The sequence below is a fragment of the Sardina pilchardus genome, chromosome 5 (assembly GCF_963854185.1).
Source record: "Sardina pilchardus chromosome 5, fSarPil1.1, whole genome shotgun sequence".
In the NCBI taxonomy this organism is placed as follows: domain Eukaryota; kingdom Metazoa; phylum Chordata; class Actinopteri; order Clupeiformes; family Clupeidae; genus Sardina; species Sardina pilchardus.
In genome coordinates this window covers 35,730,779-35,852,674 of record NC_084998.1, presented here as the reverse complement: position 1 = coordinate 35,852,674, position 121,896 = coordinate 35,730,779, and the positions used below count along the sequence as shown (strand labels likewise).

The 121,896-nt window shown below is 39.1% G+C and overlaps 1 protein-coding gene across 2 annotated transcripts; it reads right to left on the bottom strand.

The window, feature by feature from the left end:
* Positions 1-1,094: 1,094 nt before the first annotated feature.
* ttc8 (tetratricopeptide repeat domain 8) lies at positions 1,095-98,148 on the bottom strand. Of its 2 annotated transcripts, XM_062537388.1 has the most exons (15): positions 97,919-98,148; positions 74,640-74,669; positions 74,359-74,479; positions 74,163-74,226; positions 72,644-72,803; positions 22,572-22,661; positions 22,404-22,448; positions 22,213-22,298; positions 22,040-22,127; positions 21,785-21,895; positions 20,678-20,817; positions 12,695-12,869; positions 12,453-12,575; positions 1,969-2,052; positions 1,095-1,617 (listed from the first exon to the last, which is right to left on the bottom strand). In XM_062537388.1, the coding sequence occupies exons 1-15, from the start codon at positions 98,030-98,032 to the stop codon at positions 1,501-1,503; spliced, it is 1,548 nt and encodes a 515-aa protein (XP_062393372.1). In that variant the 5' UTR covers positions 98,033-98,148; the 3' UTR covers positions 1,095-1,500. The 2 variants fall into 2 exon arrangements, with proteins under 2 accessions (XP_062393372.1, XP_062393373.1); XM_062537389.1 differs by lacking the exon at positions 74,640-74,669.
* Between the last annotated feature and the right edge of the window lie 23,748 nt (positions 98,149-121,896).

Here is a 121,896-nt window from a genome sequence, read left to right as displayed (position 1 = left end):
TTAGTCAGTCAGTCCATAAGCTTTCTTGAAATATGTTTTCAGTCTACTTTTAAAGTAAGTAATTGAATAAATATGGTTTTATTCGCGATTTAACAAGAGAGTACTACACTTCCCAACATCCTAACATGTAAATCTGGTGAAAGCAGAGCCTTTGATTGGTAGAGATCGCCGTTGCCATGGCAATCCCAAACAAAACCTGTCAACTTTTCCCGCGCCTGTCGTCCGCTGTCCTCTCGAAAAAATCAAGATGTCTGACAGGACTATCAGAACCGATGTGTGGCCGTCCGAAAAAGAACGTTTTTCTCATCTTGAAGGTTGAATGGTAGGAAGTCATCATCTACTTTTCTCAGATTAATATGTTACCATGTTAAACTATCGTTAGGCTGCAATGTTCAAAATGTGTGCACGTTTGCAAAGGATCATGGGATATGACTTTAACTCAGAATTTAAAATATGTACACAATCTTGTACCTTTGCCTTTATTTCGCTTTTCTGACTTTTCTTTTTTTTGCTCGAAATGATGTCAATGGGAGAAATGAATGAGAAACTTACATCCAGAATCTAAGCTCTCTTGGAGGAGGGGCAGGACTGTCGAGCTCTATAGCCCACAGGTCTCTCTTTGAAGAAGGCGTCAAAGCCTGTCCCCACCCCTTGCATTCTTAGAGATGACTTCAATGACCATTACTCTCAAGTTTTTTTTTAAATCAGTGTGTCCAGCCTCTTTGAAATGTATTGTCACTGGATAGTTAGGATTCACAGTCCTGATGGCGTATTTGTGCTCTGCAAAATGCTCTTTGATTCTTTGCGTCGTGCATCCCACATAGAAACACCCACATTCACATTCAAGTCTGTACTGTACACAACATGCGTGGTATTACAATTAGCAAAGCCCTTACAAGAAAAGGTTCTCTGAGTAAACACATTATCTTCTTGTTTCTTGTAGAATGTTTGACTGATTTGAACCATGCTTTGTGTTGTGTGTAGTGCTAGTGTCCCAGAGGTGGCTGTTGCTGCCAACTGTTTGGCTTTTCTGTACATGCTGATTTGCAGTCTCATTTGCGTTCATGGTAGAATCAAAGTATATTTGCCAGACATTGTTATAGACTGCCAATATTTATTTAATGATTATACACATATCTCACTCCTCCTATTCACTTAGATCTTGCACACACAACCCTAACCTGTTCAGTCAGTAAGGGTATGTCATAGTTCACAAAGACAGCCCTGTTTTGGAGTACAGGCCATTCTTAGCATCAACCACTGGTATGTCAATCTCTACACCTTATTTTGAAATAATCAATGCCATTTACTATGCCATCTGATCAAAATGTTCAAGTATGTCATTCATGTCAACAGGCTAAATATGCTTTAAGAAGGATTTCACAATTTGTTTTCAAATTGAGTAGTGATTCAGAGAGATAACCACGGCCATATAACTATAATGTATTTTATGTATGACTATATGCTGTAAAGCAGCATAATTACAACATGTTCATACGGTCACAATTCTGCAAAATGTTGCCTGAGGCTCTTAAGGATCTGCTGGGTATCCACATGCTCAGGGAAAGCGTCTTCGGCTTTTTGTGCTGCTGCGTAGCTGCTCTGGAGATCACCAATCTTGGAAAACAAACAAACCAACCACAGATAATTAAATGTCAGTGAGGATAGTTAAGTAGGGACAAGATAAGATAGTATACAGCAGGTATTGTTTCCACTGCACACTGATTTACTGGCTCTCCAGCATAACTGAATTGGAATACTCAAATAAAATATATTCAGAGGCAACTATAACCAATTGTAAAAACAAGAATAATAATCATAACAATCGTAATGAAACTATACATAAAACTAAATGTTGCAAAATCACACCTTTTCAAAATAAAACAAACAAAAACAGTCATAATATACAGTATAAAAGCCACAGTAAATACTAGATCTACACAAAACAAATGTTAAGAGAATAATTACCTTTTCAGCTAAAGTCGCCAAATTGTAGTGTGGCTCATAGATATGTGGTGCCAGTGATGCTGCGGTTTGAAGGAAAGCTTTGGACTGTTAAGGAGAAAAAGTTATCAACAAATGTAGACAATTGCAAAAACAGATTCAAATAAAATCTGGATAAAATGATTTTATTGTTTTATCATTCAGGGGTCAAATATTGGGTGTTTCAGTGTCAGATCAGGACACTTTCGGACCTCATCGTCACAGATTTTAAAGAAACTTGGCATGCAGATTTAGTCATATGAGAAACCCACAGAAATGAATTTGCACGTTTCTTGCATCAATATTAAGGGAGATTCAGCCTAAGATAGTTTGAATTATACCTTGACTTATTATGCCAGTTATTTCATGTATCCAGGACACTATGCACCCTGATTAAGTCCCCATGGCCTTTGGAATTAAAATAAAACAAAATTTATTTCAGTTAACCTATTAGCTGGTTTGAATTGCATTGAGCTCAATGGGGGGAATTCTCCCATGCGCGTAAGGGTGCGTAAGTCCAAAAAAATGCGCAACTGTGCGCATTTCCCTCTAAGTGAATTCTGCCATCCACTTAAATCGGCCATTTACGAGTTACGCGTTTTGGTGGAGCAACCCCAGAATTTGGGCGATTCTTATCTATACAACTCTTGCGCGCATTCTGCCATGGCTTAAGCACTTTTCCAGCTACGCACCCTGGAGGGCTGGAACAAGGTTGAGCGCCACTACAAGGTGAAACAGCATATTGCTCATGTCAGTAGTAGGTAGTAGGTCAGTAGGAGTTTACCGATTGTGCATCTTCAGTTTTAACTTGACGTGATGTCATAGCATACTTCGTTTGAATCTGTCCATTTCTTCCCAACTTCACCGAAGTCATCCATACATTTGCACAGACGTTTGCACTATAGTGGAGCAGCATAGTTTATTCTCTCGTCTTTTAATTCGTTTGTAATGGAGATTGAACTCGTTATGCCAGTCTCTCTACTGTGTTCGAAGCTGCAGATGTCAGTCTACATATTTCTTAGCATAGATAAATTGATATTATGTGAGGCAGCTGTCAGCGAAACCTTTTTGTCAACTGTGAGTTTTTGAATTATAAATCTACACACCTCAAGCACGTCTTGACTCTTTATAAACAAACGTCAAAGCAAAAGTGAAGTAATTTCTTTGTTAAGCTATGTGATGACACAATTTTACTGTAGGCAGTTCTTTATTCAGTTCACCTTGCATATGTTTTCAAAATCAAAGACTGGTTGGTGTTCTTTCTAGATTTAAATGGCATTCAGAAGGTCAATGAGAAAGTCCACGTTCCACGTTTTCATATCAACCTCAATTAAGGAGGTGGTGGATCAGTCTGGTTGTTTTTTAAAATAAATCACGCCTCTTTCATAAGCCCGCCTTGATCTCGAATTTGCGCGGTGTGGGTGTGGCAGAAGCTGAGATGGGAGAATCCGCTTAACAGATAGGTGCGCAACAGAAACGCGTAAAAAAAACCTTACCCGCGAATGGGAGAATTCCCCCCAATGAGAATGAAACCAGCTAATAGGCTAAGTGAAATAAAACCATGCCAATCTCTTGGTATCGTGAAGGGTATAGTGTTGATGTGGGGTTATTTTAATTTACATAGGCATAGTGTCCTGGATACATGAAATAACTGCCATTTAAAACAAATAAAACAAATAAAAAATCTGCTAGCCTCTATGGGAATTTTAACACAAAGGTTATCATAGGCGTTCCAATACTTATGACACCTGTATTTTAAGGAAAACATTTATTTATTTACAATACATTATTCATTCACAAAGAGAATAGATGTCCTTAAATGTTGAATATTTCCTATTCATTTAACCCTTTGGAGTCTAAATCCCCCCCTGGGGATTTGAAAAATTGTTCCAAACACACATCTCAATCTCAGCTATCCTAGGATTTTCTTTTATTGTTTTTACAAAGTGCCATTGATACATTCTCTTTTGAAACATATTTGGAAACTAGTTGATTAAAGGTTTCTAATGGTGTCTATGCTGCCCTCGGGTTTTTTCCCAGGGAAAAAACCCAAAACAGGCAGCGAGCAAACCACAACAATAGAAAGACGGGCACAGACAAGAAGCAGCACTCGGCACCTGTTCATCCCACAACCCTCATTCTAGGCGACTCTACAGTGAGACTTTTAAATGGGGAAAGGATGATTGTATGTTGTTTCCCAAATGTTTCAGTGTCTGACACAAAAAACAAACTGGCAGAACTGGTGTCAAAATATACAACTATCAAGCGCATCATTGTGCATGTTGGAGCAAATGACATTTACAAAGAACAACTGTATGTTCAACAAGATTTCAAGGAACTTTTCTCTGCTCTATTTGAACTAAGGCTTTGACTTTTGGCCAAAAATCGTATTCGAAGTTCGTTTGGTTATTAATATCAAACTTCGAATGTATTCGAATATTTGTTAATAATATTTTGACCATTATTTTTATGCTATTGGAAAAACACGGAGCATTCATTAAGCTGAATTTCCTTTTCCTGCTCTCCCTCCGTCTCTCTGTCACTCATGCGTCTGTGTCTCTCTCTCTCTCACTAACATACACACACACACACGTACACAGCCCCTTCACTCCGTGCAGACCGCGTCTGTCTGCATGAAAACAAGATCCCTGGAAGCTTGATTGCACCGACATAACGCTGTTCAGGTGGAGGCATGCATACAACTTTACCAAACAGTATAGCCTAAGTAGCCTAAACTCATTCTCCATGGCCCGTTTTCTCTCGTCCTCCCTCGTGCGCGCTCAATGGACACCCGTCCCTCGACATGCATCCTAAACATTCACAATCGTGAAAGCAATGACGCATAGAAGACAACAAGCTAAATTATCCGGTTAGCATGATTAGCATGCTGCACAGATTAAAACTCTTGCATGCATTCAAGTTGATTGACCATCTCAATACCAATGTCTTCCAACTCCAAGACTTAAAAGGGCCTGTCCCAATGAGGAAGTTACTATTAGCTTACCTTGAAACTTACACACACGTGGGGAAACTGAATAGGCTAGTCAAACCACTCGCTAACATCACCTACAGGAGCGCCTAATAGCCTTGCTAATGAGCTCATGATTCACGACTTTACCAGATGTGAGAAAGCCGCTGAATCTGAAAACCACGTTTGCATGCAAACACATGTACAAAAAAATAATGCTCATAACAGGTTCGAATATTAAGAGCTGCCTAAAATTCGTTCGAATATCATATATTTTTCAAAAATTCGAATTATATTCGAATAACGAAGTTCGGAGTCAAAGCCCTAATTTGAACTTGGATTACAAACTTTCATCAGTGGCCCACTCCCAGCAGAGGGAAGCTTTGTTTTTACGAGACTGTTTAGTTTAAACACCTGGCTCGCAAAAACATGCTTTTCAGTTGGGATGAATTTTATTGACAATTTCAACCTTTTCTGGAATCGCAGGGAATATTTCAGACCAAAAAGCACAGAGCTGAGTTGGACTGGAGCCAAGATCTTAACACAGAACTATCACCTCTCTCTCTTGCACCCAACATTTTCTCTGCCAACCTTGAGCCAAGCCTCTGATAAGCGCTCAGTAGCCACACAAACGGAACAAACTGAGGACATCAACATGCAGACCCTGGAGAAACATAAACAACCAGAACAACAATGCCCAGCCACGTCCACTGGACATGATAAGATGGGTGCTGCTAAAATGATTCATAGTAAATCACTGGCGTCAAACTCTGCGAAATCTCAGCAAACAAGTGGATGTCATGAACAGGAGAAGATAGCACCTATCAAAGCAGTTGGAAGGCTATCAGAAAGGAAGGGTCATGTACCAGTGCCCCTCCCCACCTCCGTTGACTCCTTGCCACCACAAAGCCATAACAACATGGAACACACTACTGGAATACTTGCTAAAAGCGAAGCAACAAACCCCCCAGGACCCCATCTGGCAGATGGAGACTCTGGACTTTTATTCCTTGATTTCCCATCACTACACACACCCAATAACCACCCCACCCAATCCAACTACCCAGGCCACCCAAACCCACCTAATATCCCATCCCAATCCCTTCCTCATCATTCCACCACCCAAACAAACTCCACAGGATCCCCCACATACCCGTCACCATCCCCACTCAAGCACATGATGTTCCCTGCAACAATGGAGAGACTGCTACCAGCAGCCAGGCAGATTTTTAACAGTCCAAGACCTTCAGCACTGAAGCGCAGTGCACCTCCACGCCCTCCCCCTCCGCATGCAAAAGGATCACCTAAGCAGCAACAACTTCATGAGAGTATTGTATGATATTCTGTGGGTCCCTGCAATAGAAATGGTAGTGACAGTAGTTTTGAGAACATGCCGGGACCCAGTAAGCCTATGTCATTTTCTATTCCTGTTCTGACAAGTAATAGAAGACTAGCACATCGAGCCTACAGGGTAAACCAGTCAAATCTCCTACCTGTACCACTACAGCCTCAGATTTCCCCAGTGGATCATAGCTCCCCAACTCTTACAGCAAAACTAGCTCTCCTAAACATCAGATCTCTTTCAAACAGATCATTCTTAATTAATGATCTTATTTGCACATACAACCTTGATTTTTTACTCTTAACTGAGACATGATTAGACCAAGCAAACAGTGCTGCTACCCTCATCGAATCTGCTCCACCAAATTTCAGTTTTTTGAGTGCTACCAGAGCAAATAAAAGAGGAGGGGGGATAGCTACAATTTTCAAGGCATCCTTTCAGTGCAATCAGTCATCATTTGGTGAATTTACTTCATTTGAATATCTGTGTGCAAGCATTAAGTCTTCTCCTCAGATTTTATTACTGACTATTCATGACTATTTTATTACTGACTAACATTCAGCTAAAGTCTTTCTTGAAGAGTTTGGTGAACTGCTATCAGTCATTTGCATAGAGTTTGACTGTCTTATTATATTAGGGGATCTAAACCTACATGTGGATAATCCTGAAAACAATTATGCCAAGGAATTCATTGCACTAATCGACACTTTCTCCCTAACACAGCATATACAGGAGCCAACACACTCTCAAGGCCATACACTCGACCTCGTTATCACAAAGGGTCTCAATGTCTCCACAGCTGTTAAAGACCTGGCGTTATCTGATCATTTCTGCGTGTTCTTTGATGTGTCTATGTCCCCACACAGTCAGAACAGATCTATGTTGGTAAAAAGGAGAATCATAAATTATAAGACAAGTGTTCTTTTTGAGCAAGCACTCTCACAGACATCAAGTAATTTGTCAGACTCAGTAGAAGACTTATTGGATCACTTTAATGCAAAAATGGCAAACATTATGGATGGCATTGCTCCCTTAAAATCCAAGAAAGTTAAGGACAAACAGAAAGCACCATGGAAGCAAAATCCAGCGGTTAAACTCCTAAAAAGAGAGTGTAGGAAGACTGAAAGAAAATGGCGTAAATACAAACTTCAGATCCACTATGACATCCATAAAGACATGCTCCGCACATATAACTTTGAAATGTGCAAAGCAAGACAGTCTTTCTTTTCTAACATCATCAGTAGGAGTTCAAATAACACTCGTGTTTTATTTTCCACTGTCGAAAAGTTAACAAATCCTCCCTCACAATTAGTGCCCGAACTTCTCTCAACTAATAAATGCAATGAGTTTTCATGTTTTTTTAAAGGTAAAATTGACAAAATCAGACTCAATATATCTGCTAAATTACTCATTCAACACCCGGAACTTCCAGCTACAAATAGAGGGAAACTTAACTTGATGTCAGAGTTCAATTTGATAGACTACGAAACACTTGAAAAAACAGTACAGATTCTCAGCTCCTCCACGTGTGTCTTAGACACCCTGCCTAAAAATTTCTTCAAAACTGTTTTTCACCTTATAGCCTCAGATGTCCTTCACATTGTAAATACATCACTGCTGTCTGGCACTTTTCCTAAGTCACTGTAAAGCCACTGCTCAAGAAGAATAACCTGGATGCCTCCATTTTAAACAATTACAGGCCCATATCCAATCTACCTTTTATTGGCAAAATTATTGAAAAAGTAGTCTTTAATCAACTAACCACCTTCCTAACATCAAATGGGTATTTTGATTACTTTCAGTCTGGTTTTCGGGCAAATCACAGCACTGAAACAGCTCTCATTAAGGTTTTCAATGACATACGTCTCAACACAGATTCTGGTAAAACATCAGTCCTAGTGCTACTGGACCTTAGCGCAGCATTTGACACTGTTGATCACAATATTTTACTACACAGACTAGAACACTGGGTTGGATTTACAGGCATAGTTCTAAACTGGCTCAAATCATATCTACAAGAAAGGAGCTTCTTTGTTGCCATCGGCAACTGTGCCTCAACACCAACATCCCTGACCTGTGGTGTTCCCCAGGGGTCGATCTTGGGGCCACTATTATTCAACCTCTATATGCTCCCACTTGGACAAATCATCCAAAATAATTTGATTTCATGTCATAGCTATGCAGATGACACACAAATTTACTTAGCTCTGTCACCAAAAGACTATGGTCCCCTTGAATCTCTATGTCAGTGTATAGAACAAATCAACACTTGGATGGCTCAAAAATTTTTCTTCAGCTGAACAAAGAAAAAACTGAAGCAATTATATTTGGTAAAAAGGAGGAAAGGATTAAGGTTGCCACTCTCCTTGAAACAAAAGGATTGAAAGCAAAGGATACTGTTAAAAATCTCGGTGTATTAATCGACAGTGATCTAAATTTCAACAGTCACATGAAAATGATAACTAAATCAGCTTTTTATCACCTCAAAAATATTGCCAAACTGAGAGGGCTAATGTCAAAACATGACTTAGAAAAACTCATTCATGCATTTATCTCTAGCAGGGTTGATTACTGCAATGGGCTTTTCACAGGCCTTCCTAAAAAGACTATCAAACAGCTTCAGATGATTCAAAATGCAGCAGCTAGGGTTCTCACAAAAACAAAAAGAACTGAGCACATTACTCCAATTCTTAAATCTCTGCACTGGCTTCCAGTATGTCACAGAGTTGACTTTAAAGCACTACTAATTGTTTATAAATCAGTAAATGGAGCAGGACCTAAATAACTATCAGACATGTTTCAGCAGTACACACCTTCTCGTCCTCTGAGGTCTCAGGAGAAAAACCTCTTAGTAAAACCTGCTGTTAGAACTAAACATGGCGAAGCAGCTTTTAGCTGCTATGCGGCTCAGCTTTGGAACCAACTTTCTGATGACATTAAAAAGGCCCCAACTGCAGCCTGTTTTAAATCTAGACTTAAGACCAAATTGTTCTCAGATGCTTTCTGCTAACTGTCTCTTAATTATTCCATCTGGAGTCTTTTATGTTAATTATTCCTTATTGATTTGATCTTGATTTATGCTTTGTTTTTATTTTCTATTATGATCTTTTTATTATTATTATTATTATTATTATTATTTTTATTACTATTACTCTTTGCCCATCTATGCTTTTATCTGCTATAATTACTGTTTGGTTTTTGTTTATGTAAAGCACATTGAATGACCTCTGTGTATGAAATGTGCTATATAAATAAACTTGACTTGACTTGACTTGACTCGTACTGCGTCTCCACTAGCAGGCAGGACTAGACAGCTAGTTAACAGTTCTTTGAAGCTCCGAATAAATCCAAGGCTTGACTTTGATTTAGATATTCTTTAGTTTTGTTTGTAAAACTGTAAAATAATACAGAAGAAAATGCACATGAATTTCACGTTACATATGAAATAGCATTAGGCTATGCTGCTAACACACCATTAGCTAGCAAACAGCAATTATCACTCGTGACCGACGAGAACTAGCAAACTTAAAGGAATAGTTCGGAATTTTGGACATAGGACCTCATTTCCAACTGAGTCGGGGTGATATAGGTCGGTGGAGACCATTTTCAGTGAATTTCTGCCCTTCCTTGAGTTGCAGCGTTCATCTCGTGCTAATCTGGTGCTGAGATAACGCAAGTCAACGGTAACATCCAGCCTGCCACTGAAAACACTCCACAGAACACCCGAAACAAATAAATTATAATGTCAGACTATCGATGCACATGCCTGTGTTGATAGAAAAATGTTAGAAATAAAACTAATCTTGCATCGCATTGCAATAGCCTACTTTGTTACCTGTATGGCAGTGGCGGATTGATATTGAGAAACTAGTCCCTCAAAATGTAATAAATCATTGAGTTGCAAGGTTAGTTTTATTTCTAAAAGTATTCTATCAACACGGACATGTATATCGACAGTCTGACGTTTTAATTTACTTGTCTCGGGTGTGCTGTGGAGTGATTAAGACTGTTTTGGATGTTACCGTTGAAATGCATTAGCTCAGAACCAGCGTTAGCAAAGGGGAACGCTGCAACTGAAGGAAGGGGTTAAACGCAATAAAAAAAACTGTTTCCACCGACCTATATCACCTTGGCAAAGTTGGAAATGAGGTCCTATGTCCAAAATTCCGAACTATTCCTTTAAGCTTAAGTAAGCGGACAAAACACATCCCAAGTTACAAAGGCAAAAGACACCCGACAAGTAATATATCTAATATGTACTTACAGACAAATAATGTCCAGGACTCAAATGTAAATACTTTCATATAAAAGGAAATTGCCAGGAACGTGCTCATCTGTTGTAAACTCTTTTAAAGGGATATTCCGCCATTTTTGGAAATACGCTCATTTTCCACCTCCCCTCGAGCTAAACAATCAATATTTACCTTGTTCCCGTTCATCCAGCCATTCTGTGAGTCTGGCGATACAACTTTTAGCTTCAGCCTAGCATAGATCATTGAATCGGATTAGACCATTAGCTTCTCGCCTGCTAGCTTCATGTTTAAAAGTTACTAAGATTTCTGGTAATTTTCCCATTTAAAAAGTGTCTCCTCTCAAGTTAGAAAGTGCAATAAGACCAACTGAAAATGAAACCTGGCGTTTTTCTAGGCTGATTTGACATGGAACTACACTCTCATCTGGCGTAATAATCAAGGCAACTTGCAAACGTACCATAGGCGCAGTGATATCGTACGCAGCATCTGAAAATAGTCCCCATAGACAACAAGCAGTAGTAGTGCCAGTAGCTGCAAGTTGCCTTGATTATTACGCCAGATGAGAGTGTAGTTCCATGTCAAATCAGCCTCGGAAAACGCCAGGTTTCATTTTCAGTTGGTCTTATTGCACTTTCTAACTTGAGAGGAGACACGTTTTAAATGGGAAAATTACCAGAAATCTTAGTCACTTTTAAACATGAAGCTAGCAGGCGAGAAGCTAATGGTCTAATCCGATTCAATGATCTATGCTAGGCTGAAGCTAAAAGTTGTATCGCCAGACTCACAGAATGGCTGGATGAACGGGAACAAGGTAAATATCGATTGTTTTGCTCGATGGAAGGTGGAAAAGGAGCGTATTTCCAAAAATGGCGGAATATCCCTTTAAGACTAACACGTAAAACAGGAAGTAGCCTACTTGACTATTAGACAGTTGCCCACTAACGCCACAAGGTGGCAGCATATACAAAGGAATATATATATATATACAGTCATGGTTGAAATTGTTGGCACCCCATGCTAAAGTTGACTAAAAAGAGGAATATAAAATCATCTTTTGGAAATTGATTTTAATGGCTTAAGTAATAAAATTAGGAAAAATCCAAGCTTTAAGGACACACCAATTTTCTTTGTGAATGAATAATGTATCATAAATAAATAAATGTTCTTCCCAAAATACTGGAGTCAAAAAAATTGGCACCCCTATGTAACCCTATGGTAATTTAACACATCGATAGATCAATAAAGTATCTTTCTATATGCTTTACTTTTGAAATCCATTTTTGTTAAAGCAATCTTCCATGTATAGCCACTACAATCATTGGTCAGTAATTAGAAATTATTTGTTTGTCGCTGGCATTCGTTCTTCTTTTAGATGACAATGTTGGTGGGGACAAACACCATTCCTTTGAAAGTTGTGGGAGATGCATCCCTTCTGCCCATCCCCTAATAATGTGCCTGTGCAGTGAATCCTTGCTATACACCCCAGACGGCAGCAAGATATTTTGTTGCAGACAGATACCTCAGCGGTAGGTCTAGGGGCAGTCTTTTCCCAACCACAGGATGGTATAGATACCCTGTAACCTTCATTAGTCGTAAGCTACTTCCCATGAAAAGAATGATGCAACCATAGAGAAGTAATGCTTGGCAGAAACTACGATATTACTTACTGGGTACAGAGATCACTTTAGTCACTGACCATGTCCCATTTAAGTGGATGGCCAACAACAAAGACAAGAATTTCAGAATAACTCTGAAACTTAAACTCTGCAGGACAAACCTCAGCAGACTGGGCTTAACCACCTCTCTCCTCTGTACTTGCATTTCAAGTCCAGTACCATCTCCATCATGAAATATCTGTCCCTTTTAGATGAAAAATAATGAATGAAGGTGATTGAAAAGTACTCACCTGCTCAATGCGACCTTTTCGTAGCTCTAGCACCGCCAGATTATTGTAGGCCTCAGCATGATCATTATTGAAAGCTAAAGCTAGCTTGAAACACTGATATGCTAGTGTCAAATCACCTATTCCCTGAGAACAATAAAAAGGCATTACATTTGTTTGTTTGTTCTGAGAGAATGTATAGTGACAATTACACAACAGAAGATGTACTGCTAAAGATAGTCCAGAAGACAAAAAACATCACCTACCACTGCCACATGGCCCAAGTTGTACCAGACGTCAGCTTGCTCTTCATCACTAGACACTAGTGCAAGGGCTCGTTCAAAAGACGACAATGTCATGTCGTACTGTTGTGCATAGAAACAACAGAGGCCCAGGTTGTTATACAACTGGCAGTTGTACACACCCATCTGTAACAGCCGTCTATAAGAAAGGAAGAGTGAGAAAGAAACACATAGCTTTAATAGATCGATCGATCGATCGATCGATAGATAGATAGATACTTTATTGATCCCCAAGGGGAAATTCAAGGTCCCAGCAGCTTAAGACACCACACACACCATACACTACAATGTAAACATGATGATAAAAAGCAAATCAACTAACAGTCTCAACAGTACACAGTATTGTACAGAAATGTCATGGAAATGAGGATGGAGGTGCAGATAGACTGCAGAGAAGTTCAACTCTCCTTTTGCCTTTAATGAAGCATTGTAGAATTGTATGGCCCTGGGTACAAATTACTTCGTCAGTCTGTCAGTTGTGCATGGCAGTGATCTTAGGGCCTGTTTACACGACAACGTTTTTTTCAAAAACTGTGTTTTTTTTCATCAGTTAGGCCTTTTGTTTACACGACGCCGCCGCTTTGGAGGCTGAAAACGATGTTTTTTGAAAACTGCTTCTAGGGTGGAGGTTTTTGAAAACCCCGTTTTCGTTTTGCCGTGTAAAGGCACATCTGGGGTTTTTATGACGACATAGCCCCACCTCGAACCTCTAGTCCAGCCCCCGCGCTTTACCTCAACTGACTAGACCCTTGGCAGAACAACAACAATGCTGGATCACAGAGCCGTGTGTGTGCTGATGCACTGCTGCACTGCATTTGTTGACAATGCTGGAACAAAACGTTGCAGTTCTGCATGATTTCGACGACTAGCGACAACGCATTAACAATAACCTGCGCCAAAATAGTCTCTAGGCTACTTTTAAATCCACCACCTCCCCCTGCTAGAAGAGTTAATGAACACGTAACTGTAATCAACTTAATGCAGAGCCTACGCGCACACATTTTGTTTGCGCAGGAGTTATAGTCTAATACGCATACAGCAACTATAGCCTAGTCTACTTGTGGCCGCGATGCAAATAACTCAATTTAATTTAGCACAGACAGAGCATGTTCAACGAATTCTCTCACAAACAGGTGGAAATCCCGACATCAACGACATGAAACTTAATAATCCAAACGAAACATCTCATAAATGCCTCGAAATACACTGCCCCACAGACAGCCCTGTGCTTTGCATAGCCCAAGTAAATAAAAAAGCCTACCCTCAATCATTTGTGGTGTCTGATACCACAATAGCTACTGGCACGCTGGCCTCCTTTACATTTCAGTAAATAATGTAGGCGAATGTCCATCGCATATTAACTGTGCATGCGAAATACAGGGTTGCTTCAGGTGTTTGGCGGCGGGCAGTTCTGATAGACATTCGATATTATTCTAGGGGGCCATATACAATAACATTACAAGACAGAAACTGAAAAGCAATACTGTGCATTAGCTCTCAATGGTTGTGCAAACATCCACTATGTAGAATGTGCTTGACATATCTTACATCAGGGCTGCCAGGCGAAACATTTCTTGACTGTCACTCTCAAAGCGTGACACTTGGCAGCTCCGATAAGAGTCGCTTTTTCAAGTGTTAGGCTAACTTTGATTTGATTTGATTTATTTGACCAACTCATATTTAAAATAAAAGAACATGATACAGATCATAGACCGCACCATCTCTTTCAACAAGGAAGTCAGGATTACACAAAAAAGCCCTGAGGCTTATTTCCATTGTGGTCCCACCAAGAAAGCAAGAGAGACAGATGGCAACAGATCTTAATCAGTCAAGAAAGGTGGTGTGACATTAGACCCCCCCCCCCCAACAAAATAAATAATAACAATAAATAGATTAAATAAACTCCATGAATAAAAATTACAGACACTTGCGAATAGCAGACACATACTGTCAATACAAATACAAAGTCTCTGGACCTGCCCCTAGTGGAGTAGTGATGCACATCTCTCACTCTGTTAAAATAGTTCATTAAATATCTAGGGACATCTCCAAAGACAATCCTATGGACCACACTCAGCTCAATCTGAGATACTCTATCATCTACCCTTAACCATCCAACATTTCTAAAGTGTGGGGAGTCCAGATGTGTTCTTGGACGTAGATTCAATATAATTCTTATCATTTTATTCTGAGATGTGTGCAGCCTATGCTTGAAGTACTTAGTAAGCCCATTATACCAAGAACAGCAGGCATAGTCAAAGTGGGGCTGAATTATGGCTCCTGCAAGAGTCACCAAGGCTCTTGAATCAAGAAACTTAGCAATTCTTGCCAAAAAACTTGTTCTTTGATTTACTTCAGAAATTACTTTTTGAGCTTGCTCACCTCCAGATAAACAACTATCCAAAACACAACCAAGATAACTGACTGATTCCTTAGCAGTGATTACAGTGTCCCTGTGACGTCCCTGCTTGTATTGGTCCGTCTGTGCGCGTCTGCTGCTGTTTGTCTGTGTGTTTGCAGGTACTGGCGGCGTGGGCGTGGCTAGCGCACCTGTGGGTGCTGACTGGCCGGAGCATAAAGGGCATGGCTGTACCCCTGCTGCGAGGGTTGCGGAGCTGCTGTTTTTTGGCCTTGTCGTGATTTTGGATGGCTTAGTTTCCTTTGTCTATGTTTTCCGCATTCACGCATTTCATTCTCAGTCCATAGCACATTCACACACTTCGCAGACACACTGATTTCTTCATATACTGACATGGATAGTTACGTTTGTTCTTTTTATTAGTTATGTAAAATAAATATAATTTGATCCTTTGAACTTGTCCTCCTTTGTTCTGGTTATGGCCTTGAGCCAAGCCGTAACATGGGGGCTCGTCTTAAAAGCATAATTTAAATTGGATAGGCTTCTTTGCAACGTCGGGTTGCGTTGTTATTTCGCCAGTATTTCGGTGATCGAATTTTTTTGTGGAGGACAAAGGAGGGTCAATGTTTTGTAGCCTCGCTTAAAATATTTTTTTCTCTGCGCTGGGTAGCCTGATATGTGCGTTTGGTGTATTGGGATTTTTTTCAGCATTTGGGTAAGTCCTTTACGTTACAGGTTGCTGAAGTTTATGCTCCCCGGTTAGGTTGGAGTTTCGCCGAGGGTGGATTTATTGTATTTGTGCTCATCTCTGGGCTGAGGCACCGCCGCTGTTTGAGGGTGAACAATTTGTATATTCTTCAGCTGCCGGTATACTAGTGTATTAAAGAGCTCAGTCCTTGGGGATGGCATGAAGTCGTCAGGGGGTAAGTTTAGTTAGTATGTGTTTTTGGAATAGTTTAGCAGGGAGTTGGTAGGCTACCTGTGTCGTTCGTAGAGGGGTTGTCTAAGCTGATTTGAGAAGCGCAGTATTGTATGAGCCTGATAGAAGGCCTGAGTGCGTGTTGGAATAGGCCCGTAGTCTTTGTTTCCTTTGGTACGTTGTTTGGTAAATTGTTTGGCTTGTCTATTGCCTAGGTTGTATAATGTCTTCTGTTGATGACTTTGTAGCAGCTCCATCTGAGGAGCTGTTAAGACAGTATTCGAAGAAGCAATTGTGGGAGATTGTCGCAGCTTATGATATTAATTATTGGCAGCGTTGAAGAAAGTGTTGGTAGAAAGGCAAATTCTACCGCAGGTTGTGTTGCGACCGAGTGAGCCTTCTAAATTAGCTACTCCTACAGAAGGGTTTTCGTTTGAAGAGCGCAAAGAAATGATTGAGATGCAGCAGGCCCATGACCGGGAGATGGCGAAGCAGGCCAGTGATCATGAGGTCGAGTTAGAAAAACTTAGGGCGGCCGATATGGTAAAGCAACGAGAGATGGAAATGGAGAGATTAAAACACGCTCAACATTTGGAGGTAGAGAAGTTGGCACAGCACTATAAATTAGAAGTAGAGCGTCTGAAATTAACTGGAGAAGGTAAGCTACCTCCCGACAATCCTGTGAGGAATCTGACTCGTCCATTTGATGTTAGCGGTAATTTAAAGATTCTGCCTAAATTTAACGAGCGAGATCCGGATATTTTTTTTCTCATTGTTTGAGAGTGTAGCAGATGAGTGTCAGTGGCCTGTCTCTCAGCGAGTGGTGATGTTGCACAGGTAGGGCGCAGGAGGCATACACTGCGTTGGCAGTTGAGGATCGCAGGGATTACAATAAGGTGAAAACTGCGGTGCTGAAAGCATTTGAATTGGTTCCTGAATTTTAGCGACAGCGATTCAGATCTTGGCGTAAGAGGATCAAGCAATGCTATGTGGAGTTGGCTAGGGAACTCTCGTCCCATTTTGATCGATGGTGTGTTTCGTTGAATGTTACGACGTTTGATGAATTGAGGGAGGTAATTCTTCTGGAACAGTTTAAAAACGTAGTGCCTGACCGTATTGCTGCCTACCTAAATGAGAACAAGTCCAAGACTATGTCTGAGGCTGCAGTGTGGGCAGATGAGTTTCGTCTGACTCATAAGAACCATCTCAGTGAATTTCGTTTGCATTCAGATTCTGTCCGCAGAGAGAATTTTGGTGCGCAACGTCAAAGAAGATTTGATGGGCCGTCTCATTCGAAGGGGTTTAATAGCGTCCATACTAGAGGGGCTACTGATAAAAATTCCGCGCAACGGCTCAGCCTTTTAACCATCTTATAATAGACTGTGTTGGCCCCTTACCACCATCGAAATCAGGTCATGAATACTTGTTGATGGTGATGTGCCAGGTTACAAGGTATCCGGCTGCGTTCCCATTACGTAGAATCACCACAAAAGCAGTTGTTAAGGCACTCACACAGTCTATTTCTATTTTTGGGGTTCCAAAAGTTGTGCAGAGCGACCGTGGAACAAACTTTTCATCTAAGATGTTTATGGAAATTTTAAAATGTCTTGGAATTAGGCAGAGTCAGTCCAGCGCGTATCACCCACAGAGCCAAGGAGCTCTTGAGCGCTTCCATCAGTCATTAAAATCTCTTTTGCGCTCATACTATGTTGAGTTGAAACGTGACTGGGAAGAGGGTCTGCCTTGGCTTATGTTAGCCGCTAGAGAAGTCACACAGGAGAGTTTGGGCTTTAGTCCTAATCAGTTGGTTTTTGGTCATCATGTGCGTGGTCCACTTGCAGTGCTCAAAGATGGTCTCGGGCAGGATGAGCCGCCTAAGTCTCTTGCAATGTATGTCAATGGTTTTCGGAGACGTTTGTGTTTGGCGGGCGAGAGTGCTTGGAAAAGTCTGGAAGTGGCACAGGTGAAAATGAAGCGCTTGTTTGATCGCAGTGCTGAGCTTCGTGAGTTTACGCCAGAGGATCAGGTTTTGGCTTTGTTGCCGTTGTCAGGTTCTTCATTTGCTGTAAAGTTTGCAGGGCCGTACACCGTCACACAGAGGTTGTCTGATCACAATTATGTGATCACCACTCCTGATCGCAGGAAGTCCACACAGGTTTGCCACACAAATTTGTTGAAGTCTTACTTCTTAAAACACACTGAAGGTCCGTCTAAGTTGGTGGGTGGTGTTGCTACGGCTATCTCTGTGGGGTCTTCTCCTTCGGTGGCAGTGGAGAAAGAGGAAAGTCCAGATATAGTTGGTATGCAACCGCGTTTAGGGAACTCAGAGTCACTTCGTAATTTGGATTTGTTGTTGGGACAACTAGCTGATTCAGAGAAAAAAGAATTGTCTAACATAATTGCTGATTTTCCTATGTTGTTCGGAGATACGCCCTCTCGGACACATTTGATCGAGCATGATGTGGATGTGGGTGATGCGCTCCCCATCTGTCAGCGCTTCTATCGCGTGTCGTTAGATAAGAGGAAAAAGCTTGAGGAGGAGGTACAGTACCTCCTCGATAATGATTTGGCATCTCCATCCTTTTCAAGTTGGGCCTCTCCGTGCATCTTGGTGGGCAAGCCGGATGGCACATATCGTTTCTGCACTGATTATCGTGAGCTTAATAAGATCACTAAGCCTGATGCGTTCCCACTTCCTCGAATGGAGGATTGCATCGATCAAGTCGGTGCAGCTAGATATGTTAGCAAATTCAATCTCCTTCGTGGCTACTGGCAAGTCCCTTTATCTGCTCGCGCACGGGTGGTAACTTTGTTCATAACACCAACAGGTTTATATTCATACGCAGTTATGAGTTTTGGACTTCGTAATGCGCCGGGCACTTTTCAACGTCTAATGAATAAGGTGGTATTTGGACTTGAAGGGTGCGCGGTGTACCTTGACGACGTCATTTCTTACAGTGACACTTGGGGGCAGCATGTGGTGAGAGTGCGTGCATTGTTTCAGCGTCTGGCGGACGCACGGCTCACTGTAAACCTGGAAAAGTGTGAGTTTGCCAGGGCTACAGTGACCTATTTAAGGAAGGAGGTTGATCAAGGGAAAGTTGGTGTTCTTCGTGCCAAGGTGTTGGCTATTGAGAGTTTCCCACGTCCCACAACGAAAAAAGAGCTTATGAGGTTTCTTGGAATGGTGGGCTACAATAGAAGCTTTTGCCCTAACTTCTCCTAACTGTCGTAGCTCCACTCACGGATCTTCTGAAAGCTTCAGTGAAATTTGGCTGGTCAGAGAATTGTCAACAGGCTTTCGAAAATGTTAAAATGCTTTTAACAACTGCGCCCGTGCTGGCAGCGCCTCGATTCGATGAGCCATTTGAAATCCAGGTAGACACGAGTCACGTCGGAGCAGGAGCCGTGCTTTTACAGAACAATAGCGATGGCATAATGCACCCAATTTGTTTCTTCTCCCGAAAATGTAATGTTCATCAACTTAACTATTCGGTTATTGAGAAGGAAACTCTTGCTCTGATTTGGTCTTTACAACACTTCGACGTTTACGTTGGTAGTGGAGCTCCAGTCGTCGTATACATGGACCACAATCCACTGACTTTATGGCATTCGCTCCACAGTCCAAGTCAGCGTTTGATGAGGTGGATTCTGTTTTTGCAACCTTCCAATTTACTTTTTTTCATTTTTTTTTTTCATTTAATCCCACCACCACCCCCCCTCTATATACTATGGCTCATTTGAAAGGTAAGACTCTGAGCTCTCAGTGGGAGAAAACCGTTTATCTCTACGTGTCTCCATTCCTGAGAAATCTCAAGCTAAACAGTGGCTGGTTTTCATCAAAATCCCCGTTGTTCCTCTAGAAACGGAGATATAAGCCACTTAAGACATACGTACATTTCCGGATTGTAGGATTTCATGAGTTTTTAATCGTCATCTACTTCAGTTCTCTTCATGATAGACTTCCAAAAATCACACATAAGGTGAGTTAGAGTGTCTAGTTTCGTCATTTTAAAAAAAAAGCGAAAAACGCAATATTGTGTTATTGGCACTCTACGCATGGGAGCTAAAAACGCAATATTACGTTGTTGGCACTCAATGAGTTAAATTAAGTCAAATGATTTTATGAGAAAGTGCTAGATAAGTCTCTTTATACTAAAAAACAAAACCAACTAGATTTTTTTTTATCTTGATGTCAAATTAAAAAGGCTTGGTTAGATTTTACTAAATAAGCAGTTTTGCAGTGTAGTCTGTCTGGTCGTCATCTTAGACTTTGTGAAATAAATGTCTAAATAAGTGTGAATTATATATGTTTCCTCTTCATGACACATTTTTTGACTGATGCAACTTGTATTCCAGAGCGACTTATAGTCTGGAAAATACGCTAATACTGTCCTGTAGTAAGGGTGAACATCAGCTATTAGGTAGTCAAGGTCATGGGGTCAAGGGTCATGGTCCAATTACAATTACAATTATTTGATGTTTGCAGGTGTTGCAACTACCGTTAACCACAACCACTTTCAATGTTGAGAGTAATGTCATTCCTTCTCGTCAGTGACTGGACCACCACCCTGTTGGGTTGTAATCGGCACCATTTTTTTTATATAATCTTTTTGCTGTTTGTTTACAAGGGGCGCCAGTAATAGACCTTTTCAACTCAAGGTGATACCTGTAAAAGCGCAGGGCGATCTCAGACTGGTCTGTGTAAAAGTGGTTGCTGCCTATACAGGCAATGGCCTCCACATGTGTGTTGTCCTGTTTTAAGACATCTTTATAGTACTCAGTTGCAGATGTGATGTTATTCATCTCCTGAAAACATTGAACACATGAGCATGTTAAAAGTGTGACTGCATAAAACAGCATGGCAAAAATAATCCACAGTTAGGGTACGCTCAGACTAAGTGTCTTTTCCTGACAAAAGAAATTGTGCACACCTTTTGTAAAAAAGTAGACGGAAGCGTCTTTTTTGTTTTTGGCTGGAATAATTTTTTACAATAGACAAAGTAGCTAATGTTAGGCTATGTGTAGATACAAAATGTTGGTAGAGTTGCGAAGTCATGTCAAATAATTAATTATGTTCAGACACTAAAACGATGAGTCTCTCAACCAGCAGAAAAAGATGGCTGTGATCGAGTTTTTAAAAAAGCCTTTTTTGAAAACAAGAGCCCTTTTTCCATTAAAAAGTGAATTCGCTTAAAAATGATGCGCAAAAAGTTAGTGCGACACATGTGATGGAAAATTTACTTATATTGCTGTAACGGCGGTTTTATCGTGATAAATTAATTCGCTCGCCAGAGGTGGATTAACGAGAGTTAAATCGATATAAGAGTGATGGAAAAGGTTTGTAGCGATATAAGTTACTGTGACGCCTGCTCAGAATGTTCACAAAGTCAGCGCTAAAATGTGACTTTTTCGCGCTCATACAAAGACGTTCACATCACAATGGTGTACCATTCACTACCTTTGATAAATTCGGTAGGAGTGTTCCATTCGCTACAATTGTTGATGGAAAACCATCTAGCGCAGTAGAAAAATGTGCATTAACAGGGCTCTGATGACATCATTTTGATTTGCTAAAATCGTTCTGCTGATTGGAAAACCGTGTTGGTGCTTCTTATATCGCTCAAAATTACATCGACTTATGAGTCAATTCGCTTGACAATCTTATGGAAAAAGGGCTAAGGTCTACTCCGTAATGTTATAATGTAAAACTACGCTTAGACGCTTAGTCTGAACGTACCCTTAAAAAGTACAGTAACTTTCTTCAATAACACACTTCATGAATGCGTGCAATTCCCGTTAGCAGAGTAGCCTCTCCAGGGAAGTGATCAAGACCTTGTTTAAAGAGGTTTAGGGCTGTTATGGGCTGGTCTAGGCGCTGGTACACCTGTGTAAATAAAAAATAATGTAGAGATAAAAAAAATAAATAAGCACACCACTGGAACAAAATATGGCATAGCCTTTTACTAAGTATAGGTCAGGTAAATTAAGTAATTAAGGCCCCTTTGTGGTTGCCAAGTTTGGCTGTTACCTTTGCTAAGTATAGGTATGTGTCAACCATCTCCTGGTGATTGAGGGCGGATCGAAACTGTTTTTCAGCTTCCCGATGTAAACCCAGCCTGGAAACATATGACCGCGAACATATTAGTTTCATTCAAAGATAGCCTCATTCTTTTATCAAGACCTGCAACATTAGAATCTCACCTGTAGTAGCATTTACCAAGTTGGACCTTCCACCACCAATCCTTAAACTGAGCATGCTCAGTGGCAAGGGCAGCAAAATCCAGGGCCTTTAATGCAAAATGTTATATTCACTCATAATGATAGAATTTCACAACTGGTCAATGTAGTATTTGTGAAAGTATATGTCATACAAAATGTTAAAATGGACTTACATTTTTTACATCATTCTCATGATGGAAAATAAAATCAAACAGGGTCTAACATGACAACAGAAAGGTTAAGCAATTGGCAATTCAATTTGTACAGTTGTCTCTTTATCAGATTTGGAAACTGATGTAAGATAAAATAAATAAAAATAAGAACTGCAAAATTTGACCTACCTTGGACATATTTGGTTTTTGAGCATATTTCGTAAGGTTGAGCCTGGACAGGTTAATAAATGGCCCATCTAGATTGGTTAGCATGGATGCCTAAGACAAAATAAAAAGTTAAGACTACAATTTCATTCGTGGACATATTCAAATATTTATGGGTCATTCTATAATTCAGGGTACAAATCAATTGTAGCAATACAGCTCAACTCCGTCTACTCTGTTATAATTAGGAGCTGAGCACAGAAACAAGTCCCTTTTTTTTAGAAGGATTATTAGGGTCAGAGTACCAAAAAGCGCATGGTCTTATTGTTTTTCCAAGGATTAACATTAGTATTATTATTACATTGGCAAAAAATCTGGAAGTTTGGCACACACATCAGGTGCTGTACAAAGCAGTTAGGTACAAGAGCTTGGCCACTGGTTTTGGAAAGTGATTAAGTCACTCAAGGGTATTGCCCCACCTACATTCCCTCAACAGCTTATGGTGGACCCAAAAATTATACAAGAGAAAAATTAGATATGTAATGCTTTTAATAATCACTTCATTAAATGTGGCATACTGTTTGATCAGGTTAGTGGTGTGGCTGTATCACAAGACCAGTGTGACCTAGACCAGGAGGAGAGTTCTACATCTATATAACAACTCTGCCTTCGCATTTAGAATATTAAGCAAATCTGAAGTTTTCTCTGCATTGTGCAGCTTCAAGTGTATGAAGAGCTCAGTGGGTACGGATCAGTTAGATCCTCATCTCTTAAAACTAGCTGCCCCTTTCATTGTTGAACCTTTAATTCATATTTTTAATATATCACTTCTCCCTGGCTCTATTCCTAAAGTTTGGAAATCAGCATTAGTGACACCTCTGCACAAAGGAGGAGATGTATAAATGATCTAAACAAATATAGACCCATTTTCAAGCTACCTTGTTTAGCCAAGATGTTGGAATCCTTTGTAAATTAACAGATCGGTTCCTTTCTCTCCTCAAATTATATTTTAAGTCCTTTTCAGTCTGGGTTCAGAGCTGGCCACAGCACCATTGCAGCTGCTACTGTGGTTGTGAGCGATAATCGCTACAGCCATAGATTCTAAGAAACACTGCGCAGCTTTGTTTATTGACCTATCAAAAGCATTTGACACGGTCAATCATGTTCTCCTTCTTGAAAAACTCTAATTTTCGGGTTTGGATGAAGCCTCCTCTGGCAGGTTCTGTGATGATCTTTCTGACAGAACACAGTGTGTAAATGTAACTGGTCTGACCTCTGAGGCATTAAGGCTCAGAAATGGTGTTCCTCAAGGCTAAATTTTAGGCCCATTACTGTTTACTCTCTACATTAAGGCGGGGATCACACCAGCCAGCGGCAAGCGGCAGGTTTCCTATTGTACTCTGTGGTTCAGCAGCGGAACGGTGACAACGCTGGCGTAACACTAGCAAAGATCGTATAGTTAGGAAGATGAATCATAAAGGGGGTTTTCAATGGAATGAAATGGTGCCCACTTCCGCCTCCTATCTGGGCATGATCAGTGACGAGTAATCGGTTTAGACCATAGACCTAAAGGTTTAGACCAGTGTAGAAGCAGCAGAAGCAGTGTGCCATTGATAACAGTTGGCCTGCGCAAATAGCGGAGACAGGTCAGGTCAGGAGGGACAGGTTGTGAACAAAGTTACTTTTCTATGTATTTATCACGCTGGAAAATACGATTTCAATGTGGGAATGTTAGAAAGACGTGTGCCTTGTAGAATATGGGTTCGTTACTTGCATTGCTGAATGTAGGGCTCGCATACTTGAATTTCCCCTTGGGGATCAATAAAGTATCTATCTAACTATCTATCTATCTAGGTCTAAAGGAATGGTCATAATCCGAGATAAGGTTTATTTCTCCCGTTTGCCTCCTAAATGGGAGTGGCACTACGTCACAGGGTAACCGGATTTGACCCTCATATGAGTCGTCTCGCTTTATAAACCGTGTCTGATGCTAGCGTTGAGCAAACTGGGAGTTGAACTTGGTTCAACTTTGAAGCGCAACGCTCGGCTCGTCAATGTCAATTTTAGAATGTTCAGGTATTTTGACCAATCGGATTCGTCTAAGAACGTAACAACAAAGATAACCGTCTCTAGTAACCTAACAACGTTGACAGTAGCTTAGAAATGGTGTTCCTCAAGGCTCAATTTCAGGCCCATTACTGTTTACTATCTACATTAATGATTATATGTGGCTCATTTGAACATTGTAAAGTGCATTTTATGCTGATGACACAATCCTCTATGCATGTGCCGAATCCATTGAGAGAGCTGTAATATTACCTTCAGTCTGCCTTTGACTATGTTCAGAACTGTTTTAAAAATCTTAGATTGGTTTTAAATGAATCAAAAACTAAATGTATGCTCTTCACAAGATCAAAATTGTGTGATCTTAATGCATTTACTGTATGCTCCCTAAATGGTACACAAATTGAGCAAGCTGCCCAAAACAAATATCTTGGAATATGGCTTGATAATAAGCTATCTTTTAAAACACATGTGCTTGAGCTTACAAAGAAGATTAATGCTAAACTGCCCTATTTAGGATCAGGTCTTGCCTTTCCCTAGAGAGCAGAAAGGCCATTGTTCAATCAACCATTCTGTCAGTCCTAGATTATGGGGATATTCTTTACATGCACACAGCGCCTTCCACCTTGAAAGCCATTGACAAGGTTTACCACAGTGTTATTCGCTTTGTCATAGGTGATGGATTTAAAACTCATCATTGCAAACTGTATGAGAACATAGGATGGTCTTCCTTGTATGAGAGGAGGGAAAGACATTGCCTCCTATTTGTCTACAAGGCATTACAAGGTAAATTACCTTCTTACCTTGTTTGACTTTTAAAGATTAGACATGGCAGGCTTAATATAAGGTCACAAAGTTATATTACTCTAGAAACACCTCGAGTGAGATCTGAGATTGACAAATTGGCTTTTCAGTCTTTTGCACCTGTCAAATGGAACCACTTGCAGGTGTTGAAACTTGACAGACTTGTATCTGCAGACAAGTTTAAGGCAAGGCCGTAGCCATGATGTCAACATTGGGGGGGGGACCAAATTTGTGGCGGGGTCTGACAAAATGTCAACACTTTTCATTCTTACCCATAGTTTCCCGGTGTCATTTGTAGTGATGTTGTAGACTGATATAACTCACATTCAATACAATAATAGTTAACCTAATTACAGAATCATAAATGTTCTGTAGGCTATCTATCAATCAATCTATCTATCTATCTATCTTATGCATCAGTCAGGAGCCATAGCCAATTCAAAATACATGATAAGAATATTGGTGTCAAAATTTGTTTGAAATTGATAATAGGTCAAGAAGTTTGATATTTTTGATAAGTTTGATTTGGGAATGAAATTGACTTAGCCTACATTTATCTTTAATGTCAAGTCAAATTGAGTGCCTGTCACTTTAAGAACGTGAGAATAATTTGACTTCAGTCATATTTTCGGCTAGTCTAGAATTATGTCTAGGAATATGAAAGCAATGCTTATGTTCTAATTCTATGTAGTTTATCTAAATGTAAAAAAATTGGAAGAACACAATATTCAAGCAGTAGTTAAATTATTTTGATTGTGCCACAGCCTGAAGATGGAGAACAAGTAGAAATGTATTGCAATTTAAAAACTGGATTACTCGGGAATGGCTTGGGAGTTATTCCACCGCGATGGGCAAGGTGTGGAGATAGAATGTACTGTAATATGATTCCATTTTGTGTATTCATGTTGATTTTCTCGCGAACAGTTTATTACAGCAACTAGTGTAGCTTAATACCATCAGAAAGCTTGTGATTAGCCTAAACTTCGTGAGCAATCCACCAGATAATAATTGGTGCGCAATTTGATTCTTTCGCGAGTTGCAGATAGAAGAATATAATTATATTTCGTGTAGGCTAAATTTACATTGATACCACCAGAAAGCTCGTGTTCTGTCAAGTGTCATGCATATCAGTGTGACTAGAACTTCGTGAGCAATCCTATAGAGAAGAATGGGTGAGCATTTTGCATTTTGAGTCTCAGATAATTTCTCTGCGCTGAAAACATTGTACAGTAGAGACAGATAGATACTATACCTGTAGCTGATCTAAAGAGCCCATGCACCTATGCCTTAAAGTTTTCTCCTGTCTAAACAATATGCTGTGGTCTAGTCTAGTCACCAACTGTCAACTGAAAGTGAACAGATTGATAAAAAAAGAAGAATGGATTTGGCGTGACATCTCTTGCGTGTGTGTGAGAGCGTGAGATTGATGTTGAAAGCGTGCGTCACGCCAGGTACTAGGCTACTAATGAAGGTGCTACTAAGCTATTTTGTGCATTTGATTGCATTTGCCAGTGACAATTCAGATCGCGGTCGTTACCGTTGGTTTCCTGTAGCGTTTTTTATTTATTTATTTTTCTATGTCCGAATATTGGGGGGGACATTTTGGTCGTATCTGAATATTGGGGGGGACACGTCCCCCTCAATGTCTATGGTGACTACGGCCTTGGTTTAAGGCTCTGATAAATGATTTGTGTCCTTTACAGCAGTGTTCCTGTTTTAACTGACTTGTTTTAACACTTGGAGGTCCTGGGCCTTTTCAGGCACTTAGAGGCAGTCTGCTGTACCTTGAGATTTTTAAGTTTTTCATCTAACTAAAAACATCTATGCAAAAGTGGCACATATGGATATATTCTAGAGGTCCTCTACAATAAACACAACTATTTAAAAAAAGATTTTCAAAGGACAAAGGTCAAAAACACACTATATTAACACAATATATTGGGCTAAGACTTTTGAAGTTTGTACCTTGAGTACAACGGTGTTGGCTCCATATAAGTAAAAAGAACATTACAAAATGTTTTGTAGTTTTACTACAAATTGGAAAAAAGTCAGACTAAGGCCAAGTCCACACGTAGCAATTTCCAACCATTTCACATCACAAACTGTTCTTGAGTGTTGGTAGCCTAACTTGTGTCCTCAGAACACAATCTGACAGCAGCTTTGGAGTTTTGGAAGTAGGCTGCAGGCAGCAGTTGGCTCTAGGTAAGGTAAAAACAAAGACCGAAATGGAGTAACGTTATCCCGTTATTTTGAAAACTCAATGTTGACTGGTATGGGCTAGGGGTCGAGGAGTGTGGCGATGACATCATCGAAACGCAGGTATACGTCTTCCCCCGTCCAAACGAACGCTAGAGGGCTTGCTTTTTTGAACTTATGCACTCTGGGAACCGGTTTCAGATCGATTAGTTTTAGGGCTATGCGTTTGCAGTATTCGTTTGGACGAACGGCCAAAACGATGCAAAACAGCTGTGTTTAACCCTCCGTGTGGACATGGCCTAAATGTGCCACTTAGTGGGTGTCTCTTTCAAATGCAAATTAGGTTGAATGGGCTATCTGAATGGGCCTGCTACAGGTGAGAGGACTGAAATCCTAGGATTTTCTTTTATTGTTTTTACAAAGTGCCATTGATACATTCTCTTTTAAAACATATATATTTGGAAACTAGTTGATTAAAGGTTTCTAATGGTGTCACTTATATGTGTCTAGGACAAAAACCAGCAAAGATTGAAATGTGTGTTTGGAACAGTTTTTCAAATCCCCAGGGGGGATTTAGACTCCAGAGGGTTAATGTCTATTTCATAATATGTTTTATTGCTTATTTATCTTATTCTGTTTGTTTTGTAATTGAGGCTGTTCCCCTGAGGTTCATTTTTACTTGCTCATTGTTCTTATTTTATGTTTTCATTTGATTGCTTTTGTACCCAGGTTATTGCTGCAAACAAGTTTTTATGCTCAATCAATTTTTCCATGAATAAACAAATGAAAAAAAAAGAATGTCTGGAGGAGATAGAGGCTTGGATGAAGCTCAACTTCCTTCAATTGAACAGTTCCAAAACAGAAGCAATCCTAGTTGGCAGCATCAGTTCCGCTCTTCCACCATCACCAATATCACCTTCTCTGGACAAAACGTCTCCCTAACTACATCTGTCACCAACTTGGGTGTTAAAATGGACCCCCAACTCACCTTTGACACCCACATCAAACATCTCTGCAAAACATCATTCTACCACCTCAAGAACAATGGCAAACTCCGTCGAACTCTCACCCTGGGCGATGTAGAGAAGCTCATTCACGCCTTTGTCTCCTCCAGGCTAGACTATTGTAATGCACATGCTCCCCTCTACCTACAGGAACTCCTCACCCCCCCCCCCCCCCCCCCCAGACCCCGTCACACACCCCCCAGTCTACAAACATTAACACCCTCCAAATCCCCAGAACCAAACTCCACAGGATGGGTGATAGGGCTTTCTCCGCTGCTGCTCCAAGGCTGTGGAACGCCCTACCTGACCACCTGAGGGCCCAACAGACTACTGATGCTTAAACAAAACAACAACAACAACAACAACAACAAAAAAGTATTTTATTGATGTGTGTGTATATACAGTATATATATATATATAATCTGTTTTAAAACATATGTTTTTCCGTGAAATGAGCTCACGATATGAAACTGTAGACTGTGTCTAGGGCTGCCAAAATTGCTCAAAAATGACGTTCGTCATTTAAGTATAAACATGTTTGACAACGTATTGCCTAGCCTACTCAAAAACAAATCAAAGGTGAAGACCGCAAACCTCACTCTCGCTCGCTCTTTCTCACACACACACACGTTCTCTCTCTCACCCGCACCCTCGCGCTCTCTGCGCACAACGGAAAATGAAGAACAACAATAAACAAATGTTGAGTGCTGATAAAGATTTTTGTACAAGCAATTTAAGGTCGTGACTCTTGTCCCAAATTGGCTATAGCAGGCTTCATTCAGTGATTGAAACAAATATTATTAAATTAGGCTAATTGAAGTTTTACAGTGGGCTAGCCTATAAAAAAAAAACCCTGACTTTAGTTTCATGTGCTGTTACATCGCGTCGTTAATCAGCTTCTCAGCTTTCAATCCCAAAAGTTGCTGTTTCGATTCTATTGGTGACTGTTACACTAGGGATACGGTACCTCATTGCTTGACAGAACTCCCTGAAGCCTGCCCCATCCACAACACTGATCGGTCTCCTTACAAATGAACAAAATTCATTTCTGCATGATGGCCTGCTGAAATGGACGCTTAAGAGCGTGGCATTGTACGCCAAAAGCACAAAATGCGTCAAATAACACAAGTATGGCTCGTAACACGCCAAATGACTTAAAGGGACACTTCACCGATTAGCATTAAGCTTTGGAAAACCAGTCATGTTTTTGAATGGTCATGCATCATTCCCTCAGTTTGTCTTGAGATGGGAGAAATGCGGATTTCAATGTTGGACTTCCTGCTTTCAATGATGTAAAAATCATCATTTTACATCATTGAAAGCAGGAAGTCCTATTCATGGGGTTCATTGAAATCTGTATTTCTCCCATCTCAAGGCAAACTGAGGGAATGATGCACGACCATTAAAAAAAAATACTGGTTTTCTAAAGATACAAAGCTTAATGCTAGTCAGTGAAGTGTCCCTTTAAGAAACCGGCGTGTCATTCTACACCTTTTGGTGAGATTAGGCTGCCTCTTAATTGTTGCAGACAGAGCTTGTGGTGGCGGGTGTGCAAAACGTGGCTGTTTAGCTGTAGTTCCACACATTAGGCCTATGCTACGCTCATTTGGGTGCATATTTTCGAGATGTGACCATTACATGGTCGAATGGTATGCTAACTGTATCTTGCATGCATACTACTTGATTTCGCGGTAGGGCTTTGACTCCGAACTTTGTTATTCGAATATAATTCGAATTTTTGAAAAATATATGATATTCGAACGGATTTTAGGCAGCTCTTAATATTCGAACCTGTTATGAACATTATTTTTTTTGTACATGTGTTTGCATGCAAACGTTGTTTTCAGATTCAGCGGCTTTCTCACATCTGGTAAAGTCGTGAATCATGAGCTCATTAGCAAGGCTATTAGGCTTACTCATCTCGGCTCCTGTAGGTGATGTTAGCAAGTGGTTTGACTAGCCTATTCAGTTTCCCCACGTGTGTGTACGTTTCAAGGTAAGCTAATAGTAACTTCCTCATTGAGTCTTGGAGTTGGAAGACATTGGTATTGAGATGGTCAATCAACTTGAATGCAAGAGTTTTAATCTGTGCAGCATGCTAATCATGCTAACCGGATGCAATCAGGTATGCAATCGTTCTTAATTGTTAAGCTTCTGTTGCTTTGGTTTTGTAGCCGTCTCCTTCGCTTTCGGCAGTCTTGGCCACTAATTTTGTGGAGGCATGCGATGTTGAGAGATGTTTGAGTGAGTTTGAATTAGGCTACTCGACACTGATGTTTACAAGGCACTATTGACAAGGGCATAATGTGCATTTGACGATTACATTCGTTCTTTTCATTTCATGGAAGAAAAAAATAATGACTGTACTTCCATTTAGCGAATGCTGTTTTTGGAGTAGCCTATTTGCGTTCGTCATACCGATTTCACTTTGACCAACGCGCTTGTGATGCGTCGCGCTGTGTGTCGAACTACTAGGCTATGCAAGTTTAGGAACACCCGCCCAACTCTATCTCTGATTGGCTTACCATGAAATTTTACTCAACCTCAGCCAATCGTCAGTATGTATGCGCTTGTCTCGTGCTCACTATCTAAGGAAGAACAGTAAATTTAATCTGCCTCGCCCTCGGCTCTGAGATCTATTTGGTCTGATGGAGAGAAAAAAAAATATATAGTCTAGAGTAACGCACCGCATTTTTTGGCAGTAACGGTAACGGCGTCAAGATGGGAAAAGTAATCAATTAGATTACTCGTTACTGAAAAAACTAACGCCGCTAGTAACGCCGTTATTAATAACGCCGTTATTCCCATCACTGCTAATGGTTTCATGAGGTAGGCCTAACCGCTAAAAGCATAAGCCTATGTCCTAAGCACAACTGTGTTCTCGTTTTTGGGTCAATTCATAGATTTTATTTCAAATGTGTGGATAGCCCAATGGTACGATTGTTTTTATGCTGGCAACAAAACAAAATGGTTCACGAATGTTATTCTTGATTCTAAATTCGGGAAACAATGAAAAAATAAAATGTCCCATTTTCCGACGCACAACAAACCTCTTGCTTATAGCCTAGGCTATGTTTATTTGAAATGTAAGCTGGCTGTTGTCAAATTTGTAAAATAAGATAGGCATACTGGAGAAACTATGGTTTATGCTCTCTTATGCTGTTTCTTTCCAAACCGAATGCGAAGGAGGGAGAATGAATTACGAACTGAACGGTTTTGATCAGACGGGAAACAATTAAATATAAAAGGTCCCATTTTCCGAAGCACTACAAACATCTTGCCTATTTAAATATTCTATTATTTGGGACTTTTTCGTTAGAAAACAATTTCATTTGAATTATGGACTGCCTTTGAATGAAATTTGATCGGACTTTCAGTTCACAGAAGAAAGTTTCAAGACGCTAAGAAACACGTTTGCCCCGTGGCATTAACGGTGGCTTAATTTATTTCAAAATGATATGACATGAATCCGGTTGTTTGCCGTTCTACTTGTCTTTTTTGACCTATAATGATTATAGGGGATGCATCTCATATATCACTGCATTGCAGTGTAGGCCTATTGAATATTGACAGGTTTGAAAATCGTAACATTAGGCCTATTTTCAATCAATACAAGTTGAAAGCCACACATGTTTTGTCTTTGTTTTGTCTTCTCCTATTTTGTTGGGCAAATTTGACCACTGTCAGCTTAAATGTCAAATCATATTTCCTTCCCTTTGTCGCCCTAGTAGGCTAGGCTATTGAGAGAAACGCAGAGAACCGAGAGAAATTGAAAATAAACACAGAGAGTTCGTAAATAGGCTAGGCTAAATGTTTGCATGGGTAATGTACAATTTCAAGAATTCTGGTGAGATGCCGTGTAGCCTACAATAGCTTGGATGCTCATGAGCGATGACGAGTGGATGAGCGATTTTTAAAATCAGTCAGAGGGTCGGATTCGGATATCTGTGTGTGCGGATTTTTCTGTCCGAACCCAATACAGTTAAAATGTCATTCTCTTGATGGTTTCTCATACTTAGTGTAAATGTTAAGTTTTCTATTCTATTTATCTATGTGAAGAATTCTACAATAGAATCTTAAGTTTATAGAATTTCTAATTTCCATTTCCTTATCAACAAGGAATAAATATGTTTATTTGTATTCGAAGCTGCTATGGTTTCAGAATTGTTTATTTGTTATTAAAACTCTGTGCGCGAGGCGCGTCTGTATGTTGGCTACCGAAAGAACGCATAGTTCATTATTGCCATTGTCACGGTGGAGGCAGACCATAACGCTAAGCTTTGCCTTTATTTTGCATTAAGCCTTAAGTTATAGTGCTTAATCTAGCTGTGCGCAAGAACTACCAGCAACAAGGCCTGGTATACTTGTACTCAGAAGAGAAGAATTAAGTTAAGCTCAACCTCTTTCTATAACCAGCGGCCAACGAGGTATTTGTTACTTTGTTTTATATTGTTTTTCCTTGTTTCTTTGTATCGTTTTGTTGTTTATACACTGTACACTGATGTATCCTTTTGGTGATTACTTGATAGTTCTCACGGCGTGAATGGAGTGTGGAGACTTCGGTGTATCCAGATAAATAAACGCCCGTATCTAAGAACCTGCCCCCGTTGTGTTGTTGTGGAAAGAGCTACAGTGAGAACTCGTCTGCTCATCGCGGGTAGAAGAGACAAGACAACTTCACTGCGCAACGGACATCAGCTGCAACTTGCCTGCTCATTCCGAAGTGGGAGAGGACGCGTCCGCGGCAGCTAACGACATCCAGTTTATCAGATAAGCCCTTAAAATCTCTGTCGGTTTAGCGACAGCAAGCAAAGACTTTTTAAAGCAAAAGTTTCAAGTGAAGGCCATAAGTAGGCTACTCTGCTACAAAGTTTTAAGTTAAGTAAAGTTAAGGTAGTTTGAGGAGCGGTGCAACTTGAAAGCTGCAATATAAGGACTGCTTGCTTATTGCAAAAACCATAGTCAGTATTAAGGATTCTGTGCACTGCGCTGTTTTGATTAAGCAAAGTTTAAAGAAGGTTACAGTTTAAAGAGAAAGCTTCTATTCTGTAAATCCTGTTTATGTTTATTTTTGATTTTTAAAAATAGAACACTGACAAATACTGACAATAGACTATCTTTATGCAATATTTAATTGCATATTTAGAATAAGTCCATTACAGCAATTAGTTTATTTGATTCATTTAGTTTCATTTTTTGATTGTTTTGTTTGTTTTGTGAATTTAAGACAGCTAAGTCACGTAGGTCACTTCAAGCCTTTACACACAGGCCTACTTTTTCACTTTAAGTTATACATTCATATACAGTACATAAGTTATTCAGATACAGTAATTCTAGTAGTCATTCACACAAAATGTTCAGTAAAAGTACCTGCCAAACTGCTGAAGAAAGCTCTGCAGGAGAAATGCCGTTAAGAAGGAGTGAAAGACTTAGAACATTGACAGAAAAAGAAAAAGAAAGTCTGAAGGCTGTGCAACGTAAGTACAAAATTGCGTATGGCTTCTGGAAGACTAATGCAAAAGTAGGCAAAGAAATGCTATCTGATGAGGCCTCACAAGATGAGTTAGAGGAACTGATTCATAATGTACAAAGCACTTGTTCAGAGGTAAGAGCCCTTTATGAAAATCTTCGTCAGATACAGGCTCCTGAAACAAACCTGCGGCGCAAAGTGGATTCTTGCATAGCTCTTTCAAAGTTCATTGTTCAAAGAGCACAGAAGAAAATTGAAGGAAAGGAAGAGGAAGATGAACTTTGGCCTGATGTTGGATCCGTCTTAGACTCAGCAAGCTCTATATCTTCTGTTAGATCAAGATGCAGTTCTTTACATTCTAGCATCCACTCAGTCAAAAGATTTGAGGCTGCTGCTGAAGCTGCTGCATCCCAAGAAAAAATTGCCGTATTGATTGAACAGGAGAAGGAAGCAACAGAGCTTCAAAAACTTGAGTTTGAAGATGCTTTTCGTCAGGCACAGCATGAAGCTGAAAAACTAGCCAGACAACAAGAGATGCGAGGTAGACGCACAAACATTGAGGTCTTAGAAGAATTAAAAAACTTAAATGCTGCAAAAGCCCGAGTAAGAGTTTATGATCAAGCTGAAGAACAGTTTGAAGCAAATGACTTTGCCTACACACTTAACTCAGCACCTTCTTCCACTATTCCTCAATGCCAAGCCTCCAGTGCTTTAATTAACTCAGATGTTCCTCAATCTCAAGTCATTCCTGCCACAAGTCTGACACTTATTCCTCAGTCTCATGCCATTCATGCTACACGTTCGTCATCCATTCCTCAATCTCGAGTCATTACTGCTGCAAGTCTGCCGTTCTTACCTCAGCCTCATGCCGTTTGTGCTACAAGTCCATCACTCATTCCTCAGTCTCAAGCCATTCCTGCTGCATGTTTTCCATTCGTACCTCAGTCTCATACCATTCATGGTACAAGTCCATTACTTATTCCTCAGTCTCAAACCATCTCTGCTGCAAGTCCACCATTTGTTTCTCAGTCTCAAGCTGTTCCTGCCTCAAGTCTGTCATTCAGTCCTCAGTCACTGCCAGTTAATACCCAAGCAACTCCTGCTACAAGCCCCATGGTGTTTCAAGTTCCATATGCTTCAATGCCTACCCCTCAGACACAAAACAGTTGTGACCTGGTCAATGTTTTAGCAGAAGCCATAAGTGCCAATCGCCTTCCTACGCCAGAACCAGCATTGTTCACCGGCGATCCTTTGAAATTCAAAGACTGGCAACTCTCTTTCGAAACACTGATAGACAGAAAGAATATTCCAAAGAATGAAAAACTGTATTACTTAAGAAAATATGTAGGTGGAGCAGCAAAGAAAGCTGTTGAAGGTTACTTTGTTCTAGGCACTGATTCAGCATATGACGAGGCTTGGAAAGTACTAGAAAAACGTTTTGGTGACCCATTCACAATTGGGAAATCCTTTAGAGACAAGTTGCATGGATGGCCAAAGATAAGCTCTAAAGAGGCCTTCGAATTAAGAGAGTTTACAGACTTCCTCAAGAGTTGTGAGGCTGCAATGCCACATCTGAAAACATTAGAAGTCTTAAACGACTGCAATGAGAACCAAAAAATTCTGCTGAAGTTACCATCTTGGTTAGTGTCTAAATGGAACCGCAAAGTGATGGAATTCAGAGCGGAAACCGGGGAATACCCACCATTCAAAGTGTTTGTACCCTTTCTGTCTAAAGAAGCAGATCTTGCCTGTGACCCTGTGTCTTCAATACAAGCCCTCAGAAACATGGAAAGTGAAAAACCAAAGCCTCCAAGAAACCAAACCATCCAAGTGAAGACGCTCTCCACAAATACAACACAAAGCAATATACCATCATGCGTCTTTTGTAAGAAAATAGGACATCACCTAGCCAAGTGTAGAAAGTTTGTTGAAAGACCACTTCAAGATCGGGTAAAGTTCATACAGACAGAGAAGCTTTGCTTTGGATGTTTGAGGATTGGTCATCAATCAAAACAGTGTGCTAAAAGGAGCACATGTGAAAAGTGTCAGAAGAAACATCCAACATGTCTGCATGAGGAAAACTTCAAAGTAAAGAGTGTAAATTACAACCTAAAAGGCAAGACAAATGCTGAAGAGATGGCTACAGCTGTGTCATTTGCCAACGCAACCACTCATAAGAGCTTGAACACACAAACGTCATCAACAATACCAGTCTGGGTCTCATCTTCAAAACATCCTGATCAAGAAATTCTTGTATATGCACTTCTAGACACGCAGAGTGACACAACCTTCATCTTGGATGAGATAGCCCAAGACCTCAACACAACCAAGGAGAATGTCTGCTTACAGTTGTCCACAATGTCTGCGCTGTCAAAGACCATACCTTGTCAGAAATTGTCAAATCTCCAAGTGAGAGGATATAATTCAGAGAAAAGAATTCCCCTGCCACCAGCTTTCACACGAGAGTTCATTCCTGCCAACAGACTGCACATCCCCACTTCAGAAACAGCTCGAAAATGGCCTCATCTGGAACAGTTAGTAGACAAGATACCACCACCATTAAATTGTGAGGTAGGCCTTCTGATTGGGTATAACTGCCAACAAGCCCTCCTTCCAAGAGAGATCATTGCCGGAGAAGAAAATCACCCATACGCTCAGCGAACAGATCTTGGCTGGAGCATCGTTGGATGTGCGAATTCAGAATGTGACTACAGTGATGCAATAGGCACCAGCCACAAAATCCTACAGTGTCAAGTGACACCTGCAGCACAGCCATCAGTTGAACTGAAGAGGGAGGTACACTTCGTGTGCAGAACTGAAGTTAAGGAGATTGGACCGACAGACATAATTAAAGCACTTGAATCAGACTTCACGGATCACTCAGCAGACGATAACCCAGTTTCTCAAGAAGATTTTCTCTTTTTGTCCAAAGTGAAGGAAGGTATAAGATTGAACAAAGATGGTCATTATGAACTTCCACTTCCATTCAAGACGGACACACCTAACCTTCCAAATAATAAACAATGTGCAGTTCGGAGACTCACTTCACTAGAACGACGACTGAAAAGGGATAAACAGTATTGCCAGGACTACGTTCACTTCATGGATGACATAATAGCCCGAGGAGATGCTGAAAAGGTTCCACAGTCTGAACTGGATGAGCAAGCCTGGTATATTCCACACCATGGAGTCTACCATCCTCAGAAGCCAGGAAAGATCCGCGTAGTGTTTGACTGTTCAGCACGCTTCCAAAACAGCTCTTTAAATGATCAGCTCTTGACTGGGCCTGACCTGACAAATACTTTGGTTGGAGTATTGTGCCGGTTTAGAAAAGGTCCAATAGCCATAATGTGCGATGTAGAGAAAATGTTTCACCAGTTTCATGTCACAAAGGAACATCAAGACTACCTCAGATTCTTATGGTGGGAGAAGGGTGATCTAAATGCAAAAGCCTCTGTGTACAGAATGAAAGTACATCTGTTTGGAGCTGCTTCATCACCTGGCTGCTGTAATTATGCATTCAAGCACCTGGCATCACAAGGCCATGGAAAGTTCAGTGAAGAGTCTATCAAGTTCATCCATGGAAGTTTTTATGTTGATGATGGTTTGACAAGCACAAAGTCCCCTGTTGAAGCCATACATTTGGTTGAAGAAGCAAGAGCCCTGTGTAGAACTGGTAACCTTCGGCTTCACAAGTTTGTATCCAACAACAAGGAGGTGATGAGAATGATACCACCTGAGGAACGTGCCCATACCAAAGATCTGGATTTGGATTTAAGAGAATATAACATTGAACGAGCTCTTGGAGTTCAGTGGTGTGTAGAAGCAGACGAGTTTCAATTCAGAGTTGTTGTCAAGAACAATCCGCTGACAAGAAGAGGAGTTCTATCGACTGTCGCCTCTATCTATGACCCTCTAGGGTTTGTAGCCCCTTTCATCTTGGTCGGCAAGCAAATACTTCAGTCACTGTGTAGAGACAAGATAAGCTGGGATGAGGATCTCCCTGAGAACATTCTACCACAATGGGAAGCATGGCTAATAGACTTGCCACGTTTAGCAGCTTTGAAAATTCCAAGAAGTTACTCTCCGTCTGACTTTGGGGAGGTTGCACGTTATGAACTTCACAACTTCTCAGATGCAAGTTGCAGTGGATATGGTGCCTGTTCTTATCTCAGAGCAATAAGTGAAACAGGGAAAATCAGTTGCTCACTGGTTATGGGGAAGGCAAGAGTGGCCCCTACTAAACTAACAACTATTCCAAGACTTGAATTGTCATCAGCAGTAACTTCAGTCCGCAATGGTTCTGTCGTCAGAAGAGAGCTTGAGATTGAAAAGCTGCAAGAGTATTACTGGACAGATTCAAAAGTTGTCCTTGGCTACTTGAATAATGATGCCAAAAGGTTCCACACCTTCGTGGCCAACCGCATTCAACGCATAAAATCCAGCACATCTCCTGAACAATGGCAACATGTAAGCTCAGAGAACAACCCAGCTGACCATGCCTCAAGAGGACTTACTGCTGTTCAGTTGAAAGAGTCTAACTGGCTGAAAGGACCGGACTTTCTTTGGAAAATAAATCTTCCACAGGAAGAAAAGACGGTGGGAGAAGTGGAACTAACTGATCCAGAGCTTCGCAAGGTCCACGTCCATACAGTAAAGACAAAAGAAGTACCTGCAATATTGAACCGCTTCACCAAATTCTCTGAATGGAACAAGGTTGTAAGAGCTGTCGCCAGACTCAAAAGATTTGTAAGAGAACTAAAAGGTCTTCAGCCAAGAACAAATGAACTAACAAGCCTTGAAGAACGAAGAGAAGCTGAAATGTTCATCATCAAGCTGACACAGGAGGAAGCCTTTGCTGAGGACATTAAGAAACTCAAGTTACAGAAAGAAGACAACTTAAGCAAACATAACAAGTTACACCAACTAAATGCCTTTCTGGATAAGAACAGTATTCTCAGAGTGGGAGGACGGCTGTCCAAATCCTCTTTACATTATGATGTTAAACACCCAGCAATTCTTCCAAAGAAGTGCCACGTTTCAGCACTGCTGGTCAAACACTACCATGAGCGAATACACCACCAAGGGAGAGGCATGACTACAAATGAACTACGTGCAAATGGAATATGGATCCTTGGATGCGGAAAGCTAGTTTCTTCACATATCTACAAGTGTGTGAAATGCCGACGATACAGAAGAACTACGGAAGTTCAACTGATGGCAGATCTACCAGAAGAAAGAACTGAAACATCTCCTCCTTTCTCATACTGTGGCGTTGACTGTTTTGGCCCCTTCATCGTAAAAGAAAACAGAAAAGAACTAAAGCGATATGGGCTGCTGTTCACCTGCCTGTGTTCCAGAGCAGTACACATAGAAACTCTGGACGATTTGACAACGGATGCCTTCATGAACGCTCTTCGAACACTTGTATCTATCAGAGGACCTGTTCGCCAATTAAGATGTGATCAAGGAACAAACTTCACAGGAGCCAAAAGAGAGTTTTATGAGCTACTCAAAGGGATGGATCAAGACCGTCAACAAACACTTGGCTGTGAGTTCATAATGAACGTCCCATCAGCGAGTCATATGGGTGGAGTTTGGGAGCGCCAGATTCGAACAATCCGCAGCATCCTGACATCCATGCTAGACAAATCTGCAAGCCGTCTTGACACCACTACGCTAAGGACATTTCTTTATGAGACCATGGCTATTATCAACAGCAGACCACTAAGCATTGAACATCTTCAAGATCCCAATGGCCCAGAACCTCTCACTCCCAACCATATACTTACAATGAAGTCATCAATCATTCTGCCCCCTCCTGGACAGTTCTGTGAAGAAGATCTTTATCTACGGAAAAGGTGGAGAAAAGTTCAGTTTCTAGCCAATGAATTTTGGAAAAGATGGAAGCGAGATTACCTACTAAATCTTCAACAAAGACAGAAATGGCAAAAGAAAACTCGAAACTCACAAGTGGACGACATTGTTATTCTTAAAGATGACAACAAGCCAAGGAATGAATGGAAGCTCGGCAGAGTTATACAAGCTCACCCTAGTGCAGATGGCATGGTACGAAAGCTGAAGTTACTTATTAGTGACACTACACTTATCAATGGAAAACCACTCACTAGATCAGTTTACCTTGAAAGACCTATCCATAAAGTAGTAACACTAATTGAAGTCAGCAAAGTCTCACAGTCATACACTAACACACACACCCACACATAACTTATATTTTATTTATTTTCCTTTGTTTGGTTGGTTCTCTTTTCATTTATTTTCTTTATTTGTTATTCAAAGAAATCCCACATTCCAAATAAATGAGTGATTTGGTGGGAGTGTAAATGTTAAGTTTTCTATTCTATTTATCTATGTGAAGAATTCTACAATAGAATCTTAAGTTTATAGAATTTCTAATTTCCATTTCCTTATCAACAAGGAATAAATATGTTTATTTGTATTCGAAGCTGCTATGGTTTCAGAATTGTTTATTTGTTATTAAAACTCTGTGCGCGAGGCGCGTCTGTATGTTGGCTACCGAAAGAACGCATAGTTCATTATTGCCATTGTCACGGTGGAGGCAGACCATAACGCTAAGCTTTGCCTTTATTTTGCATTAAGCCTTAAGTTATAGTGCTTAATCTAGCTGTGCGCAAGAACTACCAGCAACAAGGCCTGGTATACTTGTACTCAGAAGAGAAGAATTAAGTTAAGCTCAACCTCTTTCTATAACCAGCGGCCAACGAGGTATTTGTTACTTTGTTTTATATTGTTTTTCCTTGTTTCTTTGTATCGTTTTGTTGTTTATACACTGTACACTGATGTATCCTTTTGGTGATTACTTGATAGTTCTCACGGCGTGAATGGAGTGTTAGTCAGGGGGCCAAAACTGATATTAAAACTTTGTCGGACACTTTTTGGTACAAGCATACAACCTATCCAGTATTGATATTTAACCCCTCAACATGAGTTCTAGACAGGTTGTCAGCTTAGAAAATTTTGTTTTGTCCATTTTAACACTATATTCTTAAAAATGGAAAAAGCGGATTTTTCCCCCAAAGTGCTTCCTTTTTCTTCCATGTTACCTACTGTAATCTTGGGCAAATGTGCAATATAATCCAACATGTGTGCAAGCATGATCATTAAAAAATAATGATCAATAAATACCACAAGAGTATCACACCACAAGGGCCACTGTTGTGTCAGGGGGCCAATTCTGAAAAGGGCTTCCGTTAAGACTTTTGCAGACATGTTTTGGTTCAAGCTGTCAGTGTCACCCTTTTTTTTTTTTTTTTTGTTAGAAGACACAAATAGGTAAGATATCAGGGTGGTTGTGAAGACAAAGTTAAAAGCTTGTAGGGAGAGACATGCAATGCTGCACAAGTTATAATATTTAAATGTTACAGTAAAAATGTAGAATTGTAGATGGTGGTGTATAGTGCTATTTAACTTCATTAATATACCAGGTTGTGACACAAATTATATTTAATGGACATATTACTATAGTTATTCATTCAATCCAAACATAACTGCTCTCTCACTTCTTTAGGGTTAGGGGATAGTAACTAGTTAGCAATAACAACTTTGTTATAGTCGTATGGCAAAGGTATGTTTTTCCCCTGTAAAACCCGGGAAGTTAGCTGAACTCAAATTATTTGAGTACTGTAAAGCCTGGGAAGCTATCTGAAATTATTTGAGTAAACCAGATGCCTTGACATTTGAGTTTGGCAACTCATTTAATTTGAGTGTAAATAAGTCATTCAACTGGAGTTATTAGTATATTGTACAGTATGTATTGCATTTTGTGTTGGGATAACTTAAAGGAGTCAAGTAAACTACACTAATTTTATTCACCTAATAACAACTTGAGTGAATTATCATGACAAGTAAGAATTATGTAGGCCTACACACAAAAATGCAATGTACTCAATGTGTGAGCTATCATTTTCTATGGATTATGGGTAAATGCTTCTTTGATTTTCTAATAAGTATTTGTTCTCTTAGCTGTTAATTGTGGCTTCTTACTGTTTACCAGGTGATGGGCAAAAATATTGTGTTGATGATTTTCAGAATATGGTCAGATATACCATTAAGGAGAAGCCCATTCTCAAAATATAAAGAACATTATGAAGTTCACTTTTACTTGGCCTAATGCAAAGTTGATTGCGTTTCCCAATTTGACTTTGACCTATAGTCACTTGAAAGTGTCACAAAGTTGAGTATCCCAATGGTGTGATTGAGCCTCCTATTGTCTGTCTGTATTGTCTCTTGGGGAGATACAGACACATTATGCATGTTTACATTGAGTAACTATATTACCCCTCTTATGGGCAGGATATGAGCTTCAGGAGTAAAGATTTCAGGATTTTTTTATAGGTTTCAATTTCTATTAAATGAATAGGATTACTGCAGAATGAGGGTAATTGTGACATAATATTTATCACCATGGCAGTACTGGCCATCATGATATACTGTATCTTCAGATTATCATTACGTCTGTCAGAAGCATTACACATGATCTAAGATTTTAAAATCAGCCCACAGGCCAAGTCTGTTGTGGATAGTCATCTGCTTGATGGAATAGAATAGAATAGAATATATACTTTTTTGATCCCGTGAGGGAAATTCAGTTCTCTGCATTTAACCCAATTTAACCGAATTAGTGAACACACAGCACACAGTGAACACACAGTGAGGTGAATCACACAACCCAGAGCAGTGAGCTGCCTGCCCAACCAGCGGCGCTCGGGGAGCAGTGAGGGGTTAGGTGCCTTGCTCAAGGGCACTTCAGCCGTAGTGGACTGGTCGGGGATCGAACCGGCAACCCTCCGGTTACAAGCCCGATGCGCTAACCAGTACACCACGGCTGCCCCAAAAAAGGGTGTGTGGTGTCAATGTAAATAACACAATAACATAACAGCTATAGTATAGCCGTAAATATAGTTTAACTATTGCATTTAAGATTCAATTTCAGTCAAGATTAATATGTGATAATGTGTTAAGAATACTATGGACGGTGACATTCTGGGAAATGTAATGTGTGGTCAGCCATTTCTTATTGTGAATATACTTCTTGCCATGATTACTTAATTGAAATGAGTGGCATATACAGTCATGGCTGAAAGTGTTGGCACCCCATGCAATGAGTAATGTATCATGAATAAATAAATGTTCTTCCTTAAAAGACTGGGGTCATACGTATTGGCAACCCTATGTTAACCCTATGTTCTCAACTCCCATAGAGGCAGGCAGATTTTTATTTTCAAAGGCCACTTATTTCATGGATCCAGGATACTATGCATCCTGATAAAGTTCCATTGGTCTTTAGAACTAAAATTGCCCCACATCATCACACACCCTTCACCATACCTAGAGATTGGCATGGTGTTTTGTTCAGTTTTGTTCAGTTAGCCTATTAGCCTGTTTGATGCTCATTGAGCTCAATGCAAATCAAACCAGCTAATAGGCCAACTGAACAAAACACCATGCCAATCTCTAGATATGGTGAAGGGTGTGTGATGATGTGGGGCTATTTTAGTTCCAAAGGTCAAGGGAACTTTATCAGGATGCATAGTATCCTGGATCCATGAAATAAGTGGCCTTTAAAAATCTGCCTGCCCCTATGTTAACCCTTTGTGTTAAATTCCCATAGGGTTACATAGGGGTGCCAATACATTTATTTGTTTATGATACATTATTCATTCACATAGAAAGTTGGTGTCCTTAAAGGTTGGATATTTTCTACTTTTATTACTTAAGGCATTAAGATCAATTTCCAAAAGATGATTTTATATTCCTCTTTTTAGTCAACTTTAACATGGGTGCCAACACTTTCAGCCATGACTGTATTTTACTCAAGTTGAAATTAGGTGAATAAAATGAGTATACAGTAGTTTACTTGACTCCTTAAAGTTATCCCAACACAAACTACACACATAGAAATAACTCAGCTGAATGACTTATTTACACTTAAGTTAACTTCCCGGGTTTTACAGTGCAGCCAAGCAGCGGTGCTCAGGTAGGCAGCCAACAGAAGGTACCCAGGGACCATGTCCATGTGCTCAGTCTGAGTCCTGGTCAGGGACATCGACACTGCCTGGTACTGCACTGACTTCCACTTTCCTCACATCCACATATCGTCAACTCCAAGCACCTGACCTGTACTCACCAAGCTCCAAGCATCTGACCTCTGTGGTTAAAAGCTGGGGGGAAAGCATGCCATCCTTCATGTCCCTTCTTCTGTTGGCTGCCTATACCCGAGCACCACTGCTTGGATGGGGAAAAATACCTTTGCCATACGACTATTACAAAGTTATTACTACTAACTAGTTACTAACCTCTAATCCTAAAGAACTGAGAGAGCAGTTATGTTTGGGTAGAATTGATAAATATAGTGATATGTCCATTAAACATAATTTGTCACAACCTGGTACATTAATGAAGTCAAATAGCACCATAGACCACCATCTACAGTTCTACATTTTCGCCATAACATCAAAGTATTACAACATGTGCAGCAGTGCACTGTCTCTCCCTACAAGCTTTAAACTTGGCTTGACTCATTCCCATAGATAGGGGTACTGATTGATAGAGGTTTTGGAATGCTATGTTATGTTTCCAATCTGATATTCACTTTGAAAACTGGTTCTCTTTAGGCGGAGATTGTTTTTTTCATGTTCTAGGTCTGTTGTCTCTTATACTGTACAATAAATGTTAATTCTGACACTTCAGCAGACATCCCACGAGTGTTAGCTTTCATTCCATACCATTTTTTTATCAATATGGTCCTTGTGGTTGTGGAGATATTCAACATTTATCGTTGGCATGTCATGTTGAGCAGGAAACCAAAAAATTGGCCTGAAATTGCTTGAACAAGTAAAAAAAAAAAATTGTTTTGCTTGACAACCACCATAATATCTTACCTATGGGTGTCTTCTAACTAAAAAAATAGGTTGACCGCTTGTACCAAAACATGTCCGCAAAAGTCTTAACGGAAGCCCTTTTCAGAATTGGCCCCCTGACTATGTGGAGACTTCGGTGTATCCAGATAAATAAACGCCCGTATCTAAGAACCTGCCCCCGTTGTGTTGTTGTGGAAAGAGCTACACTTAGGCTATGACAATACGTTTGTTTGTGTGGAAAGCCTGATTTAATTAGCCTAAGCAACTAAGGCATTCAGAAATGTCAAAAGGTGAGCGCAGAAGCTCAAACGGGGCAACAAGCACCAACACAGGCACGCACAAGAAGCCCAATCATATAGCCACTTGAAATTAAATGAACATAGTTTGGCCATTTCTGGTTGAGCTAACAAAACAAAACAAAAAAGGTCCTGTGGACCTATCTAAATGAAATTCTAATCAACGCGTGTCGCCAGCGATATAACATCAACATAGCGCAAATGAGGGTTATTGACATGAAAATCAGCTCTTGCCTTTTTCATCGAAAACAGTAGGCTACCTATAGGCTACTTAATTGCAACATGAGATTGTATAATCTACCTATGAAAGTTTGGGCTATGTTCTTGATTGCATCAAAGGTGGATGGACAACTTTTTAAAAATGTAGGCCTATTGCATCGTTGCGCTGACCTAGGCTAGCTTAAACACACGTATTTTGTTGTCAGTAGTTTAACACATTTCTGCACATAGGAAGACTGTGATGTGAGGGAAATATTTTACATGTATTTTATTTTCAAAAAATTCAAAATGTTCAATGCCTTATCGCGCTAATCTGACCGAGTTCTATCCGCGAACCTGATTTGTTTTTCTTTCTGCAAACACCTCGGTAGTCTACGCCAGAAATTTGTTGTTTGTTATTTGTTGTAAATCTCCCGACCACTATGTCGACCAGAGACGGCAAGACCAAGACAAGACCGAGGCAAAGATACTTAAATACCCCTGGCTTTCACTTCCAGTTAAAGTAACTGAAATTGTTTTTTGGAAAAGGCCTAGAACTACATTGTTGCAGGTAGACAACACGGCTATTTCGGTCCATTATGCGTTGGCATTGTCGATCACAATAGGTTTATCTGTAGCCCTGGGCAGTGGGCACCAACTTTTTTTTTGATGAATTGATAAACATTTAAAAAGTGGTGGGGACAAAATCGTTCTTCATAAAAACAAGTGGTGGAGACATATAGCCCCGGCAAAAAATGACGCTGCTGTTTCCGAAAGCCGAGAAGGATAGGCTCACTGTTGCAGACGCACACTCAACATAAGATTGCTAATGATGTGTGAAACTGCTCTGGGGGGGTGGGGGATTTTTTTAATTCGTCTTCTAAGGCACAGAGGTCAGCTCACAGAGGGGGATGGTACAGTTAGCTTCCAACACTTGGCTGGCTTTGAAGTAGGCTAGCCATCTGAATGGAATGCCTCAGTCGGCACGGCATAGATGCTTGGAAAACCACACAAAAGACTAGACTAGACTAATCGTTATAATATTTTCTATGTTTCAAATCACTTGATCGCAGATGTAACAGAACCCTCACCAATTTGAGTTGACAGTGGGATTAAATTAAGAAGTATTTAATAAGTATTTAAATGAAGAATTAAAATTTAAATTAAGATGTACTGTATTTCCTGATTGGGGAAACCTTAAGCTAGTTTATTTTTCCTTCACTCCATGGCTCCATAATACCATTCGATCGTGCTGCAAAATATCAGACTTGAGAAGCACGCATCGCATCGGCAACTTCGCTGCTCAGTATAGACAGAGAAAGCATATGCTCTGAGAACAGAACACAACTGCATGTCAAGTGTAGCCGAGGGTCTGTCTACAACACGTTTTGATCGTGCGTTTCAAGTGTATGCCGCGAATATCAAATTAACTCGACTGACTAAATCCCTTATATTTTTTGGCAACTGTTAAAATATTCAAAACCATGCACTGAAATATCAAAGATAATGGTAAGGCATGGTAGGCTACTGTTCTTCGATAAACAACCAATATTTAGATTCACTGCTCCCGTCCTCCGCTGAACAGAGCGCAATTCGAATAGCCCACGGAAATACGATTCAAATATTTATGCTTTGGCTACTGTATTTCAGCGCCTACACCACCTTGAAAAATGTCTCTGCCCCCCGAGAAAGTAGGTCTGAAGCCTACATATTCACCAATCCTTATGGATTACTCCACAAAGCAAAGCAAACTAACCAGCGGTGGTAATTTTCGTGGAGTTAGAATGAACTACTTGGGACACAGACCGGTAGGCCTACGCGATTTCAGCATCACTCTGGCTCTGGTTTCGTTTTTTTTTTTTGCGCAAGCCGAGTCCTGAGGACATGATAGAAGCCAGCGAACTAGCCTTCATTCTCCTCGGAATGAGCCATTTAAGTACGAAGCTGATAAAGTAACCTAAATATAGCCTAGACGTGCGTTTAAAACTGGTTCTGGCGGCAACGGCGCAGCGGCGAGTCAGAAACGCAACAAGTCCTCAACATCGTTAAGATCATATGAAATGTATGTCCCCAGCACTTATCAAACCAAGCTGTAAAATAGCGCTTTTGTCCCCTGAAAACTAAACTGACGCCCTTGGATAGATAGATAGCTATCCAAAGAGAAATTACAGAATTACATTCATGAGGAAATAGCCTACGTCAGATTACGGAACTATTATAGAGACGCAGTCTGACTCAATAAAACTTGTTTGCATAGTGCTAATCATCCTCACTGTTGTCAAACTCTCGAATGAAACATTATTTCAATCTGCTGCTTGTGTTAATGGCAATTTTGAACTAGATGACAAATAGTTTGTTAGTTCATGCTCGTCTTTTTCGAAGTGCAGAGCCTTGCGAACATTTTCAGAGTGCCAGACTGAATTGACAAACACCCGAAAAAACAAAACAATAAAAGAGTTGTAGTGTTGCAGTCTGTAGGTGACTAGGCTCCTAGGGATTTCTGTTGGCATTTCCGAAATATACTATATGGGTTGGGCTACTAGAGGTTGCTTCCTGGCCGCCTATTGAATGAGTAGAACTGGGCTACTGTGTATCAATCACACCGCAGCAATGCTACAGCGGACTGTACTGCCACCTAGTGGCGGTAAGTTGTAATGCAGCTGTAATACATTTCACGTAGAACGTGAATCAGGCAAAGCGTGAGTGAAATGGCCATTCTCAAGTAACGCTTACTGTAGTTAAAAAGACAACATGGCTGTATGACACAATAAGAATAGATGAATAACAATAACCCAATTACAGTTCCATTGAAATTACTTGGAAACCCACATTTAAAAAGTCAGTAATGAAGTAATGAAAATGCATTAAAATTGTGGATAGTATTTTAAAAAATAATAGAATGAAATAAAGTTGCCAACTTCAAACAACCCAGATAGCAGTAGACTCTGGACCGACTCCGCTTTCAAACTGGCAAATCCGTATGACTGTCACCTCTGTTTTACCGTTGTGATGGAGACATCGACCCGGACCCGGCACCAGGGGCGGGAAGCACTCCACAACTGATACGGCCCGCCACCGTGAAGCGGAAGCGAGAATTTTAGTTCTACGATGTCGTCAGACTTACCCGTTATCCTCTGGTTATGAATGCGTTGGCGGCTGCACTGTAGTACGGTCCTGTTGATTTATTTCAGGTAAGCCTATTTGCTTCAACCATATTAAAACAAAATACATTGTTTTGCTTTCATATAATGTTAGTAGCTCCTTCTGAAGTTCACACTACTTTTAAACTTGTCTTGGGCACTATAGCTAACGTTATCTTTTGAGGTAAGCTAAAGTGGGTCCGCATTAAAAGTCTTTAGCTGCTATTAGTTGTTATCACTATATTATAATTATGTCCTATATCTGTTGTTACAATTATCGTATGTCTACCACATAGCTCGCTTTTCCGCGACGTTTTACATTGTCTTGTGATTTTTATTTGGTGTAGCAGCTAGCAGCTAATATTTTCGTTTGACCTTGATATTGTGCAATCGTTTAATATGATATTCATTTTGCTCAGGCGGAGCAGATCCATTGCCCTGCCGTAACATCTTATTTACTGATCCATACAGGTAACCAATTGTATTTGTATTGTATTTGTTGTTTTGATTTTATGTTTGATGAGTGTTTAATGTTCCGTTTGTAGCATGGCTAGCATTCACGAGTTAAACTGACTAGCCATGAACTTTTTAACGTCTTTGTCGCATTCTAAATGCAGTACCGTTGTGTGACAACTAGAGTGTAGTGTTTACCTTTCTATGAGCGCTGTTTTGCGCGTTTAGTATTGAAAATAGATGAAGTAGTGTTTGTATTTGTATGTGGTATACCAAATTCACTCTCTAATTGAATGTTGGCCTATTTTACTGTTTCAATGTATTCTATCACACTGTATGATCATCCCTTGTTTAGCGTATTTAGATTAATTTAGAAATATAGCAGGTTTCAACAGACATATTTGACGGATAAGTAATTTACTGATGTAGGCCTACTTACACACATCTAAACATCCATACTCATGTTTTTATGCCACATTATTCCCTTTAGGAATTTATTTTGTATTATTTTATAGCCAGACCATACTTCATACTGTACTGTAATTGAATTACAGTATTATATTTTTAATCTCCTGTCTCAAACGGCTCACTAAGGTAATTAACTGTATGTTATTAACTCTTGAGAAGCACAATGAATGTCTTTCGATGTTTAACAGATTACTTGAAGTCTACTTTAGGCAATAACTTGTTGACAATTGTTTATCCCTTACCTGTAGATAATCACCTATTCAACGAAGGTTACCAGATGAGACCTCAGCGAAACCTTTGGCAGTCTGAAGCGTTTTCTACAGGTATGATTGTCTGTTTTCCTTTGGTCATTTTGTAAGCACTTGTTAGTAAGCTTTTCCCTAAGTTTTTAAGACAATTTTTAACTTAAAGCTATGTTATTGTACACAACTGCATTAGCCAAGGAATGTCATGTGTGCTGATTGCATATTCTGTCTCAACAGGGGCTGTAAGGACATGTCATCCATCCTCTGAGGAAACCACCCAGCACATGCTACACTGGGAATACGTGTGTGTATGAGTGTGTTTTGAGAGAGAGAGAGTGAGAATTATGTTGCCGCCACAGCTGCTATGTGAATTCAATCGCAGAAAAATTCTGCACCTGTCAGTGATGACTGAGGGAAGTATTACGTGTATTTAAAGCGCCCTAATGTTGCTGAACAGTTCCATCTCTGTAACATGAGCAATTATCGCAGAATGTGCAGAGAAAACCTGTCTGAAAATGGCTAGAGAGGAGGGAAAGAGGGAGAGAGAGAGAGAGAGAGAGAGAGAGAGAGAGAGAGAGAGAGAGAGAGAGAGAGAGTGTGTGTGTGTGTGTCTAATGCATGGTTCCTGAGCGCTGTACTTGTTGATGTCTTAATAGTTGTTTGTTGGTATTGATTCTATTTATATAATAAATATAGTAAAATTTTGAATTTTGCTTCTTTTCTGAAATATGTTTCTTAAGAGTACAAGGTTTTGATTTTTAGATAAATTATCAGTAACATCTTTGAATGAACACTCAATATACACGATCTGACTACTGAGTCAAACTAGGGGTATTAGATGTTAGATGTTACTGTTTAAAAAACATTATTGGTAATCGTTTATAGATTTGACAATCTTAACTTTTTATTGCTTGAAATTCTGAACATATAGCCTACTATAACTGCTTGATTTGTTAGTGACATTTAATATTTAGTACACATGGGTGCCAGATGTAAAATGAGCTGGCCGAGGCACGAGCCAGTCCACATTTGGGCCAAATAAGGGCCGGAATCGCCACTATTGAATACTCATTTGGGCCGGATCTGGCCCAGATCATTGCAATAATTTGTACATTTGGCCCAGTTATCAGGAGTAGCCTGCCCTACACACACGGAGCTTCTCGGCCGCTGTCGTAGCCGACCTCAAATCAAAAGTAGGCTAGCCTGCACTAACAATACCGACTAATTGCCAGAACTACACTGGAATCCGTCTTTTGCTGTTTCGCTTGAGCTTGCCAAAGCAAAGAAGCTATATCAGATGGCGAAATTGCTTGGTTGCGTAGTGGAGGTAAAAACTTCGAAACGATATTTGTCCCGACGCACGGTGAGGCGCATAATTGTTGACATTCTGATAATGTCGAGGGGGGGAGCTGAGACAAATCATGCATGACTGGAAGTAGGTCTACTGTAGCTTACTTTTTGGCGTTGGATGAGAGTACAGATGTGATGGATGTTATGTTACATCTGTACTCTCATTATGGACGTTATAGGAAATGTCTATACATTCTTAAAAATGGAGTGGGAGCATAAATGCATTGAATATGAGGCTTGTTGCACTTCATGATGGGCCATTGTTTTTCAGTTCTGTGCCATCATTGAATGGTGATTTATGTGAGCCCTTTGCACTGAAAATAATACTTATCACTGGCTGTAAAATATTTGTATTTGTTGTTAGGGAGTCTATGTTAAAAATGCATTTGAGCATGAAAATTGACATATTTCGTTCTTATTCAGAATTATTTTGCAGCATCAGATGTGCAGAAGTGCGCGGCCACATTTGGCCCTCTGATGGTGATGATAAAAAAATGTGGCCCTCTTAGTCATGAAAGTTGCCCATCCCTGGCCTATATTAACACGCACTGCTTCTTTGCATCTACTCTCCATCTCCCTCTCCCTCTTTTTTTTAAATCACACCGTCAGAAAATGTCTAATCGTCCATACGCAAAGGATTGTGGGTTATTTCTTCACGCCGAGGATCCATCGATGTATCCTCCAAAATTCTCTGAAATTCTCAGAATGATGGACTCAGTACTTGCTAGAATTTGAAAGCATCCTTGACTTTGGAACAGTGCTTGACGAGATTTGATGATGCAACGTCCTTGAAAAAGTGGCTTGGAAGGACCAATCCTTGACTTTGAGAAACACTCTCTGGGTGTTTCTCAAAGTCAAGAGCTCGTCCTTGATAGAATGCTTTCTTTCGAGTCGAGTGCTAGAGAGACAAGGCTACACACCTTCCCATTATCCTCTCCAGCCGTCAAGATCACATGCAATGGAACAGCCTAGCGAGTGTGGAAGTGCACGTCAATTGTGCACGGTTCCGGCTGCGCGCTTAATTAGAACCGTGGAAATTGAGTTCCGACAACTGCAGCTGCACTTTCCTCTAAATAAACTTTTTGGAGTAGCCTACAGTATTTCCACATTCGACTTGGTCTTCACGTATCACAATCCGTAGTTTATAATTATGTTAGTGTCAATGGAAAGTTATACCGGTAATTGGCAACAGCAACGGTAATGTTAAACTTCTACAAAGTTCGCTGATAAATTAATAACAAGTCTTATCACAACTTATTCATGCACATTGACATATGCATTTATGATGAATATGCACAATAACTTGATATAAATGCCTGAGCAAATATATGATGCCATTAAAGGGACACTTCACCGATTAGCATTAAGCTTTGTATCTTTAAAAAAACAATCATGTTTTTGAATGGTCGTGCATCATTCCCTCAGTTTGCCTTGAGATGGGAGAAATACGGATTTCAATGAATCCCGTGAATAGGACTTCCTGCTTTCAATGATGTAAAATTATGATTGAAAGCAGGAAGTCCAACATTGAAATCCGTATTTCTCCCATCTTAAGGCAAACTGAGGGAATGATGCACGACCATTCAAAAACATGACTGGTTTTCTAAAGATACAAAGCTTAATACTAATCGATGAAGTGTCCCTTTAACAAAACACTTGATAAATCATATTTAACCTACATTAACACGCACTGCTTCTTGGCATCTACTTTCCATCTCCCTCTCCCTCTTTTTTTTTTTTAAACCGCACCATCAGAACATTTCTAATGCAAAGGATTGTGGGTTATTTCTTCACTCCAAGGATCCATCGATGCATCCTTCAAAATTCTCCGAAATTCTCAGTGGCTTGGAAGGACCAATCCTTGACTTTGAGAAACACCCTCTGTCTCTGCTGCACCCTTTGTTCCCTTAATGCTTGAGCACCTGCCTTAATCAAGGGACTGAGGCATTTGCACCTGTCCGCGCGATGCATTCTGGGACATGTAGTTTGGGTGGCGGTCATCTTGTCATTTGGTAGCCCCTTCTGTAGAGGAATATAGCGTCCCTCTACCACACGTCCCCTTGTGATGCCACAATACATTAAACCAAAGCCTTTTTCTCGCCATAGGCGCCAATGAAGAAGACAACGTAGCCTAAATGTGAGATATCTTCTATAATCATTGGATTACGGTTTAGTTTTTTTGACAGGTTTAAGTGTCCATGACAATATATGGTCATGAGAAATTTGGTGATGATTGATAGTTGTTTTCCGCCCTTAAGCCACGTTAAGCTTTTTCACGTTAACCGTTTTAGAATGTCCCGCATATAGGCATATACCCTGACTTGACGTTTCATAGCGCTCAATCTAGCTCACGTTCAGAATGATAAATTCGAAATGTTGCGTGGGAATGAGCATATGCTGTTGTGTGGTCATGTCTTAAACGAGGGCCTTTTTACCCGTGTTGCCTTTTTAGCTTGTGGCTTAAGGCCTAGATGAAGATGTTGAAGTTGGTGCGTTATAAATAAAAAGTTTGGGAATCGCTGCCTTAGGCTTTCACTATCCTTTCACCCTGAGCAGTGGCATAGACTTTGTGTTGAAGCATTTACTTTTGTACCACTTCATCCAATTTATTTTAGTAGCCTACCAACTTTCGGTCTCCAACGGATTCGGACAAAAACGCTTAAAGACGGTATAGGCCTACAGACGGCCGATGTCGGCGCAGCATTTAGGCCTACTACATAACACACCATTGTAACAGCTTCATGAAGAGCAAATTGTCTTATGCGATCATTCCCCCTCCCCCACACTCGTCTAACCAGTTCATCACCTACGCGCATTGTGGACGACTGCCTCCGCGCCCCCCCCCCCTTCTCGACAGACACTAATTATGTAAATGTGAGTGTGAATGCTGAACCACGAATTGACATAGAAGTTAACTTAAAATTTTGAAAAAAATATAGCTCTTTTCAGCAGACATCGCAAACATAAAAAAAAATTGCAAAACTAAAAAATCTTTAACATTTATTTTTGGAGCAAATTTGCCCTTTCTTTGGCGGGATCTGGAGAGGATGACTGAGTGAGAATTGAACCCGGGTCGCCAGCATGCAGTGCAGGCGCTCAACTAGTTGCGCCACAGCTGTGCTCTTTCAGCTCAATAGGCCTAGCGCCTATGCCTTTTAATATGCTTTGGTTTGCAGAGTACTCCTCATGAAAATGTAGGCTATATGCCTCCTTTCGCGGGGGGCAGAGACATTTTTCAAAGTTAATAACTATGCCCTCTACGAAATACAGTAGCCTACAAAGCTTAAACATTTTAATCGTAGTTCCGTCCGTGGCTATTCGAAATTGCGCTGTGAGCAGTGGAGGACAGTGAAACTAAATACTGGTCGTTTATCCGGTCGTATACCATTCCTTACCAGTGCATGGCTTTGAATATTTTAACAGTTGCCAACAAATATAAGGGATTCAGCCAGTCGAGTTTATTTGATATTCACGACATGCACTTGAAACGCCGATCAAAAGTTCTGACATGATAAACGGACGTTAGTCATTAATTTACCACATGATAAAATGCTGTATAGCTTGACGCATAGTAGCCTATGGTAGTCTATGCCTATCTCTGAATCAACATGAACATGCATACCAAGATCTATATAAGTTGCTTGAAATGTATTTTGCGGAGCTAGGCCTACTTACTAGTCGATGGTTAGGCCCTATCGCATATCTGACCATCCATTGTTACAATGTTACAAAAAAGCGATCTTCTTCGTGCATGTAGCCTACGGTTAAAGTGCTGGGTACATGTACCCAGCGTCGCCGGTTAAAATGAACGCATGCCTCCATTTCAAAATAGCCTATAAACATTTCTAAGTATTCTTAGCATATAAATGTAGCCTAATGTCCATCTCTTTCGTCTTCGCCTTGACAACAATAGCCTATTCACGGAAATGCGGTCTTGTAACCGTGATGAATTAATGAATTAATCTAAGGTTGCCTATCGAGTCTTTCAGATTGAATTGAAGGCTATTTCCTTCTGATAGGCCTATAGGCGATTTTCTAAAACCATTTTCATTCATTTCAACTGTGGTTTATTGAAACGTCGTTTGATTAATTTCGCCAGTCATCACCTTCATTTTAATGATTAAATGAGACGGATATGCGGTCTTCATCATTAAATGCAGTTGAAATGCGGGTTGAAACTTTCTGTCACCTGGTAGTTGTTTGGGTACATTGGCTTAGCCTCGAAAAAAATCGGCTTGACAGCCTACGGGATCTCTTCGGGAGTCCCGCGGCAAAAGGTGCATTCTCAACCCGTACCCACTGTAGCACTCGTGATCGTGGGTTGTTGCTGGATATTCCCACGGGTGTTGTTGCCTGCGCCACTCGGCCTCCGGTCTCGTGGCTACGGCCGAACAACACCCGTGGGAATATCCAGCAACAACCCACTCCCACTCGTGCTATATTGCTTAAGTATAGGCCAAGGCTGAGTGGGCAAGTATAAGCCTAAGCAGAGGATAGGGCTCGTCGTGATCACTCACTTTTCTCTGCCATAATGCATGCACCTTTTATCTCTCTGCCCTATGGCTGTAGCCCTTTAAAATCACAAGTGCCAGTGGCACAGAACTTTCTCCAAATAATTCCAGAACAAGACAGAATAGCTATATATTTTAATACATATACATATATACATATTTCACGCCTCTTGTGGAATATGTATAGCCTACAGGCTTTTGCAGAATCAAATGGACTTCTAAACGTGGCTAGATCGGCCTTTTCCTTCTCTTGTCTTGTGGGAGTTTTTTGAAGAGATTGCTTTACCTTTTCTGTTGGACCGTTGGTTGTGGAATTAATGTTTTAAGGACACATTTTTATTTTTTATATGATCATTATCTTATAGTTTTTACTTTTCCTGTGTTTTTAATTTTTTGGCTTAAGTGTATAGGTGCACGTTATTTTACACTGTAGCTCGCAGTGTTCGAAACTGAGAGACTTTGCCTTGAGAGAAGAGACCATCTCTTCCTTCATTCACCGTTCTCTCCTTATACAGTAACAAATAAATCTACACTAGAGAATTCAAAAATTAATGGGTGTTTTAATAAACCGTGAAACAAAAGCAGTGGCCAATCTGAGTTTAATAGTCATAATTACAGTGCATGAAAATGCACTGTACTGTTATCCCTAGGCTTCTTCTTCTACTTCTTATTATTACAGTGCATGAAAATGCACTGTACTGTTATCCCTAGGCTTCTTCTTCTTCTACTACTTCTTATTATTACAGTGCATGAAAATGCACTGTACTGTTCTTCCTATTCTTCTTATTATTAGAGTGCATGAAAAATGCACTCTACTGTTATTCCACTTATTAGAGTGCATGAAAAATGCACTCTATTGTTATTCCAATTATTAGAGTGCATGAAAAATGCACTCTACTGTTATTCCACTTATTCTTATTATAGTTCTTATTCTTCTTCTAACGCTTTTTGTGCGTTTAATGCGGCTTCAACGGTTTAACTTTGAAACTTCATTCAAACTGTGTCGCGTAGATCTTACTTAGGTGACTGGAGACATGTATTTTTCAACTTTGTAACTTTTATACTTTTTAAACTATTTAATTAAAACTATCAAAATTTCCCCATAGACTTAACATTATGATTATGACATCACCGATTAGAATCCTATGCCAGAACTCTCTCTCCCAGGCTTTTAGAATCCTATGCCAGAACTCTCAGGCTTCTAGAATCCTACTGTATGCCAGAACTCTCTCTCTCTCAGGCTGGCTCTAATAAGACTACAGATCCTGCTCAACTGTTCCCTGTGCCCACTATCAAATCGTTCAACCATTTAAACTAGGCTACTCAACTATTTAACTGTTCAGCCATTTTAACTGTCAGTTGTCATCAACTGTTTAAACTACTCAACTATTTAACTGTTTGGCTATTCCAACTGTCCGTTTTCATCAACTATGTCTCCCTCCAACTGTTTCTACTGCCTGAAACTAAATTCACTATTAAACAATTCAACTATTTAAACTACTCAACTATTTAACTGTTCAGCCATTTTAACTGTCAGTTGTCATCAACTATTTAAACTACTCAACTATTTATATTCAACTATTTAACTGTTTGGCTATTCCAACTGTCCGTTTTCATCAACTACTGTATGACTCCCTCCAACTGTTTCTACTGCCTGAAACTAAATTCACTATTAAATAATTCAACTATTTAAACTACTCAACTATTTAACTGTTCAGCCATTTTAACTGTCAGTTGTCATCAACTATTTAAACTACTCAACTATTTATACTCAACTATTTAACTGTTTGGCTATTCCAACTCGTTTTCATCAACTATGACTCCCTCCAACTGTTTCTACTGCCTGAAACTAAATTCACTATTAAACAATTCAACTATTTAAACTACTCAACTATTTAACTGTTCAGCCATTTTAACTGTCAGTTGTCATCAACTATGACTCCCCTTAACCTTTTCTGTACTTCACCTCTATCTTTGTCTCAATTTTCATGCACTCGTAATTCCCTGGAATTGCTTTCTCTAGTTCTTATTATTCTTATTCTTCTAACGCTTTTTGTGCGTTTAATGCGGCTTCAACGGTTTAACTTTGAAACTTCATTCAAACTGTGTCGCGTAGATCTTACTTAGGTGACTGGAGACATGTATTTTTCAACTTTGTAACTTTTATACTTTTTAAACTATTTAATTAAAACTATCAAAATTTCCCCATAGACTTAACATTATGATTATGACATCACCGATTAGAATCCTATACCAGAACTCTCTCTCCCAGGCTTTTAGAATCCTATCCCAGAACTCTCAGGCTTCTAGAATCCTACTGTATGCCAGAACTCTCTCTCTCTCAGGCTTTTAAGCATAAAGTCTGGCTCTAATAAGACTACAGATCCTATTCAACTGTTCCCTGTGCCCAAAACTGTTTCAAAATAAAAATCCTCACTACATAATTCACTATCAAATCATTCAACCATTTAAACTACTCAACTATTTAACTGTTCAGCAATTTTAACTGTCAGTTGTCATCAACTATTTAAACTACTCAACTATTTATACTCAACGATTTAACTGTTTGGCTATTCCAACTGTCCGTTTTCATCAACTATGACTCCCTCCAACTGTTTCTACTGCCTGAAACTAAATTCACTATTAATTAATTCAACTATTTAAACTACTCAACTATTTAACTGTTTGGCTATTCCAACTGTCAGTTTTCATCAACTATGACTCCCTCCAACTGTTTCTACTGCCTGAAACTGTTTCAAAATAAGTCTTCACTAAAATAATTCACTATTAATTAGTTCAACTATTTAAACTATTCAACTGTTTAACTGTTCAGCCATTCTAACTGTCAGTTGTCATCAACTATGACTCCCTCCAACTGTTTCTACTGCCTAAAACTGTTTCATATTGAAGGTCCTTACTACAATTATTCACAATTAAAGAATTAAACATTTAAACTGCTCAATTAATCAACTGTTCAGCCATTTTAACTGCCAGTTGTCTTCAACTATGACTCCCACCACCTATTTCCTCCGTCCACAACTGTTTCAAAATAAGTCATTAGTGTCCTTATTCCGTATTTAATAATGTAACTATTTAAACTATGCAACTATTTAACTCTTTAGCCATTCCGAATTACAGTTGTCATCAGCTATGTATCCCACCAACAGTTTCCTCTGCCCACAACTGTTTCAAAATAAAAGTCCTCACTACCATAATTCACTATCAAATCGTTCAACCATTTAAACTACTCAACTGTTTAACCTTTTGCTCATTCCAACTGTTAATTGTCATCAACTATGACTCCCCTCAACCTTTTCTCTACTTCACCTCTATCTTTGTCTCAATTTTCATGCACTCGTAATTCCCTGGAATTGCTTTCTCTAGTTCTTATTATAGTTCTTATTCTTCTTCTAACGCTTTTTGTGCGTTTAATGCGGCTTCAACGGTTTAACTTTGAAACTTCATTCAAACTGTGTTGCGTAGATCTTACTTAGGTGACTGGAGACATGTATTTTTCAACTTTGTAACTTTTATACTTTTTAAACTATTTAATTAAAACTATCAACATTTCCCCATAGACTTAACATTATGATTATGACATCACCGATTAGAATCCTATGCCAGAACTCTCTCTCCCAGGCTTTTAGAATCCTATCCCAGAACTCTAAGGCTTCTAGAATCCTACTGTATGCCAGAACTCTCTCTCTCAGGCTTTTAAGCGTACAGTCTGGCTCTAATAAGACTACAGATCCTATTCAACTGTTCCCTGTGCCCAAAACTGTTTCAAAATAAAAAAAAACCTCACTACCATAATTCACTATCAAATCATTCAACCATTTAAACTACTCAACTATTTAACTGTTCAGCCATTTTAACTGTCAGTTGTCATCAACTATTTAAACTACTCAACTATTTATACTCAACTATTTAACTGTTTGGCTATTCCAACTCTCCGTTTTCATCAACTATGACTCCCTCCAACTGTTTCTACTGCCTGAAACTAAATTCACTATTAATTAATTCAACTATTTAAACTACTCAACTATTTAACTGTTTGGCTATTCCAACTGTCAGTTTGCATCAACTATGACTCCCTCCAACTGTTTCTACTGCCTGAAACTAAATTCACTATTAATTCATTCAACTATTTAAACTACTCAACTATTTAACTGTTTGGCTATTCCAACTTTCCGTTTTCATCAACTATGACTCCCTCCAACTGTTTCTACTGCCTGAAACTGTTTCAAAATAAAAGTCTTCACTAAAATAATTCACTATTAATTTATTCAACTATTTAAACTACTCATCTATTTAAACTGCTCAACTATTAACTGCTCAACTATTAAGTGTTTGGCTATTCCAACTGTCCGTTTTCATCAACTATGATTCCCTCCAACTGTTTTTACTGCCTGAAACTTTTCAAAATAAAAGTCCTCTCTCAAATAATTCACTATCAATTAATTCAACTATTTAAACTGTTAAACTATTTAACTTTTCATCCATTTTAACTGTCAGCTGTCATCAACTATGACTCCCTCCAACTGTTTCTACTGCCTGAAACTGTTTCATAATGAAAGTCCTTACTACAATTATTCACAATTAAAGAATTAAACATTTAAACTGCTCAATTAATCAACTGTTCAGCCATTTTAACTGCCAGTTGTCTTCAACTATGACTCCCACCACCTATTTCCTCTGTCCACAACTGTTTCAAAATAAGTCATTAGTGTCCTTATTCCGTATTTAATAATGTAACTATTTAAACTATGCAACTATTTAACTCTTTAGCCATTTCGAATTACAGTTGTCATCAGCTATGTATCCCACCAACAGTTTCCTCTGCCCACAACTGTTTCAAAATGAAAGTCCTCACACAATAATTCTCAATTAAATAGCTCAACTATTTGAACTACTCAACTGTTGTTGACTCCCTCCAACTGTTTCTACTGCTTGAAACTGTTTCTTAATGAAAGTCCTTACTACAATTATTCACAATTAAAGAATTAAACATTTAAACTACTCAATTAATCAACTGTTCAGATCAACTGTTATTTAAACTATGCAACTTTTTAACTCTTTAGCCATTCCGAATTACCGTTGTCATCAGCTATGTATCCCACCAACAGTTTCCTCTGCCCACAACTGTTTCAAAATGAAAGTCCTCACACAATAATTCTCTATTAAATAGCTCAACTATTTGAACTACTCAACTGTTTAACTTTTTGCTCATTCCAACTGTTAATTGTCATCAACTATGACAACAATTTTCATGCACTCGTAATTCCCTGGAATTGCTTTCTCTAGTTATTATTACAGTGCATGAAAATGCACTGTACTGTTCTTCCTCGGTCTTCTTCTTCTTATTATTACAGTGCATGAAAATGCACTGTACTGTTCTTCCTAGTCTTCAACTTCTTCATCTTCTTCTTATTATTCTTCTTCTAACGCACGCAATTCAGCTTGAACCGTTTAACGTAGAAACTTCATTCAAACTGTGTTACGTAGATCTTACTTACGCGATGTGGGCAATGTATATATCAACTTTGTAACTTTTATACTTTTTAAACTATTAGTTAAAAACTATTACAATTTCCCCCATAGACTTAACATTGCTCATTATGACATCACGGCAGCAATTAGAATCTTACGCCAGGTGGCCGGCCACCTGGGCACCAACTGTCATTTTCTCAGGTTTTAAGCATACAATCTCTCTGAAGACTACATATCCTGTAAACTGTTTCCTCTGTCCACAACTGTTTCAAAATAAAAGTCCTCACTGTAATAATACACTATTAAATCATTTAACCATTGAAACTACTCAACTATTTAACTGTTCAACCATTCCAACTGTCAGTTATCATCAACTATGCCTCCAGTCAACTACAGGAAACCTCCATGTACCTAGCAACCAACATAGCAACCATTAAAATTAAGCGTTTATGACTGTTTCCATAGCAACCAACATGATTATACTGCAGTAACTTCTTCATTCCTGATAGTGGCCACCATGGATACCCTATCAACAAATGTTTCAAAATAAAAGTCCTCACTAACAAGTTAGAATGTTAGCATTGTTAGCATTTTTAACATTACTGCTAGAAATCATCAACTAAGTTAGCTTATCAACCTGATTAGCATTGTTAACATAGTTAGCATTTTTACAATAACTGTTAGAAATCATTAGCTAAGTAAACCAATCAACCTGGTTATCATTGTTAACATAGTTAACATTTTAACATACCTGTTAGAAATCATTAGTTAAGTTAGAACTGGAATGTTTAAGCTTTAAACTGTCTACCTTCACACTATCAACTCTCTTTAAACTGTGCAACCACCATGCTTACCCTAGCTACACCTTAGCAACCATATCTACATAATCTATCTATACATTTTTGCATTTTCATGCACTGGTAATTCCTTGGAATTGCATTTCTAGTTCTTCTTCTAACGCACGCAATTCAGCTTCAACCGCTTAACATAGAAACTCCATTCAAATTTTGACGCGTAGGTCTTACTTACGCGATGTGGGCTTTGTATTTTTCAACTTTGTAACTTTTATACTTTTTAAACTATTAGTTAAAAACTATTACAATTTCCCCCATAGACTTAACATGGCTCATTATGACATCACGGCAGCAATTAGAATGTTACCCCAGCTGGTCAGCCACCTGGCCACCAACTGTCAGTTTCTCTCAGGCTTTACAATCTCTCTGAAGACTATTTTGTTCCCCTGTATCCTCTGCGCACAACAGTATCAAAATAAGTCCTCCTAATTCCATCCAACTTTATATCCATTCATCTTCTTCAAACCATTCACTCATCCACCCATTCTAAACAGTCTGCCTATCAACATCAATTAGACGCTCTACATTCAACTTTTAAACAATCTACTCTGTCTCAGGCTGGCTCTCTTAAGACTAGCCAGTTAAATTGATTACACCTGTATCTGTATCCACTACTCTCAGTAGAGAGCTGTGTCTCTCCATTCTACAAGAATATGAGGCACATTCCATCCAACATTCTATCCATTCATCTTCTTCAGACCATTCAATCATCCACCCATTAAACTGTCTATCAACATCTAATAAACAATCTGTCTATCAACATCCATTAAACTCTCTGTCTATCAACATTAATTAGACTATCTACATTCAACTTTTAAATTATTTACTCTGTCTCAGGCTTTAAGAGTAGGCTACACTCTGGCTCTCTTAAGACTAGCCAGTTAAATTGATTACACCTGTGTCAACTACTCTCAGAGAGCTGTATCAGTGTTTCTCTTAACAAGAATATAAGGCACATTCCATCCAACCTTCTATCCATTCATCTTCTTCAGACCATTCACTCATGCACCCATTAAACTGTCAATCAATATCTATTAAACAATCTGCCTATCAACATCCATTAAACATTCTGTCTATCAACATTAATTAGACTATCTACATACAACTTTTAAAGTATTTACTGTGGGTCCCTCTCAAGCAGCGTTTATATGTCCTCCCTCGCTCCTCGATCCTCAATGATCTACATAAAGAAAGATAGAAGAAGGGCTAGACCAGGGCTATTCAACTTCAGTACCAAGAGGGCCGAATGGAAAAATCACTGGGTTTTCAGGGGCCGCATAAAATAAGACGCCGCAAAATAATTGTATCCAACAATATTTGATAAAATCAGAGTAAAATTCAGTTCAATTCAATTGAATTTTACACACTGGCATAGAAACTAAGAACATAGCCTATTATCCATATCCATAAAAAAAAAATCTTCTCAGACAGGTAATAGGCTGCCACACAAACTATACAAGTATTTGTATATACATAGTATTTCATACCTGATGTCATGCATCAGTGGGAAAAATTGCAGTGTTGATTTAACTAGCCTACTTCAAGATAATTAGGCTCATAAGTGTTTCAAACACACACAGTAGCCTACAGCGCCAATCTCTCAAATATACTTAGCATTGAATTTAAAGAAAAAGTAATGCCAGCTCTGCCTCTGTTTATCTATTTCACGATTTCTTACCGCCAAAGATTCTAAACTTCGAGCCTGCGCAAATCACAAACAATAACATTCCCACGAGTGGAGTGAAGATGGCTCTGTCTAAAGAAGCGTCTAATTGACAACGAGAATCGTTCATTTTACCCTCTGCAACAAGTACGAGACTTTCATGTTTATTGTGCAACGAATCCATCGCTGGAAAGGAATATAAAGTCAAGAGGCAATTCTCTACAAACCACAGCTCCTTCACTAACTTTCCTGAGGGCTCGGAGGAACGGAGACCGGGTATGATTGTAACATTTTTGATTTGCGCACGCAAATTTAGGTTTAGAATCTTTGGCGGTAAGAAATCGTAATTTAATCAACATTTAATGATAAGATTTTAAACTAGTTACACATTTGGAAATGTCAGTTTGTGTAGTGATGTGCTGTGTTCTCTGAGTGAAGATAACTGGAAGAATTAGTCTGGCCAATAGGGGCGGGCCGACAGTGCGCTACTCGCCAATCATATGAAGATCTATGCACACCCGTCAAAGCGAGTTCATTCTCATGACGAGACACGCGGGCCACAGGAAATTTGAAGCGGGCCACATCTGGCCCGCGGGCCGCTAGTTGAATAGGCCTGGGCTAGACTATCCCATTGTTGCCGCTCCATCATTCTTTATGTAGATCAGTGAGGAGCGAGAGAGGACGCATAAACGCTATATGAGAGGCACCTTCTGTCTCAGGCTTTAAGCATACAATCTCATTAAGACTACAGATCCTGTTTCACTACTTCCTCTGTCCACAACTGTTTCAAAATAAAGGTCCTCACTGCAATAATACACTATTAAATCATTTAACCATTGAAACTACTCAACTATTGAACTGTTCAACCATTCCAACTGTCAGTTATCATCCACTATGCCTCCAGTCAACTACATGAAACCTCCATGTACCTAGCAACCAACATAGCAACCATTAAAATTAAGTGTTTATGACAGCTTCCATAGCAACCAACATGATTATACTGCAGTAACTTCTTGTTTCCTGATAGTGGCCACCATGGATACCCTAGCAACAAATGTTTCAAAATAAAAGTCCTCACTAGCAAGTTAGCTAGTTAGCATGGTTAACATAGTTAGCATTGTTAGCATAGTTAGCATTTTTAACATAACTGCAAAAAACTATCAACTAAGTTAGCTAATCAACCTGGTTAGCATTGTTAGTAAATTTAGCATTGTTAGCATAGTTAGCATTTTTAGCATTACTGCTAGAAATCATCGGTTAAGTTAGCTAATCAACCTGGTTAGCATTGTTAGTAAAGTTAGCATTGCTAGCATAATACGCGTTTTTAGCGTAACTGCTAGAAATCATTAGCTAAGTTAGCTAATCAACATTTTAACATGAATAGAAATCATTAGTTAAGTTAGAACTGGAACGTTTCATCTTCAAACTGTCTACCTTCACACTATCAACTCTCTTTAAACTATGCAACCACCATGTTTACCCTAGCTACACCTTAGTAACCATATCTACATTATCTATCTATTTTTGCATTTTCATGCACTGGTAATTCCTTGGAATTGCATTTCTAGTTAAACTTCTTCTTCTAACGCTCGCAATTCAGCTTCAACCGTTTAACGTAGAAACTTCATTCAAACTTTGTTGCGTAGGTCTTGCTTATGCCATATGTGCTTTGTATTTTTCAACTTTGTAACTTTTATACTTTTTAAACTATTAGTTAAAAACTATCACCATTTCCCCCATAGACTTAACATTGCTCATTATGACATCACGGCAGCAATTAGAATGTTACCCCAGCTGGTCAGCCACCTGGGCACCAACTGTCAGTTTCTCTCAGGCTCCTCTCTGAAGACTACATATTCTGTTCCCCTGTATCCTCTGCGCACAACAGTATCAAAATAAGTCCTCCTAATTCCATCCAACTTTATATCCATTCATCTTCTTCAAACCATTCACTCATCCACCCATTCTAAACAGTCTGCCTATCAACAACATCAATTAGACGCTCTACATTGAACTTTTAAACAATCTACTCTGTCTCAGGCTGGCTCTCTTAAGACTAGCCAGTTAAATTGATTACACCTGTATCTGTATCCACTACTCTCAGTAGAGAGCTGTGTCTCTCCATTCTACAAGAATATAAGGCACATTCCATCCAACATTCTATCCATTCATCTTCTTCAGACCATTCACTCATCCACCCATTAAACTGTCTATCAACATCTATTAAACAATCTGTCTATCAACATCCATTAAACTCTCTGTCTATCAACATTAATTAGACTATCTACATTCAACTTTTAAATTATTTACTGTCTCAGGCTTTAAGAGTACACGCTGGCTCTCTTAAGACTAGCCAGTTAAATTGATTACACCTGTGTCAACTACTCTCAGAGAGCTGTATCAGTGTCTCTCTTAACAAGAATATAAGGCACATTCCATCCAACCTTCTATCCATTCATCTTCTTCAGACCATTCACTCATCCACCCATTAAACTGTCAATCAATATCTATTAAACAATCTGCCTATCAACATCCATTAAACATTCTGTCTATCAACATTAATTAGACTATATACAACTTTTAAAGTATTTACTGTGGGTCCCTCTCAAGCAGTGTTTATATGTCCTCCCTCGCTCCTCGATCCTCAATGATCTACATAAAGAAAGATAGAAGAAGGGCTAGACTATCCCATTGTTGCCGCTCCATCATTCTTTATGTAGATCAGTGAGGAGCGAGAGAGGACGCGTAAACGCTATATATGAGAGGCACCTTCTGTCTCAGGCTTTAAGCATACAATCTCATTAAGACTACAGATCCTGTTTCACTACTTCCTCTGTCCACAACTGTTTCAAAATAAAGGTCCTCACTGCAATAATACACTATTAAATCATTTAACCACTGAAACTACTCAACTATTGAACTGTTCAACCATTCCAACTGTCAGTTATCATCCACTATGCCTCCAGTCAACTACATGAAACCTCCATGTACCTAGCAACCAACATAGCAACCATTAAAATTAAGTGTTTATGACCGTTTCCATAGCAACCAACATGATTATACTGCAGTAACTTCTTGTTTCCTGATAGTGGCCACCATGGATACCCTAGCAACAAATGTTTCAAAATAAAAGTCCTCACTAGCAAGTTAGCTAGTTAGCATGGTTAGCATAGTTAGCATTGTTAGCATTTTTAGCATAACTGCAAAAAATGATAAACTAAGTAAGCTAATCAACCTGGTTAGCATTGTTAACAAATTTAGCATTGTTAGCATAGTTAGCATTTTTAGCATTACTGCTAGGAATCATCGGTTAAGTTAGCTAATCAACCTGGTTAGCATTTTTAGTAAAGTTAGCATTGCTAGCATAATAAGCATTTTTAGCGTAACTGCTAGAAATCATTAGCTAAGTTAGCTAATCAACATTTTAACATGAATAGAAATCATTAGTTAAGTTAGAACTGGAACGTTTCATCTTTAAACTGTCTACCTTCACACTATCAACTCTCTGTAAACTATGCAACCACCATGTCTACCCTAGCTACACCTTAGTAACCATATCTACATTATCTATCTATTTTTGCATTTTCATGCACTGGTAATTCCTTGGAATTGCATTTCTAGTTCTTCTTCTAACGCACGCAATTCAGCTTGAACCGTTTAACGTAGAAACGTCATTCAAACTGTGTTACGAAGGTCTTGCTTAGGACATCAGCGCAATGTATTTTTTAACTTTGTAACTTTTATACTTTTTAAACTATAAATTAAAAACTATTAAAAATTTCCCCATAGACTTAACATTGGCCTCTATGACATCACAATCGGATCATTAAGCAATTAGAATCTTATGCCAGGTGGCCAGCCCCACCTGCAGCAGCCCTCTCTCTCTCAGGCTTTAAGCATACAATCTCTCTGTGAAGACTACATATCCTGTTAAACTCTCTTTCAACTGTTTCAAAATAAAAGTCCTCACTGCAATAATACACTATTAAATCATTTAACCATTGAAACTACTCAACTATTTAACTGTTCAACCATTCCAACTGTCAGTTATCTTCAACTATGCCTCCAGTCAACTATATGAGACCTCCATGTACCTAGCAACCAACATAGCAACCATTAAAATTAAGCGTTTATGACCGTTTCCACAGCAACCAACATGATTTTACTACAGTAACTTCTTTATTCCTGATAGTGGCAGCCATGGATACCCTATCAACAAATGTTTCAAAATAGAAGTCCTCAGTAGCAAGTTAGCTAGTTAGCATAGCTAGCATAGTTAGCATTTTTAGCATAGCAGCTAGAAATGATTAGCTAAGTTAGCTCTGTAGGTCTGTAGCTAAGTAAGGTCTGGATTAGCTAAGTTAGCTAATCAACCTAGTTAGCATTGTTAACATAGTTAGCATTGTTAGCATTAGTAGCATAGTTAGCATTTTTAGCATAACTGTTAAAAATGATTAGCTAAGTTAGCTAATCAACGTGGTTAGCATTGTTAACATAGTTAGCATTGTTAGCATAGTTAGCATTTTTAGCATTACTGCTAGAAATCATTAGCCAAGTAAACCAATCAACCTGGTTATCATTGTTAGCATAGTTAACATTTTAGAATACCTGTTAGAAATCATTAGTTAAGTTAGAACAGGAATGTTTACGCTTTAAAATGTCTACCTTAACACTATCAACTCTCTTTAAACTATGCAACCACCATGTTTACCCTAGCTACACCTTAGTAACCATATCTACATTATCTATCTATAATTTATTTTACATTTTCATGCACTGGTAATTCCTTGGAATTGCATTTCTAGTTCTTCTTCTAACGCACGCAATTCAGCTTGAACCGTTTAACGTAGAAACTTCATTCAAACTGTGTTACGAAGGTCTTGCTTAGGACATCAGCGCAATGTATTTTTTAACTTTGTAACTTTTATACTTTTTAAACTATAAATTAAAAACTATTAACAATTTCCCCATAGACTTAACATTGCTCATTATGACATCACGGCAGCAATTAGAATGTTACCCCAGCTGGTCAGCCACCTGGGCACCAACTGTCAGTTTCTCTCAGGCTCCTCTCTGAAGACTACATATTCTGTTCCCCTGTATCCTCTGCGCACAACAGTATCAAAATAAGTCCTCCTAATTCCATCCAACTTTATATCCATTCATCTTCTTCAAACCATTCACTCATCCACCCATTCTAAACAGTCTGCCTATCAACAACATCAATTAGACGCTCTACATTGAACTTTTAAACAATCTACTCTGTCTCAGGCTGGCTCTCTTAGGCACATTCCATCTAACATTCTATCCATTCATCTTCTTCAGACCATTCACTCATCCACCCATTAAACTGTCTATCAACATCTATTAAACAATCTGTTTATCAACATCCATTAAACTCTCTGTCTATCAACATTAATTAGACTATCTACATTCAACTTTTAAATGATTTACTCTGTCTCAGGCTTTAAGAGTACTCTGGCTCTCGTAAGACTAGCCAGTTAAATTGATTACACCTGTGTCAACTACTCTCAGAGAGCTGTATCAGTGTCTCTCTAAACAAGAATATAAGGCACATTCCATCCAACATTCTATCCATTCATCTTCTTCAGACCATTCACTCATCCACCCATTAAACTGTCAATCAATATCTATTAAACAATCTGCCTATCAACATCCATTAAACATTCTGTCTATCAACATTAATTAGACTCTACATACAACTTTTAAAGTATTTACTGTGGGTCCCTCTCAAGCAGCGTTTATATGTCCTCCCTCGCTCCTCGATCCTCAATGATCTACATAAAGAAAGATAGAAGAAGGGCTAGACTATCCCATTGTTGCCGCTCCATCATTCTTTATGTAGATCAGTGAGGAGCGAGAGAGGACGCGTAAACGCTATGAGAGGCACCTTCTGTCTCAGGCTTTAAGCATACAATCTCATTAAGACTACAGATCCTGTTTCACTACTTCCTCTGTCCACAACTGTTTCAAAATAAAGGTTCTCACTGCAATAATACACTATTAAACCATTTAACCATTGAAACTACTCAACTATTGAACTGTTCAACCATTCCAACTGTCAGTTATCATCCACTATGCCTCCAGTCAACTACATGAAACCTCCATGTACCTAGCAACCAACATAGCAACCATTAAAATTAAGTGTTTATGACTGTTTCCATAGCAACCAACATGATTATACTGCAGTAACTTCTTGTTTCCTGATAGTGGCCACTATGGATACCCTAGCAACAAATGTTTCAAAATAAAAGTCCTCACTAGCAAGTTAGCTAGTTAGCATGGTTAGCATAGTTAGCATTGATAGCATTTTTAACATAACTGCAAAAAATCATCAACTAAGTTAGCTAATCAACCTGGTTAGCATTGTTAGCAAATTTAGCATTGTTAGCATAGTTAGCATTTTTAACATTACTGCTAGAAATCATCGGTTAAGTTAGCTAATCAACCTGGTTAGCATTGTTAGTAAAGTTAGCATTGCTAGCATAATTAGCATTTTTTAGCGTAACTGCTAGAAATCATTAGCTAAGTTAGCTAATCAACATTTTAACATGAATAGAAATCATTAGTTAAGTTAGAACTGGAATGTTTCATCTTTAAACTGTCTACCTTCACACTATCAACTCTCTGTAAACTATGCAACCACCATGTTTACCCTAGCTACACCTTAGTAACCATATCTACATTATCTATCTATTTTTGCATTTTCATGCACTGGTAATTCCTTGGAATTGCATTTCTAGTTCTTCTTCTAACGCACGCAATTCAGCTTCAACCGCTTAACGTAGAAACTCCATTCAAATTTTGTCGCGTAGGTCTTACTTACGCGATGTGGGCTTTGTATTTTTCAACTTTGTAACTTTTATACTTTTTAAACTATTAGTTAAAAACTATTACAATTTCCCCCATAGACTTAACATTGCTCATTATGACATCACGGCAGCAATTAGAATCTTACGCCAGGTGGCCGGCCACCTGGGCACCAACTGTCAGTTTCTCTGGCTTTAAGCATACAGTCTTTCAGAAGACTACACATATCCTGTTAAACTGTTTCCTTTGTCCACAACTGTTTCAAAATAAAAGTCCTCAATGCAATAATACACTATTAAATCATTTAACCATTGAAACTACTCAACTATTGAACTGTTCAACCATTCCAACTGTCAGTTATCATCCACTATGCCTCCAGTCAACTACATGAAACCTCCATGTACCTAGCAACCAACATAGCAACTATTAAAATTAAGTGTTTATGACCGTTTCCATAGCAACCAACATGATTATACTGCAGTAACTTCTTGTTTCTTGATAGTGGCCACCTTGGATACCCTAGCAACAAATGTTTCAAAATAAAAGTCCTCACTAGCAAGTTAGCATGGTTAGCATAGTTAGCATTGTTAACATGGGTAGCATTTTTAGCATAACTGCAAAAAATCATCAACTAAGTTAGCTTGCAAATAAGAAATTTTGTTTTTGTGTCTCAAAAGAACTCTTTAGAGATGCCAATACTGCACAGCTTAGAAAAGGAAATGGTAAAAGGTTGTTATAATAGAGGTTTAATTTCACAGTTTTATGGAATTTTAGTATCAGGATCACAAGAGTCATCACTTAATAGATTAGAAGCCTGGAGGAAAGATCTAAAAGAAGACCTGTCTATGGATGATTGGATGGAGGCATGTAGGGAAGCTCAAACTCAAACTGTAAGTGTAAGACTGAAACTGTTACAATATAAGTGGTTGATGCGTACCTATATAACTCCAGCTATTCTACATAAGTACAATGAGAATATTCCTGATACCTGCATTAAATGTAGCAAATTCAAAGGTGATCTTTATCACTGCATATGGGAGTGTGAACATATATTTACCTTCTGGAAGGGGGTAAAGGACATGATCAAAAGAATAATAAATATTAGCTTAACGTTATCAGCAAAATCATTTGTTCTACATTTGTACCCTCTTGAACTATCATTGAGAAAAAGGGAATATATTTTCATTGATATGTGCTTGTTACAAGCAAAACGCTTAATTGCTCTATTTTGGAAAAATACAAAAGCCCCAAGTGTAGAAGACTGGCTAAAAGAAATGGCAATGAATATGGCTATGGAAAAAATAACATATATAGTGAAAGGTAAATAGGAAATTTGAGGAGATCTGGAATCCACTCTTAACCTTTCTGGAAGATGTGGGAGGTAATGGGGGGTCTGATGTAAGTGAAAACTAATGCCACCTGAGAAGCTATTTTTATTTTTATTATTAGTATTATTATTATTATTATTATTATTATTATATTTGTTTTTCATGTTGTTGTTATAGTAATCGTCTTTTCTGTTAATTAGTTTTTATCTTTGTTGCATCATTCATGTAATCCTTCTGTGTTAAAATATTCAACTGTATGTAATGAATATGTAAAAAAAGTAATAAAAAACATTTGGGAAAAAAAAACTAAGTTAGCTAATCAACCTGGTTAGCATTATTAGCAAATTTAGCATTGTTAGCACAGTTAGCATTTTTAGCATTACTGCTAGAAATCATCGGTTAAGTTAGCTAATCAACCTGGTTAGCATTGTTAATAAAGTTAGCGTTGCTAGCATAATTAGCATTTTTAGCGTAACTGCTAGAAATCATTACCTAAGTTAGCTAATCAACATTTTAACATGAATAGAAATCATTAGTTAAGTTAGAGCTGGAATGTTTCATCTTTAAACGGTCTACCTTCACACTATCAATTCTCTGTAAACTATGCAACCACCATGTTTACCCTGGCTACACCTTAGTAACCATATCTACATTATCTATCTATTTTTGCATTTTCATGCACTGGTAATTCCTTGGAATTGCATTTCTAGTTTGCATTATTGTTAAAAAAATTAAATTTTTGGAAAATAATTAAATGTTTATCTCGGATATTCGATAAAAATAGAATGACCCGTATATCTGTGTTGTGAAAAGTAATTCAATGCAAGTACCGTTCCAAGTCTAACAAATCTCCCAGATGAACTTGTGACTGGACGAGCTGTGTGGGCAGTTCGTGGGGTCTTGATGGCTTGCTCCATAGTGCCTGGTCTTCCTGACTGTGTGCTGGGCCTCACAAAGCCAGTAATGGGCCGACCAGACTGGGTCATGGGCCTAAAGTTAACGGTACATTTTAGTTATGCACGGCAAAAACTGTTTATCCAATAAAACCTAACCAAGTATCATTAATCTTATATGAAGATCAAAAAATCTAGTTGCCATTGTTTTCAGTATAAGAATACTTACCTTGACTTAGTTTAAGAAAAGTTTGACTTATTTTAAGACACGTGTTCTTGAATACAAGCAAATTTGTCTGCCAATGTGTTAAGTAAATTTGTCCTAAAACAAGCAAATTTGTCAATGCGTTGAGCAAATTTGTCTTGATAAGACTCCTTAAAATAGGTCAAAGTCTTCTTAAATTAAAGGAGAATTCCGGTGTGAAATTGACCTTAACTGTACCGAAACATGTTGAGGAATACTTACGTTTGTTAAAGAGCCACCTTCGCTCACCCCCGTGCATTCCAAATCCCTATTCCAAATCGCTATTTTTAAACCATTACAACGGTTCCAAGTAACTCCACACTGCATTGGTAGACTTCTGAGGGTCCTGACATTTAAAACGAGATACTGAGAACTTTGGAAATGCACAGGAAGTTTATTAAAAAAAGACTGTTTACAAGCAGTACCTTCATAGAATCTCTCCGCTGGGCGCCATCTTGTAATCAAGTCGCGATATGCCGACTGACGAGCATGAACGAACAGGAAGGACAGGGGAACATATTGCAAAAGTAATTCCATAGGAAATATATAGTTATACTGTCTACATTGGCATGATGAGTAACACAGCTCAAAATGTTTTCAATATGTCCCCCTGTCTTTCCTGTTCGTTTGTGCTCGTCAGTCGACTTATCGCGACTCACCACAAGATGGCGCCCAGCGGAGAGATTCTATGAAGGTACTGCTTGTAAACAGTCTTTTTAAATAAACTTCCTGTGCACTTCCAAAGTTCTAAGTATCTCGTTTTAAATGTCAGGACCCTCAGAAGTCTACCAATGCAGTGTGGAGTTACTTGGAACCTTTTTAATGGTTTAAAAATAGCGATTTAGCTGCATAGGGTACGTTTTGCCCAATCTAATAGATTGAAGCCTACTGCAAGCTCGGCTGAAAACGGCGGAGTTTGGAATGCACGGGGGTGAGCGAAGGTGGCTCTTTAACAAACGTAAGTACTCCTCAACATGTTTCGGTACAGTTAAGGTCAATTTCACACCGGAATTCTCCTTTAAGTCAAAATCTGTTACTAATGTGACCCAGTTACTAATCTGTTACTAGATCTGTTACTAATGTGACCCAGTCTGAACAGAGCCATATCCGATTTGGATATGAGAAGGAATCAGATTTGAATCAGATTCGTCTGCAGTCTGAACGCGGCCTAACATGATTTGATCTTCTAAGAACGGAAAATCTATACAAAACCTGACAGCTGGGCTGGGGCCTCCTCCTTGGCTTGTCCCTGGCAACCTCAAAGATGTTCCTGGCCCTTTAGGAGGATTAATTAACATTTCACACAAAGTCTTTTCAAATTCCACATCAGGAACTTGCTTTTAAAAGAGAAATTAGATGAGTTTTCACGTAGATCTACACATTACATTGGGACACACATTTCACTTACTAGCAACTTGGGCAATGGAACTCTCATCCAGCATCATTTCAGCAATGCCTTCATGATCTACATCCACTTCATCTATATACACCATCTCAGTCAGGGCCCGTGTCTTTAAGCTCCATGCTGCCTGCACAATAAAAGCCTCAGTCACACCAACATTTTAAGCTAAACATGTTCACATGTTGTCATATACATCTCAGAAGGGGGATAGAGTGAGATAGAGATGGAGTAAGAGGAAAGGTATAGGATCAACTCCTGAAAACAAGAAGGAAAATAAGTTGCATTACCTCAGAGATAGGTAGAGCAGAATCAGACTCCTTGGACAAGATGTAAATACAAAAAGAGGATAAACAGATAGAAAGGATATAATGACAAAGAAAAGAAATTAACAAATTTAGAAAATAGTTAGAGTGTACATAGGTAAGTACATTGCAAAAAATAAAATCTAACCAAGAGATGGATAGATAGATAGATACTTTATTAAACCCCAAAGGGAAATTAAAGAATTCAAGGGTTATTAATCTTACATTAAGATCAAAATGTTAGAGATGCACCGATATGGAATTTTAGGGCCGATAACGATAGCCGAAATTTATCGGCTTGTTGTGGCCGATACCGATACGATAACCGATATTACTATTAGAGAAAAAATATTCAAAAATAAATTCAAAATTCAAAAATTAAAATGAACATTTAATGCATAATTTAATTGCAGTAATTGTATACCACCAGTGATGGACATAACTCATAATAGTCCTCAGTGGAACAGCAGTCAACAAGAGCAATAGCCTGGGCCTATGCGTGGCTCCTTTAAGTGAACATGACGTCATTGAGGTGCGAGTGCGTGAGTGGCAAGGGACAGTGCATGAATCGTTCTCATATGGAGTAAACACTCAACGCATATGGCTAGAAGCTGTGAAAAATCTAGCGACCAAATCAGAGTTTCGTGGGAAACTTATGTATAGTTTTAGCAGCGGTTAATTAAATAAAGCTGCAACTCCTCGGACTGTATCTTGTTGTAGGCTAATTGATTCCCATGTGCCACCTCCAGCCGAACCGCAAAAAAAGACGGCCAAATTAGCGGAGTGCTGTCCAGAAAAAGTACCTTCTGTTGCGCACAACATGCAGTGCTGCAGCGGTAATATTACAAAACCCAACGGAACGAAATGCAAATATAACACTTAGAACTACTTATCTACGGATTTGTTCCACCAAAAACTTTGTTAGTCTCCCCGACTAGCGCGGTAGTACGTGTAGACATAACACACGCTCTCTGCTTAGGTTAAAATGAAGATCGTTCAGGAGAGGATTTTGAGCTGCATAGATTAAACGCAGATATTGTTAGAATGGTGAAATACATCCACACAGCTTGCATTATTTTGAGGAAGAGGTAACCAACCAAGCTCAAGTAGCATGCAGCCAGACGGGCCTTATGTAGTTGGGAAATTAGGGCTTTAAAAAATATCGGCGCAAATTATCGGCCGAAATTCTGTTATCGGACCGATAATAATATTTTAAAAATGTCACTTATCGGCCAATAATATATCGGCCGCCGATATATCGTGCATCTCTACAAAATGTCTATTTGGTGTTGTTATTAGTATGAAGAGACTTACCTAGTGCCCTCTCAAAAGGTCATTTTGATTTAATTTAAGAAGACCTTTCCTTATTTTGAAGAGTCTTATCAACACAAATTTACTCAATGCACTGGTAGACAAATTTGCTCAATGATTTCAAATGATTTCACAAGAAAGTCTCTTTATACTGAAAACAATACCAACTAGAAAAGCACTCCGAGAGCGCAGACCTCCGTCTGCATTGTTCTTCCTAGGTTGTCATACATTTGAACCTAAACTATTCAGATCGCCACCACGTGGCCATACCATGCTATTACACCACTAAGCTAAATACATAAATGCCGACGGAATCCCGATGGAATTACGGATCACTCCCAAAATGTAATCGTTTCTTCCTTGGGTCATGTCTGACCTTCCCTGAAACCTGAAAAATTCATCGAAATCATCGATCACCTTTTGAGTTATCTTGCTAACAGACAAACAGACAGACAGACAAACAGACAGACAAACAAACAAACCCCGGCGAAAAACATATACCTCCTTGGCGGAGGTAAACTAGTTTTTTAATCTTGAGATTAATAACACTTGGTTAGATTTGATTAGAAAACAGTTTTTGTTTTTTTTGCAGAGTGTTCTTTCAGCGACGGATGCACTGCAAAAACTGCTTATATAATAAAATCTAAACAAGTGTTATTACAGGTAATTTTAAGCAAATTTATCCTCCAGTGCGTTGAGTAAATTGGTCTTGATAAGAATCCTTAAAATAAATCCAATTGTCAAAATGATCTTTTGAGAGCGCTAGGTAAAACTCTTCATACTAAAACCAAAAAAGAGTTTTTTGTACCTTAAAATAATGTTTCCAAAATCATTTCAGTGGTTCATCAACTCGTAACAGGGTGAACATCACTTCTGCATTCGCATTGCAGCATTCCTATCATTATTTGCTGGATAAACAAATAGCTTGCGACAGGGGAAAAGTGCTTTAGTGTTGATTTTCACACTTGGTTAGATTTTATTTTTTGCAGTGTAACTTGTCCTGTACTACAGTAGATAGCGAGATCTATCAAGATGGAGAAAGATAGATAAACAAACAGATAGACAGACAGCAAATGCATGTGATCATTGGTGAATGATCAAATCAGAACAAATTGTATAACACACCCACTTGAGATTAAGGGCACTTTCATACCCATTTTGTTCCAAATCACAAGCTGAATTGATAGTTTGTCTCCATTGTCCCTAGGTTTGTTTGTGCTCACATGGCAGTATTTATATTGGAACAAATGATAACAAACTCACCTGAAATTAAACCTTTGTCTACAAACAAACCAACAAGAAATTAAATTGTTCCTTGATTGGCCACATTTCATAGCTGAAGGCACTATCCTGAAGTCGCTTAAAACTTCATCCTACATTAACTTCAGCTCCATATGTGTTCGGGTGTGGTCATTGCAAACAAAAATAAAAATCAAACCACACTGCAAAAACTGATCGCTTACAGGGAAACTATGCAGGATTGGCGATTTCATCGCCGGTTTCGCTTTCGCTTTTCGTTTTCGCCATTTTATACTGCCATATTTCTCTGCAGAGCCTCCCCTACAGTAGACGACATGGTGGACAACTTTAACTCACACGTGTTAGAAATCATGGACATAGCTCACATGAAACTTAAGAAACAGAATAAAAAACAGAAAGCCCCATGGAAATTAAACCCAACAATTAAAAAGAGACTGTAGGAAGGCAGAAAGGCAGTGGCGAAAGACAAAGCTCTCGGCACACCATAACGCTGGGTTTCCACAGGGCATGTCACCACGCGAAATACGCCCGTTAAAATTTCGCCCGAGGGGGGTGGTCGCACACCTAGCGTTTCGGTTGAGTGACAGGCAGGATACTCGTTGAAAACGGTGGTCAACGGTAGCTCAACAGGTTAGCTTATTGGTTAGTTAGCGAGACAGTCTAGTGCTTCAGATTATATCCAGTGGTTTATCTAGCCCAAGTATGTTCATGTTGTACAGAAACACGATAGTAGTTCATTTCAGTGTGCTAGCAATTTAGTTGCTATGTGTTTTCAATAGGTTATAATGGGTCAACAAGCTAACAAGTTAACTCTACCGTTAGAGAGCTTACGTTAACTTACAATGATCTGTGTGTCCTGAACACATTTATGTCACACATAAACAATAAACCGTATCAAAATAAACCATTAAAAGTGGTCAAGAAACCTTAATTAGGGGCCAAGCAGCGAAGCTGCGAAGGCCCATATTGTGATTGCTAGTTTTCTTATTATTGGGGGCCAAGCAGCGAAGCTGCGAAGCACCCATAGTGTTTGTACCGTTTCCTATTATTATTCTTCCCGAATGGAAGTCTATGGCAGCCCATAGATCCATACAGTAAAAAGTTGTGAAATTTGGCACACTTATTCTACTCACAACTCTAAGCACTTTCACCAATTTACAGACTCCAGTCCTCAATCCTCTAGCGCCACCAACAGGTCAAAATTCATCAATTTTTCAACAACATTAATGCAAATATCTCTGAAATGCTTTGACCTATCAAGCTGAAACTTGCTCAGTGTATTAAGGCAAAAGTCAAGGCCCCACCCACCAATTAACAAGACTTTTCCATGAACGCTGTAGCGCCACCAACAGACCAAGGTCAAAACTTTCAAAAGAATTCACAGGTCACAAATATCATCCGATCCTCACCAAAATTTGCACACACCATCTTCAGACCATGCCTTCTTATTGCATTGCTTTCTGGAAGAATTGACAAAATAATTTGCGCGTAACAGCCAATGAAAATTGGCGGCGAAGCCGTCACACAGACATTAAACCTATATCTCTATGGAAGCCTTAGAATCATACAGTAAAAAGTTCTGAAATTTAACACACATATTTCTCTATGGCCAATGACCACATTCCCCAATTTACAGACTCCAGACCCCAAAACTCTAGCGCCACCAACAGGTCAAAATTCATAAATTTTTCAACAACATTAATGCAAATATCTCTGCTATGCTTGAACCTATCAAGCTCAAACTTGCTCAGTGTATTAAGGCAAAAGTCAAGGCCCCACCCACCAATTAACAAGACTTTTCCATGATTGCTGTAGCGCCACCAAGGTCAAAACTTCCAAAAAGTTTCACAGGTCTCAAATTTCATCCGATTCTCACCAAAATTTGCACACATCATCTTCAGACCATGCTTTCTTATTGCATTGCTTTGTGGAACAATTGACGGAAGTGCTCGCCTCTAACAGCCAATCCAAATTGGCGGGGAAGCCGCCACACAGGAAGTGAACCTATATCTCAGCAAGGCTTTCACGTACAAAGACCAAACTTGGTATATGGACTTGGGACCCCACCCTGAGGACGCACAATACATTTGGTGTACTCTGACCACTAGGGGCGCTATAATTAGCAAAACTTTCTCGGATCAACACCAAACTTGGTACGTGGATTTGTGAGCACATCCTGAGGACCTAAACTAAATTTGGTGACGTTTGAACACTAGGGGCGCTATAATTAGCAAAACTTTCTCGGATCAACACCAAACTTGGTACGTGGACTTGTGAGCACATCCTGAGAACCTGCGCTAAATTTGGTGACGTTTGAACACTAGGGGCGCTATAATTAGCTAAACATTCTCGTATCAACACCAAACTTGGTACGTGGACTTGTGAGCACATCCTGAGGACCTACGCTAAATTTGGTGACAAATCCAACACTGCAAAAACATCTTCAAACGTCCCTGCTTGGCCCCTCATTGCTGCTTGCAGCTATATTTAGAGTGCATGAAAATGCACTCTACTGTTATCCGATATCTTCTTATTATCGATATTATTATTCTTCTTCTAACGCTTTTTGTGCGTCTAATTCAGCTTCAACCGTTTGACGTAGAAACTTCATTCAAACTGCGCTGCGTAGGTCTTACTTAGGTGACTTCAGCTATATATTTTTCAACTTTGTAACTTTTATACTTTTTGAACTATTAAATAAAAACTATTAAAATTTCCCCATAGACTTAACATTACATTATGACATCATAATAGGGCAATTAGAATCTTATGCCAGGTGGCCAGTCCAGGTGCAGCAGCTCTCTCTCTCTCTCTCTCTCTCTCTCTCAGGCTTTAAGCATACAATCTCATTAAGACTACAGATCCTGTTTCATACTTCCTCTGTCTACAACTGTTTCAAAATAAAAGTCCTCACTGCAATAATACACTATTAAATCATTTAACCATTGAAAATACTAAACTATTTAACTGTTCAACCATTCCAACTGTCAGTTATCATCAACTATGCCTCCAGTCAACTACATGAAACCTCCACCTACCTAGCAATCAACATAGCAACCATTAAATTAAGCTTTTATGACAGTTTCCATAGCAACCAACATGATTATACTACAGTAACTTCTTTATTTCTGATAGTGGCCATCATGGATACCCTAGCAACAAATGTTTCAAAATAAAAGTCCTCATTAGCAGGTTAGCATGGTTAGCATAGTTAGCATTTTTAGCAGAATTGCTAGAAATCATTAGCTAAGTTAGCTAATCAACCTGGTTAGCATTGTTAGCATAGTTAACATTGTTAGCATAGTTAGCATTTTTAGCATAACTGCTAGAAATCATCAACTAAATTAGCTAATCAACCTCTTTAGCATAGTTAGCATGGTTAGCATTGTTAGCATAGTTAGCATTTTTGCATTTACTGCTTAAAATCATTAGCCAGGTTAGCTAATCTGGTAATCAGGTTAGCTAATTCAATTTTAAATTGTCTATCTTCGCACCATCAACTTTCAAAAACTATGAAACCACCATGTCTACCCTAGCAACACCTTAGTAACCATATCTACATGATTTATCTGTACATTTTTGCATTTTCATGCACTCGTAATTTCCTTGGAATTACATTCTCTAGTTATTATTATGGATCCGTAATGGGAGTCAATGGCAGCCCATAGAACCGACTACGGGAAAGTTGTGAAATTTGGCACACTGATTTGGATCCGTCCCATTATTCATGTCACCAAGTTTCATGTCGGCACCTTGAACTCTCTAGCGCCACCAACAAGTCAAAGTTGAACGTGCGTTCACGCACGTAACTTTTGACCCGTAGGCCCGATTTTCAAAAATCACATATCTTTGGAATCCCCTGACCTGCCCGAGTTCAATGAACCCTATGACATCATTTTTCGTCATGACAGATTTCCCGCCATTTTGGATTTTATCAAAAACACTTCAAAGCCAATTTATTTCACACATTTTGTCCAATCAATACCAAACTTGACACAGAGCATTCGCAGACTATGCCTCACCAACGCATTGCTTTTTGTCTTCGGAAGTATAACCGTGCGTCCAAAACAGCCAATCGAAATTTGCGGCGAAGCCGCCAAACAGGAAGTGGGCTCATATCTCAGCAACCCTTGCATGCATCAAAACTAAACTTGGCACATGGACTCGGGACCCCATCAGAAGGACGCTCGAGAAATTTGGTGACCTTTGACCTCTAGGGGGCGCTGCAATTAGTAAAAAGGCATTTTGGCCTATAGCTGTTGTGTTTGGAATTAAAACTTGCTACTGGTGCCTGGTTATACTGTTGGAGGTCCTTACGCTGACCCAGCTCAATTTGTGACATCACCATATTTGATTCGGCCGCCATATTGGATTTAATCAAAATCCCTTAAACATTTCCACAGGTCGCACAATGTGTCCGATCTTCACGAAACTTCACACGGATGATCTTCAGCCCGAGTCTAATACAGGCCTTGCTTTTCGGAATGATATCTTAAACCGTTCGCCCGCAACAGCCAATCGAAAGGAAGTGGGCTTGCATCTCGGCCAATCTTGGGTTGTTTGACATCAAAATTCTTGTGACTGCTTAAAACTATATACCTGACTTAACAGCATTGAGTTACCGTGGCAACTCTGGCCTTTTGACCTGCCTGCTTGGCCCCCACATTGCTGCTTGCAGCTATATTTCACATTTAATATTTCCAGTTACGACCCACGGGCTGCCGCCATTGTTTTCTGATTTTTTTGTAACTCCCGCCTCTGTGTACAACGCAGGCTTCTGATTTGCTCTGAGCGGTTCAAATTTGCCCTACGAGGCGAATTTCGCCCTACCGGAGCAAATTTCGCTTCCCTGTTCATTAAAAATAGTTTTTTAATCAAGTCACCTCCTTTCTGACTCTGAACAATAGTTTAGACAACTTTCAGTCAGGCTTCCGGACCAACCACAGTACTGAAACTGGGTCATTGACGTGACGCCCACATTTCGTCCGGACTTAACTGCTGATTTTTTAAACTTCTTTAAAATTACTCTAAATCTCATCAGATTTATTTTCTTTCCTTTTTGGCATATTTTCTGTAGTGTTTTGTAGTTCCACGTGAAATTTCAGCTTTCTTGAATAGATATTTTCTCCATAATATACAAACAAATATTATTAGAGCCATGTCCATTGTCGAAATATCATGTGGTGCGACCATCAAGAAATTATTATTTTGGAACTTGGAAGTTTTGTTACAGTGGCTAATACTATGCCTGTAAATTTTGACTTAATCTAGAAAATATCATGTGGTGCGACCAATATCATGTGGTGCGACCACTGTAGGATACTTTCCATTACTCATATACATTGCGGTATACATTGAGGTTTCTTCCTATATGTATCTCCAATTCTAGGGAGTTTTTCCTTGCCCCTGTTACTCATGGGCTCTCTTTGAATGTCTAACACTCTGTAAAGCGCCATGAGACATGTGTAATGTATTGGTGCTCTATAAGCGACATTAAATTGAAATTAAATTGAAATTGAAATTGCAGAGTTAAATGTTTTTGTGCTTTTAAAGTTATTTTCATGATTAATACAAACAATTGATTCATTTTAAAAGACTTCACTGTATTTTTTTTTCCATTTTTGAGTATTTTTGGGTAGTTCAGGAACAATGAACAATTCATATTTAGAAAGAATAATGAGAAAATAGGTAAAAAAATAAATAAGTGAAATCATGTCACCAGGCCCGTGCCAGTGCTGGTGCCGGTGCTGACGTTGAGCTGGTTCTGGTAAAGCACCGGCACCAGCACCGGCACGCATTCCCATAGGGTTCAGCACTGAGCAGAATGTTACTAGAGTGACGTAGGCCTACACTTCAAGCTGCCTTCTACCCATAATCCTTTGCGGCCACGTCTGAATCAGCTGTGAAAACAAAACAAACATGGCTGCCGTTATCGGTAAATTACTGCTGAATCGGTTGAAATGTCATTTGTGTGACGTTATTTAGCTTGGATTTGTTGAAAGTAGATTGAAAATAAACTATTTACTATCTGGTTATACCATTGTTGTACCCACTAATAACATCTGGTTTGATATATTAGCTGTCAGTGACTGTCAGTGACAACTATTTTATACCGTTAGCCTGCTAGCTTCTGTAGGCTTATTTAGTTTAACGTCAGGCTTTTGCTAACGTCATACCGTAGTGTTAACCAAAGATTCTAGAGTGTTACGCTCATTTTTAAATGACGCATATGGTTCTAAAGTCATGTCTAGTGAGAGTTGGCAGTGTCAGTTCAGTATATTTACTGTTGCCATGGTGCCACGACCCTTATTACGTAACGATCCCAACTCTGGGACCAGCAATTTCACGGTGCCGTGCCGGTTTTTGGGCACCAGCACCGGTCATTGTTCGATGGAAATACGCAGAACCAGTTCGAGATTGGGCACCAGCACGGCACCAGCACCGGCAACGCTGCGGTGGAAACGAGGTAATATTTATTTTTAACTGTGTTTTACTCTTTTTTTGTCAGAGGTGTGTTTTGACACACTGCGCAGGTGAGCTGGCAGAGGTGCTCACCACACTGTTCAACATCTCTCTGGAGCAGGCTATTGTCCCAACAAGTCTCAAGGTCACAAAAATCATTCCTCTTCCAAGACAAGCAGCAATAACCTCCCAGAATGACTATTGCCCAATTGCCTTGACACCTATAGTCATGAAGTGCTTTGAGCGAGTTGTCCAAGCACACATGAAAAGCAAAATCCCCCCTCTCTTGGACCGAACTGAAGATGCTGTTTCACTGGCCCTCCACACACTGCAATGTCACATCTTGAACAGCAGAACAGCTATGTGTGCATGCTGTTTGTGGACTACAGTTCCACCTTCAACACCAGCCTCCCCAATAGCCTGGATGTCAAACTCAACAACCTTGGAATCTACCCTCATGTGCAACTGGGTCCTAGACTTCCTGACCGGCAGACCACAAACAGTGTGCATGGGTATGCACCTGTCCTCCTCCATTACACTGAGCACAGGGGTCTCCCAGAGTTGTGTTCTGAGCCCACCCCTGTTCTCTCTCTTCACACATGACTGTAAACCCATTGATGACTCCAACTTCATAATTCATTTTGCAGATGACACCATCGTGATTGGACGAATAAGCAACAACAATGAGGAAGCCTATAGGAGGGAGGTGGAAAACTTAATGGAATGGAGCCAACATAACGATCTGGTTCTCAATTATTATGGACTTCAGGAGGCATGGAAAAGATGGTCACCGTCCCATCAGCATTAACGGTGAGGTGGTGGAGGTGGTTCAGTCATTAAAGTGTAAGTTTGAATGAAATGAAAATACATCAACTAAGCCGTGGAGGAAGTAATTTTCGCTCTTCACGCAGTACAGCGCTAGCACGGGCAGGAGCTAGTGGGTTAGCATGGGGCCAACAGCCACACGCTTTCAAAATGGCATTTTTAAACCACTAACATTGCTCAAAACAGCACCAAACCTCATCAGTAGCTTGCTCTAGATGTCTACACATAAAACGAAGCACCAATCAGCCTGTAAACTTTGGAATAGTTAGTATACACGTAAAATCAATTGGAGACCGCAACCCCATCTGAAGCACAGAAATGTCACGTGAGATCTCACACGGGAGCTTGTGGACTTTCCTTCGTAAGGAGCTGGAGGGGGTTAGTGTTCATAACAGCCTTCTTTTGTAAACGTCGGGTTTGTGAGCCAAGTTGTTTGTGCTTCGTTTTATGTGTAGACACCTAGAGCAAGCTTCTGACGAGGTTTGGCGCTTTTTTGAGCAATGTTAGTGGTTTAAAAATGCGACTTTGACTACCCGTAGCAATAGCTCCCATGCTTCCGTGTGATTTTGCGATTTTGAAAGCGTGTGGCTGTTGGCCCCATGCTAACCCACTGTTTGCTATTTTGGACTGTAGCTCCTGCCCGTGCTAGCTCTGTATTGCGTGATGAGCGAAAATTACTTCCTCCACGGCTTAGTTGATGTATTTTCATTCAGGAAATAGCATTTTTTTCAATTTCCGCCAAACTTACACTTTAAAGTACCTGTGAGTACAACTCAGCTGTGACCTGACATGGTCTATCAACACCAAAGCCATGGCAAAGAGGAGGCACCAGAGAATGTACTTCCTAAGGTGCTTGAGGAAGGCCCATCTTCTGCAATAGCTGCTAATCAACTTCTACAGATGTACCATTGAGTCTCATCACATATTGCATCACTACTTGGTATCCTGGCTGCATCGTGGACAACAGGAAGGCCCTACAATGCATCATCACTACAGCACAGAAAATCATCGGAACACAGCTCCCATCACTGGAACAAATTCACAGAACCCACAGTAACAAGAAGGCCCAACGCATTTGCAAGGCCCCAAGCCATCCCGGATGCTGCCTCTTCACCCTCCTGTCATTTGGCTGGCGCTACAGAGCACTCTATGCCCAGACCAGTAGGCTAAGGAACAGTTTACATCCACAAGCTGGACTGTTGAACTGATGAACACACTCCACCACTTCTGTCCCCCACTATCCCAACCTGTGTGCTAGTGTTAACACATTAGTCACTGCAAACTATTGATATGGATACTAGTGCAATTGGCATATCATGTGTAACGATATATTTATTTAATGTATATTATTTTAGTCTTTTTTAGCTTATCTGTGGGCATCTCAGGTTTGTTCCAAACAATGTATCGTTGTATTCTGTGTACAATGACAATAAGGTAAAATTGAATCTAAATTTTGACCTTCACTGTTAAACTGGAATAAAATGTATTTAATTACAGTGCCTATAGAAAGTTATCATACCCTTTTGAAATAGTTACTTATTTTGTCTTACAGCCTGAAATCAAAACCCATTTTTAAAAAAATCTTTTCCAGTTTTATTAACAAATCTAGCTGTACAAGATCAAAATAATGAAAAAAAAGTCAACAGTTCTGAAAATTAATAAAAAATTAAAAACTAGAATAACAGGGTTGGAAAAGTCATCATATCCCTGACTTAATACTTTGTAAAGCTTGCTTTTGCTTTCATTACAGCCATCAATCTGTTTGGATATATCTCTATTATAGCTTTGCACACCTAGATAGGGGAATATTTGCCCAATTTTCTGTGCAGAAATGTTAAAATGTAGTCAAATTCTGTAAGGAATGGCGATGGACTGCTCTCTTCAAGTCAATCCACAGATTTTCTATAGGATTTAAGTCAGGGCTCTGACTTTGTCACTCAAGGATATTCACCATCCTATCCTTAAGCCACTGCTTTGTTCTTTTGGCAGTATATGTTTAGGATTATTGTCGTGTTGGAAGGCGAATGACCTCCCCATCCTCAGCTGTCTAGGAGAGGGACACAGGTTTTCCTTAAGAATGTGGGTGTACTTGGCAGCATCCACTTTCCCTGCTATCCTGACCAATTGCCAAGTTCCCGCTGAAAATAAACATCCCCACAACATAATGTTGCCCCCACCATGCTTCACACTAGGTATGGTGTGTTTTGGGTGGTGTACTGTGTTGGTTTTCGCCAAACATTGCGCTTGGAGTTCAGTGCAAAAACACATCTGGAATATTCTGCTACCATGTGGAAAAAGCTTTTATGGTCAGATGAGACTAAGATTGAACTTTTTGGAGACTAAGATTGAAGTTTTTGGACTGAGCTCCAGGCGCTAACCAAACACAGTATACACACCCAAACACACCCAAAACACACCATACCTAGTGTGAAGCATGGTGGGGGCAACATTATGTTTTGGGGATGTTTCTCATCAGCGGGGACTGGGCAATTGGTCAGGATAGAAGGGAAAATGGGTGCTGCCAAGTACACCCAAATTCTTGAGGAAAACCTGCGCCCCCCCCTAGACAGCTGAGGATGGGGAGGTCATTCGCCTTCCAACACGACAATAATCCTAAACATATACTGCCAAAAGAACAAAGCAGTGGCTTAAGGATAGGATGGTGAATATCCTTGAGTGGCAAAGTCAGAGCCCTGACTTAAATCCTATAGAAAATCTGTGGATTGACTTGAAGAGAGCAGTCCATCGCCATTCCCTACAGAATTTGACTAAATTTTAACATTTCTGCACAGAAAATTGGGCAAATATTCCCCTATCTAGGTGTGCAAAGCTATAATAGAGGCATATCTAAACAGATTGATGGCTGTAATGAAAGCAAAAGGAAGCTTTACAAAGTATTAAGTCAGGGGTATGATGACTTTTCCAACCCTGTTATTCTAGTTTTTAATTTTTTATTAATTTTCAGAACTGTTGACTTTTTTTTCATTATTTTGATCTTGTACAGCTAGATTTGTTAATAAAACTGGAAAAGATTTTTTAAAAAATGGGTTTTGATTTCAGGCTGTAAGACAAAATAAGTAACTATTTCAAAAGGGTATGATAACTTTCTATAGGCACTGTATACATTTTATATGCAATTTATTTGTTAATTGTGGCTGATATGAGGTTTTTCTGTCATTTAGTGCGACCATGGATCATACAGTGCGACCAGTGATAGCAGCAATATTCTGAAAATAAAAATATGGTATTTCAATTCTGTGGCTGGAATTGTAATAACTGACAAAGTATACTTGGGTGAATGGTATTCTTTAGGCATTTTTCTTCATTTTATGCATTTTACAGGAAAAAGTAGTATGTTAATTAGACGCAAACAGGTGACTGTCACATTGGGCAACAAAAGAAATCATCGATATGCATTACAAATCAAAAGAAATGGCAACAGCTTGTTTCTATACACTTCATATTACTTAGAACTTGGATGAATATCCCAACTATGTTTTAGAAAATAAATACATTTTAAGGTTATTCTCAGTCGTACCACATGACATTTTTTTAAGTACGTAGCCAATTCATGTACATAAAAAAAACACTAAAAATGCTTAATATAGATATTAAACATAGATGTATGCATACCTGGCATTGTAAATATTTGAAAAAGTTCAATAGAAACTTATATCTTTTATATTTTTATATTTTCCTATTGAAAATCATTATGGGTCATTCCGTGTCAAATCAGATAAGGTTGTTGCTGCACCATCTCAGATTTTGTTCAAACTTTGTGTATATCATCAATGGGTCCTAAAACCAAGGCCTGTGAAATATTTCTGTGCAAGTCATCTGTCTTCATATCTTTTTTAGACCTTGAAATTCTTTCATTTTTACAGCTTGAAAAACACATGCCATGTCTGGGCATTAATATCTTGACAAATATGTTCCCTAGCCTCCCCAAATTTTCGAGGGTGGAAGATCAACTCATAATAAGCATGTGTAAACAATTTAAAGTCTGTACTAAATGTCTCTTGACTCTAGAAAGGGCCCTAGATTTTGGAAAAACGTGCATTAAGTGTGATATAAAAGAACTGTTTATCTTTTTCACTTGGTATCAGTCACTATTTCCTCTTCAAATACGGCAGTTAATTCATGTTTTCCCACAATTTAAAGTGTCCACAACCATGACAATAATAACAATAAAACAAGGCATGTTTGTATTTTGTGACATTTTCATGTTACTAAAATGCTATGTGGGGTAGGTAGTAGGATCATGAAAATATATGTGGAAATAGAAAAGTATATGGACATGTAGTGTGTAAAGTTCTAATATTGTACCAAGCCCCAGAATAAATGCATGTAGTTACAAGTTTGGCACCCCCCTCTGGCGAAACAGTAGCATTTTGCTACTTTAACAAGGCATTAACTCAGGTAGCTATTTGAATGGAATGGAAGGCTATATTTTACTTCTCGTATTCAAAAAGAAGCAGAAATTCCTAATACCTTGAAATTGAAAAGGATGCCAAATACACCGAATTGACCCTTCCAGAAGTCCCGCCCTCCATAGTTACTGTTGCTACGCCTGTCAAACTTTCGCACCTTGCCCGTCTATTACAATGGAGGAGACACGGGATTTTTTAAACAAATGTAATTTACAAAGACATCGCACCACACTGAAAGCTCATATTTGGTCACTAGCGAGCTACATCTGTCCTCTGTCAACTACAGTTGCATTTTCAGCTCTGAACAAAACCGTTCATGAGTTATTTAAGCAAAAGTCGAAGGTACGCGTTGTTTTCGATGGTTCCTCCAGGTTAGTACGAATGAAACGGGCGGGGGACAAAACTAGCATAACGTTTTAAGCTATACTTCCATAACGTCAATATTTGACAACATAACATGATTGGTACTTCAAATAGGTATTATTTTAGACAGAATTGCTGACGGGCTATACATACGTCTCGTTGAATGTCTGTTAAGAACTTTTTGCCGCCATCGTGAAACGTATCTCGCGGTTATGGAAATATCACGCAATATGCAAAATTTAAAGTTAGAAAAATACGTATTTCAAACTATATCATGTCTTTATAGTTCAACATGTTATTTCATCGTGATTTCACGTGTTTGGGGGCACCACACATCCAAATAAATGCCCTTAATGGCCCACAGGCTATGCAGTCTCCATAGGTTAACATGGCAAAAACTCGAAAGCTTGCCAGGCCTTGCTTGCCTAGTTACGGGTTGCTAAGCCACGATTGGCCTGTGGCGGTTTTAGGGCGTGGCTCTGGAAGGGTCAATTATGTACTTGGAATTATGTTTTAACCATTAAAGAGACCCTATGCAACTTTTTCATAGTCATAAAATCGCTTAGAAATCGTTGTTTTGCTTGACTGACCAGTTTTATCGAAAACAGTAACATTTCCTCCCGCCCTCAGTGTCCCTATCCGCTATTGCAACCTTGCAGTTTGTTCAGGAGACGATCGTTTCCTGTTTACATCTGGAAGGTTGAGACGCATAAAGAACAAGAAGAACCACGCTTGCAATTTATATATTTATATATAGCCTATATATGTATAAATATACACGCTAAAGCTGTCAGGGAAGCTCTGCAGAGAAATATGCAAGCATAAAACGAGCGAAAATGAAAAACGAAACCGAAACTTAAGATGAAATCGCCAATCCTGCATAGTTTCTCTTTAACCTAAAATAGGCCTTTAATGAGTTGGTGGCTGTGAAGTTCTCAATGGCCATTTGAATATCTTCATACGTGTTCTTATCCAAGGAGTACTGCCGTCCTGTCCTGGTAGTGGCTGGGGCTGGCACAGCACACAGCACATGACTTCAATTCCATTCAAATAGCTACCAGAGTTAATGCCTTGTAAAAGTAGCAAAATGCTAATGTTTCGCCAGAGGGGGGTGCCAAACTTCACTTTTTTTATTGTAAATGTTTATTCTGGTGTTACCAAAACACCTATAACTACATGCATTTGTTCTGTGAACGGGGCTTGGTACGATATTAGAACTTTACACACTATATGTCCATATACTTTTCTATTTCCACATAGATTTTCGTGATCCTACTACCTACCCCACATAGCTTTTCAGCTGCATGAAAATGACACAAAATACAAACATGCCTTGTTTTATCCTTATTATTGTCAAATTCATTTCTTTTGGAGACTTCACATTTTGGGACAACATTAACAAAGGATTATATTTCTATAGAAAAGACTCATTGATGGCAGGTGTGTCCCAATAAAAAAGTTTTGAGACCCTCAATATCACTTTTCTTTGCATGTTTTTTCAGAAACTAGAGACTTCTATACAATCAATTAGACTGTGATACAAACTTTTAATCATTGAATGTTACTGAGAAAATGCTTGTCTTCCATTCTGAACACTTTGGTCAGGCTAGGTATAATACTTTTTAAGATATGAATGTCCAAACATGGCCTCCAAGATAAGGCCTTTCAGACAATGTAAAAAACGAAGGGCAAAACGCTTGTGTAAACAACAGAATTGAAAAAAAATATTTTACAGGTTTTAGTTATGGAACCTAAACATTGTGTAGACAAACTTTGAAGAAAATCGGAGTCGGTGCTGCAACCATTTTCCTGAATTTTGTCTGATTTGACACAAAATGACCCTTATACGTCATTGACCCAACTGCACTCTCTAAAGTCTTTAATGACATTCGACTGAATACAGACGCAGGTAAAGCCTCAATCCTGGTATTACTTGATCTCAGTGCCGCCTTCGACACTGTAGATCATAATATACTAGTTCAGAGACTTGAGCACTGGGTCGGCCTCACCGGTGTTGTACTCCAGTGGATTAAATCATATCTACAAATAGGAACTTCTTTGTCACAGTTGGAACTTGTTCCTCATCAAAAACACCCCTGACCTGTGGAGACCCCCAGGGGTCAATCCTAGGCAGCTACTGTTCAACCTCTACATGTTGCCACTTGGACTACTCATAACAAAGAGCTCAATATCCTATCATAGCTATGCTGATGATACACAACTGTATTTACCCCTCATGCCTAATGACTACACCCCTGTTGAAACACTTTGCAGGGCTCCAGAGTGCAACCAATTTGGTCGCATATGTGACCAACATTTTTAAGATTCCCACAAGGTGTTTATAAGATTCTCACAAGGTGTTAGGGTGCTCTGAATATGAGATCCAAAATTATTTTTCAAACTTGTGAGGTCTGCTGTTCAGTCCCTGATGGTTTTTCTTTTCTCTTCATTGCTTTTTCAGAGAGTGTTTCTACTGATCTCAATAAGGGAAAAAAATCAAGAGCCTATGTTGAGTCAAAATATGTCTTCTGTAAGCCTAAACAGAGCCCAGCCAAGAACTCCAATAACATTTTGATCAACTTTGAGGGACTGCTATGACCATGCAGGATCATCCAGACTACTCGTGGTGATCTTACTGCATGCTATTCCTATTTATGCACCGGCCTGCAAGATTTGAGCCTCGTACAAATTCTAGTTCTTGAGCAATGAGCTTGTGAATGAGCCCCCCCCCCCCCGTAAAACTGGCTGTTACAAAAACATTTCACAGAGTGTCTCCTGGGTATCATAGGCACGCATGGTATTTTTTGGAGAGGGAGAGAGGGAGCTGTGTGTGCCCGACACACATCCAAAACAGAGCACCCTGACTGGGCTGTTTCACTATATCAACCGATACGTTTTCAGTGTAGGCGGGCTTTTATCTCTTTTCTCCCGAACTAAATGAATCAGTTCAATATGGTACAGTAGCGTCAGTCAGTGCCCCCCAAAAAGTAACATTTAAGACCGCATCTAACACCAGACTACACGAAAGTGTACCCTTGTCTCATAAGAGTAAAAAATAATGATAGTCTTGCAGACTGCACTGTTGGTAACAGTGATTTTAGCATCGCCCATGGTGGATTAAATGATTGCTGAAGCATGCTGAAGCATTCAAAGTTCCTTTCACTGGAACTAAGGGACCAAGTCCTGTGCACCAGTGCACAAAGCAAGGTCCATAAAGGCACTGATGACAGAGATTGGTGTGGATGAACTTGACTGGCCTGCACAGGGTCCTGACCTCAACCCAATAGAACACCTTTGGGAGGAATTAGAGTGGACTGAGAGGCAGTCTACTCATCCAACATCAGCGTGTGACCTCAAAAATGCGCTTATGAAAGAATGGTAAAAAAAAATCCCATAAACACACTCGTAAACCTTGTGGAAAGTCTTCCTTGAAGCTGTTATAGCTGCAAAGGGTGGACCAACATCCTATTAAACCTTATGGATTAAGAATGGGATGTGACTAAAATTCATATGTGAGTCAAGGCAGGTGACCAAATTCTTTTGGCAATATAGTGTACAGTACTTAGGTTGCTTTTCGTATAGGGCAGGGGTCGGCAACCCAAAATGTTCAAAGAGCCATTTTGGACCAAAAAAAACAAAAAACAAATCTGTCTGGAGCCGCAAAAAATTAAAAGCCTTATGTAAGCCTTATATGAAGGCAACACAGGCTGTAAGTGTATATTATCTATATTAGCCTACTATCAAAATGACTAAGTAGGCTACAACGAGGCTACATAATGAGCTTTCATGATTAAATGTAGCCTACGTTTTTCCCAAGGGGGCAGGCATATTCCCGGAAGTAGAAACACGAAATGAGCTGGTGATCAACACTCTGCTAACTCCCTTGGACGGCCATAGACTTTCAGATTTTTGCGATCCCATAACTTCATGTAACATGTGCCCTTTGTCTCCCTTATAGCTTCTGTGTATTCTATATAGGGTATCGAAGTCAAAATTAATTCACTGTTTCCCCGTATATTACGTTGGTTTCCCGTAAAGAAGTATTTTAGCATGTCTGTTGTAGGGAAGCTAACGTTCGCCCGTAATGTTTGGATAAGAAGCTGAGTGAGCCTGCACGAAAACCATGACGGAGAGTCATTCGCAAGATCAGTGAAAATGCGTGTAGCCTACGGTAGCCTACTGTTTGATATGGTAAAGCATTACCTAGAGGCAAGTACACATAATAATAATATAAAAAAAAACGAACGTTAACAATTTCAGAGGTTTTCGATCTATCAGACGAGTTACAGCAGGCTAACGTCACAAAATGAGTTTGAGTCTGCGCAGTACGATGAACAGGAAACTAATTTTTGTTTCAGCCCCCTCTCATTGAGAACGACGGAGTCTGTTTGTCCATTTCTTTTAGGTCTATGGTCTTCACAGAGAGATTGTATGCTTAAAGCCTGAGAGATAGAGGGCTGCTGCAGGTGGGGCTGGCCACCTGGCATAAGATTCTAATTGCTCAACGACCCGATTGTGATGTCATAGAGGCCAATGTTACAGATGGTACGGGTTGAGAATGCTCCTTTCTTTCCCGCACATCGGGACTCCCGAAGCATCGGGACTTTAATTAAAACTGCAACCGCAAGGGGGCAACATAAGACCGCCTTAATAAAATGAAGGTTCGGCTCATACAGGAAAACACGGAAAAACCCGAAGACACCGCGCTGGTGACAAGCGGAGAAAAGAGACATCACGCTCAGCATGTCAGATTGCAGTTTCAGAGTTTTCGAATGTTTTACAGCGTAGCCTACCTCACAGCTGGCTCTCTCACTCGACGTAGCCTATAACTCAGTCAGTCCAGCAGAGATGCCAGAGCAACGTTTTGGTCAATGGAGAGGGAGAGAAATGCTCCGCATATCCGTCTCATTTAATCATTAAAATGAAGGTGATGACTGGCGAAATTATAATCAAACGACGTTTCAATAAACCATTGTTGAAATTAATGAAAATGGTAACAATGCTAACTATGCTAACAATGCTAACCAGGTTGATTAGCTAGCTTAGCTAATCATTTTTAGCAGTTATGCTAAAAATGCTAACTATGCTAACAATGCTAACCATGCTAACAATGCTAACTTGCTAGTGAGGACTTTTATTTTGAAACAGTAGTTGCTAGGGTATCCATGGTGCCCACTATCAGGAATAAAGAAGTTACTGCAGTATAATCATGTTGGTTGCTATGGAAACTGTCAAAAACGCTTAGTTTTAATGGTTGCTATGTTGGTTGCTAGGTACATGGAGGTTTCATTTAGTTGACTGGAGGCATAGTTGATGATAACTGACAGTTGGAATGGTTGAACAGTTAAATAGTTGAGTAGTTTCAGTGGTTAAATGATTTAATAGTGTATTATTGCAGTGAGGACTTTTATTTTGAAACAGTTGTGGAAAGAGGAAACAGTTAACAGGATATGTAGTCTTCACAGAGAGATTGTATGCTTAAAGCCTGAGAGAGAGAGGGCTGCTGCAGGTGGTGCTGGCCACCTGGCATAAGATTCTAATTGCTCAACGACCCGATTGTGATGTCATAGAGGCCAATGTTAAGTCTATGGGGAAATTTTGAATAGTTTTTATTTAATAGTTCAAAAAGTATAAAAGTTACAAAGTTGAAAAGTCATACCAACCCGATCCATTAGAAGACCTACGTTACAGAGTTTGAATGAAGTTTCTAAGTTAAACGGTTGGTTTCCCGTAAAGAAGTATTTTAGCATGTCTGTTGTAGGGAAGCTAACGTTCGCCCGTAATGTTTGGATAAGAAGCTGAGTGAGCCTACACGAAAACCATGACGGAGAGTCATTCGCAAGATCAGTGAAAATGCGTGTAGCCTACGGTAGCCTACTGTTTGATATGGTAAAGCATTACCTAGAGGCAAGTACACATAATAATAATATTAAAAAAACGAACGTTAACAATTTCAGAGGTTTTCGATCTATCAGACGAGTTACAGCAGGCTAACGTCACAAAATGAGTTTGAGTCTGCGCAGTACGATGAACAGGAAACGAATTTTTGTTTCAGACCCCTCTCATTGAGAACGACGGAGTCTGTTTGTCCATTTCTTTTAGGTCTATGGTTTTTCCCTGCAGCGCATATCAGAGAGAATGACACACCACGTGACTACTCCGCTGTAGTTCAACTTCGTGTAATCACCATCCGTGAACAGTTCTGCCCTACAAAGCAAGAAGGCAGTAACTGCGTTTTTGGTCTATTTTTTTTTAATTATAATTTTCATAACATTCAACTTGTTATGAAGATTGATATTTACCAAAAATAAGTTAATGTTAAGTAGCAAAACCTCCACATGTCCAATAATTCACCTACAACTACTTAGACTGGACAGCAGGATAACTTTAAGGTCATTTTTTTCTGTTTTTTCAGTTGGCAGTTACTGCCTTTTTGCTTTGTAGGGCAGAGTTGTTTTCCACGTTTTAATATCTCTCAGGTTGCGACAAAATTTCTCCAGAAGTAGGCTACTGCAATCGCACTTTTTCTCTCAGTCCCAACTGGGTAGCCTAGTCGGCTGCAAATGTAGCATGCCTTCCCTGAAAATGTCTTTCTAAATGTCTTTCTCTTTTTGTTGTTCGCCAACTTCTCATTACAAAGCAAACATGCAGGCAATCCTTCCGCAATGGCAATGAAAGCAAATGATTCGGTCCATTCTGCCTTAAATTCTCTGATCTCATCGGCTATCTTTCTCCTTTTCCCTTTGGGATCCATGGCATGGCCCATGACACACCCGCCGGTTTGTTTACAACCATAGGTTTACAGCCACCTGCCTGGCACGGTGCCGCCCTGAAACGTGTGTCGCAGGCTATCAAATCTTCGTTGACAGAAATGTTGAACTTTAATATAAATTTTATGCACATTTTTGCAACATTGGAAAACGTTAAGAATGTTTGTCCTCATACAGAAACCATATTAAAACAAACAAACAAAAATCCCCCCATTCATTTTCATACATTTTTGAAGACGCTCCAGGGAGCCACCAGGGTGGCGCTAAAGAGCCGCATTTCTCCGCGGGAGAAAATAGCCTACATGTTAACTTTAGACTAACTTGTTGCACTTTTGTTGCACTGTTTTATTTGCTGGAACGTGTGGATAAATAACTTCTGGAGAGAGTTAAATCTAGTGCTCACTAAAATCATAAAGGAACATGCAAGACACTCATCTCTTATATGATCCCTGGAAGATTTTCTTCGACTTGTTAGTGTTTTGAATATGTATTTTATCTAATGATACAGAAAGCAAAATTAATTGCATCCACATATCCTTGCATGCATCTTTTATTTCACTCGCGTAAAACCGTGAGATAGAAAGCTACTCACGTATTTCTTAAAGCGACAGGCACTCAATTACACACACCACTAATGCACACTCAATTAGACCTAACTGTACTGTAGGCCTACACACCATTTTAAAATAGGCCTGAGTAAGTGTAATAGTCTTGAAATCAGTACACGAATAACTAAACATTTTTAGCTACTAATAATTATGCAGATTGCAAAATATAACATTATCAACAAAATATGTATGGTTATGAATTCCAAAATATGTGATATAGAGAGACATATGACTATCATTTTCTCTGTGAGTGGAGGGTTGAGCAGAATCTCAGATGGCCACTGGTGTGAATGATCACATAATATTCAATATTAGGTTACGGATGATTAAATCACCAAATACACTAAAATTGTTTTTGAAAAAGCATCAAAAAAGTATCGAAATCACAATTCTTGACTTATCGGGATCGAAACAATAATTTTGGTATTGCGACGAGTGCGGTAAAAACTTTTGGTCACCCCTGACAGAATCTCACTCCAAGGTTTTTTGAAAAGTTGGCAGCTCTGTTGTATTCCGTATTCCAATGGTGTCTTAAGTCTATAGCCTATGGCCTACTTTGGCATTAGTGTAGATATATGAAGGCTATAAGCTATCCTACCAGTCGTTTCACTGTAGGCTACTAAAGTGTCAGCTCTTGCAACTCGTTTGAAGTTGGCAACTTCATTTCAGTCTTTTAAATTCTAATAAATGAAGAGTTATTTTCCATAATAGCCTATCCACAATTTTGATGCATTTTCATAAATCACTTTTTAAATGTGACTTTCCAAGTAATTTCAGTGGAATTGTAATTGGGTTATTGTTTATCTATTCTTCTGTGTAGCCTAGTTGTCCTTTTAACTATAGGCCTAATACAATGTTTTACACAGTCAGCAACCTTTTTGCATTTACATGCAATGGTAATTCCTTCCATGGAATTACATTTTCTAGTTTAAATGTGTTACATGGTACCGTTGGGAAAAGGTCAGAGGGATTAAGAAAACTCAGCGACATTTTAATGAGTAGCAGCTAGAAGCTAAACGGGGTCTGGTTAAACCAGAGACACTTTGGTTAAACCCAGTTTCGCTAGCTACAGAGGTTAGCGCCCCTGGCATACCAAATACAATTGAACGAAGCCGAATAAAACTGAACGACATATGTAGCAGCGTCTTCATCATGCATGTGCCAATACAGACCCATTTTGTTTATTGCGCGATGCATTGGATTTCTGTGAAAGGAGCGAACATTACGACTGTTACCTGGTCATATGGACTGTCCCCCAGGACCTTTGTGCATATGTCTGAACATTTCTGGAATTTCCGTCTCCTAAAATAACTCCAAGCGAGAAACAACGGATCCATGGTCACCTCCATTTTTCGCAAGCTGTGCTTAACGTTATTCCGATTCGAGACAATTTCCTATGGCGTGGAGAGTGGACGATTTGTTTGCTAAGCTGGATCAGGGCTGGCGTCCTTCTGTCACTCTAGCAACGGAAGTTTTCTTCTTCTTTTTTTTTTTTTGCACAGGAAGGAAATGTATTATCATCGCCCCCTACTGCCCAGATAGCAAATCATGTTGGCTTTCCTTTGGCATTCATCTGGCCTCTTTTATGAAGCGTCTAGCTGAGACTCCCAAAATTTTGGAGGCTATCCAGTCTTTCTCTAAAGCTTCTGGCTTGAAATTGAATTTAAATAAATGTGAGTTAATGCCTATCCATCAATGTAATCTAACAGAAGCCTACAATATCCCCATAAAATCTTCAGTTAAATATTTAGGCATACATATTTCGAGTGACCCAACTGACAGAGAGAATATGAATGTGTGGAAGGTAACCATATTCTACCCTTACTAGACCCTTAATTAAGAATTTCCCCTATGTAAGCTCCTAATTACTCCTTATTCATAGTTATTAAATACGTTGTTGCATATGAATTATGACCTAACATGCATGGCTCAGTATGGGGCTTGCAAGGTGGTAGCACCATAGTCTATGGGCTAGTAGGGGTCCACATGCATATGATGTATAATGAACATATTATACATCATTATGAAGCTTTTGAATAATTCTATGATAATAAAGGGTTAAATATGCATTTAGTGAGAAATAATCCATATAATGACCTTGTAATTGCAGCCAAATAGGAAATATTCATAAAATACGATATGGCCAATGGGCATGGCAAGGAGAGATCCACATTATTCCCTCAATACTAAAGTCACAGTGGTATTTTCTTGTAGCCCTGACCTCAAAGTTTAAGAAAAATCATGTTAACAGGAAATCAACTCATTCCCACTATGCATGGCAGACCACTTTTTAACGTGTGCCGCACAATAAAAAAAATACCGATTTTAAGACATAGGGAAACTTATATTGCCCATAGCATCTGCATAGAGTTCTGCATACGATATGGCCAATGGGCATGGCAAGGAGAGATCCACATTATTCCCTCAATACTGAAGTCACAGAGGTATTTTCTTGTAGCCCTGGCCTCAAAGTTTGAAAGAAATAAAACTCATTTCCACTGAACTGATTTTAAAATAAACCAATTTCCACAGAACCGATTTAAGAATATAGTGATTTCTACAGAACCGATTGAAAAATGAACTAATTTCCACTGAACCGATAGAAAAGACATGAAATCAGACATTGTTACTATAAACAGTGTTAATATTCATATGTAGGTATCACTACAAAGTATTTTACAATAATCTGTTGTTTTGTTGTGTATTGACCTACATTCTTTATATATTTAATAACATTCTCAGAACTTTTAAAGTCGTGGGGTTCAGGAAATATTTTTTTTGCCCATAAGGAGACACACATGTTCACCATTAAGGGTTTTTCTTTATCTTTAAATGTTGAAATAAAAGGTTGTTTGATAGTTTGATCTGAACACACAGTGTTATTTTAGTTTTCAAATAATCTCAAATGATAATTAGGCTAATTGAAACAGGAGATTGAGTTTCTACAAAAGGGTTATTCAACAGCATCCAATGATAACTATTCCAATGATAACTGACTATTTTCACAAATTTTATCTTGCACATCTATTGCAGATGATCTCTACTTACACAACACCCTAAAACTACCACTATTCAAAAGTATTCGTGAATGTATACGGTGTTGTCTTCCTGGCTTATGGTGTCATCATGCACACAGAAGGGTGGAATCTATCTTATTATAGCATAAATTACTTGTACACACTGAAAACATTCCATAAATATATGATTTAGGCTACTTTGATCTGAAAATAGTTGCTAAAATCAGTGCTCAGTTTGATGATCCTGTAAGGAGGACTTTGTCTTGTGTTACCATGATGGCACTTTCTCTCCTCTTGATGAGGAACCAGTCTCTCAGCTGCTTCAACAAAGCCGAACAACATGCCCTTTTGGATCCTGTCCCGTCTACTCTCCTACAGTCTATTGCACCCGCTGTTATACCAGCAGTTACACATGTGTTTAATTCTTCACTCAGCTCTGGAATAGTTCCTTCTTCTTTTAAACAGGCAAGGGATACACCTTTGCTAAAGAAAAGTACACTTAATCCAACTGATGTGAAGAACTACAGACCTGTCTCCCTTCTTCCTTTCTTGTCAAAGGTTTTGGAGAAAGGGGTCTTTAAGCAAGTATGTGACTACCTTAATCAGCATAACCTACTACTAGACCCTATGCAGTCTGGTTTCAAGAGTGGTCATTCTACTGAAACTCCTCTTCTATCTGTGACTGATACATTGAGAGTAGCTAAATCCTCTGCTCCGTCATCAGTGTTAATCCTGCAAGATTTATCTGCTGCCTTTCATACTGTTAACCATGATATTCTCCTTTCTACATGATCTGAACTGGGAATTTCTGGGAAAGCTCTTAACTGGTTCAACCTTAAAGGGCGTTCTTTTAGCGTGTCTTGGCAGGGACAAGTATCAAAGTCCCATGACCTCACCACAGGAGTGCCTCAGGGATCAGTATTAGGGCCCCTCCTTTTCTCTTTCTACACCACTTCCTCAGGTGAGATCATTCGCTCTCATGGATTTAATTATCATTGCTATGCTGACGACACTCAACTCTATCTTTCCCACCTGAGGACTCTGCATGCCTACAGGATATTTCTATCTGGATGAAGGATCGGCACCTCCAATTTAATCTCTCAAAATCTGAGCTCTTGGTGTTTCCTGCAAAAACAGCCATTCCCCAACAGATGAACATTAAGCTTGACTCATCTTCATTGACTCCAACTATAGTCAGGGGGCCAAAACTGATATTAAAACTTTGTCGGACACTTTTTGGTACAAGCATACAACCTATCCAGTATTGATATTTAACCCCTCAACATGAGTTCTAGACAGGTTGTCAGCTTAGAAAATTTTGTTTTGTCCATTTTAACACTATATTCTTAAAAATGGAAAAAGCGGATTTTTCCCCCAAAGTGCTTCCTTTTTCTTCCATGTTACCTACTGTAATCTTGGGCAAATGTGCAATATAATCCAACATGTGTGCAAGCATGATCATTAAAAAATAATGATCAATAAATACCACAAGAGTATCACACCACAAGGGCCACTGTTGTGTCAGGGGGCCAATTCTGAAAAGGGCTTCCGTTAAGACTTTTGCAGACATGTTTTGGTTCAAGCTGTCAGTGTCACCCTTTTTTTTTTTTTTTTTGTTAGAAGACACAAATAGGTAAGATATCAGGGTGGTTGTGAAGACAAAGTTAAAAGCTTGTAGGGAGAGACATGCAATGCTGCACAAGTTATAATATTTAAATGTTACAGTAAAAATGTAGAATTGTAGATGGTGGTGTATAGTGCTATTTAACTTCATTAATATACCAGGTTGTGACACAAATTATATTTAATGGACATATTACTATAGTTATTCATTCAATCCAAACATAACTGCTCTCTCACTTCTTTAGGGTTAGGGGATAGTAACTAGTTAGCAATAACAACTTTGTTATAGTCGTATGGCAAAGGTATGTTTTTCCCCTGTAAAACCCGGGAAGTTAGCTGAACTCAAATTATTTGAGTACTGTAAAGCCTGGGAAGCTATCTGAAATTATTTGAGTAAACCAGATGCCTTGACATTTGAGTTTGGCAACTCATTTAATTTGAGTGTAAATAAGTCATTCAACTGGAGTTATTAGTATATTGTACAGTATGTATTGCATTTTGTGTTGGGATAACTTAAAGGAGTCAAGTAAACTACACTAATTTTATTCACCTAATAACAACTTGAGTGAATTATCATGACAAGTAAGAATTATGTAGGCCTACACACAAAAATGCAATGTACTCAATGTGTGAGCTATCATTTTCTATGGATTATGGGTAAATGCTTCTTTGATTTTCTAATAAGTATTTGTTCTCTTAGCTGTTAATTGTGGCTTCTTACTGTTTACCAGGTGATGGGCAAAAATATTGTGTTGATGATTTTCAGAATATGGTCAGATATACCATTAAGGAGAAGCCCATTCTCAAAATATAAAGAACATTATGAAGTTCACTTTTACTTGGCCTAATGCAAAGTTGATTGCGTTTCCCAATTTGACTTTGACCTATAGTCACTTGAAAGTGTCACAAAGTTGAGTATCCCAATGGTGTGATTGAGCCTCCTATTGTCTGTCTGTATTGTCTCTTGGGGAGATACAGACACATTATGCATGTTTACATTGAGTAACTATATTACCCCTCTTATGGGCAGGATATGAGCTTCAGGAGTAAAGATTTCAGGATTTTTTTATAGGTTTCAATTTCTATTAAATGAATAGGATTACTGCAGAATGAGGGTAATTGTGACATAATATTTATCACCATGGCAGTACTGGCCATCATGATATACTGTATCTTCAGATTATCATTACGTCTGTCAGAAGCATTACACATGATCTAAGATTTTAAAATCAGCCCACAGGCCAAGTCTGTTGTGGATAGTCATCTGCTTGATGGAATAGAATAGAATAGAATATATACTTTTTTGATCCCGTGAGGGAAATTCAGTTCTCTGCATTTAACCCAATTTAACCGAATTAGTGAACACACAGCACACAGTGAACACACAGTGAGGTGAATCACACAACCCAGAGCAGTGAGCTGCCTGCCCAACCAGCGGCGCTCGGGGAGCAGTGAGGGGTTAGGTGCCTTGCTCAAGGGCACTTCAGCCGTAGTGGACTGGTCGGGGATCGAACCGGCAACCCTCCGGTTACAAGCCCGATGCGCTAACCAGTACACCACGGCTGCCCCAAAAAAGGGTGTGTGGTGTCAATGTAAATAACACAATAACATAACAGCTATAGTATAGCCGTAAATATAGTTTAACTATTGCATTTAAGATTCAATTTCAGTCAAGATTAATATGTGATAATGTGTTAAGAATACTATGGACGGTGACATTCTGGGAAATGTAATGTGTGGTCAGCCATTTCTTATTGTGAATATACTTCTTGCCATGATTACTTAATTGAAATGAGTGGCATATACAGTCATGGCTGAAAGTGTTGGCACCCCATGCAATGAGTAATGTATCATGAATAAATAAATGTTCTTCCTTAAAAGACTGGGGTCATACGTATTGGCAACCCTATGTTAACCCTATGTTCTCAACTCCCATAGAGGCAGGCAGATTTTTATTTTCAAAGGCCACTTATTTCATGGATCCAGGATACTATGCATCCTGATAAAGTTCCATTGGTCTTTAGAACTAAAATTGCCCCACATCATCACACACCCTTCACCATACCTAGAGATTGGCATGGTGTTTTGTTCAGTTTTGTTCAGTTAGCCTATTAGCCTGTTTGATGCTCATTGAGCTCAATGCAAATCAAACCAGCTAATAGGCCAACTGAACAAAACACCATGCCAATCTCTAGATATGGTGAAGGGTGTGTGATGATGTGGGGCTATTTTAGTTCCAAAGGTCAAGGGAACTTTATCAGGATGCATAGTATCCTGGATCCATGAAATAAGTGGCCTTTAAAAATCTGCCTGCCCCTATGTTAACCCTTTGTGTTAAATTCCCATAGGGTTACATAGGGGTGCCAATACATTTATTTGTTTATGATACATTATTCATTCACATAGAAAGTTGGTGTCCTTAAAGGTTGGATATTTTCTACTTTTATTACTTAAGGCATTAAGATCAATTTCCAAAAGATGATTTTATATTCCTCTTTTTAGTCAACTTTAACATGGGTGCCAACACTTTCAGCCATGACTGTATTTTACTCAAGTTGAAATTAGGTGAATAAAATGAGTATACAGTAGTTTACTTGACTCCTTAAAGTTATCCCAACACAAACTACACACATAGAAATAACTCAGCTGAATGACTTATTTACACTTAAGTTAACTTCCCGGGTTTTACAGTGCAGCCAAGCAGCGGTGCTCAGGTAGGCAGCCAACAGAAGGTACCCAGGGACCATGTCCATGTGCTCAGTCTGAGTCCTGGTCAGGGACATCGACACTGCCTGGTACTGCACTGACTTCCACTTTCCTCACATCCACATATCGTCAACTCCAAGCACCTGACCTGTACTCACCAAGCTCCAAGCATCTGACCTCTGTGGTTAAAAGCTGGGGGGAAAGCATGCCATCCTTCATGTCCCTTCTTCTGTTGGCTGCCTATACCCGAGCACCACTGCTTGGATGGGGAAAAATACCTTTGCCATACGACTATTACAAAGTTATTACTACTAACTAGTTACTAACCTCTAATCCTAAAGAACTGAGAGAGCAGTTATGTTTGGGTAGAATTGATAAATATAGTGATATGTCCATTAAACATAATTTGTCACAACCTGGTACATTAATGAAGTCAAATAGCACCATAGACCACCATCTACAGTTCTACATTTTCGCCATAACATCAAAGTATTACAACATGTGCAGCAGTGCACTGTCTCTCCCTACAAGCTTTAAACTTGGCTTGACTCATTCCCATAGATAGGGGTACTGATTGATAGAGGTTTTGGAATGCTATGTTATGTTTCCAATCTGATATTCACTTTGAAAACTGGTTCTCTTTAGGCGGAGATTGTTTTTTTCATGTTCTAGGTCTGTTGTCTCTTATACTGTACAATAAATGTTAATTCTGACACTTCAGCAGACATCCCACGAGTGTTAGCTTTCATTCCATACCATTTTTTTATCAATATGGTCCTTGTGGTTGTGGAGATATTCAACATTTATCGTTGGCATGTCATGTTGAGCAGGAAACCAAAAAATTGGCCTGAAATTGCTTGAACAAGTAAAAAAAAAAAATTGTTTTGCTTGACAACCACCATAATATCTTACCTATGGGTGTCTTCTAACTAAAAAAATAGGTTGACCGCTTGTACCAAAACATGTCCGCAAAAGTCTTAACGGAAGCCCTTTTCAGAATTGGCCCCCTGACTACTAGATCGACATGTAACTTGGGTGTCATAATTGATGACCGACTTGACTTCTCTGAGCATGTTGCCTCAACTGCTAAGTCATGTCGTTTCATCCTTTACAACATCAGGAAGATCAGACATTATCTGACGCAAGATTCCACACAGCTTCTTGTTCAGGCCATGGTTCTCTCCAAGCTGGACAACTGTAATTCGCTGTTAGCTGGCCTACCTGCTTATGTATTAAGATTGTTACAACTTATTCAAATCTCTGAGTTTAGCCTATAGGACATTGACTGGATCTGCCCCCTCCTACTTTAAGTCAATGATCAAAGTTTATATTCCCAATCGCCCACTGCGGTCTTCTGACGAATGTCTGCTGTGTCGACCAGCTATAAACGCTGGGTCAAACTCCTTTACATCAGTGGTTCCATGTTGCCTGGTGCTCTTCGCTCCAATGGTAGTTTTGAGTCTTTTAAGAGGTGTCTGGGGGGGGAGTAGCAAACCAAATAGTTCCACTTAGCCTGCTCTCCCATAACTCCCCATCTCTACTGGAGCTTCTATGCAGGCATATCTATTCAATATGCACTTAGTCTATTAGCGTTTATGATGATGGTTTGTATATTATTGTTTTGTTTCCATAGGCCATTGATTAAATTGACATTGTTTTTATTATTGCTCATTATTCCATAGTTATTGTTATTATAATTGATTGAATGACTTGTTTATTTACTATTCTCCTATTTAGTCTTTGTTTATTTCATTAGCTTTGCTTATATTGATACTGTTTTCTGTTTATGCTGCTATTCCCTTTAGTTAGTCTAATCAACTGCTAAATTTAATTATTGTATTGTTTTTGTTTGTATGTCGCCTTGGACAAAGGCGTCTGCTAAGCAACCATAACCATAACCATCTGTACTTACACAACACCCTGAAAGCTACCACTACTCAAAAGTATCCGTTAATGTCACATCTTCCTGCCATATGGTGTTATCAATCATACAGAAAGGTGGAATCTAGCTTATTATAGTATAACTGACATCTACACATTGCAAACATTCCAAAAATATATGATTTAAGCTACTTTAGATGATCTGTACTTACACAACACCCTAAAAATTACCACTATTCAAAAGTATCCGTCAATGTATACAGTGATGTCTTCCTGGCATATGGTGTCATCAAACACACAGAAGGGTGGAATCTATCTTATTATAGCATAATGACATCTACAGACTGCAAGCATTCCAACAACATTCCAGAAATATATTATTTAGGCTACTTTAGATGATCTGTACTTCCAAAACACCCTAAAAACTATATAAATATATAAAGAATATATAGGTCAATACACAACAAACCAACAGATTATTGTAAAATACATTGTAGTGACACCTACATATGAATATTATCACTGGTTATAGTAACAATGTTTGATTTCATGTCTTTTCTATCGGTTCAGTGGAAATTAGTTCATTTTTCAATCGGTTCTGTAGAAATCACTATATTCTCAAATCGGTTCTGTGGAAATTGGTTTATTTTAAAATCAGTTCAGTGGAAATGAGTTTTATTTATTTAAAACTTTGAGACCAGGGCTACAAGAAAATACCACTGTGACTTTAGTATTGAGGGAATAATGTGGATCTCTCTTTGCCATGCCCATTGGCCATATCGTATTTTATGAATATTTCCTATTTGGCTGCAATTACAAGGTCATTATATGGATTATTTCTCACTAAATTCATGTTCAACCCTTTTATTATTATAAAACTATTCAAAAGCTTCATAATGATATAATGTATAATATGTTCATATTGACCACTCTATGCAGATGCTATGGGCAATTTAATTTTCCCCTATGTCTTAAAATCGGTATTTTTTACCGCGCGGCACACGTTAAAAAGTGGTCTGCCATGCATAGTGGGAATGAGTTGATCTCCTGCTAACATGATTTTTCTTAAACTTTAGGACCAGGGCTACAAGAAAATACCCATGAAGTCTAATCTTGGGGGGGGGGGGGGGGGGGGGGGGGTGCATGTGGACCCCTACTAGCCCATAGACTACCACAAGAACAGTTTTTCACCCATAATAGGCTACTTATCAAAGTTGGTCTATTCAAATGGAAGTCAACACTAAACCACAAGTGCTAATAGTGTACATGTGTGAACACAGACCTAACTTTAGAATAGGGAACATATTCGGCATCATAAAGACTTAGTTATGAGTTATTTGTACTCTATTAGCACCGGTGGTTTAGTGTTTCCTTCCATTTGAATAGACCGTCTTTGAAAAAAATAAATATCAAAATCAATTTTGGCCCTAAGTCATTTTTTAATGTTCTACTTTTGATCCGTCCACGAAATCGAAAGTCTGAAAAACAAAGCGTTATTTGCTTCTTCGTATCACATTCATAAACAATTAATGAAATAACAAGTTATTTTTTGATTTTTTGATTTTGGATTCTCAATTGAATATCAAATGAACGAAGCATACACGGACCCGGTAAAGGTCTTAAAATCCGTTTTTTGATAACTGTTTCAACCTTGAAAATCAAATGATCAGAAGGTACACGGACCAACAAAGTAGAACATTTAAAAGACGGACTCAGGGCCAAAACTGATTTTGATATTTATTTTTTTTCCGATTGTTGTGACCTGGAAGTCAATTCAAAGTCACTTTCTTGGTCCTTCAGTGCTCAGTGTTGCCAACAATTGTTTAGTGACTTATTTGTTGCTAGCTTTAGCGACTTTTGGCAATTTTAGCAACAAAAAGTATTGTCTAGCAAACGAGAAACTGGACGACTTGCACAACTCAGTTTCATTGTTGAAACGTCAGAAAATCATCTCCCTTCTAATGCCTGTTTTCTTGAACATCGCGTTCGCCCAAATCATTGCTCCATGATTATAGAAGTAATGATTAGTCTGTAGTAGGCCAGAACGTCTAGAAAGTAGTATGAGTAGGCTATCAGACCATGTTATTGCATGGAAGTAGGCTACAGTGGGTAGCCTACCCTGTAGAAGTGGCCACTTAATTCACGCACATTGAAATGTATTACAACTTATCGCCACAAGGTGGCAGTTTAAGTCTGCTGTAGCATTGCCGGTGTTATGTGCCTTCTGCTTTTCCCACCTAATAACGTGTTTTGCTGCTTGGGTACTGGTTTCTTTGCGCGTTGCTCACCACAGCTGCAGGAGTTTACATGTTTTTCAGGCCGGATTTTATATCTCTGCCATGATCACTACACTACAACCACTCGGACAAAAGATGTGAAATATAGACTATAGGCTATTTTAGCAAAAAGTGGGCCACAACTTCATTCACAAGCAGAGAAAACATTTCAAATTAGAAAAAGCTATTAGACTGTCGGCTAAGGGGATGTTTAAATATAGCCTAGGCTAGTCTTTAGGTTAAATTGTGTAGGCCAATAAATAATTCCGGGTCAAAGCAATTGGAAAAAAATAAATATCAAAATCAGTTTTGGCCCTGAGTCTGTTTTTTAAAATGTTCTACCTTTGATCTGACCACAAAATCAAAAGTCTGAAAAACAAAGCGTTATTTATAGTGTTATACTGTATATAATGATTTTTTTTATTTCTTTTTTTATTTTGGATTCTCACTTGAATATCAAATGAACGAAACATACACGGACCATTGAGATGTGTGTTTGGAACAGTTTTTCAAATCCCCAGGGGGGGATTTAGACTGTAAGGGTTAAAGTCACTTTAAGTAAAAACTGGCACAACTCACTCCACTCTCTCCTACCAGTGCCCCGGTTCTACTGCACACTGCCAAAAATATTGAGTCACCTGCCTTGCCATATGAACTAAGTGACATCCCATTCTTTGTCCATAGGGTTTAACGTCGTTGGCCCACCCTTTGCAGCTACAGTATAACAGGTTCAACTCTTATGGGAAAGCTTTTCTGCAAGGTTTAGGATGTGTTTAAGAGAATTTCAAACCATTCTTCCAGAAGCGCATTTGTGAGGTCACACACTGATGTTGGAGGAGCCATCATCTAACATATGACCTCACAAATGTGCCTGAAAGAATGGTCAAATATTCCTTTAATTATACCCAGAGCCATATAAAGAGTTTCGACAACTCCATTGACGCTAATGTTCCATATTTTCTCAACAATAGTTCCCGGAAGTTAGGATCGAACACTCGTTAACAGACAGTAAAAGACGGTTATTTTATGATTCTAACGAACAGTCAAAATCGCTTCCGGGAACTATTTGAACTACTTGAAGTTACACGAACCACGTCACAAACCGAATTTTCTGTACTCGGGTTGTCGCAACTCTCTCTTTATATGGCTCTGATTATACCACTGCTTGGTCAAATTCCCTATTGTGATGTGCTGTTTGGAACGTGCATTATTTTTCTATATACCGCACGGCTATGAAGTAGTTCCCTACTTTTGGGCTTATTACACTTGAATATTAATTCGCCAATGTCAATGTAACGGTAAAAACAACAACGTTGTATCTAAGACAGCGGCAATATAAACGAAAGTGATAGTAGCAGTGGTATAAGCGGGATAATCAACTCCGCGCCGTGCGTTTATAGGAAAATAATGCACTTATCGAAGTGTAAAGTCCCCTCCGCCTGCGGCGTCGGGTCCTTATTACCACTTTGAACGTGCATTATTTTCCTATAAACGCATGGCGCGTCGTTGATTATCCCTTACATACACTCCTAAACGTTTTGGTTTAGTTTATTTATTTATTTTTTAAAATTATCTACAGTATATTTCTTTTTTTTAATGAATGATGCACTGACTGGAGTGCACTATCCTCCTGAGACCCTGCGTCCTCGTATGAGGACATTACATTTAGGCTCTGCTTTACCTTGTGCTTACTTTTTCTGAATAAAAACCTGTTGTCCTCATATGTGGACACTTCATTTTACCCTCTAGTGTTATCAGACACACAATACAATGTTTTGGGAAAAAGCAATATGGCGTCGATATCCACCTCCACGCTTTACCGGCATACGCGTGAGAACTATCGTCATGGTAACGTGCCAGTGAACTTTATGACATTTAATTTTTTTTGTATATGTTTGTTAACAGTTGTAGTATGATATGGCATCAAGTTTCCCCCATTTCGATCATTGCAAACAGACCAGGACGTGTTTAACTTTCATGTCCTCATACGAGGACATCGGGACTGAAATGTACGCATAATTTCATTTTTAGGCTACATATTACATTGAAAATTGTCGTTCATTGGCCATATCAAACTACTGTAAAGCAATAATGGAAGTCAAAGTGTGGACATAGACATAATGGAGTAGCCTGAATAAATAAATCCATTGAAAGAATTACAAAAATAAATAAATAAACAAATAAGAAACAAATAGAGCAAACTGTTTCGCTTCAATTGATTGTGGATAGACTTCTCTCCACATGGGTGTGACCCATACACACAACTAACATTTACAAATAAACACTAAACTTAACCAAATTAATAACAGGACATTTCTGTTCAATAAAAACAAACTGTTTTCTTAAAGGGATATTCCGCCATTTGTGGAAATACGCTCATTTTCCACCTTCCCTGGAGCAAAACAATCGATATTTACCTTGTTCCCGTTCATCCAGCCATTCTGTGAGTCTGGCGATACAACTTTTAGCTTCAGCCTAGCATAGATCACTGAATCGCATTAGACCATTAGCTTCTCGCCTGCTAGCTTCATGTTTAAAAGTGACTAATATTTCTGGTAATTTTCCCATTTAAAACGTGTGTCCTCTCAAGTTAGAAAGTGCAATAAGACCAACTGAAAATGAACCCTGCCGTTTTTCTAGTCTGATTTGACATGGAACTACATTCTCATCCGGCGTAATAATCAAGGCAACTTGCAGCTACTGGCACTACTACTGCTTGATGTCTATGGGGACTATTTTCAGATGCTGCGTACGATATCACTGCGCCTGTGGTACGTTTGCAAGTTGCCTTGATTATTACGCCAGATGAGAGTGTAGTTCCATGTCAAATCAGCCTAGAAAAACGCCAGGTTTCATTTTCAGTTGGTCTTATTGCACTTTCTAACTTGAGAGGAGACATGTTTTAAATGGGAAAATTATCAGAAATCTTAGTCACTTTTAAACATGAAGCTAGCAGGCGAGAAGCTAATGGTCTAATCCGATTCAGTGATCTATGCTAGGCTGAAGCTAAAAGTTGTATCGCCAGACTCACAGAATGGCTGAATGAACGGGAACAAGGTAAATATCGATTGTTTTGCTCGAGGGGAGGTGGAAAATGAGCGTATTTCCAAAAATGGCGGAATATCCCTTTAATAGTTGAATCTTAGGCACTTGGAGTACACACATGAATATTCAAATTATTTCTGGATTGGCAATCTCATTGTATTTTATGGTAATAGAGACCCAATGTCCTCATACGAGGACATCATTTTTCTCAAAAACTACTTGATGTACAGAGGTGACATTTTTTTTGTATGTTAATGAAGCCCTACTAAGCCAAAATAATTGAGTGAAATGAAAAATGCATTCAAATTTACATCCAGGGTCATTTTGTTGTACCTGTAACAGTGACAATAAAGATATATTCTATTCTATTCTAAAAAGTGTGCACGATTTACTAACTTGAGAGCAAGATTTAGTAAAATGAACACACAATATACTAAATTGTGCACACAATGTGGTAAAATGAGACCACAATTGAGTAAAATGTTTACCTTCTACACCATTTTGTAAAACATTGTAAAATAAGCCTCTTTCAACATTTAATGTTTATGATTTTATTTTTTTTGCTATTGTAATTCAATAAAAAAAAATGTCTTCATCCAAATACTGTTGACCTGTCAAGGATCTGTTAATGCATTTTGACTATGACACTGCAGATGAATCAGTCAATGGTTAGAGCTTTCCTCACAGGGGTGTCATGTAATTGAGACTCCTGCCTGACTTAGCAAAAGTGAGCATGCTCAGACCCTCAAGGGCACCATGAAGGCCAGCCATTTAAACAAAGGATCTAGTCACCCACCCAGATCAGACACACCTGATCTTTTTACATTATCATCATTTTATCATACAGTGAAGGAAAATAAATCTGTGATTATAATGCTACAATCCACAGATCTTCACTGTGTCACATAAGAGATTCAGCTAAAAAAAATTAGAGTAGAAAGAGCAAAATAATTTAAACAAAAGAGAACAAGGGCATCCGGCTAAAGGAGTTGACAGTGCACCACTAACAGACAATACTCAATGATCACCTTCCAGAAAAAAGGCAAGAGATGCAAAATGTGAGTTTGTTGTGAGTAGGATGCAAGTGAATGGAGGAAACAAGGGTGGGAGGGAGAAAGGAAGTGGATATGAGGGGACAAGACTGCACCACTACACATACACACACACACACACATTTGAAGTAACACAGACAGACCGTGCAAGAGCACACTGTACCCTTTATGTGCCTGCATATGTGCATCCTTTGGGAGAACGTTTTTGCATGGAGGGTTCGGTTGGAGAGCAAAGATCATTACCATAATCTTACGGAGGAACTGAAAGAGGATTGAGTAAAAAAGAAAGGTAAAGTGATAAGAAGATACAGTGTTAAAATTGAGGCAAGAAAGGATGGGATGGGCGCACTAGATAGATTGACCTGCACTGAAGTGGTTTTCCTCCACATATATTTATGCTGTCACATAGTCTCAGGATGGAAATGTAGACTAGAAGAGGATGAAGAAACATTCAACTAAAGTTGCTCCTCTCAATTCCTACAGCACTCAGGTGCTCATCTGCCCCTTCTCTGATGGTAGGAAAGCATTGCATGTCCATTTATTTACTACTATTCCAACTGTTTTTGTATTGCCTGTATATTCTTGTGTATTTTTAGACTGTGTTTTTATTCTATCAGGGAGAAAGGAGGGCAAACATAGAGCATAGAGAATGTTTTCTTTTTTGTTGTTCATACTAACCCTACACTGTTTTCTAGTCAAAACCCCAGGACAGTCATTCCATGGTGTTCAAATGTAACAATTATACTGTATTGTCTGCCAATATGGTTATTGTTTCATTTTATATCCTTGCAAATAAACCAATTTAGCCATATATTCTTTCCTCTTAATACATGTGTGTTTTCTAGGCTTCAAATAACCATTATATTACATCAACACAAAACCAAAGGCAAAATCTTGAAAGCATTTTCAAAGGTATGGAGTCATAAAAGACTACAATAATAATACTCCAATAATAATAATAATAACTAGAAATGCAACTCCAAGGAATTACCAGTGCATGAAAATGCAAAAATGTATAGATAGATAATGTAGATATAGCTACTAAGGTGTAGCTAGGGTAAAGATGGTGATTGCATAGTTTAAAGAAAGTTGATAGTGTGAAGGTAGACAGTTTAAAGCTGAAACATTCCAGTTCTAACTTAACTAATGATTTCTATTCATGTTAAAATGTTAACTATGGTAACAATGATAACCAGGTTGATTGGTTAACTTAACTACTGATTTCTTGCAGTTATGGTAAAAATGTTAACTATGTTAACTATGCTAACAGTGCTAACTAGGTTGATTAGCTAACTTAGCTAATGATTACTAACAGTTATGTTATAAATGCTAACTATGTTAGCAATGCTAACTATGGTAACGATGCTAACTTTACTAACAATGCTAACCAGGTGGATTAGCTAACTTAGCTGATGATTTCTAGCAGTAATGTTAAAAATGCTAACTATGCTAACAATGCTATTTTTTTAACAATGCTAACCAGGTTGATTAGCTAACTTAGTCGATGATTTCTTAAAGTTATGCTAAAAATGCTAATTATGCTAACAATGCTTACTATGCTAACAATACTAACCAGGTTGATTAGCTAACTTATCTAATGATTTCTAGCAGTTATGCTAAACATGCTAACTAAGCTAACTAAGCTAACAATGCTAACTATGCTAACCATGCTAACTAGCTAACTTGCTAGTGAGGACTTTTATTTTGAAACATTTGTTGATAGGGTATCCATGGTGGCCACTATCAGGAAACAAGAAGTTACTGCAGTAAAATCATGTTGGTTGCTATGGAAACGGTCATAAATGCTTAATTTTAATGGTTGCTATGTTGGTTGCTAGGTACATGGAGGTTTCATGTAGTTGACTGGAGGCATAGTTGATGATAACTGACAGTTGGAATGGTTGAACAGTTAAATAGTTGAGTAGTTACGTAAGGGATAATGTAAAGAACGCCGGTCATTATCGGAAAATAATTCCCGACAGGACGGACAGAACCCCGACGCGCAGCGGAGGGGTTTTGCTTCGTACTGAAGGGAATTATTTTCAGATAATGACCGGCGTTCTATACATTATCACGCTTATTATATGCTACTTGCCAAAACGAGAAAATAAACTTGTGAACTTGTGAACTTGTCAATGTGTCTTTAGCAATGACTTGGCTACCGTTTCGTGGGCGGCTTCCGCAACAACTAGCGGAGTGAACCCGTTGCCATTGGCAGCGGTCATTATACCTTCGGAGCGGTCATTATGCAAATATAACGGACCGGTAGAACGTTGAGAGGCCCATTCAAAGTGAATGGGAGCTCCCTCAACATTCTAGAGAGCCATATAATAAAATGGTTAAATGATTTAATAGTGTATTATTGCAGTGAGGACTTTTATTTTGAAACAGTTGTGGACAGAGGAAACAGTTAACAGGATATGTAGTCTTCTGAGAGACTGTATGCTTAAAGCCAGAGAAACTGACAGTTGGCTGCAGGTGGCTGACCAGCTGGCGTAAGATTCTAATTGCTGCCGTGATGTCATAATGAGCAATGTTAAGTCTATGAGGGAAATTGTAATAGTTTTTAACTAATAGTTACAAAGTAAGTTACAAAGTTGAAAAGTCATAGCACACATGTCCTAAGTAAGACCTACGTAACACAGTTTGAATGAAGTTTCTACGTTAAACGGTTCTAGCTGAATTGCGTGCGTTAGAAGAAGAACTAGAAATGCAATTCCAAGGAATTACCAGTGCATGAAAATGCAAAAAATTTATAGATATATAATGTAGATATGGTTACTACTAAGGTATAGCTAGGGTAAACATGGTGGTTGCATAGTTTAAAGAGAGTTGATAGTGTTAAGGTAGACATTTTAAATCTTAAACATTCCTGTTCTAACTTAACTAATGATTTCTAATAGGTATTCTAAAATGTTAACTATGTTAACAATGATAACCAGGTTGATTGGTTTACTAAGCTAATGATTTCTTATAGTTATTGTAAAAATACTAACTATGTTAACAATGCTAACCAGGTTGATAAGCTAACTTAGTTGATGACTATAGCAGTAATGCTAAAAATGCTAACTATGCTAACAATGCTAATTATGCTAACCATGCTATCCACGTTGATTAGCTAACTTAGCTAATCATTTTTAGCAGTTATTTTAAAAATGCTAACAATGGTAACAATGCTAACTATGCTAACAATGCTAACCAGGTTGATTAGCTTACTTAGCTAATCATTTCTAGCAGTTTTGTAAAATTTTTTTAATTCTGCTAGCTAACTTGCTAGTGAGGACTTTTATTTTGAAACATTTCTTGTTAGGTTATCCATGGTGGCCACAATCAGGAAACAAGAAGTTATTATAGTATAATCATTTTGGTTGCTATGGAAACGGTCATAAACGCTTAATTTAAATGGTTGCTATGTTGGTTGCCTGGTACATGGAGGTTTCATGTAGTTGGCCGAAGGCATAGTTGATGATAACTGACAGTTGGATTGGTTGAACAGTAAAATAGTTGATTAGTTACAATGGTTAAATGATTTTATAGTCTTATTGCAGTGAGGACTTTTATTTTGAAACAGTTGTGGACAGAGGAAACAATTTAACTGGCTTCGAGAGCCAGATTGTATGCTTAAAGCCTGAGACAGAAGGTGCCTCTCATGCAGCGTTTACGCGTCCCCTCTCGCTCAGTGGCGGTTGCTGCTCATTGGAATAGGGGAAGCTCTGATAAAAATGGTCAACTATTAAATTAATATTATTGCTGCTATATTGTTATTTGAGGGGGAAATATATCCTAAAACAGAATAGACCAAACAGTAGCCTATAGACGAATCCGGCACTGGATTCGTCAGATACATAGGGTTCTGAGACATTGCAGCTGGCTTGGTTAGATTAGAACTAAGCTTACATTTGACCAGTTCACTTTGGGGGGTTAAATATGCTATTTGGTAGCCTACTAGAGTTATACTACGTGACTATTCTACGTTCATATGCCTTGCTGTTTTATTTGGAATCTCCCATGGTGGGGAATGCTATCAAATAGCTTATAAAATTCAAGTAAACATTAGCAATTTAGCTAAGCAACACAGTTATTATAGCGAGCTATGTGGCTAGCCTACAACTTAGCCTAAACACACAACTGAAACAAATGCAAATCACGAACTCTGTAACTCCACATTACGGTTTTATTGATAGGATATTTTGTGTACAACATGCAATAGAATTAAAAATTTGAGCCTTGCCTCTCGAGTTCACCTGCCAACCCTGTAAGGTTCCGTAACTTTCACGCATCCCTGAACTTGAAACCAGAGCCCGTCTCTGTTGAAACTTCCTGTGCAATCGCGAAATATGCTTGTCAATCAAAAAAAATGACGGTTCCTCCAATCATCATACAGAAGCTCGGCATCCGAGCCATCCCACTGTCCCATTCACCCCCAGAGAGGCCGGGCTTCCCTGGATATGACGAATTTGCGGCGTTTATCCAATATTAATCTAGCTTTTCCTGCACTAAGACCAGCCCACTCCGTAGTGCCATCGAAGTCCAGTGAGGCCGAGCCTCTATGGGGATTTTAATGGATCGTGTCGTCACTCAATGCATTAGACGTGCGAAATCACGATAGATGACAGGCAAAACCTTGTTGCAAAACGAAACTATAACGATATAGCCATGAAGTTGAACACGTTTTTAGCATGTTCTAGTTGGAATATTAGGCTTGCTAATGTAGCTCATAATAGGCATTATTTCATGCAATTTCCCGTGATATTTTAGAGGAGGCTGAGCCTCCCCTGCACTCAATGAGCAATCGCCTCTGCTCTCGCTCCTCGGGCCTCGATCCTCACTGATCTACATAAAGAATGATGGAGCGGCAACAATGGAATAGTCTAGCCCTTCTTCTATCTTTCTTTATGTAGATCATTGAGGATCGAGGCCCGAGGAGCGAGGGAGGACATATAAACGCTGCTTGAGAGGACCCCCACAGTGAATACTTATATGTAGATAGTCTAATTAATGTTGATAGACAGAATGTTAAATGGATGTTGATAGGCAGATTGTTTAATAGATATTGATTGACAGTTTAATGGGTGGATGAGTGAATGGTCTGAAGAAGATGAATGGATAGAAGGTTGGATGGAATGTGCCTTATATTCTTGTTAAGAGAGACACTGATACAGCTATCTGAGAGTAGTTGATACAGGTGTAATCAATTTAACTGGCTAGTCTTAAGAGAGCCAAAGTGTATGCTTAAAGCCTGAGACAGAGTAGATTGTTTAAAAGTTGAATGTAGATCGTCTAATTGATGTTGATAGGCATTTTCATGCACTATAATAAGAAGAAACCGGATAACAGTAGAGTGCATTTTGCACTCTAATAAACAGCATAACAGTAGAGGGCATTTTCATGCACTCTAATAAGAATAAACAGCATAACAGTAGAGTGCATTTTCATGCACTCTAATAAGAAGATATCGGATAACAGTAGAGTGCATTTTCATGCACTCTAATAAGAAGAAGAAGCCTAGGAAGAACAGTACAGTGCATTTTCATGCACTGTAATAAGAAAATATCGGATAACAGTAGAGTGCATTTTCATGCACTCTAATAAGAAACCTAGGAAGAACAATATAGTGCATTTTCATGCACTATAATTATTATTATTACCAATAATAATAATATAGTTGGTGTGTTAGTTTGTTTCCCGCATGGATAAAAAGATTCGAACGCTTCATGTTTGAAAGCAGAGGTCTGCGCTCTCTGAGTGCTTTTCTAGTTTGTTTGTTTGTTTGTTTGTCCGTTTGTTTGCAAGATAGGCTAACTCTAAAAGTTAAAGATGGATTTCGATTAAATTTCCAGGGAAGATCTGAAATGACCCAAGGAAGAAACTATTTAATTTTGTGAGTGATTCGTATCACCGTCTGGATGCAGGAGGCGTAGGCTTTGCTTGGGGGAGGTTTGTGCTTTTCTAGTTGAAATAGGCTATGTAGACTTTTTTTTAATCACAGCTGATTGACCAACATCCTCATTCAGTATTGTGAGCCTTTGGTTAACATTAAACATGACAGCAAGCCCACACATTAGGCCTAAACATTGTAGGACGGTGGGGGGAAGCAAAGAATAAAGCGCTTTTAACTATTTTCAAATGCGTGCACGTTTCATACAGCACCCTCCACAATTATTGGCACCCCTGGTTAAGATGTGTTCTTTAGCTTCTAATAAATTCATTTTTTTCAAAATAATATAGGACCACAATGGAAAAAAAGCGTAAAATCCAACCTTTAATACAAGTGCATTTAAAAGGAAAAAAATCCCACATTAAGAAATAATTATTCTTCATAAAATCAACTGTTCCACAATTATTGGCACCCCTAACAATTCCTAGGAAATAAATGTAATTAAAGTATTTCTGTCATTTCTGTCATTTCCACAGTAGTTTACAAAGTCAATCAGAGTATGTAAGAACATTTAATTAGTAATTCTTAACATCCTGTTTCCCTGGGCTATCAATATGACGTGACACAGAGGCCATTTCTCTTCAACATGGGAAAGACAAAGGAACACACTGTTCAAGTAAGGCAGATGTGTGTCGACCTTCACAAGTAAGGCAATGGCTATAAGAAAATAGCCACTCGCACACCTGCCCATATCTATGGTCAGAGGAATCGTTAAGAAGTTTAAAACAACTGGAACAGTGGTAAACAAGCCTGGAAGAGGACGCAAGTTTATTTTGCCACCACGCACAGTGAGGAGGATGGTAAGAGAAATAAAAAAATCTCCAAAAATCACTGTTACAGAATTGCATCAAATGGTTGCATCTTGGGGTCACAAAGTCTCCAAAACAACCATCAGGCACTATCTACATGCCAACAAGTTGTTTGGGAGGCATGCAGGGAAAAAAACCTTTCTCACTCAAAATCATAAGCACAAACGTCTGGAGCGGTACTGGGCCTTCAACTGGGACAGTGTGCTTTGGTCAGATGAGACAAAGTTAGAGCTTTTTGGCAACAAACACTGTAAGTGGGTCTGGCGTAACAAAAAGATGAGTATGCAGAACAGCACCTCATGCCCACTGTGAAGTATGGGGGAGGATCGGTGATGCTGTGGGCCTGTTTCTCTTCCAAAGGGCCTGGGAACCTTGTTAGGGTGCATGGCATCATGAATGCTTTGAAATACCAGTACATTTTAAATCAAAATCTGGTGGCCTCTGCCCGAAAGCTGAAGATGGATGGTCACTGAGTCTTTCAGCAAGATAATGACCCTAAACATATGGCCAAGTCTACACAGAAATGGTTCACCAGACACCGTATCAAGCTCCTACCATGGCCATCTCAGTTCCCAGACCTCAACCCCATTTAAAACCTGTGTGGTGAGTTGAAGAGGAGAGTGCAGAAGAGAGAACCCAGGTCGTTGGATGATTTGGAGATTTTGTGCAAAGAGGAATGGTCGAAGATCCCTCTTTCTGTTTTCTCTAATCTTGTGAAACATTATAAGACAAGATTAGGTGCTGTTTCATTAGCAAAAGGGGGTTGTACAAAGCATTTACATCAGGGGTGCCAATAATTGTGGCACACATGATTTGATGTAAAATAATTATTTCTTAATGTGGGATTTTTTTCCTTCTAAATAAATGCACTTGTATTAAAGGTTGGAATTTATCAGAAGCTAAAGAACACATCTTAACCAGGGATGCCAATAATTGTGGAGGGCGCTGTATTTGCATGAAATCATTTCCAGAAACTATTTTCTAAATGAGCATACTTACATAAAATCATTGGCGAACCAAAATAGTGATTTTGTATCATATGAGTTGCATGCGTAACGGAAATTGCTGTAGGGTATAGTGGCGGCGACTAGCGTCGCGAGTCGAAACATTCCTAAGGTGCAGCTAAGAGAGGTCTGAAAGTGCTCCAGACCACTCTTACCAACGAACGACGTGCGAAAGACATTCGTAGCAAAGAAGGTTTCGGGAAATGCGTGAGGTACTTAAAGTAGAGCTTAAGATAGAGGTTACGAACTACGTAGCGTTAAGAAGGCTTTGGGAAACCGGCCCCAGAGGTCCACAGGTAATACTAATCCCGTGCGATTAGGGCTTTAAGGTCGCTTGTTTGTTTTTTCTGACTGTTTGTCGAACATGCCCATAGCTGAACGCGCGTGCACTGCTCTTAAGATGCTTTTAAGAAGAGCTGTCCAGGTGATGTCAGGTGACTGCACATCACAGCTACTATTTAAACTTCGGGTACACATTAATTGACTTCTGTACAAAAATAGAAATACTTTGACATCTACATAAGTATCCCCAGTAGGCTACACAGACACAAACAATAGTAATTATTTAAGATTAGCCGAGATTGTTGCACTGTTTTCATGTTTGTTGCAAGATGTATGACCATATTAGGCTGAGGCCATACTCAGTAGACTACATCTGTCATGCCTATTCTTTGCTACCTCTGAGAATTCTACTGTTCTGCCCATGCAATAGCATTTTGGGTGTCTTTGAAGAAGATGTTTGATGAGGAAGAGGTCGGGTAAGAGAGTGAGGAAATGTGTAGGCTTAAATAATAGCCTAGGCTTAGATTTTTATCGATTTTTATTTATTTTTTAGACTATGTTACTCTGATCTTACCTTTATAGGCCTAATAAAGATAGCTTACACTTATGGCCTGTGCAGACTACACGATTTCAGCCCAATTTTGCCACAATTGTGTCGTGGCGGACACATTTGTGTCCGAATATTCAAAGTTGGAAACGATGTTCGAAGGAGGGAGCATAATGTGACATGTTCAACGACCTGCTATTGTCTGCTATGCAACATTCTACGACGTTACGACCAAAAGTCTAGCATGTCAGAATTTTTGGGGAATCTCCTACGACTCCTGTGTTGACACTGACACTGTGACGACACACAACGAGAAGGTTACGATAGATGATCTTGTAATGTGGCCACTCTTCCAACCAAGACGCGGCAAGATTTTGTGGTTCTCTGATCACCTATGGTATAATCATAAGCGGACAGTATGATTGCCCATCTTTGAATTCTAGCTGCAGCCATAGTGGGTAAACATTTGTGCTCTCAAGAAAGGGTCAGCAAAGGCTTATGATCAGTCACTAGTTTGAATTTCCGGTAACACTTTACATTACAGATCGGTAATAAGTGGGTAATGTTATGGTAATATATATGCAATTTCATGGTAATAATATTTTTAAACCACATATTACAAATAATTAATGTGTAATTTCTAGACAATTACTGTGCAATTACCATGCAACAACAATGCAAATAACTTGGGTAAAATGAAATGGTAATAACTGCTGTAAATATGTATTTACCGAAGCAATAAATATTTAGGATTGACTTATTGTGACATAATATTTCTGTAATTATACCAACATGATGGTGCTATGAAGGACTAAATTACATAGTAACTTCTAAGTGTTATGGCACAATTACATAGTGGTCATAGTTTTTGTAGTAGTTAGTTTGATGGTAAAATGTGACCTGTTATCTGTTATTATGGTGAAATAAATAAGATAATTTCACAATAACTATATGGTATCAGGGGCCTCATTTATAAAACGTTCTTACGCACAGATTTGATCTAAGACCGTGCGTACGCTCAAATCCATGCCAA

Coding starts and splice junctions, on each gene's coding strand:
- ttc8 (XM_062537388.1), bottom strand. CDS start 98,032: ATGGAGGTGACCATGGATCCGTTGTTTCTCGCTTGGAGTTATTTTAGG. Junction 74,670..97,918: donor GGGACAGTCCATATGACCAG/GTAACAGTCGTA, acceptor ATCTTGTCCAAG/GAGTCTGATTCTGCTCTACC. Junction 74,227..74,358: donor TTCCATTGCCCAAGTTGCTA/GTAAGTGAAATG, acceptor ATCCTCCTAAAG/GGCCAGGAACATCTTTGAGG.